At 37.3% G+C, this 121,896-nt stretch overlaps 7 protein-coding genes across 7 annotated transcripts in view; all 7 read right to left on the bottom strand.

Moving 5' to 3' along the window:
- Positions 1 to 4,336: 4,336 nt before the first annotated feature.
- Positions 4,337 to 48,320, bottom strand: LOC125231080. The gene is made up of 3 exons (XM_048136425.1): positions 48,147 to 48,320; positions 17,688 to 17,873; positions 4,337 to 4,588 (listed from the first exon to the last, which is right to left on the bottom strand). The coding sequence occupies exons 1-3, from the start codon at positions 48,202 to 48,204 to the stop codon at positions 4,383 to 4,385; spliced, it is 450 nt and encodes a 149-aa protein (XP_047992382.1). The 5' UTR covers positions 48,205 to 48,320; the 3' UTR covers positions 4,337 to 4,382.
- A 4,665-nt stretch (positions 48,321 to 52,985) lies between these two features.
- On the bottom strand, positions 52,986 to 55,780 carry LOC125231077. The gene is made up of 3 exons (XM_048136421.1): positions 55,667 to 55,780; positions 54,992 to 55,273; positions 52,986 to 53,928 (listed from the first exon to the last, which is right to left on the bottom strand). The coding sequence occupies exons 1-3, from the start codon at positions 55,722 to 55,724 to the stop codon at positions 53,705 to 53,707; spliced, it is 564 nt and encodes a 187-aa protein (XP_047992378.1). The 5' UTR covers positions 55,725 to 55,780; the 3' UTR covers positions 52,986 to 53,704.
- A 1,246-nt stretch (positions 55,781 to 57,026) lies between these two features.
- On the bottom strand, positions 57,027 to 62,904 carry LOC125231072 (mucin-5AC-like). Its single transcript, XM_048136417.1, has 4 exons — positions 62,684 to 62,904; positions 60,876 to 62,359; positions 58,983 to 59,103; positions 57,027 to 58,372 (listed from the first exon to the last, which is right to left on the bottom strand). The coding sequence occupies exons 1-4, from the start codon at positions 62,742 to 62,744 to the stop codon at positions 58,176 to 58,178; spliced, it is 1,863 nt and encodes a 620-aa protein (XP_047992374.1). The 5' UTR covers positions 62,745 to 62,904; the 3' UTR covers positions 57,027 to 58,175.
- Positions 62,905 to 68,945: 6,041 nt separating this feature from the next.
- On the bottom strand, positions 68,946 to 80,795 carry LOC125231074 (cell wall protein DAN4-like). The gene is made up of 4 exons (XM_048136419.1): positions 80,704 to 80,795; positions 79,359 to 80,266; positions 71,364 to 71,472; positions 68,946 to 69,162 (listed from the first exon to the last, which is right to left on the bottom strand). The coding sequence occupies exons 1-4, from the start codon at positions 80,753 to 80,755 to the stop codon at positions 68,987 to 68,989; spliced, it is 1,245 nt and encodes a 414-aa protein (XP_047992376.1). The 5' UTR covers positions 80,756 to 80,795; the 3' UTR covers positions 68,946 to 68,986.
- Positions 80,796 to 81,062: 267 nt separating this feature from the next.
- On the bottom strand, positions 81,063 to 83,059 carry LOC125231078. The gene is made up of 4 exons (XM_048136422.1): positions 82,988 to 83,059; positions 82,332 to 82,446; positions 81,806 to 81,945; positions 81,063 to 81,486 (listed from the first exon to the last, which is right to left on the bottom strand). Exons 1-4 carry the CDS (start codon positions 83,037 to 83,039, stop codon positions 81,302 to 81,304), a joined length of 492 nt encoding a protein of 163 aa, XP_047992379.1. The 5' UTR covers positions 83,040 to 83,059; the 3' UTR covers positions 81,063 to 81,301.
- Positions 83,060 to 85,234: 2,175 nt separating this feature from the next.
- LOC125231079 lies at positions 85,235 to 112,062 on the bottom strand. Its single transcript, XM_048136424.1, has 5 exons — positions 111,921 to 112,062; positions 107,783 to 107,792; positions 88,746 to 88,817; positions 87,739 to 87,856; positions 85,235 to 86,318 (listed from the first exon to the last, which is right to left on the bottom strand). The coding sequence occupies exons 1-5, from the start codon at positions 111,980 to 111,982 to the stop codon at positions 86,092 to 86,094; spliced, it is 489 nt and encodes a 162-aa protein (XP_047992381.1). The 5' UTR covers positions 111,983 to 112,062; the 3' UTR covers positions 85,235 to 86,091.
- A 9,565-nt stretch (positions 112,063 to 121,627) lies between these two features.
- LOC125231334 overlaps positions 121,628 to 121,896 on the bottom strand; it is a 2,866-nt gene continuing 2,597 nt past the window's right edge. Inside the window, exon 2 of the mRNA XM_048136777.1 lies at positions 121,628 to 121,896. This exon is cut by the window's right edge and continues 437 nt beyond it. Coding sequence (XP_047992734.1) covers positions 121,628 to 121,896 — 269 coding nt within the window.

Raw genomic sequence — 121,896 nt, 5'->3', positions numbered from 1 at the left:
TATCTGTGTTCATCACACAAATAAATGCCCTTACCGGGATTTGAACCCAGGACCGCGGCAGGGTCACTACCGACTGAGCCAGACCGGCCGTCAGCCATGAGCCAGACATTGTAAGTAGGTACTAGATAGAGAAAAAAATAAGCGTGTTACAAAACACGGAGAAACTAAAAAGCCAAAAATAATAAACCTTTAAATTCAGATTTCTTGTCGGATTGCAATAATCTAAACATCCCAATTAAAAACAAATCCATTATTTTTGTAGTCGGTACCAGACCTGTTCGTCGCCTTGCTATTTCCTGTTTGCCCCACCCAACCATACTCAGGCTGGCCCCGACTCCAAAAATAATTGATTTGTTTTTAATTGGGATGTTTAGATTATTGCAATCCGATAAGAAATCTGAATTTAAAGGTTTATTATTTTTGGCTTTTTAGTTTCTCCGTGTTTTGTAACACGCTTATTTTTGAAGGCGGTTTTATTTTTTGTTAAAAAGTTTATTTATTTGTTGATTTTTAGTGGTTCCTAGTGATATTATATGTATCAGTCCGAATATATGTACAGTAGTGAAAGAATTAATCTTTAACTCCTAACCATTGAGGAGTTGACCTTCCATCATCAGCTCAGCCACATAAAATTATTACCAGCAGGCGTAAATACTGGTGTACCTTTGAAAAATACACTAAAAACATTACATGTGCCTATAACATTTGAAGAGTTCCCTCGATTTCTCCAAGATCCCATCATCAGACCCCGACTTGGTGCCAATGGGACCATCTCGGGGTTATACCCATATGATCAAAAAAAAAATTATGAAAATCGGTCCACGATTTTCGGAGATATCGAGTAACATACATACAAAAAAAAATAAAAAAAAAATTCAGTTGAATTGAGAACCTCCTCCTTTTTTGAAGTCGGTTAAAAATGATCTACAAAGTCGTTCGGCATGAGTGGGACACCATAACACATGTAGATACTAGATACAAGTGCATGATGAATTTATAAATGAATTCATTCATTATTTGTCCATGCAATTTCGCAGCTCACTGTACATAGCATTGTCTCGTACCGGTATGCAGATTAGCACAGTGTAAAAAAATAAAACATCTCATTAGGCTAGGTTAAACTTTATTAAAGTTAGCACCTTTCTTAAATTAGTAAAAATTGTCCAGATACTTACTTTTAAGAAATAACGTTGATTTACAAAACGGAATTTAAAAAAATGTCATAATAAAAAAAACACAAGAAGTAGGTACGGATTTTTTCCCCTCACTAGCTCGGAAACACGTGTTTTGTTCTTTAATACCAGCGGGTAAAAACGCATTTTATCCACTAGTGGGTAAAGTAATTTAACTTTGAATAAAGTCAAATTAACTGCTTTAAAATTGATTTTTGTAGGTGAATCTAGTAATAAAGATGATTTACCACCAGTGGAACTACTGGAAGCAGTGATAAACGCATTTTTTGCGTTGTAGTTTCCTCGCTATAGTGAAGGGAAAAGTTTTGTGTTACACTCGGGTGCAAATGTATTTTACTCCTCGTGTGTTAAAAAACTCGCAAGTTCAGGATTCTATTCTCGAACCACTCGCTTCGCTCGTGGTTCAACTATAGACTCCTTTCACTTGCTCGTTTTTCAATTCCACACTCGGCGTTAAAATACAACTTTGCCCCCTTGTATAACAAATAACTATTATTTTAATGGAAAACACCCTTTGTTATTAAAGTTAACACAATATTTACAACTCATACATTTCACTAACATTTTTTACTTGTCAAAGTTAATAATATCAATTTTGCTGTTTTAAAAAGTATTGCATTCATTTATTCTTACATTTATATGTGCTTTCTTAGTATAAATCTTTATTTAGGTACTACTCAAGCTATCTACAAATACAACGTAAAAATTCTACTGTGAATAAATTTTATCCCACTTATTTTTTGTACACTGGTATGTAAAATAGTACATTACATCAGATGCCGGGAAAATGAGGATTTTCGGCCAAGTGGGTATATACCGGATAGGGATACGAGGCCGGGAATCCGTTTTCACGCCGAGGCATGTATAGTGCTTTTCTCAAACATACAATGAAATAAAATAAAAATGCTCTAAAGGACAATATTTTATAAAAAAAAGTTACTTTGCAGGCCTAGGCCTAAAAATTATATGAAATCCCTTTACAGTTCTCTCGAGTTGTTGCGCCCAAAAAGCGATATTTCCCAGCCCATTTTAAGGAACGTAAAGACAATATTTCATTGCATGTTTGAGAAAATACATTTAAATGCTGGAATTAAGTAGCTACAAAAAGTTAAGTAAGGCACAGCAAAGGCTTGTTCGAATAACAGTTTATAAACATCTTGATTAGCAAATCTTTATTTTTTTATTTATTTGTCCAGTGGCTGTGAGTTCGGGTCTCACCTGAGGCAGAATTTTCCACTGTTAAATCGTCTATTTTAGGTTTAATAATAGCAGATCTTTTTTGACAAATGTAGTAATCGATTAAAAAAATGTTTAACAATGAAAAGTAACTTATATTACGGTGGGTAACTAATTTGGTTCTTTTTATGGAAGTACAGTGAGTTAAGAAAAAAGTTGTAATTATTTTTATTTCTTATTTACAGTAATAAGGTAATCTGTGACCCTCTATTTACTGACGGTATGTATGTAATAAATTATTATTTTGTAATTTTACGATGTTTTGATATTTTACATTTTTAACATGCACCACGAATTTCGTAATCATAAGCGAATATAATTTTTCACCTCACTAGCTCGGAAAGAACTTTTTTATTCTTTAAAAACAGACAGCAAAATCGCATTTTATCCACAAGAGTGCAAAGAATATTTGAACTATTTTTATATTAGAATAGTTACTTTTTTATTAAATATAATTTCTTCTAAAGGCATGTCCCAGACAGGACAATTTTCTCCCTATGCTTAAATTGTCTTAACAAATCATGTGATGCGAACGTAAGAATAATTTCATATCGAATTATATCCGACTAAAAACATTAAATTCAAACAATTTTTACCATAAAACACTTGAAATCGTAGGTACAAGAAATTGTATTTTTGACTCTTCCAGTGTAATTATTCAGAACGCACCTTAAGTAACATTGCAATCTCAAAACGCGTGAAACGGAACGCACCCAAATATAATTTTCTTCTTGATTCTTTATTTGAAACTTTTGTGGTGTCGGTCGGTGCATCGTGGAAATTGTAATAAACGCAAATTGACTTATTTCTGTGCAATTATGTTCCAGTTTTATTGCGTGTTTCCTCGCTTTAGTGAGGTGAAAAGTTATGTGCTATATACACACGGGATACAAAGTTATTTTACCTCGTGTGTATTGCAACACTCTCTACGCTCAGGATTCTATTTTTGAACTACTCGCTTCGCTCAGGATTCTATTTTCGAACCACTCGCTTCGCTCGTGGTTCAACCATAGAATCCATTCGCTAGCTCGTAGTTCAACCTTAGAATCCATTCGCTAGTTCGTGTTGCAATTCCACACTCGGTTAAAATACAACTTTGTTCCCTTGTATAACAAATAACTATAAAAGGTGAAATATTAAATCAGTTTATACGTTATGTATCTATTCGCAAGGCAAGCTATAGAGATACATATATATGATAATGACCATGGCTGCCTACATATTACTATACAGCTGTATACCTAAATTACCGATGCGTATCCAATTTCCACTTTGTAAATATCAAAACATCAGAATATCTTATCACAAATGCTAAAACAAAATCGAATCGGGTCCCGAAAAGACTGACCTGCGAAAGCTATCAATATGAAGTAAACAACATTCCACCTTGTGCCTTTTTTGTTGATTACGCAAACCAGTCCGTTCAGGCTGTGATTAACCTTTTGAACGCCATATTATATAAACTATATTGTACACCAAATGTTTGTAAACATTTTAGCAGCCATTGTATTCGTTGGAACTTGAATTTGCTTTATGAAATAGGTACCTGCCTGATGGTTTATTGATATTCATACCATAACTACCTAAATACTGGTGGCCCATTTGAGCGCTCGATTACGTCACTCAAAAGTCTTTCTGAAATACGAGCGTTAGGAATTGGAAATCTAGTTCTATGTAATAGTAGAATTTAAATGCTTATTATAGTAGTGAATAATTGCCAAGAGTGGTTACTGAAATGTGCTATACCTACACCGTTTGGGAATGCAGTCGTGAGTTTATGTATGAAATCGAGCGGTTGGAATTAAAAAATCAGCACCCTCCAGTCACAATCGCTCATGTCTCCGCCGGCTTAAGTTTTATGAGCACTAATGTTTTGATACCTAATCAAATATCAGGCTTATGAATTGTCGAAATATCTGGCGTTCAAAAGGTCCCTTACAATTAAAATAAAGTCTACTTAAACAAAAGAAGCGCTACGGGCGCCAAGAGTAGCGCAGCTGTCTTCGCAAGTGCGCCGGCGCCGTTGCAGCCATCGTAGTCGCACGTCTCGCAGAAGGAGGTGACCTCGTTGGGGCCGTTGGACGTGCTGGGACAGGTCGTGGAGTAGTCGTCGGCTCGCTTCCATGTGCAGCCTCGGGAGATCACCAGCTCGCCGTTCACTGGAATATAGATAGTTTGTGTGAGAGATCCTGTTCAACATAAAAGCTTATCGCTGATGCGGAGACGAAACGCTCGTCTGTAAATTACAATTAGGGCCCATTTAGACGGTATGTAGAACTCGCATACGAGTTTTATTACATTGCAGTATTTGATAGCTGTACAAAATTGTATGTAACCTCAACAGCGCGCCATGTAACTAAAATGGCAAGCGAGTTCGCACGCCGCCTTCTAAATCAGGCCTCAGGCTCGTCCAAAGTCATTTTATGGTACCTACGTACGTAGGCACTTAAGCTCACTTAGTGGTTTAACGTGAAAAACCATGGCGAGAGGAATATTTTAGGTCTTTACAGTGTTAATGAATAAAAGGTACTGGTATAGGACGCTAAGTTATCGCGAAACCAGTTGTTTTAAGTATTATGCGATTACAATATATGTAGGTATTAAATTAATCTACATAATTATGGGTCAAATCACATCATATCATATATTTATTCAAAAAACCAATACAGGTATTGTGTTTGAAGCCTTAAAACTACTTAAATATAATGGTACAATAAAAATGGTAAGCCTAGATATTACACATTATGAAAAATTTCGTCTACGGTCCTACATACATTAGCATTTCCTCTACAGATTATGTTGTAGAGACTTCGCTAGATTAGTTAATTATTCATAATTTTCACTTTCCAATAATTAAAATGGCCACAGTAGTCCCATGTTTGTTTATTTTTTTAAAATTTTTTTTTTTTTTTTTTTTTTTTACATGCTGTTAAAGTTTATTGCAATACATAAAACATAAAGTCAACATTTACACATGAACACACAAGAAGTTACTTAATAATAAATCTTATTCTAAAGACGGACACACGAAATCTTAAAATTAACTAACTTACTAAGATTTACAATTAAACATAAAACCACACAAAACAAACTAAACTAAAAACTATATATAAAAAACTTCTCCCAATTCATCTCCCTCCGGGAAACCCCCCAATATGCTGGCTACATTCCCCCTCTGAATCGCCAAACTTATTCTCTGGGCAAAGAAAGAGCCCGCCCTAGGGTCGCCTGAGACGCCCACTAGCCGAACTGACACCTCTTTTACGAATTTTTTCGTGTCAGTCGACCAAGGACCCAGCGTTTCCACTGCAAGCGCCGCAAACTCGTATTCGTTCATTAAGAACGAATACTTGCGTCGCTTGAGTGTCTGTGCCTGGTCTGCGGCAGACCCAGGCTTCCGTGTAGACCCTTCAATGTGGGACGGGGCCAGCGTATCAACGCAGGTCGCGTCCCACGCTAAAGGGCGACCAAGGCTCCATGGCACCAGAGTGCAGCCATCAGGCCTCTTGCCGTCCCCTGCAGAGAGACCCGATGGCTCCAAAGTCGCGGGAAGAGAGGCGGTACTGAGGGCGCGGCGAATTAGGTCATTGAGAGTGGAATGCCTGTAAATACGACCAGCGCTCATCCTGCAATGCAGACCATGCCGTCCCAAAGTATCCACCGGCTGGGCACAGCGACTGCAGGCGTGGGCCTCACAGATCTTCATGCCCAGCCGAAGACAAACCGCGATCTGCAAAGCGCAAGGCTCAAGAACGGTGCCAAGGTTGCGAGAAGGAAGCGCGTGCAACCAATACCCCGACTCTTTTTCTGACACCGCCAGGAGCCTAGCTCGCTCATGGTGGTCCCGGGACTCCTGCACAAGTCGCTGGTGCTGCAGTTTGACGTTAATAACGTCCCACGCCGCCTGACTGGACTTTTCTTCCGGGATAAGGTCGGCGGAATGGTCTGCCCCCCAAGCCACTTCCGCCTCTGCCAGGCCCACCACCGTCACGTCAGCGGTTGAAGGGATACGAAGAATCCCGCCGACGAGAGGGAGTGTGCTGTAGGCAGAAGACAGAAACGCCGGGAGCGCCAGATCGCCCGCAAGGCGGATACCTAGTCCACCAAACTTAATAGGGAGAGAAGCCTGAGACCATCCCGAGGGAGCAAAACTGACATTTAAAATTTTACCAACGGCCTCCTTTATTATACGGTCCACGGTTGCAGTAAGCGCAGGAAATTTCCAGACGGGAGCGCAACGGAGAATATACATTAACCGCGGTGAAAACAAGCAAAGGCGCAGGATGTAAATTGCCATGTGCGGGTTAATTTTGTACAGTAGATCAGAACATTTATTAAAATGTTCGATCTTAGAGTCTATGGACTCCGGTATAGCTTCCTCTAAAATTGGGGCTCCCAGAAGGGTGAGGGTGGTGCGAGACAAAATCGAAATATTTGGCGTGAGTTGGTTTATCTCGTTTATCCAAGACGACCGGGTGTCAGGAGGGATGGCGTCCGAAATAAACATTTCACACTTACTGTAGTTCACCGATAGACCGACCTCCGCAAACCGTTCGACCAAAGTTTTTAAATCGGCTAAAACCGTTGACATATTTCCGCCGATAGTGCCGTCGTCAAGGTACCAACAATTCAAATCAGACGTGAGCTGGGTGATGATCGGGTGAATTGCGAGACTAAAAATTACAGGACCCAGTGGGTCACCTTGTTGGCAACCCACACAAGAAGGAATGACATTATTTCTGTACATGAGTGTTGATGCTGATCCATAGCATTGCCATAAATACCCGTAGACCTCTGGAAGTTCATTTTCGACCTGAGCCAGAAGAATGCCACGGTCTATAGAGTTAAAAGCATTGGAAACATCAATTTTCACGAGCACCTCAAAATTTTGGTTGTCAAGAAAAGAGCGGACTGCATGTACTGCTCCCTCACATCCCCCTTTAAGGCCAAAACCCAGCTGAACGGGCTTAAACTTTTCAGTCAAACGAGAATGGAACTGGCGGCAACAAACCTTAGATGTAAGTCGGCGAAAAGTGTTACCAACGGCAATGGGCCGAATACCCCCATCCTTTTTCCTTAGTGCAATTAGGTTAGCTCCGTACAACACCGAAACAATTTCCTGGCAAACTTTACCCGCCAGCATTAAGTTCGTCAACGCTGTCAGCTCCTCCAGTAAAGTTTCACCGGCATCACCCGCTAGTGGGCTAATCAAATCTTTTAAATGTTGTGGAGTAATACCGTCCAACCCACCAGCTGAGCCCGCCGGAAAAGAGAGCACTGCTTGACGAATTGCATCTTTAGACACCTGGAGCGGCTGGTGTGAGGCTGCTGGCGGCCTCGGCCCGTGCTGAGAGAGAAGAGAGGAAGATGAAACAGAGGGATGTTTATCCAACAGCGCACTGAGCACATCAGGGGAATATAACGCCAAAGAGTCGCTTGAGAAAAGTAACCTCGTTGCTCCCTTTAAGTCGCCGTCGGACACTTTCTGCTCAATTTGTCTGCACTTGTGTTTATCATTATTGGTTTGGGTCGTCTGAGTTATCACGGAATGAAAATCGGTGGACTCTGAAGTTGGAAAAGATGGATTCGATAAGTTTCCCTTAATGATGGCGGTTAAACTGCGGCTTGATTTTATACGAGGCACATGAAAATGTGTATATGCAAAAGAAAGAAGATTTTCCCAAGCTGAGAAACTATTGTCTGACACCACCTTGGATATGCACTCTGATAAACTTCGCGCCGCCAACGCACGTGCCCCCTTGGTATTCTTTTTGCTATCTTAGACCCTGATTTAAGACCTGCCAATAATTGAGCAAGCGAAGCATGAGCTGGGCTTGAATCCGCACCACCACCAGTCGGACCCTGGCCTGATATTTGAATACACGGCTTATCAATACGGGGACTGTGGGCACGAATACAATGTATTTTCAGGCCCCGCTGGCCTTTGTACAGCTTATGGTCGGAACAAATTGGACATTCCAGGAGGAGGGCCTGCGGCGAAGCAATTGGGGTAGCCATTAGCATCAAACAAAATTAAATATGAATCCCAAACACTTATATTTTCACACTATAAGTAACTACACGTTTGGTTAATGTGGTCGTGAACTATTACTATTTATTTAGCGATAGCGTATACATACAATCGAGAAAAGTTAAGCATAAAAAAAAAGTATGAACACAATATATTATGGCAACAAGCTAGTTAGAGAAAAAAAAAACATAAAAAAGGGACAAGGCAAACATCATAGTTAAAAATCCACCAAGGTTCAAAAACCTCATCAAAACAGAACCTTTTCAAAATAATAATTTCACAATTGGGTATTATCGTAAAAAAAATTACATAAATTACCTAAGGTCAAAGTTGTAAAATTATCTATCACTATGATTATCAGTTCAAATATTTGTGTTAACTGTCATGTATACTATCACTATTTTTTAAAACATAATTATGTCAATAGCAAAAACCAAGGAAAGATTAAAATTCCAATATGTACTTATATCAAGAAAAGAAGTTACAATATCACATAATGTAAAAAAATCACACTTAAATTAATTATAAGATTACCTATACATACAATTAGAATTTAAATTTAAATAAAATAAAATTAACTGAATAAAATAAAGATACATATAATTATCATAATTGAATTAAATTAAATCCCATATATCTTGATATTCGCGCCGTCTAGTGGACATGAGCTGCAAATTTGACCTCCCACGTCGACCTCATCGATGTATCGCTCCGCTCCATTAGGCATATGCAGGCCTTGCCATTGCAATCGTTGCGCGCTAGATGGCGCTGTACGACACTGGTACTATGCTGCATCTCCACTAGGTTCGCGAGGATCGAAAAAGTCTGAAAGTTCAGATGGTGAACAACAGATGGCGCAACGGCAGTTGAATGTTTTTATAAAACTTATTCGTCACGATTTTCGCAAAAACCAAACGTTTTCATCACTGTTGTCCGCGATAAAGCACTTATTCCTTCACCGGTAATAGTCACGGTCCAAAATTCGGGCAATGTTTATTCAATTTGTCTTGTTCTTGACGTAGCGATTTTCACTGATAACACTGTTATTTCACTGTTCAGAAATCCAATAACATTTTTCCACGACAGTCCAAGCTATATTTACACGAAGGACTGCAATTTCTATGATTAAACACACTTCTACTACATTTTTAATAAATTATTCCGTAGAGCCAATGTTTACATGATGGCAGCGAACTACCCTCCCTGTTTGTTTTTTTTTCAAATTGGGTCAAATTGACACAATTTGAACTTTCGAATAAATCGACTGATAGATGGATTTTGTTAATTCCAATTAAAACTGAGCGTAATAAAACTTAATTAACCGACCGATTAAGGACCGATCGCGTCCGTAACACCATGCTGCGCTCTAAGACTCGCATTGCTGACTTTGGCAGAAAAACCGCCAGACTCAAATGGGACTGGGCTGGCCACGTCTATCGCATGCATCCGGATAGGTGGGCTAACATACCCACCAAGTGGATGCCGACGAAGAAGCGTGGGCGGGGTAGGCCCGGGCAAAGATGGCGGGACAACCTTGACGACTTCCTAAACAACTGGCTGGAAGTAACGGAGAATCGGGAACTATGGAGAGCCAGGGGAGAGGCCTTTGCCCAGCAGTGGGACTCCCCAATAGGCTAGGAAAAAAAGTAATAACCCTTCCAATAAGTACCTACAAAATACCGTTGTACTTCATTCATTCATTCATTTCATTTATTCAGTAACACTATACATTGTAAGTAGAATAGTACTAAAATGTAAAAATGGAAACTGACCTATAACTGATGTTATTAATAAATTTTTTCTTTTCTTTTTCTTTTCTTTTGTATTCGAATGTCTAGGTATAATATAATCCTTAATTAACAATACGCTTATATTATAATAAATATAATTATATTACTTACTTACTACTAAATTACATTAAACAAGCTACTATTCATCAAAATTTGGTTCGTGGCATCCTCCATACTATGTACCTCTACCTAGGTACTAGCTATACCCATACAAAAGATATTTATTTCTCATACTTTCCCTTTTAGATACAGAGATAATCTAACCGAGCAACTAGACTGACTAGAAACTACGGATATGGCTGCTACATTGAACCGAGATGAATAATCACGGAGAAAAGCGGTTTGCCAGGAAAAGTTATTTGTAAAATCACCATTTCCAGCAAATGGTTTAGGTAGGTACCTCTATTATCAAAGTGTAAATTTGCATTGACGCATTGTGAAAGGACTGAAGTATTTTGTAAATGAATAATAGGGAAATGCTAATGTAAAGAAGTGGGTGTTAAGATCACGAAAGACAGAGGATAATGGAAGAAATAGATGCTGTACCGACTACCGATCTTACACAACATGGGATAAGGGTAAGAAAGGAGGAGGAAGAAGACGTTTGTAAATGGACTTAATCATAATAATAATATCGTGTATCTACGTAAGTGTCTCAGTGGGAAAATGTAATAGGTAGTTGTTATACCTTGTCGTTCTAACTTTTTCTTCATCATTTACTCTTAGAAACTATGTAAGAACCTAGAGTAGGTGTATGTATTCACCTAATATTAGGTAGGTACGGTCAGCCAAGAAAGTGGTTTACCACTTTTCGAATCTCTTTAACCTCATAAGGTCGAAAAGTGGTAAACCACTTTTTTGGCTGACTGTACCTATTTGTAGGTATGTCATAATACATTTGGAGGAACATGACTAGCTAACCTACCTTTAGTATGTTACACATATATCTATATTTTAAGATGCAGTCACTGTATTTTATTACACCAGAAATAACAGCACATTACCTACTTCTGACCTTGCGCAGAGATAATATCGCAAGTATCTTATGCACGTGGGGGCATTGTTTGTTGCTAGACCTATTACACAAATAGTAATGTAGTTGCAGGTATAATTGAAAGAAAAAAATAGAACTCATTGCGGACATGACTTATAACAGTAGGTAGGCATCTAGATTAAGAGACCAGGGTGGCTAGCCGAATGGCACAATCGCTCACGAAACGCTCACGAAACGAAGCGCTAGTAGATATCTATCTCTATCGCGCTTGCGTATTGGCGCGACAGAGCCAGCGGCGTATCGCTTTCGTTTGGCGTCGGAGAAATGCCATTCGGCTACGGGGCCTGGCATGAGTCAATGGTAAATAATAAATGTTATGTTATAGGTACCTAGTTTACCTGCAGTGCAGGCGAGTAAATAATTGTCATTAAGTAAAATCACCCACTTATATATTTAAAACTTACAATTTATGCTGCCAAGTTACCAAACTACTATGTTTTGATATAAAACAACGCACTTTGTTATAAACAAATTATTCTAACATTAAATGACACGTAAAAAATATAAAATGACCACCGTAACACTACAGGCGCCCTTGAAGGACAATTATGTAAGGACATGAACAATAAACACGTAGTATAGGTACCTACTCTTGAGAGATGAATCATGGTACCACACAGCGTGTCAAGATTTTCAACCTTGTCACATCCAAGTTTTCCCAAAGAGTAGGAGCGCGATATGTATCACTCGACTTATTTATACATACTTACATACACGATGTATATCACGTAATTAGCGTCGATTAGAGAACACAATAGAATGATGTATAAGTACCCCTGGCCACGTTGTGTAATGGTAGGTGAGGTTGACATTGAGAGACTGTGGTAAGCACAATGTAAATTAAGTAGCCTTATAAGGCGGACATGTGTTCGTGGGGAATATGTAATGAATGCTTATGGGAGATCTTCATAAAGGAATATTACATAACTATTCAGCTAGATAGACCGACAGTTTGTACCTATTTTTTCAGTACAGATGGTCGTTTTTTTACGCACTAGTTCGAGAAGTGGTTCATTATATAACAGGTCGAAACTTCGAAGGCTCATCTGTACTGAAAAATGTCGTACGATACACGTGCGAAAAGGAAATTCGTAACTCGTGTCGATTTAAAACACTCCCTTCGGTCGTGTTTTAATTTATCGCCACTCGTTTCGAACTTCCTTTTTTACGCACTTGTATCGTAATGTACTATTCTTTTCGATGGACCAATGAAAAATCACCATCATTGGCAGCAAAGTGGCTGCTTGCCAGCCAGAGGGTAGAAACCTACCTGGTGCGGTAGCCGAATGGCATTTCTGCGACGCGAAACGAAAACGAAACTCCGTGAAAGGTAGTCTGGCTCTGTCGCGCTAATACGCACGAGCGATAGAGATAGATATCTACGAGCGTTTCGTTTCGTGAGCGTTTGTGCCATTCGGCTACGTACCCTGGCCCCGTAGTCGAATGGCATTTCTGCGACGCGAAACGAAAACGAAACTCCGTGAAAGGTTGTCTGGCTCTGTCGCGCCAACACGCAAGAGCGATAGAGATAGATGTCTACGAGCGTTTCGTTTCGTGAGCGCACGCTGTTTACTGATGGGAAATTTGGGTTAAATCAGTAGAACTTGTTTTAATTTAAAATTCTCGCCAACTTTTGTGGCAACCCATAGGTATCTTAGCGTGATTGTATTCACAGAGTGTTGCAATTGAATAGCATATCAAAATTGAGTGACGATGCAATAGGGTGAATCAACTGATTCTTGCCTGTTATTGCCATGGTTACGGTCCCCTGAGTCACGCTGGTTTTATGCAAAATTATGCTACTGAAATTGTGCAAACATGCATGTTGTCCATGTTTGTAGGTGGCAAATTAAGGAAAGGGCTTGTTAGACGAGAAAAATGCATGTTTGCATAGTTTGAGTAGCATAATTTTGCATAAAATCAGTGTGACTCGGGGGACCGTAACCATGGCAATAACAGACAAGAAAAAGTTGATTCGCCCAATAGACGGTGCACAGTGTTGCTAAAAATGTTGGTGCCTTCGTAAAGTCAACCCACGATAAGTTAGCAACAATTTTGACAGCCTTTTACCGGTGCAACTGTTATTTTAAACGTCAAACTTCGATGAAATGATGACGTTTACTTAACCCTTAGTGCGTTTTCACATTATCCGATCCGATATCGGATGTCGGACCGATATCCCATACATTACAGGCGCCATCTTGGATTTTTTCTATGGAAATCTTTCCGACATCCGATATCGGATCGGATAATGTGAAAACGGCGTTACAGGGGCAGGACTATCAAAATCGTTGCAACTCTATGTTATTAATTTTACACAGGGTAATTTTGTACATAATGTAAACCTATTTCCAATGGAAAAAATGGTAAATAAAATACTAACATGCGTACAGACGAGCATCACTTACTTAATTAAACCACCAGACCATCAATCACCTTATAGTGCCCCTAGAGTCATTTGTTTATTTTTACCGCTTAATTAGAATCGATTCACAAGTTTGCACGTACTATATGACTAGGTGCCATGGGATTGATTGAGAATAATACCACAATACGCGCCCACACATATAATAATTCGGCGAATATTCGAGAAGGCGTCTCTTCTCTTTCGATTTCCTTGCATGTGTTTACCTTTAGATAAGTACAGTCACCAGCAGATATATCGAAACGGGTGCTCACCAATATACACTACCGTCAAAAAGTTTAAGACCAAACACAATGTTCTGTGTCATTATTATAAACCCTTCTAAAAATCATCAAACTAAATTTGGAATCAATAGAAAACAACGTAATCTTATTAAAATATTGATCGGCAACCCATTTGTTCTGCAAGAAGACAATGATCCCAAACACTCAGCAAAGATCTGTAGAAGCTACACAGTCAATAAAGAATACCAAGGTGTGGTAAAAAATATTATTTGGCCACCGCAATCCCTAGACCTTAATCCGATCGAACTTTTATTGGGATGAACTCGACCGTAGAGTCCGAAGACAATGTCCGACATCTGCAACAGCTAGCTCTATGGGAGATACTGCAATACGAGTGGAAATCCATTAGCCAAGAAACGCTACACAAACTTATAGCAAGAATGCCAAGAATCTGCTCGGAAGTGAAAAAGCGTCGAGGAGGATTTTTCGGTGAGAAAAACGTTTAGCTTTTATTTCTTATTATGATCCCTTTTTAAAAATTGTTATACGCTTTATTTTGTCGGTTGTAGGTACTGAAAAGTAATATTCTCATAGGAACTTCATGAAATGTTGATTATTTGCATATATCGTGTTTGGTCTTAAACTTTTGGACGGTAGTGTATGAACACTCTTCTAGACCTATCAGCCTTGAGAATTTAAGGAGAGTTAGTGTTTTTTTTATACCTTATAGCAAAAAAATTGGCCTTTGGATCGAACTAGCTAATATGCAGACAATAAATCACGATACTAACTCTACATTATCCCATTTGTTTCATACTTAACAAAATTAAGATGGTCTGGCGGCTCTGAGATCTTAATCTAATTTACACCGGCAAGGCTATCAAAAACATTGTCAACATTTCTTTGTTTAACTCTATTGTCAAAGATAGAGTGTAAGTTTAGATTTTTTGAGAATATCTATAGAGAAGATATATCTGATGGCGACTGTACAGTGAACCAATTTGAATCCTAGGCCACTCTAGAACCCTGTATCATTTAAACCGTGTTCTATTTGCCAAAAGAAGTCACATTGACGTTTACTGTGAAAAGGTTCTACAGTGGCCAAATTCAAATTGGTTGACTGTACGAGAATTATTAGCGATCGAGAAACAGTGTTAACAGATGAGATGAGTCACCGCAGCCTTGATAAGGCACTAAACTTTATCAGTCAAACGTAACCTAGGCGCGAGGTCAGGGCAATTAAAAACGTAAATAGGTCAAAGGGACTGTTAAACGCTGTGAGAAACGATTACGGAGAAATAACTTCTATGTAGCTACCGTAAGTTCAGAAGTCGTCATTCGATACCGAATAAATCAGGGAAATGAATGGAGAAAGTGAGAGTCTCCAAATTCCAGTTTTAAAAAGGGCCATCACTTTCCGAGCAAAATTCGGACGTATCGTAGAAGGGACGCTGACTTTTCTTACCTCCATATCTTGCTTTAAAACCCGAATGCCCTTTTAAAAGTTCATGTACTGCCATCTAAAACTACCTATTATATATTACATTGTCGATGATCCATGACCTTCATGTCACCGATCTGAACTTATGTAAAATAAATAAATATTATAGGACATTCTTACATATGATTAACTGAGGCCTATGGTAAGCTCAAGATGGCTTGTGTTGTGGGTACTCAGACAACTATAATATACAAATAATTATATACATAGAAAACATCCATGATTCCGGAACAAATACCTGTGCTCATCACACAAATATATGCCCTTACCGGGATTCGAACCCGGGACCGCGGCTTAGCAGGCAGGGTCACTACCCGCTAGGCTGGCCGGTCTGGACCGATAGTGGGTTATGTATGTTAGCTAATTACACTTAATTGACACATTGTGTAAAGCTCCAGCATGAAAGGTATTTAACATTATCAAGAGTATTTATTTTCGGCTATCAAGAGTGTAGGTCGTTATACAGAGGTTAAGTAGGTAAGAGTGTCAAGTCAAGTTATCAGAGGCGGTGTGTTAAACTTATCATTGCATTGCTAGTTGGCTTTGTTTTGTTTTCGAAACTTGTAGTGTAACAACATCATCAGTGTTATTATAAGTCTTACAGCTATCTTTACAGTTTCCCAATGCGATGTATAGGAGTATAATATACTATCGATGAATTATTATACTATTGTATATAGTAGTATACGAATGTATAGGAGTATATACTATCTTGACATAAGTAGGTAGGTAAGCCAATGGGAATCAAGCTCCTTTAATGTCCCGCCGCTACTGCTAGCTCTATTAATTATTTGAAAAATGTTTTTCATTGTAGTTGTAGGTACCTACTAACTAATATTCATAATGTTTTTGAAATGCGACAAAACACAAAATCCTACGTAGCTACAGCTACCTACGTTTTATAGTTTAGGTGTGGTTTGGAATTTGTGAGACAGCATGATGTTGCTTAACTGCGGGAAGTCCCTAGTAAAAATACAGTTTTCCCTTTGTAGTGTAGGTATATTATATCTAAGCTAAGTATCTATCAACTTAGGTATGTAAACTTTTGTTAAATATTGTGAATTATAGTCGAGGATTATCATAACGATCAAAAACCAAACTTATTTTTTTATGATTCTGTTTCTGAATTACTTGAAATTTAAAGAAGGCCTCATATTATACAAAACGGTAATTTGTTTTATTAGTTGTGCCAGAAATCATTTGTAAAATTTTGATTGTTGCAGGTAAACGAGACGAAAAGGTAAGTCATATAAACTCTTATCGTGAGTAATTGAGTATCGTTTCATGGTACCTATTAGTTGTTCGTTGCGAAGTAAATAAAATAGTAATTACCTTCCGCTGAACAGAATGAGGTGAGGAGGATAGCTGTATTGGCTTCATAGTATGACGTGACGGATGCACCGTGAGCGATGCACATCATTCAGATTATGGATCCGGCCGTACATAAATCTAAGCAACGGTTGTCTAGGTGTTAAATAAACTATACCTACCTACTGGTAGTGGATATTTTAGAAACTCTGCAATCACCCTCTATCTTTGCAAGCTGATGAACGAAATAGATGGCACTAATGTTAGCCACGGTCACAGTTGGTCAGCTAGACGCCTTACGATATAGGTACAGCTCCGACCGACCGATGAACATATCTAAGTAGCAGTGACTAGGTGTTGACTTTATATTTATGACAATTACCATAATTATTTCCTGTTTTTTGCACTCCTATTTGGACAAGGTGAAGTAAAGATACGTGCCTACGTAGCGCCATTGTTGGCGTCACAGATGGACAGCTTGTACCGTACGCAATAAGTACGCATTGCCGATCCAACCAGCCAAAAACAGATATTAACACCTTTTGGGCAGGTATTACCGGCATGTTTACAAAACTAATTTTCTCTGGTTCTGGACATGGACGAGGTAACGAGTAAAGGACAAAGTTGGACGAAGTAAAGGTGGACAACTGCACGCCATACGGATTGTTGATGCGACCGGCCATGAATAGCATCGAGCAGTTAGAAGGTACTGTGCACTTAACTAATGGGAAGCTACCTATGTGATCCACCATAATTCTTCTGCTTCATGCATGCTGACTTGGAAGACGTAGCTGACGTCAGTGTTGGTGTGAAAGTTAGTCAGCTAGACATCATAAGCTTTGCTAATCCTTCTGGCCATGGAAATATCTAAGCAGCAATGACCAGACGTTGCCAATACCCCTCATCATGACCCAATGAGACTCACCGTATTTCCTCTGCTTCTTGCACGCCGACTTAGAAGAGGTGAGGTAAGGGTAGGTGGCGCCAGTGTTCGCGTCACAGTTAGACAACTGCACTCCATAAGGATTGTCGATCCGACCGGCCATGAAGGGATCCGAGCAGTAGTTGTTGTGGAGGTCCGACGAGCACGTCCAGCAGCGGACTGACTCTCCTGAAATAAGGAAAAGGTTGATTAGAGGTTGGTTTTTCAGTAAAACACGGGGTAGCTCACTTCGCGATTCTATCGCCGCGCTACAAGTACATACCGGGGGCCGCAAGTTCGCGGCCCATTCAGTGGTGACGACCTTCGCGCGGCGCAATACAGTGCGTAAACGTAATAAGGGCGATAAATGAAACCAGGCATATAATTCAATATTGTTATCATTAATTAAGAGGTGTTTTTGAGTTACTCTTAATTTTCAGCCCATAATTAATTTTTGAAAAATTTCCCAGCAGCAATGTACTGTAAACGTGGTTGCGATGACAATCAATGACAACTGTCAACGAGCGTTTAACGCGAGTGTGTTTGCATTACGTTGCGGGCCGAATTAATTTGTATGGATAAAAAAAATATTTCAATTTTAAGTAAAAGTTATCTAATTCCATTTTTTATGTCCTATACTTACCACCGTTAAGAGGTTCGCCCGTATTAGGTTTACACCCTGTATAATTCAATGACGGCTGCTCACGTGCGGTCCGTTTGTTAATGTAGGTAAAAATTTTGAATGGCGGCATTTTGTGAATATCAAAGTAGTGAGCCTTCTGTACTTGTACTATTATATATTCTGTGGGTGTGTGTACTATTATTAAACGCACTTGAGTTGGGACGTCTTCCTTTGACATAGGTAACATATTCGTTTAACTTTAGTCCTTAATACTAGTTACTTTTGCTGAAGATTCTTATCTTTGGTTTGATTTTTTAGCGATCTGTAAATACAAAAAAAAATCTGATGGTTTCAGAAAACTCAGTTCAAGTCACAGTTTGACAAGAAGTTAATATGTATAGGTCTACATTAGGCGTATAAAAACAAGTTAAAATAACCTTTTTTATATTTTAACGCATAAACAAACAATAAAATTATCACTGATCTGTAATCTTGGCCTAACAATACATAATAGAGCAATTTCAAGATGAACAGCCAACAAACATGTCAGAAGCTTGTAGTGAAACAGTAACAATTGTCATACACCATTACCGTAACAATGGGAAATCCATTCAAACTGTTTTTATCAATGTACGTGTTGAATAAAGAATAATGAATTGATGTTTTATAGAACTCGATTCCGAGATGCCATCGTAGGTTCGTGAACTAAGTGCCGTTAAAACTATGTTGTGCAGCTAAATATACGAGTAAAACTACTATGTAGTTCTATTCTCGTCTCTATATTGATTTAATCTCTGTTTGCCATTCCCATCATGAAAGAGTCGGGATCAGGAAGTCAGGACCCTCATTGAAAAATCAAAACAGTATCATGCAATTAAACCTCAAGGGCTCCTTTATCTTAAAAATAGTAGGGTAGAGCTAAAGATATATATTTCCAATTTGACGTTTACTGCTAATGGGATACTGGGAGATACAGGGATAAGGGGCACTGCTGGAAGTGCTGGGCATAGTCCTCTATTCCAGTAGATAGAAGTGGCGCTTCATCAAGTCTTGACCTCAATATTTAATCAATCAAGCGATTAAGCCTAGCTAAACCGTCTTAGTTTAGATACATATCCATGTAAACTATCACGTTTTTAACATCTGTCTCAGTCGTAGTTACACTCCAATGAGTGCTTCAAAACACTATTCATTGTGAGACAGGAACGGTGTCAACCTTCGGTCAAACAATGACAGACTTGAGTTAAAGTACCGCAAGGCCCTTGCATCCATGCTAAGGTTTTTGCCATCCGTCACGGCAACTCGGAAACGACAATGAGACGACATTGAATCCGACGTGAAACTGCTCAAGCATGCAAATTTATCATATCAATTTGACTACAAAAAGTAATGAAGTTTTTATGATTTTAAAGCACAAACTTCAGAAATTTTATTGGTAAATCGAAACTTTGCTTTCGTGATCCGTCAGCATAAATCCGTTTTGAATTCAGAAATCGAAGCGCTGTTTTGCATGAAGCCATATTAGGTAGTAACATGTCAGTTATGTCTGTGCTCTGTATTTTGCAGCTGTGTAGTACCCAATAGTACTTGGTACCAGTCTGAAACCTTATTGACTGTAAACATGCCTCGTCTGCATAGTACCTAATCTAATTAACTAACCGTGATTTTGTAATTGTCCTCCAATTAGTTATTTAATGATTTAAAGGGCCGAACAGAACTGCGTGTCCGCAGTCATGTTACGTAATCTAGTGTTACAATTTTGTCCTTCAATTTTACCTCGGCGATTTTTTATCATTCTAGTGGGTAAAAGTATACGTATTTCTGTGAGCGCGACTTTTGCACTTTCATGCTTGCAGAAGTTCAGTCTATATTCATCTCATTTCATCGTTAGTCATTCCTCAACTATCCGGAATTATTGAGTACTCGTTTGTTAGTAAACTCAATTTGTAAACAATAACGTATCCACCTTTTAATGGCTCTTTTATTCTTCATAGCTCATTAAATCTTAAGCGAGAAGGAACCAACTTGGCTATTACGCAAGGCATATTTAAACTGTAATATAATTAGCTAAAGGAAAATAGCCCTTAAATTAATTACCTTAAGGTAGCATTGACTGTCATTTAATTGCGTATGAGATATGGTTGGCTGACTGTGCGCTTAATAGCTAGTCCGCATGCGTCATACCGTTATCGAGGGATCGTGTAGGTACGGCAATTGGTGGCTGAAAACAGGTGCAACTGTAACCTCGTTTCTTTAACTAGTTTAACTACATTTGAGTATTAATGGGGCGATAAGAAAGTGCAGGAAACAGTGGCTTAACTTTCTTTTGCTATGTTTTACTCGATGTAAATTATTGGGCCCTTTTTGTGTTTCTGTACACGAGCCCCTATTTCCAGAAATTCCACGTTACGTATTCGAAAAAAATGCAAGTATGTTTAATCTAAGTAATATCTTTCAAACAAAGAAAATTAATTATATTTTTACCTACACTCATAATAACTCCATAAAACAATATCGAATCTTGTAAAGAGGTATAGGTATAGGTATAACAAATCTTCGAGTAGTTATGTTTAATTTAAAAAAAGTAAAAAAGTACGACATTGACTAGACTGCAATAAAAGGCTGATAATCACAATGAAGTTGCGGATAAAACTTCAACTATAAATAATAATAAAAGAGGCACGCAATTGACAAGTCAGCAATAAAATATGAACGACTAATGTTCAACTAGACAACAGGTAAGTAATTATAAAAAAATAGGTATTACTGATAATCGCAATGAAGTTTCCAATAAAATTACATTTATAAATAATATTAACAGCTAGGTATGCCATTGACTAAACTGCAAAAGGCTGCACGCAATTGACCGATTTAACGGGACCGTTCGTGTCTAAGCAACTTGGACAAATGCATCTCATGATTTCAATGAAATTACTTATAATGCTATTATTCAGGTCGCAAAATTTCAATTTCGACCTGGAAATTTTTTATCCCAACTGGTGGGGAAATGCGAGTGATAGGATAGGGTCGAGTGGAGGAAGAGAGCGGAGGCCTTTGCCCAGCAGCGGGACACTAACGCAGGCTAAAAAAAAAATTCAATCGTGCTTGCTTGCTTGGGTATAAAAAATATTTACTTAATTAAAGATTTAATAGCATACGTTATATCGCTTTAAAATCAGAACTCAGTAATCCAAAACGAATTTTGACCTCCAAAACGAGAGTGCGCCACCTGTCTCGACCCTGTGCTTCCTCTCACCAGTTACTGATGTCTTCGTACTGGAGCAAATTCGCCGCCACACTGACCATCCTGTCTTCCCAGCGATGCTTTAGCTGACCCACCGGCATGATACCAGTCTGTCGTTTCAAGAACGCTCTCCTTATACAATCAGTAACAGATACTTTAACTGGGTCCCTCTGTTCTCTATTCTCCATATATTTTAGTCATTCTTTTAGACGTAGGTATTACATTACCTTATAACTCTTGCCCTACAATACACTCAGTAAATATGAAGGTAGGGCGTACCTACCTAACTTACAATGTAACATAATCTGATCCATGCACCGAATTTCTCATTTACTCAAAGGTTAACTGGAAGAGATCCCTCAAAGGGATAAGTTCGCCTTTGTACTTCACATCTCAATGTATGCTTTTTTTTTTTAATGTGTTTTTGTACAATAAAGACTACTACTACTACTACTGAATTGCTTAATAGCTTTTATCGTTAACCTATTAGCTAATGGCATAGCAGTCATAAGATTCATACATTTTATACTCTTTTTAACTTTTAGTAGGTTTAGTCATGCCCACGAATAATGTTAGCATCTTAGATACTGCACAAATTTGTACCCGCCATCTTTTTCTTTGGCCCTAAACCAACATAATTAAATTTAACGTTATCCAATATGGAGACGCAGTAAATAGTTAGAAGGTTAATCGCCATTCTTTGTTCAGTTCCCCCACTTTCCCGTGACCTGGTGAAATGGGGTCACCATAGGTCACTGGAACATCAAATTAAAGTGCGTCTTGACATGAAGGACTTAATGACCTATATTATGCAAGGCAGCTATCATTTGTGTCTGTTAATGGCATAATAAACTATGAAATCCCGATTGAAGTGCGTGCCTCTAAAATACGTAACATAAAAATAAGAAAATTCTGCAGAGTCGGTATAAAAACAATGTGTAGTGAAGGACTGAACAATAGGAAAAAATCTTTAAAAAAATAGTATACATACTACCATCTACTATAACTGTCTTGATTATTTTTTATAATCTATGAAGGTTTCCTAAATCGAGCTTTTGTATGTATAAACATTTAGCAATGTTGCTTGTCCGATTTTGATAAGCCTCATCCTCTTAAAGCTGTAGAGCTCTGTAACCAAGAGTACAATCGTTGGCGCTTCGAAGAGTGTCCTATTTATTTCTCTTATCACTCTTCCATAATGATGCAATAGAGGCAGATGCGTATCGCCAATGGTTAACTATGCTATTGGCTATACGCTACTATATTGGCTCAGGTTAGAGATATTTAGACCTTTTTTTTTCTGGAGGGGAAAGAGATATTTAGACCTAACCTAACCTAAGTATAGGTGCCCTGGTTCGGAATATACTATTAAAGGTTAGATCTGACAAATCTGACTATTATCCTAAATGACACGATACATATCTGTGCATTGAAGATGCAACATACGTGCATTGGTTTAATCCATCATCGAGTAATAGTTCGTCAACAAGATAACGGGTAGTGTTTGATGTGCGCCTGTGCCAATATTTTCTCATAACTCTGAGCTGAGCACTGTTTCGGATAATAGATAATATTATGACTTATACTTAATATTATTAATTGAATCGTTATTTTTATTATGGTAATTAGGTACATTAATATAAAACTCATAACGTAGATTCATATCGTTAAATAAAATTGTGTTTTCTTTATAGATACCTATTCCTTTTAGTCTTTTAGATATCACATTCTCGTTAGTTAGTACATTACTATTAACTAGGTACATTCTATCTAAAAATAAATAAAATAAATATAAATGTAATTTAACACAGCCTACCATGCGTTTTTGAATTTACTTGCTAGAACCAAAAAGTAAATACATTTTTAATTGTCAGAGTCTATAACCTAATGTTTGTTTTCTGGGAAAATTCATTTATCATGAGCTCATCACCATCTAATATAGCAAGGACCAAAACGGCGTCACATTCTAAATCGAGACACGTTTCATACTACCTACCAGCTGGATATTTCGTCATTTTAACGGCCAAAATTTGAAATATCGAATTCAGATGTTCATCGCATAATCCCAATGCCTCATTGATGCTGTAACGAACTTCGAGACCGATTCGAACGTACACCAACATCAGGATAATATATAATGATGTTACAGTTATCTTGCGTCCCGCCCACGCCTGTGCATGACCAATAAGAACGAGCGAAATACACGATAGCTAAATGACATCATTTAGTCAGTCCGAATTGGCACATTAGTAAATATAGGTCGACATTGACATGTCAGCGTAAACAAGAAGCATCCCAGTGTAAAGGGATTTCATCACCATTAGCGTAATGTCCATCCAAGGTTACCGTGGAATTTGTCCAATGTAAAGTACCTTTTGACCTTTAATTTGTTTAATGTTTACGTGGTATGAAGGTAGCTAAATACCTTCAAGGTACTATGACAACTGAGTTAATTAGAATGGGCTTTTATGATGAGGTTCTTTATTTTACTTTTCTTGGTAAACAGATGTCGTACAGATTTGTGAGCAATTTTGCTGAATGGTATAAAAAGTAACAAGTTCCTAAACACAGAAATGAAGATGGTAAATATAGAGATTATGATATCGGGGACCTTTTACATCTGGATTTTTTTTGTTAAATTTATTGACTATATAGACTATACGTCTCTGTTATTTATAATCTGGAAGATTATTTTAAACGTAAAGTTTACCCAGCCGTTGTATTTATATCTGAATGTTTTTCATGTAATTTAAACGAATGTATATTTCATGTTTTGTGCAAATTGACTTGTAAAATAGCCCTTATGGCCTACTTGCAAAATAAATGTTTGTATTTGTACCTATATATTCATGTAGGTAATTAGCGAAATTATGTAATTGAGAAGTAAACGAGGGGTTTCAATAAATAAACAAAAATTAAATACAGAGCTAGCGAAAAATTGGAAGCATCGAATTGTGTGTAAATAAAAAGTTTCCTCAAAATTATATGTCTCTTATCTTCAAGTATAACGAAATAAAAAATACTATATTATCTCGATTTAGTTGCCATTTAGTAATCATGCATGATATACTTTAGGGAAGTCTCTGAACCCTTTCGATCGTGTATTTTTGCCTGAATCAAAACAACTGATATTATTATTCTTCAAGACACGGCTTTGTTTGTTATTTATAGGCCTATCGTCCTCAAATTATATTTAGTTGGAATTGGTTGGCTATGTTCTGCCACTTCTGCTGTTGTTTTTAGAAAAGATTTAGATGGAATGTTTAACAGAGAATTTCATATAGGTACTCATATCATTCGTCTTTCAGAAAATGTTTGGAAAATAATATTATCTTTAAGAAGCAGACTACAATAAGTATTCATGAAACCTTTTCAGTCAATTCGTGACAAACACTTACAAAACACAGAAACAGAATCGCATCGCAATCGCATTTGCATTATAAAAACCAATGCTTGTTGTGAAAATACAGAACCACGTAAATATATTGATTTAATTGTATCTGTTTTATGAAGATTGGCAGACAGATATTCTGAATGTAGTTGGAAAACAGCCATGTCTTCGCGGTAACGCTCGCTCTATTGTAAGTTTGAGCTAAATGGTTTAGTCATGCTTATTTTATCGTGGTTGTCAATATTTACACATAAAGCAAACATCCAAGAGACAATATGTAATATTCCATGCCCAAAGTCATAGCCCACTTCATATAAAATAAGGATGAAATTCTGTTAGTTTCCGATGACATCGTTCTTATTGACGCCACAGAAAGACAATTTACTATGATAATAGATATGTGTAATTTTCAAGAAGAAAGTTCCACTAAGTTCCATAGGGACATTAAAGTCGCATTGACAGGTTATTTGTATAATAAATAATAATTTTTATGGTAAGCGACAAAGTGATGGGACCTTTGACTAGACTTTGACACGTTTTATTATCGATAAAACTAAGTAAAATAATTAGGTATGTATACATCAATCAGTGTACCTATATTGTCAGAATGGCCTACATTCTAATTACCAGTAGTTCATTATTTATTAACATTTTCTGACCTAATTCAAAATAGGGTTGCCAATTCGCCGAATATTTTCTTTTCAATCACTTGTGTAAATAAATAAAACGAATAGGCTTGTGCGGTATCGAACCATTAATCACACGCACTCATTATGTTCAACAATGTGAACAATCGGTACTGCCTGCTTTGTAGTACGAGTGTGAAATCGCGAATACTATTGGTATAGTACAATATAGGCCAGAACGTTCTGGCCTATATTGTAGTTTGCACCATCTAGTACATACGTTCTAGGCTCTACCCTACTTATTTAATAGGTCCTACTCTGCTTAAGTACTTAAATTTTTTTTGACATTTACTATTATTTGCGCTAATTCGCTAAGAAGATATTTTTACTTCCATTTCTAATTTTCGTTTCGTTCAAAATTTGGTTGTGATCTGTGGAGCAGAAAAAAATCCAAAAACGTTGACTAAAGTTTCAGTTAGGATCCTTTCTGTATGGGTAAAAAGTTTAATAAACGATTATTCATAAATTAAAATCGTCGTATTTCAAAGTCAACAAGATTATCACAAAATTGACACATTAACACTAACGCTCGCAAACATACTCATGTAAACAGACATTTTTTCTCATACCACTAAAAATACCAAAATAGCATTGTTGACAGCCCTAAAATAATGATAGTTTTAAATCATCGGGGGACCGGGGGTCTTTTTAACATTAATGAAATTACTGTTGAAAGGAGCAATTTGTCCTTTTCCGGTGACAGACCCTCGATACAATGTCTCTTCGATTCAAATCACTATCTCGTTTAGTTTATCTTCAATGATGAGAGGTTTGAAGATTGAATGTAACGAATTTTATGCAGCGTGCATAATTCCGTTTCACTTTTTGGAAAACTAAAAAGAGGGATAACTATACTTATTGGATTTCCTACAACTTAGGTATGTTTTATGTTAGGTAGTAGTTAGATACTAAATAAGTAGATAAGTGCAGAAGTAAAGAGAGGAAGCATGTGTCATGCACTTGAGGAGTACAAAAATAAATCTTGACATCGACAAACTTATCACTTACATTTCTTGAACATGAATGCAACGCAATTATTATGTTAATATTCAAATTAAAAAAAAATTATGCGCTCTGTGCTCGTAATCCTTTCTCACAGTTTTAGTTCATAACTAACTATCACGGTTTTAACCGAAGACAATAGGTATAATGTTAATTTTATTGATAGCGTGACTGTGCATACTATTTACAAATAATTTATAGACATTTTGCAATAGATTTTTAATAAGCAGAAACAATAGAAGTCCAAGTAATTGTTCAACTTTTAAATTTATACAATAGTAATAATAATAGACAATGACGTATAAAGTAAAGAAGAAAATAGAAATATGAAGGATGTAGGCAGGTAAGAACAGATCTATAGTAAGTACATATATTGGGTAAATAAATACATCGCCTTATTCTACTGATATAACCTAACCACAAAAAAAAAGTTTGAAAAAATCCCCGACCGCGACATAGTAGACCGATTTTCATGAAACATGGCTAAGAACACTCCCGACTAACTCAGCTTTCTGACAAAAAAACTAAATCTAAATCGGTTCATCCGTTCGGGAGCTACCATGCTAAAGACAGACACACACACAGACAGACAGACACGTCAAACTTATAACACCCCGTCGTTTTTGCGTCGGGGGTTAAAAACTGGCATGTTAGAGTTAAGTTATATAGGTAACTTAAATATCGAACATGCTGCATTTTTTACAAAGTCTTTTTCCCCTCACTAGCTCGGAAACACGTGTTTTGTCCTTTAATACCAGCGGGTAAAAACGCATTTTATCCACTAGTGGGTAAAGTAATTTGACCTTGAATAAAGTCAAATTAACTGCTTTAAAATTGATAAAAGTAGGTGAATCTAGTAATAAAGATGATTTACCACCTGTGGAACTACTGGAAGCAGTGATAAACGCATTTTTTGCGTTGTAGTTTCCTCGCTATAGTGAGGGGAAGTGTGTTAAAAAACTCGCAAGTTCAGGATTCTATTCTCGAACCACTCGCTTCACTCGTGGTTCAACTATAGAATCCTTTCACTTGCTCGTTTTCAATTCCACACTCGGCGTTAAAATACAACTTTGCCCCCTTGTATAACAAATAACTATTAATCCTCCATCGATTCGTGCCAAGGTTCACAACTATAATGAAGCCATAAGGGCACAGTCAGCCATCTGGTTTATTTAAGTACCAGTAATGGATGAGGCATGATCCTGTGGGATCATAATTATGTGTCAAGAGGTCAGCGCGTCTATGATTCACTTGCACTTATTAGATCAGACCGGAGTGGTTATTTAGGTGGGTCTATTATCATTTTTATACAGACCGTCGTCTGTTTTTATATTTTTTGGATTTTGTGAAAGCGGTACACATAATATGTGTATGTAGTTTTTTTTCTATTTGCAATGTGACAGCACATACATTGATTAAAAAAATTTAGTGATTGCAATTTACTGCTTTATCTTAACGGCAACGTCACAATCGCTTAAGCTTTTCGTTATCGTACCTTGTCTCTCTACTGCTCTTCTACGAGTATATTAGCGTATAGAGATCGTAGCTAGACGATAACGATATTTGTGTAAGCAATTGTGAAGTTGGACCCTGACCCTGTACGTTCAAAACCGTAGTTCAGTGTTTTTCAAAGTGTGGGTCGCGACCCCCAGGGGGGTCGCGGCATTTATCCAGGGGGGTCGCGAAGTTCAGCTTTCAGATAAACTTATGACAGGCTGGTTAAATTATTTGTTTTAACTTAAAAAAGTCAAATTCTTGAAAATTAAAAGGTTAACCTTAAAACAACTAATTTTATGATAAATCAATAAATTGTGTTTATTTGTTGAAAACGTCAGCTCGCATAGATATGAAGTAGCAAATGGGATCAAAACTTTAAGGGCTTCTTTTACTAAATGTGGATATTCAGCCATTCTTTTAACCCACAAAGCATCAATTGAAATGGTGCTCCTTTCGCAGAGGCGCGAGGCCAGCTCAACGGACTCAATATAAAAAATATATATCCAAAATCCAACTTTCCATCACCAATCAATATTTCAGTTGAAAAATAACATTTAAGTTGGTTTTTAAACTTTGCAAGCGCTCCACCATATCTGTTGATATTTCTTGAATGATTTTAGCCATGCAAGTTCCCTTGCATCAAACTGCATACGCATACGCAAACTGCATGCTGTGTAAAAATGTTGTCCACAACTCAATTTTTGCTAGAAATCAGTTAACTTTATCTTTTTCTGTAATTATGTTTTCGTCCCTTTCTTTGCAGTCTCGCGATCATAAGATTTCATGAGTGGTCAAAGATACCGGGAAGATTATACTATTTTCAATACGCAACATAATCAGCAACAATAGTGTACAAACATTAATAATTCTGATTTAAGCTCTATAACGCGTGCCAAACCCTTCCTCCCGAAAGCCATCTAACCTCTGAGTGATAAGTGATGAAGTACACCCATTTCTACGCATACTATTCGCAATAGAATTGTTTGCAAATTTTTACCTTTGATCGAATTTACAACTTTTATTACATCTTTCAGCACTAAGTTATAGGTAATATTAGAAACGAGTTACGGGGGTCGCGAAAAAATTTAAGATATCATAATGGGCCGTAGCACCATAAAGTTTGAAAAACACTGCCGTAGTTCATAGATATCGTATCTTTCACGTACATTCGCACCCTTATTCACTTTTCCCCATAAAAAGGGAATAAACGTAGCTATCGTTTATTAATATAAATGAATGGTGTGATTTGCCACCATTCATTCGTCCATTCAGGTCACAATGGCTGTTAACGCCTCTCCGCGGGTAGTGCTTTTTATTGAATTTCATTCAAATTATGCGGGTTGGCAGTCGCTCGTATCAGGCGATCAGTGATAAATTATCTCCTTTATAGACTCGGCGCAATTAAGTAGGTACTTTTAAAAAAGTAGGTTGGTAAACGACCTAGACCTGAAGGTGGAGATTTTATATCTACTCTTTTAGCTTATTGATTCGTCGGCTATTCTTACTTTTATGACAGATTATTTTGATCTGATTTACTAGTTATGTTGTGGATATGATCTGCAAGTATCAAAAGTGATGCTTCTGGATGTAGACTGGATCTTACGATCTATAAGTTAGGTGAAGTTGTATTGAATTAGGTATTCTTCATCAGTGATGAAAATGAAAAAAAAATTAAATGAAAATGAAATATAATATATTTTTCAAGTAGGCATAATTACAATGCGCATATGAACGGCAAATAAAGCTACGCCGGCTCTAACCCTACGCCTCAGCCTCGAGAAGATTTCAGTGTGTCCAGAACGTCAATTACTTAATTATTTAACCGTTAGTAAAGTCTATCACAGGAAGTAACCAGAATAATTATCGGTACAGTTACATTATTATCAACTGTCGAGTGTTGAAGAAAAAAATATTCAAACGATTTATTGAGCTTTACTTACGCAATATCTACTTAACCTAGAATATTCTATCTTATCTAAAACGCCATTTCTATTTACATACGTCAACGTTTAAGCCTTTTAAATACTAGGGCACTAGACTAGTAGGTAATGTGTGTACAAGTGTCATTTGTACAAGAAAATGTAAGTTTCCATACATTTCTTGACTGTGGGTATTAATGATAATGTTCATTTCATTACATTATACCCGTCATTAATGAATGTTATCACCATTAAAAATCGTCAAGATAGCTGTTTCTTTGAGGAAGCAGTAACTTTTATTTATATCTCTGTTAATCGTGCGTAAGAGTCTACATCGGACGAACAGAACAAATGTGACGTTCTTAAGGAAAATATATAATTTTCATAATGATTTTCTCGTATAACTTACCTACGCTGTTAAAGCAGAAAATATACAAGGTTAAAGCGTCGTGTTGCTTGAGTGACAACGTGGTGCCTTTTATTTGAGAACGCCATAATACAAAGAACAGCTACAGTGTTCTCATAGGTATGTGTTTTATATTGCAAACATAAACAATGTTTACTCATTGTTCTAATAATAGTAGATGTTGAAGAAAAAACAATGTCAAGTCAATGGTAAGACCGGTATCTCAATAGATCATATCCTATTTATACTAATATCTTAGCGTGTACGAGGGCCTAGAAAGTAGAAAGGATGACATTTGTTTTGCAGAAAACGAAACGGAAGTAATTTCTTCACATTATTGATTACGTTTATATCACAATAGATATCTAGAGACCTCCTAGAGATTTCGTTTAGAATTCGCGAAAATAGGAGTTTAATCAAATTGTATTGTTTTCTCAATGTCACAATTTGGATTTCTTTTAACCCCTTTTTGCCAAGAGTGGCGCTGAAACTTGATTAGTCCAGGTGCTCTGCCTACCCCTTTATGGCATACAGGCGTGATTATATGTATGTAGGTATTAGCAGCGGCTGGTCCATATAAGCCGATTCCCACCGGCTTGCCTAAAATTGATTACTAGTAAAGTACCTAATGATAAGGTTGCCTAGCAGAAATTTTTACCAGCCGCCACTGGTATGTATTGTTTTCTAGCCCGTTACTTTACTACTTATTTTATTTTGTTACTGCTAAGTGGTAACTAGGGTAGAATATGTACATATCGTCACTACTTTGAAAAAAACATGTATCGTCTGTCAATGAAAATAAATTTGCAGTAAGTATGTATGGAATGCATATAGACTTATTGCGTTTTAACTTTGAGGAACAGCGTGAGATACCTACGAGATTTTTTCAAAGTAGTGACGATATGTAAAGCCTACGTCATTTGTAAATTTCTGTAGGCGTTTTCTTGTTTGTTGATTTAATATTCACTTTTCATTACCAAAAAATGCTTTCGTAATATGCTTTTTAGCCATGGTATTTGGCCGCACTAAATAAGGTGTGACGCAAAGGTGACATTGCAGTCACGCACAAAAACAAAATAACTTTACTGCGCAGTATTTCACTTGAAGGATCAATGAGTTTATTAACATTTCTACTGAAAAACATATTGTATAGAAAATGCTACCATACTTACCATTGAATAGAGCAGTGTTTTTCAAAGTGTGGGTCGCGACCCCCAGGGGGGTCGCGGCATTTATCCAGGGGGGTCGCGAAGTTCAGCTTTCAGATAAACTTATGACAGGCTGGTTAAATTATTTGTTTTAACTTAAAAAAGTCAAATTCTTGAAAATTAAAAGGTTAACCTTAAAACAACTAATTTTATGATAAATCAATAAATTGTGTTTATTTGTTGAAAACGTCAGCTCGCATAGATATGAAGTAGCAAATGGGATCAAAACTTTAAGGGCTTCTTTTACTAAATGTGGATATTCAGCCATTCTTTTAACCCACAAAGCATCAATTGAAATGGTGCTCCTTTCGCAGAGGCGCGAGGCCAGCTCAACGGACTCAATATAAAAAATATATATCCAAAATCCAACTTTCCATCACCAATCAATATTTCAGTTGAAAAATAACATTTAAGTTGGTTTTTTAAACTTTGCAAGCGCTCCACCATATCTGTTGATATTTCTTGAATGATTTTAGCCATGCAAGTTCCCTTGCATCAAACTGCATACGCATACGCAAACTGCATGCTGTGTAAAAATGTTGTCCACAACTCAATTTTTGCTAGAAATCAGTTAACTTTATCTTTTTCTGTAATTATGTTTTCGTCCCTTTCTTTGCAGTCTCGCGATCATAAGATTTCATGAGTGGTCAAAGATACCGGGAAGATTATACTATTTTCAATACGCAACATAATCAGCAACAATAGTGTACAAACATTAATAATTCTGATTTAAGCTCTATAACGCGTGCCAAACCCTTCCTCCCGAAAGCCATCTAACCTCTGAGTGATAAGTGATGAAGTACACCCATTTCTACGCATACTATTCGCAATAGAATTGTTTGCAAATTTTTACCTTTGATCGAATTTACAACTTTTATTACATCTTTCAGCACTAAGTTATAGGTAATATTAGAAACGAGTTACGGGGGTCGCGAAAAAATTTAAGATATCATAATGGGCCGTAGCACCATAAAGTTTGAAAAACACTGGAATAGAGCGACGACGTCTATAATTTATCAGTCTTAAATCTTTCAGAAAGTTACGGCTTATAATAAATATATCTGTCTTCTCGTTCTACTTAATGGAGTCGATGTCGTTTTAGGTTTTATGGCAATTCTTTTAAATTTTATTATTTGTTAAGATAATCTCTTTCAGCTTCAATAAAATTATAACTTTTCATCGGACGATAAGGGCCTGTCAGTTACTCGGCACTGTATTTTTTTTGTCAGGTCAATAGGCTAGTTTCCTACTAGTCAAATCAGCTTCTTTTTATGAACTGTCAAAACGATTTGCTAATATGGAATTACTATGAAATACTGAGGAGTGACGTCACGATCAACTCATTTACTTTATATCTTTCTCTTCGACTTATTAAATAGAAATTATGTTTAAAAATAACTACTGTCCATATTTTTCTTCTAATTATGTGATGCTTTATTTCGTGCACTGAATAAAATATTTTATTTTAAGTATAGGAAACTAGCCTATTGTGCGGCGAATTGATAGTCAGCGAATCAAAGTCCTTATTTTATCCTAGTTACTTACATATTTCTACTTAACTATTGGATACCTAAACACTTAAAAGGTGTATAAGAAACCACCACTTCCTCATTGTTTAGGAATGTTTCTTAATGCGAACTGTTACTTCATAAGAATGTTCGTAGGACTGTAGTCAAATTAGATCAACGGCACGTGTCTTGTCGCTAAGATGAACTGCGCCAAAATAGCAAAGAATCGGGTCAGGCAACACAATGTTTATCGATACAGATAATCTTTTCCACCATGACTTCCTAGTCGCATCGTGTAGTTTTAGGTTTAGGTTATTAGCGAATCTCCTCAGTCGACATAATGTTATTTTTTTCTATTTTAGTAATTGATAACGGTCAATCAGGTACAGGCTGCCAATAGGCTAGTTTCCTATACTTAAAATAAAATATTTTATGCAGTGCACGAAATAAAGCACCACCGTAAAACAGGGCTACTTTGCTCCAAAATTTACTCCAAACTTTTTAGTCATTGATTTTTGAGAAAATTTAATATGCAGAAGTGCAAATTAAATTTTCTCGTGTGTTAAAAAACTCGCAAGTTCAGGATTCTATTCTCGAACCACTCGCTTCGCTCGTGGTTCAACTATAGAATCCTTTCACTTGCTCGTTTTTCAATTCCACACTCGGCGTTAAAATACAACTTTGCCCCCTTGTATAACAAATAACTATTATATACATATGTGTATTGTAAGAGAGTCGGCCTATCAGTGGAGAGCATCCAAACATTTAAACAACGCTTTGAATCAATATTTTTTTTATATTTTAGGAGCTAAGTACAACCGTTCACTCTCAATCGCTGCTTCTATATGAATGCCCCATTGAAGTGTCTGTTTTCCTTGACGTTCTTATACTGTTCCAATTTTAAATCAGGGACTGCCAGTCAGCGACCATGACTGCTGTAAAAGGTTTCATTCTGAATGCGAAACCTCTTACATATCCCTCCCCTTATGTTAGAAGCAGCCATTGTTCACAATACTACACCCTATCCTATCCTATTCTACCCTAACTACCGGTTGGCCCTACCTAAGCCAGGCCCCCCTACACACAAAAAAAAAAAAAAAAAAAAAAAAAAAAAAAAAAAAAAAAAAAAAAAAATCTCCTAACACCCAATAGTGACAGCCTCATTCAAGGTAGCCAACATCTAACGCTCTTTGCGTGGTTGCCTAGTCCACGGTTGAGACCGCCATAATTTGGATAGTTGGACTATAGCCAAGGTCCTCGCAAATTAGTCAGATATGGACTATGGTTAGGAAAACCAATGGCAAAAACCTAACCCCTGCCCATCGACTAAACCCTTTTATTTTGAACTTTCTGACAGCTAATTGTCTGTGGCCATGACTAGATGACATTGACATGACAGCTGTTAGCAAATTCACCTAACTTCAAGTAAAAAAACAAGGCAAAACGTTTATTTCACATGAAAAAACATAATAAATTTTGAAGATGCCGATTCTTGTTGGCGGTGGCGTTGAAGTGGGGGCTTCTCATGGCCGCCAATCTTCCCGCCGCGCCGGTTGCGAAGTGAAGTGGAGCCCGAACGGCTCATGAAGATTGCTGCAGCTGCAGCGCGCTGCACGTTGGTGATGACGACGAAGTGGGGGTTGCATATGACCGCCAGCCATCTCGCCACACCGTGAACAGCTGGATCAACTGGTCATCTAGTCGGCCTTGTCTTGATACATGTAAAAGAAATGTGTATGAACATTGTTCTTTGTAGTCAGGAAATTATAAGGGTGTTGTGACGTATTACTCTATAACTTTAAACAACTATATCTATTTATTAAATATTTACAGTTTGGGGTGTGTTTTATTCCACAGTTTACATGTTTTTATATAACTTAACCTTATTGGTAGCTATAGGAAAACATTATGGAATAAATTTGAGCAATCAGTTATCAATAATTGTATAATAAATTAATAAATAAATTTCCCAAACCATGTACTGCACTCCACTATTCAAAATGCACTCTGAGCATTGGCTACTATGTACAAAATTAACCTTTTCAACACCATATGCAATTGCAAATTTTCTGTCAATTGTTATTTTACTTTATTATTTTAGCTTATTATTTTTTTATTTCTAATTCAATGTATGCGGTTGAAAAGACTAAAATTAACTTACGATGGATTACTAATGACCTATAACCTAAACCTAACCTATGGACCTAGGATAGAATTTCTTAAGTTTATCTATATGTACAATTTCTTTTCTAGCCTTTCCTTTTGACGATAGACGCTGAATGATATAGTTAACTTCAGTTAGCTTTTGGATTATTCTATAAGGGCCTTTGTACAGTCTACAAAGTTTAAGACTTCGTCCTGTTATACGTCTAGGTTTTAATACCATAACCAGGTCATTTTGGGCAAATTGCGTAAATTTAGTTTTTTTATCGTAGTATATCTTTTGCTTCGCTTGAACTTTAGCGATTCTTGCCGCTGCCAACTTCTGTAAGTCTTTTATATGGTTCGCTTTGTCTTCTAAGGTATGAGTTTCTCCCTCCTTAATATTGAGCTCCATATCCATGCTTAAGCATGGTTCTCTGCCATAAACTATGTTATACGGTGACAGTCCTGTCGATGATTGTACCGAAGCATTGTAAGAAAATATGATTTTTGGCAGATACACTGACCAATCCTTTTGATTGTCTTGGACATATTTTGACAAAGATATATTCAGAGTCTTAAAAAGCCTCTCAATTAACCCATTCGCTTTTGGATTAAATGCAGTCGTATGGCGAAGCTTAGCACCATAATCTTCTACTGTTCTTTGCACTACCTTTGATGTAAACACCGAGCCTTGATCTGTAAGAATAGATTTAACTCCGCCTAGATTGCAGAAAATGTATTCAATAAGGAACTGGGATATAACATCAGCTGTTACTCTAGGAACGGCTTTGCATATTGCATATTTACTGAGGTATTCTATTGCTCCAATTACATAACGATGGCCTTCATTGGATTTGCAGAATGGGCCTAATATATCTAATGCCACCTGTTGGCCAAAATTATTCACCTTCACATTCACGAGTGGAGCTTTTGTATGTTTCATATTTTTCTCTTGGCATTTTATGCATGATTTAATATAGTTGTCTATTTTCTTCTCCGCGTTTTCAATGTAGTAGCGTAGTTTGAATTTCTTCAGTGTTTTGAATAAGCCAAAATGTGCACCGCCCCATGCGTTGTCATGCAACTCCTGCATGCAATCTGAAAATAAATTCTCAGGTAGTACTACAACATCACGTAGAGTGTTGTCGACCCATGTTTTTTTACATAATAATCCATTTTTTACATGATAGGTCTTGTAATGTCTTTCACCGTTCATTTTCTTTAAAATATTTTTACAAAACATATCTTCTTGTTGTTTTTGTTCTATGTCGCTTTTTCGAAAACTATATAGGCACAAGCCGTCTGGTTGCTCTGTGGGCTTTTCCTGCGTGTCATCATAAAGTGGATTCCGACTAAGGAAATCTGCATGAATATTATCTTTGCCCTTGCAATATACAATTTTGAAGTTCCATGGTTGTATAGCTAATGCCCATCTTGCTAAACGTCCATTCATGTCTCTGCGGGTGCGAAGCCATACCAATGCTTTGTGGTCTGTTACCACTTCAAACTCTAAGCCCCATAAATATTGTTTAAAGTATGTTATTGCCCATATTAAGCCGAGGCATTCTTTTTCAGTAATGGCATATCGTTTCTCTGCTTCACTAAGCTTTCTTGATGCAAATGCTACTGGTCTTAGTTGAGATGTTCCTTGCATGAGGCAGCATCCTAATGCTTGATCTGATGCATCAACATATAGTCTGGTAATTATGTCGTCGTCTGATGAAAAATAACTTAATATAGGAGCTTGACATATTCTTTTCTTCATTTCTTCGAACGCAGTTTGTGCCTCGGCTGTCCATACAAACTTTTTGTTTTTCTTTGTTAGTTCCGTAAGTGGTAACGTCACTTGGGCAAATCCTGATATAAATTTCCTATAGTATGAAAACAGTCCCAATGTCGATCTCAGTTCTTTCAAGTTTCTTGGTGGTTTTGCTTCTCGCATTGCTTTGACCCTTTCCTCTACCGGTTCAATTCCTTGTGCAGATACAGTATGTCCGAGGATTGTTAATTTCGTATAGCCGATCTTGCATTTTGTTGGCTTCAGTGTAAGATTTGCCTTTTGAAACTTCCTTAGCACTTGTTCTAAGGCCAATAGGAATTCTTTGAAGGTTTTTGCATACACTATTATGTTGTCTACATAAACCAGTACTGATTTGTATTTTAGCTCTGCTAGTACTGTATCCATAGCTCGCTGAAATACCGCCTGCGACGTCTTCAGGCCGAAAGGAAGAGTTTTGAAGGAATATAACCCTGACTGAGTAATAAAACTTGTTTTTTCTTTTCCTTTTCCAAGTCTTAATTGCCAATAACCAGAATTGAGGTCTAATTCTGCGAAATATCTTGCTCCTTCTAGGCATGCAAGTAGTTCCTCGATCTTTGGTATTGGGTAAGCATCGGCTTTTATTTTCTTATTTAACGCCCTGAAATCGATGCAAAAACGTGGTTTTCCATCCGGTTTTTCTACAATCACGACTGGTGAAGAATACGGACTTTGTGATCGTTCAATAATGTCATTTTTTAACATTTCTTGCACTTGTTCTTCAATTAATTCTCTTTGTTTCGCTGAAGTCCTGTAAGGTGGTCTGTGGACCGGGATTTCATCTGTAGTCTCAATGTCGATTAAATAACCATTGTAGGCTCCTAGATTTGATGCACAGTAAGCAAATCTATCTTCATAATTGTGTAGCAAGCTCTTGAGTTGTTGGATTTGGGTATGTGTTAAATTTTCATTTACCTTTATGGAGTTGATGTCTTCCGTAATACTAAATAATTCTCTGTGTTGGTTTAATTGAAGATCGCCATCCTTGATTATGGGTATGTCCCCTGATTTCTGGATGATGACAGCGTTTACTGAAGTATCCTTTGTTGGCGATTCGTTATTTGTTTGAGAAAGCCATATTTCGATTTCTTGACGGCGTAATAGTGGTGAAGCAAACTTATTTAGTAATATTGCTTGTCCCGTTTCGTAATTAATATCTGCCTTGTAATCTTCTGCGAAGTCAGTACCCAAAATGAACTGGTCACGTGGTAAGTTCAATACCTGAAATGTATATGTAAAAACTGCGCTTCCAAAAACGATATTTAGCCTTATAGTTCCTAATGGTTGAAGGAGCGCGTTATTTACTAATGTTAATAACGTATTACTTTCGTTATTATATTTTAAGTTTAATTTATTAATTATTGATAAACTTATGCATGAAGCCTCGGCTCCGGTATCCATTAGCGCTAAATAATTCCTACTATAAAATGATATTAACGTATAACCAGTTAGTCTGGATTTGCCTGTATGTATGTCGGAGCGTAGGGCATTCAACGGCGCGGTGCTCCGTTGCCACGTCGCTGGTCGTCGTTTGGGTTTTCGTTTCTTGACTGCCGCGGTGTGAATCCACCTCTCGGAGATTGCCCCTGTGGCTGGTATCGGCCCCTGCCGCCGTAGTATTGGCTGCGATATTGTGGTTGACGTAAGGTTGAGTCTCTGAAATTATAACGAGTTTGGGTACCACGCATTGGCGTTATGTGTGGGTCGGGAATCTGACTTTCATTTGCGTTGCTTGCTGACGTTGTTGTTGGTGGAATTGGCGATGGTATTGGTGTATGATATGATGGAGCTGACGTTGACGCAATTGGCGTTGACGCCCCTGTTATTGTATAGGAGCTACATAGTGTTTCCTTATCAGGTATTGTGGTTGGCAATGAAATTGAAACACTTTCAGTGAGTGGTATATTTAACTGAGGGGATTTGTCGGCTTCAAAAATGTCTACGTATTGCCAAACTGCTTTCCGCAAATCCTCTTTTGTTTGTGCCTGTATTGTCGCAAAATACATTTTGTATTTCTCACTGGTATTTCTCTGGAAGTGTTTTATAAATGTCTCATTGTTTATGCCCGTCGCTTTGGTGGCTAAAGCATCCAGAGCATAGTAATAGTCTAACGGCGACTCATGAGGTGCTTGTGTTCTATAATAAAATGCCTGTGCATAATTGACGCGTGATGGAAATTCCTTTTTGAGCTTGTCATATATGTCATCAAGGGATGCAAAGTTGTTGAAATTTGCTTTGTAAAATTGCAAAGCTGGTCCGCTTAAATATGCCGCAATTGCATACTTATTTTGTTCCTCCTTATATTTTTTTACTTGAGAAACAATTTTGTACTGGATGATGAAATCTTCAACGTCCGTTGTTCCGTTGAATTTTTCCAATTCCATGTTAATGTCTATTTTGCACAGCTATGTTCTAACTACTGAATGGGTGACACTGAATATTAGATAATAAGAAATATATCACCCGGAATAGCTCTTCGTATCGGCGACGATGGTCACTTTGTTTTCCTTCTTCTTAAAGCGCGTTTGGCTTATCGCTTGGCATGCGCTTCCTCGCGCTGTGAGGTCGGGGTTCGTTGTCTGAAAACTCTGAAACCGAAACTAGGGGAAACTTTCAGACGTTAGTGCCTCCACCATGTAAGAGAGTCGGCCTATCAGTGGAGAGCATCCAAACATTTAAACAACGCTTTGAATCAATATTTTTTTTATATTTTAGGAGCTAAGTACAACCGTTCACTCTCAATCGCTGCTTCTATATGAATGCCCCATTGAAGTGTCTGTTTTCCTTGACGTTCTTATACTGTTCCAATTTTAAATCAGGGACTGCCAGTCAGCGACCATGACTGCTGTAAAAGGTTTCATTCTGAATGCGAAACCTCTTACAGTATACAAAAGACCTCCCCGAATTTCAACTGCCATTATTTAAAATTGTGATATGATATGAATATCAGCCCTATGTCAATATAATTAGAAGAAACATATGGACAGTAGTTATGTTTAAACATAATTTATATTTAATAAGTAAGAAAGATATAAAGTAAATGAATTGACCGTGACGTCACTCCTCATTATTTCATAGTAATTCCATATTAGCAAGTCTTTTTGACAGTTCTTGACAGCCTTTAAGATACATTTGAAGGGATGTTTACAACAAAAACAACATAACTGACTACACTGGTTGACACCTGTCACGATCAAAAATGTTGTTCTAAAAGTGTCAACCGCTCTAAGCAGTTATGTTGTTTTTGTAAATATCCCTTCATTTGGTCATGAATATGTTTATCGCATCGCATCTGTTGGTATCGATACAAATCATATTCCCACTATGATTTCCTAGTCGAATCGGTCTTGTAGGTTTAGGTATTTTAGAGCCGTGGATCAAATTGGGACAGGCGACAGAATGTTTATCGACATATAAATAAATTTTCTGCCATGATTTCCTAGTCGGTCCTGTAGGTTTAGGTATTTTATAGCCCCGTGGGTGGTTTTATGATATACAGCCGTGATTTATTACACTTTTTAGGGTTCCGTAGTCAACTAGGAACCCTTATAGTTTCGCCATGTCTGTCTGTCCGTCCGTCCGTCCGTCCGTCCGTCCGTCCGTCCGTCCGCGGATAATCTCAGTAACCGTTAGCACTAGAAAGCTGAAATTTGGTACCAATATGTATATTATTCACGCCAACAAAGTGCAAAAATAAAAAATGGAAAAAAATGTTTTATTAGGGTACCCCCCCTACATGTAAAGTGGGGGCTGATATTTTTTTTCATTCCAACCCCAACGTGTGATATATTGTTGGATAGGTATTTAAAAATGAATAAGGGTTTACTAAGATCGTTTTTTGATAATATTAATATTTTCGGAAATAATCGCTCCTAAAGGAAAAAAAGTGCGTCCCCCCTCTAACTTTTGAACCATATGTTTAAAAAATATGAAAAGAATCACAAAAGTAGAACTTTATAAGGACTTTCTAGGAAAATTGTTTTGAACTTGATAGGTTCAGTAGTTTTTGAGAAAAATACGGAAAACTACGGAACCCTACACTGAGCGTGGCCCGACACGCTCTTGGCCGGTTTTTACTACCGGATTACGTATACGATAATGTTGTAACGTAAACAAGACTGAAGATTGTAAGGACAAGCTTCTGATTAAGGTTATGGATGGAATGTTCTATAAATAGGTTAATGCAATGATGCTAATAAGTGCACAATGTGCGTCGTAAAACGTAATATGATCTTCGTTTTATTGATATGGACAAGGACCAATAAGGAATAGAGGCCTGGGAATATACTGACAATTTAGAATCTCCTATTTTCTATTTTATTCAATTCAAACTCCTAGATAATGTTTAGATATAAGGGATCTCTTCCAGTCAATATTTGAGCGATTTTTGATAGTTGCCCCCTGTTGGGGCATTTATTTATGTGAATGATTAATATGAACATTATGATGACATGTTTGACATGATGCCAACGGCAACTTTTCATCATCACACCGCTCGCAATCAACAGGGCGCTCATCCACACACCTTGCAACCTAAATGGTCGCGCACCGTGCGGTTTCAGAGGAATTTCCTCCCACGAACGCTCCGGCTGTGGAATGAGCTCCCTGTCGAGGTATTCCCTTTGAACTACAGTATGGGGGTTCTTCAAAAAAGGAGTGTACAAGTTTCTAATGGGTCGGCAACGCGCATGTGACACCCCTTGAGTTGCAGGCGTCCATAGGTTACGGTGACCGCTTTCCATCAGGCGTGCCGTATACATGTTTGCCACCGACGTGGTATAAAAAAAAATCTTAAACCTCAAAGCGCGCCGAAACTAGCTTATCTACTTATATTCAATTTTATTAATTGAATTACGGGAACAGGGATTTATTAGTCAGAATCTGGGTGCACCCACGAATTAATGCATTCTGAGAGTACAATAAAACGGTCCGTCATTGTCACTGTTTAATAGTGATGGCGGACACCACAGACTACATAGACACCGCATTGTGAAACGTTTAGGGGGACGAGAACTCGCATACGATTTTTATTACATTGCGGTATGTACGAGGAGCGCGTGGTCACCAGACATAATATATGTACAATTTTAAGACGATACGGTAGGGGTCAATTCTCCATACAAACGCTCTCGACTGTTTCCTCCCTGGTTTTTGAAGATAGAGCAATGATTTTTTCAACACAGATTGTTATTATTTTTATCTGTGTCGGACTGTTTTGATTTTTTTGATATTCTGTTTTTTAAAAACTCTAGAGCCAATCAAAAATTTCCAAAAACGGCCTTTTCCATTATTGCGCAAAAAAAGGTGTGATACTCAAGATTGGTAACAATTAACCAAAAAAGCTAAACAGTCCGACATAAATTATTTCATTGTTATTCAGATTCTAAAATTTGGTTCCGATTGATTAAGTTTTGAAGGAGGAAAGAGTCGAGAGCGGAACCTCGATTTTAAAATTTTTTTTTGAAATATCTTTTGAAAAAAAAATTGTCTATTAAGAACAACTCAGTGTTCTTAATGGACAATTTATTTTTCGATAAATCTAGTTAATAACATTTGTATATTTAACTAAAATTCCCAAGTTTCCTTTCCATTTTAGCATTTTCGCTACCTTATCCTCTTAACACGATTTGAGCAGCGAAATTGAGCAGCATCTTACACCATTACATAGTACATTAACAGCCCAGGCGAGCAAACACGCTCGCATGATAAAGCCTATCAGGTCAGGCCGTTCTTTTCGCACTATTTGTAAGCGCGATAGGGACGCGCCGACGCGACGCGATAAGGTTTATCACGTTAGAGTGCTACGTCCGCAGGTTCAACCTTACAACTCATTTTTAGGGTTTCGTACCAAACAGGTACAAAAGAATCCCTTACGGTGCGACTCTGTCCGTCTGTCTGTCACATTACTTTCTCTGATGTGTGTAAATCTCAAGAATGCTATCGATTTGAATTTGGAATAGATTTTATAAGTACATGTTACAAACTTAAGGGAGTGCCGGCTGTTAACGTTGCTACAATACATTGTAGACGGGATCGAGCGATTGCGTTTTCGTATGCGTATTTGTGACTTTGAGTTGGCTTAAATGCTCCGTCTAGTGGCTGAGGTGGTCTGTGGCGGACACGGTAGAAAGCCCTTTTGCCGTGGTCACAATAGGAAAGGGCTAAAGTGTGCCGAATAGCGACACGATAGCGCGGTGAAAGTTGCCCAACTATATTTACCTATACATTTGTAGCGTGCATTAAAGATGCGTCACTTTGTTAATAAATGTGTAGTTATTATAGATTTCTTGTTTATGGGCGCGGTTTTATGTAGGTCGAGGTCATAAGTCGTACCTAATTTACATGTTTTGAGGGTTTGTTTTACATCCAAATACTATAAATCTATACTGTCTGTAGTCAAATTCAATACCTACTAGGTACGTGATCTTGAAAACGTCGGGTCAAATATTTATAAACGAAGTTTTACGCGATTAAGTCCCGTTTCATTTTTAAAACAATATTATAAGTGGAAATCGAGTTAGATTACCTAAATATATGTATTTACCTATGAGTACTTTGCCGTCAACTTTACTCTCTTCAAAATTCATCAGTAAAGTGGTCAATAAATACTTTAAAATGACAATCACATTCCCCTTGTCTCACATCAGCCCATCACCTCAGTTTAAAACCGATATGGTTCTATTAATATTCTACCGGTCGCGCTACGCCGACTGTCATTCTCATTCGTGTGGAATCACGGGCGGTTATATAATTAGCCAACTGGTTATGGTGAAATCTTCGACGCGGTTCTATAGCAACTTAGCAACCAAAACTATCAAGGCACATCGAACTGGCATCAGAATCATATTTTGATCATTTCGTTATCGTGTGTCTCACCTGGGCCAATCCATGTATGAGGCAGTGCAAGCAAAAAGCATGATCAGTTAATGTCGTTCTGATATAATATCAGTTGGAATTGTCTTTGTACGAATATGCGTTAGAAATCGAGCAAGCGCCACTTGATTCCATATACTTAAAGTTTGCTTTAATATTTATTAGGGAAATTACTTTTATGAATGCCTTAATTAGGAACATTCATGTGACTAATATTGTCTTCGGTTACCGCGATAGTTACTCATGAAATAAAACTATGGAACGCGATATAATCCGTTTCCATACCCTAATTAAACATTTTTTTCCATTTTTTATTTTACTACTTTGTCGGCGTGATTGATATACATATTGGTGCCAAATTTCAGCTTTCTAGTGCTAAGGGTCACTGAGATTATCCGCGGACGGACGGACGGACGGACAGACATGGCGAAACTATAAGGGTTCCTAGTTGACTACGGAACTCTAATCATCGACGATAATGTATTTTGCATTCATTTTGTTGACTAGTCATAAACTATACTACTATTGTAGCATGACGAGTAACTAATTTTCTACTTCACATGGTGTTGAATGAATCATCACTACCATCAGTAATTTTCTTGTTACTTTAATTGGAGATTTGTTCAGTGTCTGTAACAAAAACACTATTACGTTTTTGTCTCATGAGATGTAGGTATGTAATTGTAAATAAAGAGGCATTAAATTAAAATACTCCACGGTCAAAATGATTACGATAAAAACACAACGCAAAAAGTTAAAACTGAGGTAAGCAATTATAATGAATACTTTTTTATAATGGCTTCTACAAACGTCACCGATAATCGCATGCAATTTGTGGTAAATTGTTCGAATCAGATTCAGAGCTCACTGCAATCTGATTCGTATGTTTTCATTCCGATGCATGATTTTTTCTTTTAACGAGAAATTGACATATGTGATAGACAATGGTTTTCTAACTCTAGGAAAAATAATAATAAAAAAATTAACATCGATTTTAATACTATAAATCAGTGTAAGAAGTTAAATAGGCTAAATCTTATTTATATAAATATATCATTATTGGTAAAATGTATATAAAAAGTTTTAGTACTTAACTATTAGAAAGGTATACTATTTGTGAAACCCTTATGATAAAATGTTCTAACATAAAATAATGACTAACTATGAAAAAATCTGCCTAAATCATCTACTCGCTATGATCAAGTTTTTTTTTTGCACTTTTCCGCCATTTTATCTTAATCCTTAATTCTTAAATGCATGAATTTTTATTTTAGGTTGGAAATATTTTTTTTATTTAGTTTATTTAGATGTAGGATCTAGGAAAATAATTTTAAAATCCCGCTTATATTTTATTTAAAAATATATACATTGTAGCAAAATGGCAACAATATGCATTTAAGGGTTAAACTTCGGAACAACGCGTTGCAACGTTCGAATCGGATCCAATGTGTGCTACGTAAATAAATAAATAAATGTATGAAAAAAACTGTAGAGATATTTGTATCTTGCAGAAAGCAGCATTAGATACATTGCTTATATTAGTTCAAAGTAGCATATAAATAGTCCTTTTTATGCTTTGCATAATATTTTTATATTTGCAAATCTGCAGGCCCTTCGGACTCATTCGATTAAAAACTTAAGGGAACCCACTGGAAACGGGCCTTTAAGTGATTATCTGGAGTGTTACTTTAATGCTTTTATTATAAACTGTTCGCACATTTGCGAGGCCATTTTAACGAGGGGTCGCATCGAGCATGGCCGGATATTTTTATTTGATAGCTCGCTCCTTACAGTCCTTACTCGTAATGATGATGGAGACTGGTCCGCCCATTCCTTTTGCTCATTTGTCTTTTGACCCTTCCTACTCAGATGTCAACTATTGTGGGTGAAAAAGTACCTTGTATGTTTAAGGATATTAAATGAATAGGTGTATTGACTACATAAGTATATTAAGATAATATCTAGGTAGGTATACCTAGTTATTCATCAAGGCTATAATAATATGATATTATAAAACATAAGAATATGGTTTACATTTTCTTGCGACTTATCCTTGCATTCTCAGAATAAGAATTACGAATTACACATCACTATATGTCCACAAGAATTGACGATTTATTTTTCGAAGATTTTGCTTTCAATAGTTATAAACTAGGTACTATGACAGTCAAAGCGCAATATAGGCATATCTGTATTTTTAATGTACCTTACAAAAGTGTGTTAAAATATATTTGGCGCATTGGCGGTCATAGTATATATCTTTGATGTCGACTGTAGGTACAATGTACATGTGCAAAGTATATATAGTACATATCGTCACTACTTTAAAAAAACTTATATCTTCGTCTGTCAATGAAAAGAAAATTGTAGTAAGTATGTATGGAATGCATATAGACTTACTGCGTTTTAACTTTGAGGACCAGCGTGAGATACGAGATTTTTTCAAAGTAGTGACGATGTGACATATCAGTATGCATTATTAAACACATTAAGCGTAAAGATATACTACTGTATAAGTTGATTGACTGCCCAAGAGAGCTAAACCAGACGTGATCATTGTTACTTACTACATAACTAGTGATTCTGACTACTTATACTACACAATAGTCGTAGCCAAGGTTTACCTTATTCACAATACCACGGATAATAGCCGTAGACAATTTCAACGTAAATTGTTCAATTAATTGGCTTGTACAATCCTTAGTTCAATTAAGTCATTTAAACCAAACTGATTCGACGTGTAGTATTTCAGAAATGTAGGGAATATGTTGGATATCTACTCCGAACGGTTACTTATATGTACTATACATAAGTATCAATTAAAGCAGTAGGTACATATCTATCTGTAACATCTGCTTAGGTTCTATCGAAAAAACGGAAAAATTAAAATCTTTGCAAAATTACTTTAAGTCAAATGTGTCCTTCCTTAATTATTGCAATTATTGGAACTGAATTGATGGATACAGATATCAAGGAGTTGATTAATAGCTTTTTTTAATAAATTAAATGTTTATAAAGTTGAATAATCCACTACTTCCATTAGTCGCTACTGGTATGGTTTGCCATCAAATACCTAATCCAATGATACAAGAGTTTTCATGTTAGTTTTACGAGAAATAGGTATTATGTTGAACCTATGTTATGTAAGCATCTGTCAATGTACAGTTAAAGGCAGGTAAGCAAAAGGAACTTATAAGTTCCTTTTGTTTTGACTATTTAAATTTCCCTCACCTACCTGTATGATAGAACTCTATATATCTGTGTGTGTGTAAAGTTTTCAGGTAAACAAACACAAATTGTTCAAAAATAAAAAAATACAGCTATCAAAATTTGACTTCACGTAAATTTTCGTCTCCATACAAGTAATAGAATTGATTGAAAATTGTTTATTGATAGAGTCAGGCCATATATGTAAATAGATAGAGAATATAAATTTCAGGTAAACTTAATAACTTTGTAGAAGTTGCTCTCTGTTTAGTTGTAGTAGGTGCACTGGTTACCTACAAGAACAAAATTTAAGGGCTATATACATTTGCAGACTTTGAAATTTACTAGTTATTCAACAACAAGTAAAATACTAGTGCGCAGATAAGTTGTAAAGTCATTAAAGACCTTTTCCTTTTCATAAGAATTTAAATTAAATTGTTAGCAATTAAACTGCCTACTTTAGCCACGCTCGTGTAGTAAAATACAACCTTAACAACCTACGCAGCACACGAGCACACGTGAGCAAAATGCCATCGGATTCACTTTCATTACGCGTTAGCGAACTTAGCCAAGTGTTGCAACCTCAAACAGGTTTAACGTGTTTCCGTCCTGCCCCTTAGGCTTTAAATATACCTATGTATAAGGACTTAGTGCATTGTTAGAGATAACGAACATATTTTTTAAGTTTAAACACTTCGTTTGACGAGGAAACCAAGGTGTGAGTAATGCGTAATATGTAGTAGAACTAGAACGCGGGAAAACTTTTCTAAACTTGGACGAATGAAAGCCGTTTTAATTCATTTAAAAACAACGGGACATAATGGAGTTTGTAATTGTATGCACGTTAAAAAAAAGAGTAAACAGTGACGTCAACGTAAACAAAGTTTACGCAATCGTAACTTTTGAATTACTCATAGTAAAAATAGTAAACATACCTTCTTTAATGAATAAAGCTACCAGCAGCACGGGGACCAAAAGCGCCAGGTTCGCCATTTCCACGATTTTTTATAAACAAAACACAATCACGATTTCGAAATTCGAAACACTGAACGAGCGACGGGCTTATTCGGTCGCGAGCGAGTGAATGAGAGTGAACGGCAGAGCAGCGTTTGGCGCGAATACAGTACATGCGTATTGGGTCTGCGACCGCGCCGCAGGGCCGTGAGATTAAATAATTTTGTACAGACCCGTCACCCGACTGTTGCATAACTTGAACATGAAGCGAAGACGTTTTATTTTTAAATGCAAAACAAAAGAGCATGGCCCTCTTTATTAATACAATTTTGCAGTTAGCTCCACATAGCTATACCTAGCTGAAGTGAGCATCTGTAAATTCAATGGATTTTACAGATTACAGATAATATTTTCAAAACTTATAAGTTTTATGGTGCATGTTAGTACGCTTCCGTAAAATCTGATGCCGAATCGTAGCCACCGCGAGTACCGCGACACTACTATATTTTTCTTAGGTATTTATTAAATACATAGTGAACGATTATTTTTAAATGGGCGATTTAGGTACAGTCAGCCAAAAAAGTGGTTTACCACTTTTCGACCTTATGTGTTTAAAATAGAGTCGAAAACTGGTAAACTACTTTCTTGGCTGATCGTACCTATTAGTTTGGACCTTTATTTTTCATTTCAAGAAGTTATCAGTTATCATTGCAATACAAATGATATTAGAATAGAATGGAATAATGTTTTATTCGTAGGCACACAGACAATAAAAAAATTTCGAGACGTACAGATAGATTATGAAGAGCCACAAAATAGCCTCACCTCAGCATATTGCTGGCGATTTCCAGCGCTGCGGGCCGATTTTTGAGTCTCACGCGTTCGAATTCAGAAAATTGTCACTCAAAATAATAAGCAAGTCACCGTTTTCAACCGGTATTTTAGTGACAAAGTCCCGTATGCGAAATTCAAAAATCTCCCCCCAGGTCTTACGGTGAGACCATTAAGTGAGAAAAATAACGGAAGGCAACATACAGTAGTAACGAAACAAAAAACACGAAGATCAAAAAAGGATAGATATACACAAAATAAAAATACAAGAACCTTATTGACATTATTACAGTTATAATTTTTTTATTTTATTGAAAGTTTATTTTCTCTCCGGGGTTCGAATGTAACGGGTATGAAAATATAGTGTTTTAGTTGTGGCAAGTTACTGTAAAGTGTCTACTCTATGAACTCTATCGCGGCTTCTCGGTTACGAAAGACCGCGAATGGTTCCAGCAGAATGTTTTATCTAACAATAAACTTTTACTATATTTTATAAGACAAGTTTTATTGGTGTGTACGTTTCATGGTGATTGCACTAGGTAGGTACATAATCTGTAGTTTGTCATATAGATTTCGAGTTTGTCAATTTTATTTATCTGTAGAAAATAACAACAACACAATACAACATAATGTTTAATGAATTTGTTTTGAATGAATGAATTTGAAAATGTATTTAATTACACAAAGTATAAAGTATATGAAAAATAAAAGTATATCTTAAAAATACTCTAGCTAGATGTCATTTACAATCTAGTAATCAGTGGTAGGTGCACTATTTTTAGAATATATGGCATGTTTATTGGCTACTTTTTATAAATGAGAAGTTTCAATAAGTACCTATGGCACCTACCCTAATTAGTGTGAGGTATAGTTTATAAAGGTTGATTAATTTGATGATAGGTTTTGTGACTACATTTTAAAGCATGAAAATAAATCATTATAGAAAACAATTTGTATCTCGTTTTTTTTTACATATTATTTACTAGCTTTTGCTCACATTAGAAAGAGACAAAAAGTAGCCTATGTCACTCTCCATCCCTTCAACTATCTCCAATCACGTCAATTCATCGCTCCGTTTTGCTGTGAAGAACGGACAATAGTTATTTGTTATACAAGGGGGCAAAGTTGTATTTTACATTACAATACATAAATAAATACATTTGCACCCGAGTGTAACACAAAACTTTTCCCCTCACTATAGCGAGGAAACTACAACGCAAAAAATGCGTTTTCCCCTCACTAGCTCGGAAACACGTGTTTTGTCCTTTAATACCAGCGGGTAAAAACGCATTTTATCCACTAGTGGGTAAAGTAATTTGACCTTGAATTAAGTCAAATTAACTGCTTTAAAATTGAAAAAAGTAGGTGAATCTAGTAATAAAGATGATTTACCACCTGTGGAACTACTGGAAGCAGTGATAAACGCATTTTTTGCGTTGTAGTTTCCTCGCTATAGTGAGGGGAAAAGTTTTGTGTTACACTCGGGTGCAAATGTATTTTACTTCTCGTGTGTTAAAAAACTCGCAAGTTCAGGATTCTATTCTCGAACCACTCGCTTCGCTCGTGGTTCAACTATAGAATCCTTTCACTTGCTCGTTTTTCAATTCCACACTCGGCGTTAAAATACAACTTTGCCCCCTTGTATAACAAATAACTATTATCACTGCTTCCAGTAGTTCCACAGGTGGTAAATCATCTTAATTACTGGATTCACCTACTTTGACTTTATTCAAGGTCAAATTACTTTACCCACTAGTGGATAAAATGCGTTTTTACCCGCTGGTATTAAAGGACAAAACACGTGTTTCCGAGCTAGTGAGGGGAAAAGAAACAGACACACCCACTTTCCCATTTATAATATTAGTATGGATAAAATAAGCCTAGTTTTTATTGAAGTTTAAAGCTTATTGAATGTTAATAGAATTAAAACTGACAGGGATTAATTTTTTTTTTAATAGCAAGCAAAGTAATTGGAGAACTTTTTTATGAAAACTCCAAATAGGGCAGGAGCTTTATTCGACTCGACATCGCCATCACTGACGCTTCATGTTGATTCTCCGTTGATGTTAATAAAATCACCTAATAAAATTGACATTGCAATCCACATGTCAGTGTGTCATCCAAACCAAACTGTTAAACTGTTAAAACTGTAGTAAGTAGTTTTAAACCAAATCAGATTTTCTTTACATATTATTTTTTTCAATTATTAATACTACTGATGTGCCGACGGAAAGTTTCCAAAGTTCTGAAATTTTCACATAGGAAAACTTCGGAAACTTTCCATACTTTGTATGGACAATTGTATGGACCGAAACTTTCCATTTCATAAATTTATATTCCCATTATTTTTCGTGAAAGTTTCGTGAATTTTTCAAGAAATTTTAGATTTTTTTGGTAAGTTTCCGCAACTTGCACATCACTAATTAATTCGGTTGTAGGTTGATCGAATCAAAACCTTATAGAATCAACATACGAAAATATCCACTGTTGGTTTTAAAATAAACTTTGACAGTTAACACGAGTCGAACAAGGCCCCAGCTTTGATTATTGTCACTCAAGTTCTATATTTAACATCAAATCAACTGTCAATTTACGGTTTCCACGGAAATGTGTTACCCGCTGACATTCCTGGATATCTCTGTGGGCTCCGGAATCTCCTCACAGCGCATTTATTACGTGGAACTCGCAACAGACTATTAATAGTAAAGTAATTAGTTTATTTTTATAGTGATGATATAAGTAGGAAACAAATATAAACACGAATATACTTTTTGGGTTAAAGGACAAATTTTCGTGCGACATAAACATATATAAGAATAAGAATAAGAATCGTTTTATTTGCCAAAAACAGTATAGAATACAATATTAATAACGCAGCAGTAGCGATATAATAACGTGAGTAATAACTACTTAGGTACAACCGTAGATTCATTAAATATAAACAATATTCATAATGCTTATATTGTGGCAACGCGCATGTTAGGCGTTCATAGGCTATAAACAGCTTATGCCCAGGAAGCCGTATGCTTGATATACTTGCAATTTGCATACATAATAATGTAATGTTAAAGAAATACCCAGAGCATAATAAATAAATTAATAATATGTTTTTTATACCACGTCGGTGGCAAACAGGTATACTGTCCTCCTGATGGAAAGTGGTCACCGTAACCTATGGCCGCCTGCAACTCAAGGGGTGACACATGCGCGTTGCCTACCCATTAGAAACTTGTACACTCCTTTTTTGAAGAACCCCACACTGTAATATTTAGGTATATCGCGAGAAAATAAGTCGTTCTTTCTAATACGCGCGACAAGAAAATTTTCTTTGAAATCTTCCCAGTAGGCCCTCTGTTACTAGTGACATCTATTTTATTCGTGCTACATGAATGAAGCAGATTCTCGTAGATATCGGTTTAACTTGCATCGTACGTTATATCACACGTACTCTACCTTGTAGTGTGAGTTAAAAAATGTAGATGTCGCCTTGGGTTTCAAAGCTGCTTGGTTTTGATATGTCTATAATTTCTGGCATAGGAATAGGATGTGTTATGGGATCTAGGCATGGAATCTCTATATGAATATGGAATGGGAAAAGTATGTTATAGCAATTATGTTTTTCATAGATTTATTTTTTCTTATCTCGTCTGACCCTCCATTTATGCATCATATTTTAAAACATTGGAATTATGTAGGTACCTACCTAGGTAGAGTTAGTTATTCTACAGAGACTGGTTTGTTGAGGAGAGAGAGGCCAACTTATCTCTGCAGCTTACTCGTAAATAAACAAAATTCTTCTATTAAAACTTATTTCAAGCCCATGAAGAAGATGTCACAATTCCTGAGGTCTGTGAAGTGTCAAACTCCTCTACAATATGCGGGAGTGTACAGGCTAGACTGTGAGTGCGGCCTGTCATATGTGGGGCAGACGAAACGTATTTCCACACGGGCGAAGGAACACATAGCGGATGTTAAAGAAAATAATTTAATTTGTCACATAAGCCATTTATTGCTTTTTTGTTACTCCTTTTCATACAATTTGACAATGTTTAACCTTGTTTCTTTGTGATTTTCGTCATTTTTTTTTGGGATGGTTAAGAATTTGATAATCTTAAAAAGTCTAGGACTACTCAGGTACCTTTTGATCGAATAAAAATATCACTTAGATTTTTGGTTCTTGTTCTTCGAAAGCTTATATAAATTTCATGCCGAGGTACATACAAGAGATGCTCAGAATAGTGGTTTTGCCCAAATACCGAATATTCGGCTGGACATTCATAAAATTTGAGTATTTTTTATCACAACAACTCAAATCGTACTAAAACTAAAACTCACATTATTTTTGATATCAACAAATTCAAATTAAAAAGGTTTCTAATTTTTTACAATATTTCAATAATAAATTAATTTTCAAAGTGCAGTAACGTCTGCTAACGAATCTCCACTTTTTTAAATTAAAGGAAAAAAATTAAAAAAAATTGCACGCGTGTATTGCAGAAGATGCGGGTAAGCGTATTTTTTTTCCTTTAATGTATGAATTCCAATAATATTTTTATATAAAACTGGCTTAAACGCGTACAAACTTCCTACGAAGAAAATTCGTTATGTGAGCAGCAGATGCTTTTCATATGACGTCCCTAAATTTTAGTAAGTCAGGCTTAAAACCAAACTAAAGTCAGTATGTTTTGATGATTTTCAATTTCAATCCCTAAGACATTGTATATTTCATGAGCAAAGGTGTCACAAACATAGCCATGAGCGCCGTCACCAGGTTCGGAGTAAATTGTCCTGCCCCGTTGCATAGGTCGCCTTCACACTCGCGACAACTCAGGAGGGTCACCAGATCCTTCTGAGGATCTATTGCGGCCTTTATTTCGGCGCAGGAACCCCGCTCGGCCATGCAGCCGCGCACGACGAATGGGTCTTTCATATCTGTAAATAAATTCCCTTAGATTATATAACATTTATAACAGCCCAGTGTGGGAGCACCATTAGAGAGACCCCATGTAGGTACTCTAGCGGTTTTTGGTAGTCGGCGTCTATAGCGCTATGTAATAATGGAGGCGTATTTGCGTCAACGTTGCGCCGAACTGCAGCCATAATCCGGAATTCCGGATACTCACCTACCTCTGCTACGTATTAGTTTAAATGCTGTTTTTGTTAATATTGATTTTTGTGTTGAATCGTACAGCTTTGTATTCTGAAGACCTAACTAACTACATACGTTAAATATGCATTATAAGAGATTTACTTCTATCACGCATTTTGGCTCGTTCTTTGCAAGTTCATGACGCGGTAGTACATGTAGAATATGTAGATATATCATTATTCATTCATTAAATACACAATTTATATAGGTATTATGAGAAAGAATATTAAAAGTAAAATAGATTAAAATGCAATCTTCTTATCATAATGATGAATCACACATGTACTTGTAGGTTTGTAGGTTTCTTCTCTTATTGTTTGACGTCATTTTCATTGTGTTTTACAGTCAAACTTAAGCACTAATTACATCTAGACATGAATGAGTGGACATTCTATGACTCATCGTACTACCACTTCAATAGGTGAATACCCACCATTTAATCTTACACAAACAAATAGAAATGAGAGAGGGATTTCCCTAGTGTTTGGCTACTTTTAAAGTGAATTAAACGCTATAAAGTGTCTATAAAGTATCTTCCTCAAAAATTATCTCACTTATAAAACAAGTACTTACAGAAAATGAACTTGACGTGCTTGCCCATACTCTTTCTATGGGTGGCAAAGTATTTAACTTTAACATAAATCTTAACTATTTGAAATATGTATTTACTTTACAAATTTAGTAAGTTAGAGGCATACAGACGTGTGTCCGGGGTAAATTCAATATTTTTTTTTCATCATTGTGTTTCAGTAAGTATAGTTATACATAATACATATTAATTCTTTTCACCTGTTGATTTCTTTTAAGTAGATACTTAAACGGAACATAACAGAAAATTACACTTACGATAGTACTTCTCAGAAAACACAACGCATTTCCCATTCTTCAAGGGGTCCTGCGAATATGGGCACAGCTTCGAAACGGTCACATTCTTCCCAGACGGGCAGCCTGAGCACGTGACGCACCGGACTGACTTCTGAGGAAGCGGGTTGACTACGGGCCTTGGGGGGTAGCGCGGGTACATGTTCCCTTGGGCTTGGGCCGAAGCGTGGGCAGAGGCGGAGGCGGCACGCTCAGCAAGGTCATCTTCGGAGGCGTAGCGGTCTTCGTCAGCGTCGGAAGAATCCGCTGCCAAAAATTGATTAGGTGTTACTTTTAAAAAGATCTAATATATATTATATTTGGATTTTTCTCGCTGGCTGTTCCTTAAAACCACTAAGAATCGTGATCAACGCTGAATAGTGAACTTTGGACTATTCAGCGATGGAAGTTGCCTGATGTAGCTCCATCGGCTATTGGCAATCGAGTTTTTAAAGTACCCAATCAATTGATCTTGTCGGCGAATCGGTAAATAACATCGCTGATATATAGAGGAATTCTTAATGAAGGTGATAATGATAATGAACTACTTTTATTATGACACCAATGATGAAATCGCAAAACAACATTTGGCTGTTTCATATATTTCAAAAAAGTTTGAACGGTCCTATTTATTTCATCCTGTACATACTCTTATCTTACCAATAACACCACACAGTAATGTGACGGCGAGGACGCTGAACAATGCTAGCCTGGCCATGATGCTCCGTTCCCCGATGTGAACCTACGGTGGTTCTTCACAGCTATATAGGTCTGGTTATCAGATTCTCCATGCTTGAGAGCCCCTGTAACTGGCATTGAGGTGCAACGGTACGCTTTGCTTGGAAACAATATTTGGACAAATCAACCGTGGTACGGCAGTTAGTCAGAATGGCCGAGTACATGCGCGCTTGAATTTATTTGCACAAGACGAACGGTAAGTTACCATGTTAGTTGTAAAATAACTTAGTCACTGGTCAAACAACTTTGTCAATCGAAAAATGAACTAAATTCATAAAATATAGTCTCATCTCATTTGCGCCTACATATATTTTTGAAATTTGCCGCTTTATTCTAGTGACGGAAACGTCTTGGCGTACTTGTCTTTAGATCGCAAATCTTCCGCAAAATAACCGTGAGTGCAGAACATTATATCACAGCAATTTATGGGCTCCTTAATATTTGACCAGCTCGGAGCCTAATCCATTTATCAGGTAGCTATTTCATAAACCTGATAATAAATTAAATAAGGGCCGCGTATAAAATGTAACATTACAAGAAGGAATGCCCTACATTTTCCCTTCTTGAGAGAAATTGCAATCCCGCTAGTAATTTTCCTGCATTGGTTTTGTTGCAATCAAATTTCTTTCTCCCATTGAAATCTGGGTCGCAACCGCATGATCAATCTTTGCAGAAGTTACCAAGCTTTTTAAATGATCGTAAAAATATAAAGTTTATAAAAATATTAATAATGCCATTTATAAACTTTGGCCCTTGGGCAGGTATATAAAATGCTGATTCATTAGTACCTACCTAAAGGTAAATATTATGCTTATTTTTCTATTCCATACCTACATTTGTTTCATTGCACTTTATTTGTCCTGTGTTTGATTTTTCTTTACGTTTTAAGACGCTCATTAAGCAAGTGCCCACTCTTTTTTGTATGCTCGTAGACTAAGATCTTCGTTTAAAATCTTTTTGATGGTTTTCCTACTGACACCCATCTGCAAAGCCATCAACTTCTGTTTTCAACATAACCATAACAAATAAACAGATACTATTTCCTAATAGTGTATCCTTAATGAACTGAAGCAGGTATTACGTACTACGATCTCGTTACTTAATTAGTACCTACTTACACCATTATCGGATAACTGCATTGTTACTCATACAAAAATACATTTTCTTCAAGTATTTACGATATCGTTTTGAGTGCTTTGCAAGTTTACATGCCCTCAAAGGGCGGTGATCTTTAGTACGGAACTATACGCGTTGTAAGAGATAAATAAACATTGTTAAGCAATAGGATGTTGTGCAAAATTAAACAAACGTTATCATTTTGTATAAAATATATTTCTTTGTTAGGTACTTATTTACAACCTACAATTTAGACTTAGACTTATTTCAAAGACTGCAAATCATATTTTCATATTTACAACTCACATGTACCGACCGACCGTACCAACATTATTTTTCAAAAATGCTAAGTTTATAAGCACTTTTGCGGCTCACATAAACACAACAAAAATGCCTATATGCCTAATACATAGTGTACTCCGGTGCACACATCCACAAGAAACTTCCATATGAAATTGATGGTATATTTTATACTCATACACTTATGCTAAGCTTAATAACAGCTTAACAAATTGTTGTTAAGCTGTTATTAAGCTCTATGTCTGTGCTCTGTTCTATTCTTTATTTTATACTATAGGTACTATTTCTTTCAATAAATACTAATTATCTTTGCATGCATTTTGCAGTTGTACTTTACATAACACAACTCTGGCAATTTTGTTAGAATGATTCAAATTATACTCTTCCTAATTATATAACTAATAAAATTGTAAGTATAATGTGGAAAAAAATAAGACACCTTAAACTCAAAGTGTCTGTACGACTTTGTTCTTACACGTATCAGTAGTAGAGTAATAATATGATATTAATTAGAGGTATATCATTTGTTCCAATAAATACATGCACGCAAACATTATCTCACTGGCAACTCATAACTTAAGTCGGACCACGCTAAGTTTTCACGGTAAACGGTAGGTACTTACAGTCAACCAATTATATAGGTAGAATCTTAGGCCACTCTAGAACCCTGTCGATTCGATTGACACTGAGCTTTATTTGCTATAACTAGAAGTCAGTTTGACTTTTACTATGAAAAGGTTCTGCAGTGGCACAGTATAATTAAGAGTACTGTCGTGACAGCTAGTGGCCTAGGATTCAGATTGCTGGACTGTACGTCGAATATGGAACTAATAGGGATATCTCTAATAAGTAAAAATGTTTCTACTGTATAGTTCGGGTCATTCACGACGACGTGCAGATTCGTCAAATGGAATCTTAAATGAAATGAGTTCAGGCGCGCATCTTCGTTTATATGTTTGATTATATTTACTTACTTCTTGTGTAAATTTAGTGTGGTCTGTGTATACTATATTATTTATAAATTAATCAACAACCCTAAAACAAAAGGTAGTAAAGCGACGGCCGCAGTCGCCGCCGAGTTACAAAGATCGTCCTCGCAAACGGTACAGCGGACGAGGTCCACGTCATCTCTCCCGAGGGTCTCGTGGCAACGGGCTGTGGTGTTTGATGAGTCGTATGAACAGCCGCGGACTATGCTTTCTTCTCCGTTTTCTGGAAATAAATAGAACAATATTAGTTATTGTTTATAATTGGGGCTTTTAACACAATGCTTCAAAGAGCAATGTTTTCATCTGAAGTTTCTTATGTAATACATATTGACGATATACAGTTGAAGGAAAGATACGTTTAAAATTTATCACGAATGCCATTTCCCACCTCGAAAGTAATGTAGGGACTATTCAAATGACTGCAAAGAAGCATACCAGATTTATCAAAGAATTTCAATCATACAGACAGTAGGCGTTGTAGATATTTTATGCTCTTTTGGAGCTGTAGGTAAATGAAAAGTTAGAATGTGTCAGTTGCCCAGAGGCCCACAGATTACCAGTCCACTAGACGATATTAACTTGTCAAAAGTAACTGTAGGTAATAATTGACAGGCCGATATCGTCTGCTGGACTCTTACTCCGCGGGCTGTATTTACACTAAGGTCCGACCAAGATTCTCGGCCGCGAATAATTTGTATGAAGTCTCGGCCGAAAATCTCGGCCGGCCGAGACTATCGGCCGAGACTCCATACAATTTATTCGTGGCCGAGAATCTCGGTCGGACATTAATTTACACCTTTGTTGGTAAGTTTCAATTAAAAGTAATCTCTTACCATCCTTGTAACTGGTAACAACGCATCGAACTTGCACGTCGTCGTCTCTAAGATTTTGCTTTACGAGTATGCTCCTGTAGAATCTGCTTTTCGCACTTAAGCTGCTGGCAACATCGGAATCCTGCAAGAACACCATACATTATAGTTTATCCATTTTATAAGGGCCAGTTTCATAAACCACACATTTGACAGGCATCGTCATGCAGCAGACGTCTATGGAATGCCATAAAATAAAATTTAACGAACGCCTTAACGGTGACAGACGGTTTGATGCAACCGGCCCTAAGACACTGATCGTCATGGGTGACTGTTTTTGCTATGGCGTACTTGATCTTAGAAAAAGTAGACAAATTATAATTAACAATATTCATAAAACGTTAGCTTCAAGTATCTATTATTTTATTACAATGAATTTACTGCCACTTAACACTTATTAATACTTGCTGTAAGGATATTTTCCATAGTATTACTGTATAGTTATGTATTATTGCCGCATTGAAGGAAAATATATTACTATTTACATACAACCTTTACACGTGTCAATATATGTAAGGCAAATTAAAGCTGACAACGTAGTACCTACTGAATTATGCAACTCGGGTATTTGACAGTATAAATGCAATGATAAATATTTACTATAATTACTAGACAGTAAAAAACTATGATTTGTAGACAATTGTAGTCGATGGGTTTATTATGAACGAGGAAAAAGGGATAGCATACAGGATGTGACAAATATATAGTACCTAAAAATATTGACAAGAAAAAAAAACATGCAGCAGTGAGCAGTCTAACTGTCGGCCATTCCTCCACACAAAGACCAAATTTCTTCCTTCTACTTTTCTTAACCCTTAAGGGTTGCATTTAAATGCATGATGTTGCCATTTGGATACAATGTAATATATTTTTAAATAAAGTAGCCGAAATATAAGCTAGACTTTTTAATTTATTTTACACCACACCAACGGATAAAGGCTTACTTTGTTATTCGAAAACAGATCAAAATCGCATTTTATCCACAAGAGTGCAAAGTAATTTCATACAAATTTTAACTTGATGTTTTAAGCTGGCTGGTAGAATTTACCTATAAATGATGATTTTGAATCATAAATATTGAATAAATTGATAGATGTTGATGAATTGATGATGATGAATGTTGGTGTGGTGAAAAATTTTGTGTTTTACTCGGTGGCAAAGTTTGTTTAACCTTCGTGCCTTGAAACCCTCGCAACGCTCAAGATTCCACATTCTGAACCGCGAGCGTAGCGAATATTGGAATCTTTCGCTTGATCGGGTATCAATATTGGCACGTGCGGTTAAACAACAACTTTGCCCCCTTGTAAAACAAATAACTATTTCCTAGATCCTACATCTAAATAACTAAATAAAAACATTATTTCCAACCAAAAATATAAAAAATCTTGCATTTAAGAATTAAGGATTAAGAGAAAGTGGCGGAAAAGTGTGTGTGTGTGTGTGATGTGTGCGATTGTATCATTTTCCAAACTTGATTTTTCAATTATGCACAATATTGCCTGCAATGATGTGAATGGGTTAGTAAAGCGATCAAGAAATACCAATTGTTATGTTATGAAGTTAGTACCTATATAAATCAAACTTCTTGTTATATATTATGTTTTTCCCCTCACTAGCTCGGAAACACGTGTTTTGTCCTTTAATACCAGCGGGTAAAAACGCATTTTATCCACTAGTGGGTAAAGTAATTTGACCTTGAATAAAGTCAAATTAACTGCTTTAAAATTGATAAAAGTAGGTGAATCTAGTAATAAAGATGATTTACCACCTGTGGAACTATTAGAAGCAGTGATAAACGCATTTTTTGCGTTGTAGTTTCCTCGCTATAGTGTGAGGGGAAATATGTTTTAAAATTACCTGCGTGTTCGGGATAACTTCAGTTGTGATGGCGGCAGCTTCAGATGTCGAAGTCATGAACTCAGTCATTGTAGTCATGGATTTAGCTGCTGTGGTTGTTAGTTCAGATGTAGTAGCCTCAACCTCACTTGTGGTAGATACAAGTTCAGTTGTAGTAATGGTAGCTTGGGTTGTTATGATAATTGTGGCTTCAGAAGTAGTTGAAGGTTGAGCTGCCCCAGTCGTCAATTCTGATGTCATCGTAGTTGTGACAACTGATGCGATAGTTGTAGGTTCAGTTATTTTAGTCGTAGCTTCGGTTGCTCTAGTTGAAAGTATAGTCATAGTAATAGGTTTTGTGGTAGTAGTGGAAGGTTGCGCTGTAATCGAGGCTTCAGATGTTGTAGGAACAGCATCGGTTGGCACAGTTGTAGGTTCATTAGTTATGGTAGTAGCTTCAGTTGTTGGTCTAGTAGTTGTAGATTCAGGTATTGCGGTCGTAGATTTGACTGTTGTAGGTCCGGCTGATGTAGTTATAGCGGCTACTGTAGTAGTAGGTTCCGCAGTTGATGTTGTAGGTTCTGTGGTTGTGATTGTTGATTTTGTTGTTGTTGTCGTAGAAGTTGCAGCAGTAGTTGTAGTTATGGTTTCAGTAGTGGTAGTGGGTGGTTGCGTAGTTGTAGTTATAGCTTCAGTGGTTGTAATTGCAGGTTCAGTAGTTGTGATTGCTGCTTCAGTAGTTGTAATTGTTGGTTCCATAGTTGTAGTTGGGGCCACTGAAGTTGCTGTCGTAGGTTCGTTTGTCGTAGTTGTGGCTTCAGTAGTCGAAGTTGTAGCTGCAATTGTCGTAGTGGATGATGATGTTATAGGTGCCGTAGTTATAGTTGTGGCCTCTGAATTGGTTGTCGTAGGTTCTTGTGTTGTAATTGTGGCTTCAGGAGTCGTAGTCATAGGCGCAGTTGTCGTAATTGTAGCCTCAGTCGTTGTGATAGTAATAGGTTTCGTAGTTGTAGATGTGACTTCTGCAGTCGTGGTTTCAGCTGAAGTGGTCGTAATTGTGGCCTCGGTAGATGAGGTAGTAATAGGTTCGATAGTTGTAGTTATGGCTTCAGTTGTCATAGTTGTAGCTGCAGCTGTTGTAGTAGTAGTAGCTTGAGAAGTTGTGGTTGTCGCTGCAGTTGCAGCTTCGGTCGTTGTGGTAATACTTGTCGTAGGTTCTGGGGTAGTTATAGCCGCAATATTTGTAGTTGTTGTTTCAGGTGTCGTCGTTGTACTAGTTGGCTCTTTAGTTGTAGTTAAAGCGTCCGTTGTTGTAATCGAAGCGTCAGTGGTTTTAATTGGTTCTGTAGAAGTTATAACTACAGGTGTTGTAGTTGTAGGTTCAGGCTGAGGTTCCGTAACTGTTATAGGCAAACTGGTGGGTGGACTTGGTGGCTTGCAGGTTTGAATGTGGTCCCGTGTTACTTCTTTACAATTTTGGCAAACAAAGCATTGAAGTGCGCCCGCTGAAAAACATTATTTAATGTAAAAAATAATGTATGATGTAATTAAATTGGATACCTGACTGTTATTGGTAACATAAATATCTTGTAAATAATTATGATTTCGATTACACAATAAACTTATGAAATGATGTCTTTGTTTTTTACAAACTTGCAATAAGTTACTATAAATAATGTCTAATTATGTCAGTAAGTAACTAAATCGTTATAAAATATATTCAAAAATTAATTTATTCTATCTGTGGGGGATTATCCTAAACATATTAATTTTTGTAGACAATTATTGGGGAAAATATAGTAACTAGGTTATTTAAAAGCAGTACTTACAATGTCCAATGGCTAAGAACGCCAAGAGAAAACCAGACATCACAATTTTCACACCCTCCATTTTCAGGTGTCACTAAAAGTGCAATGCGCAAGAGCACAGATGAGCCTATTAAAACCTGACAAGGAAATCCAATTATAAACTCACACTGTTATCTCTAACAATTTTTGATATCGAGCAGGCATAGATTAATAAAGTCTAGACGTGTCACTTCTCACGATGCTACACAATTTCTGCGATAGCCAAGATGCACTGTTTCGCCTGACTGCCCTTCTTTTTCGGGGTTTTTTGCCCTTGACTCTGTTGTTTCTTCGACTATGATGTCAAAAAAGAAGTTTCCGCGTATCAATGATACAATATCTGTTAACCGTGATGTAAGTTTTTTAGTATTGAAAAGCATTAAAGTGGGGACGACTAGCGAGTCTGTGCGAGACTGACATCCAAAACTACATTTTATACCAATATTTCAATTATTGACTATATGAAAAATTAAAATTCACGTCCTGTGTGTCCAGATTTCATTTTTTATAACATTTTTACACAAATAAACTAAGAGTCACAAGTATGCGGCTCACTTCACAACATACAGTCATAATTATGTGAATATTGTAGAATTATTAAAGACACGAACAAAATTAATAATTGCAGTTATATAAATATGCAAATCAGATATCGGAGTCAGATTTCAGTGCTTACATGGATGGACAGCTACATGATGCCAACGAGTTATTAATACTAGAAGAGATAGGTATAAAGTTGATAAAAATATTCGTACAGTACAACTTTACAATTGTTTTAGGTAAAAACTACCTACTTAAAGAGAGGCAATTAATTCCTGTTTTAGATAGGTACCTAATACCTAATAAGTCATGGAGAGCCAGGGGAGAGGTATTTGCTCAGCAGTGGGACACTCAAATAGGCTAAGAAAAAAAATACCAATGAGTATTGGCATTTGCAGTGTCTTGACCAACGGAATAAATGGAAAATCAATATAGCACTTTTTTACATAAACCTTTAACTTAGGTATTATTAAGGCTTTATTTTTTTATTCTTCATCATTAACATTTTAGATTATATACATTAACAGCGGAGCCCAGGCTCCCATGAGCCGCGGCAAATGACGGGATAACGCAAGGAGGATGACGATGACAATATTTCCTTTTTGCACCGCCTACAACTTTTCTGCTTTGCCTAAAGGTTGACTGGTAGATAATGCCTTATGGCATGAAGTTTGCCTATTGTTCGTTATATTTCTTGCCTGCTGTTACCTAGTTATTAAGCGTGATCCATCTTGTGTGTATTTTTTTTCTGTATGGTGCACAATAAAGAATGTTATTATTATTTCCTTTATTTATTTTGCTTCTTAGGTTAAGCTTTTTATAATATGAATATAAAAGTAAAATACAAAAACACATACAAAACAATATAAAAAACATATAAACACATTATAAAAAACCTAACCTAGGGTGCCGCCAGCAGCGGGGCAGGGCCCAAGCTGCCGGTGGTTAGGGCTGCAGAGAGAGGAACCGTCGGACTATCCGCGCCGTGTCCAAGATCACCGCCTTCTGCATCTGGCCCTTGATCCAGCCACCTAGCGAGAGTCTCTTAAGATGTTGATCGAGACTCTTCGCTATGAGACCGTTCGCTGAAACGACTATCGGAACAATGATCGTTGAATCAACATCCCACATGGCGGTTATCTCGTGAGCCAAGTCTAGGTACTTACTGGACTTGTCCTTCTCGGCTTTCACGAGATTCTCATCATGGGGGATGGTGATGTCAACGAGCACGGCCCGGCGTTGCGGTCGATCTATTATCACAATGTCAGGCTTATTGGCTACAATAGTCCTGTCAGTGATAATAGATCGATCCCAATAGAGCGTGGCACGACCATTTTCAAGAACTGGCGCAGGCAAGTACTTGTAGTACGGTACTTCGCGGTCCACAAGGCCGTATTGAAGAGCAAGTTGCTGGTGAATAATCCTGGCTACGAGATTATGTCTGTGTAGGTACTCGCCGTTAGCAAGATGAGAACAACCGGAAATGATATGCCTGAGTGACTCTCCGGGACGGCGGCATGCCCGACAAATGTCGACCGTACCGTCCTTCAGGATATATTTCCGGTAGTTGTTCGTCATCATAACTTCGTCCGCAATTGCACAGGCAAAACCCTCGGTTTCTCCGAAGAGGTCCCCAAATCGTAACCAGTTCACCGATGCGAGCAGGTCTACATCGGGTCCCGTGAGGGCCTTGTAGAACCGCCCGTGTAGCTGCTTGCTCTCCCATACCGCCTTGCGGTCCGCAGTACTTAGTACCACAGGTTTGCGCCAGTTCTCTTTCGCCAAGGAGAGCGGCGTGAGGTTTCCGTCAACTGCCACCACATCACGATGCATCCCACACTCGTTGTTAAGGAAGTAATTCCTGAGATTGTGGAGATCTTTGGCGTTTAGGAAGCCTCGACCTCCGCACTTCCGTGGGATGTACAATCTCATAACAGACGAGCGCGGGTGTAACATACGATGTGTGGTAAGCAGTGAACGGACGCTCCGATCCAGGGCGTCCAGCTCAGTCTGGGTCCACCGTAGTATGCCAAAGGAGTATGTGAGTAGAGGCATTACCCAGGCGTTAAAGGCGCGCACTTTGTTGCCTCCTGACAAAAGACTGTTAAGGACTTTTGTGAGCCGACTGAAAAAGCGCTCCTTCACCGACCGTCTAATGCCAACATCCTCAATACCCAACGACTGTGACATACCAAGGTACTTATAGGTTTCTGATTCAGAGATAGATCTGAACGACATCGTCTCAGAAAGTTGTAAATTTTCTGAATTTACAACCTCCCCCCGCTGTACATGCATAACCGCACACTTATCGACACCAAACTCCATTCTGATGGCGGTACTGAAAACTTCTGTGGTTTTCAATAGCACCATCAGGTCTTGGGCGTTCGGTGCAAATAGTTTGAGATCGTCCATGTACAGAAGGTGAGAGATGACTTCACCCTCTCTCCGAAGCCGGCAACCTAGCCCAGAATCCTTCAGCAGCGTGCTGAGGGGATTCAGAGCTAGGCAGAACCATAATGGACTCAAACTGTCACCCTGGAATATTCCTCGCTCAATCCTTATGAAGTCCTGCGGGCCAGGGGGTCATCCCTGCCTCCTGGTTGACGAAGGACTGTGGTCCACTGCCTCATACATGCAGCCAGGAAGGATATTAAAGCTGCATCAAGTTTATACAGCTCCAATACCCTTCTCAGCCATGAATGAGGCACCGAATCATAGGCCTTCTTATAGTCAATCCAAGCGGCCGAGATGGCTCCCCTGTTCCGCCGAACTTGTTGGCAGATGGTCATGTCTATGAGGAGGAGCTCTTTAGTACCACGGGACCCAACCCTACATCCATTTTGAGCGGGAGCCAGAATGTTGTTAGCGACAATATGCGCGTTAATTTTTGCTCTCAAAATGGATGTAAGGAGCTTGTAAAGTGTAGGCAAGCACGTAATGGGTCTGTAGTTTTTTGCTTCCGTGGTACTACCGGACTTATAGAGCAGGAAAGTAACACCAGTTGTTAGGGAAGGTGGGAGAGAACCAAGATCGAGGGCTTGTTGAAATTGCGTTGCCAAACGCGAGTGCGAGCATCGAAACCATTTTAGCCAGAAGTTGTGCAATCCGTCCGGTCCAGGACTTTTCCAGTTCTGGGCCGTACGGGTAGCACAACTTACGTCGTCGGGGCTGATGGTGATAGCCCCCATAGGCTCGATGTTCTCGCACTCACGTTCGACAACGGCCATCCACTCGCCCTCCGTGTGCTCAACGGGCACCGACCAGATGCTACGCCAGAAATCAGACATGGCAGTAGCATCCGGTAGCCGCACGTCGGACACACGAGGGTCGGTTTCCTCCCACCTTCGGTATACTTTCCTTTGGTCGCTTTGAAAAAGACGATTCTGCTGGAATCGGTCCACACGCTTTCTGTAGCGGCGAATACGGCTTGCCCATGCATAGACTTTCTGCTTCAGGAAGTCGATGCGCTCTGTGACATTGGCCAAATAGTCGCGGGGCCTGATGCCCGTCCCCGCGAACGCCTGGTTCACAAAGCGCATTACTCGGGGGCGATTATTACCCCTCTGAAGCAGATCAGCTTTGCAATGAGAGTCCTAAACGAGTTGATACGACGCTCGATCCGTACTTGCCATGCAGGGACACCTTCGGCGGTCCTAGTTGCACGGTCAGCGTCCGGAAACTTGACTCGAGCAACACGGCACGCCGCGATGGCCCCGCAGTACATGATCGAGTGTGTATCATCTAGATCTTTACTAGTCCGCATATATGGATCTAGTAAAGCATTTAAGGCTCCTATTAGCGCTAGATTGCGTCTATTCATGGGCAGACGTGGTAATCGTGGCCTAGGGTTGTTTGTGGAGCGATACTGCGTAATCGCCTCTTCCAAAGACCTCCTCAGTTGCTCATTGGCAGGCTCACTCTCGCTCTGACTCGCGAAGTCCCCGCCGTCGTTACCGGAATCAACCCGCGGCGCCTCCGGTGCCAGGTCGGGTTCGGGCACCGGGTCCGGCGGCATGGCGGGCAAATCCCGCCCCGAGGCGGGGTCCGCGCGAGTAGCGAGAGCCTCCTGGCGAAGCCGATCAAGTGTGGCGTCATCCAACCGCTTTGACCGCTGAATGACACGCACCTGATCCGACAGTCGCTGCTCCGATACGGTGGTGGTGGGTTCAAGCGTCTGAAACAGAAGCAGCATTCTTGAACGATACGCGGACAGCCTAGTTCCCCCCTCTGTAGCCCCATAGTACGCTCGCATGACATTCTCGTTCATCAACTGAGACCATCTCATGCGGCGCATTACACCACCGGCAGCGGGAGCCGTGGGCGGGGCAGGATGTCCCGCAGGCCCCAAGCGTGCCGGCAGCGGTGGCCGCCCTCGTCGCGCTGGTGGTCGTGGCGGCGGCGGCGGCGGCCCGCTCTCGTCGCTCGACTCGCTGGTGTCGGCCGCGGTAGCGAACTCGTCGCTCGACGGCGGTTGCGAGGAGACGGACGAGGCGGGCGAGGGTGGTGGGCGTGCGCTTTGTAGAACCGCTGATTGTCCGCGTGTTTTGCTTCTTGTGATCATTCCGTGATATTTGTCTTGTCGTACATGTCGATAATTTTTATGAAATATACCCAATACAAGTTTGGTCACATGTAGAACTGACTTGGGTTCTGGTTTCCATAAAAAGTAACTCAAAAATCAACATGTAAATACAAAATATCCAAAAAAAATTAAGAGAGATTAGCAAAACATGTTTGTAGTTGACAGCGTAATTTTTTTTTTTTTTATTATTATTATTATTTCTTTGTGCAGTAAAGATGAAATAAATAAATAAACAATAGATTATTTTGAACATAAAATAGGTTTAAATAAATACAATAATACTATTCACTTAGAAATATATTTTCAAGTTCGTTACCGACATGGCTGGATAAACAGATTTAAGTAACAGATTAAAAAAACGTCCTTACGATTGCAATTCTGATTTCCGTAATTTCGTAAAGGTACGCAAAGGCTATATAAATATTTATTGCAATACGTTGCAACATTTTCCTGTCTATCGTTTTACTGAGGTAGTAAAAATAGTTTTTCTAAGACACAGCGATACATACTCAATTACAGGTGGTTAAAATTTCACCCTGTGTTATCTTAATTATTTGAGATTTAGCTTTAAACTTTTTTTTTTAGTTTTTTTTTTTAAAGGACCTTTATAAAAAATACATATCGGCCCTGTTACTTAAAATTTTACGGACCGGCGTGGCCTGTACTTATTTAGACATATATTACTCCGCAAACTTTAGATTTACGTTTTTTATACAAAATAAATATTACCATATTATCAATGTACGCCGTCATCAGTTCAGTTGAAGACGTCATAAGCTTGTAACATAAAAGTCGGTGAACTAATCAGTTTGTGGAATACAAGATACAGTTTGATTTTTTGCTATTATTACTATATATATAATAATACGTGTACGCGTAACTACAGACAATAATTTTCCCGGACGTCACCACGGCCGTTGGTTTGTCAAAGCGCACACAACACTGTGCAATATTTTTTTTTTTATTGTAAATTGCGAATTATTTTGACGAAGTCGATAACCGAGCGAGTTGAAGTTACGAATGTTACGATTGTCGCACTCATTATATCCAACATTTTCTGTATCTCTACTTTAAGTGAAATAAATATATTGAAGTATTTTTTTATCCAAATAAAATAAAGGAACAAATAAATACAATTTATTGTCACAGCAATAAAAAAAGTATCAAATGAAGCACAGACTAAACATTAACAGTACAGAAGCTTGTAAGATGGCAGCACTGTTGCATTGGTGGGTGTCGCAGATCTTGCATTCACGTCCGAAGCCCAGTTTCGTGCATAAAGTCTTTTCGTCTGCTTCCTTGATGGCACATCCTCTTTTCACGATCTCCGTCTCGTTTACTGAAATCAAATAACAGCAGTGGTCTTAGCAAATAATAATTATCTTTTAGAAATATCCAGTAATAGTACATTATATCAGAGGCCGGGAAAATTAGGATTTCCGGCCAAGTGGGTATATAGGGATACGAGGCCGGGAATCCGTTTTCACGCCGAGGCATGTATAGTGCTTTTCTCAAACATACAATGAAATAAAAAAAAATGCTCTAAAGGACAATATTTTATAAAAAAAAGTTACTTTGCAGGCCTAGGCTTAAAAAGTAATCCCTTTACAGTCCTCTCGAGTTGTTGCGCCCAAAAAGCGATACTTCCCAGCCTCGGAGGAAATATAGACTGGAGTAGCCTTCATGTTGCGTCTACGTACAAATAATTCTGCCAAGATTCGCGGGAGGTGAGGAAATAACACATGTAAAGGAGTACTCACAAATGCAAAAAATATTATTGTCAATACACACGCACATTATGATAAAAAAATAACACATGCTCATTATGATGCACACAGACATATCACACATGGAAATACTTCGTAGAAACACAGTGTATACGGACACTACTTAAATGCGCACGTGTGTGTCTCAAACTATAGGGATGAGGCAGGCATCGATAACTGAAGTCGATAATAATTAATGAAGCAAATTATAATTTTAATGATGTCGTTGTTTTTTCTAGATCTGTTTAATGTTTGGCACTATTATAATCATATTAAGATTCACTAATGTCAATCCTGGGTAGTAGGTATCACGCGGGTGGACTAGCGATGGATAATAAAAAAAATAATAATAATAAGATTAGTAGGTAAAGAAATATTTGACATTTTGACAAAACGTTAATTTATTTTTCCAGACTAACTAATCAACAACGTTTACTGCGGTTGGTGGTACTAAATCATTATAGACAAACTTGGTTAAATAAATAAACTAGAAATGGTTTAGTCTACATTAACTGTTTTCAATACTGGTTCAAAGTGTAAAGTTTATTAAGTACATGTAATAAAACTCAAATCATTCTCTTTCGGAAAATTGCAAATATATTTCAAATGAATTGTGTGATCAAGGTTTGCAAATCATACTTTTTTATCGATAGTTGGTATTTCATCGACCATGCCCACATCTCTACGACGAAGTCTCGGTCAAATGATTTTTCTAATTTTCAATTTTATTATCCTTGTCAATATTATTATAATATATGCTCTATTCTAATTGAAATTAGGTTAATTCTTACAAAATATATAAATGAAGTCTCGTGGGGAGTGCGTCTTTTTATGAATATATTGATATATAAATATCGACCCTATTGTAAACCACATTAGGTAACTTCTTAAACAGCAAAAAATCGAAGTCTCGTGGGGAGTGTTCGTGACGTAATTTCTACCCACCAACAAATTTCAAATCGATTGTATTCGATCACATAAATCGATATTCGATGACGTATGACAAAAATATTATCATTTAGATAGTAAAAACAGTAATATAACAATATTAAAATTACTTATAAATGGAATATTATGCCATCTTTTTGCAAACTTGAGGTATTTGAGCGCTTATTACAAGTGTTCACAGCACAAGCGGGCATTTTTAATTACCAGTGATATGTGTCGTGGCGATTCTGTGAATGAGCATGAATCGATTGTGAAATTGTATTTACGTGACTTTATGAACATTTGTTCAAGTTTTTTGGCAGAGGGGTAAGTAACTGAAAGGCTACTCCAGTCTATATTTCCTCCGAGTTCCCAGCCCATTTTAAGGAACGTAACGACAATATTTCATTGCATGTTTGAGAAAAAGATCTTTGAAAATTAAGCATGACGTAATATTTCAAAAAGTATGAATCTGACGATACAGATGTAGTGTGAAAAGAATTTCCTTCATATTTTGACGGAAACGTACGAACATGTCATGCTATTTCAGTCAGTCTCAGTACAAGACGTACTGACACTATCTGACCTAGCATGACAAAATACGAACGTTTCCGAAAAAATGCGAAGGAAAAGCTTTTCGCACTACATCTGTACTTAGATTGGCCACACACACACACACACGGAATTTTCATTCGATTTTTATAGGAAATGACTGATAAAATGATACGTCACTCTACTGTTTCATTTAATTTATGAAACGATTTCATAGCGTTGTCTCGTTTGCCTACGGATATTTTTGTGCACCAGTAGACAGGAATACGTCAGGTTGTATGGAAGTTGTACTTACTTTTGTATTTATCCACGAAGCAAACGTATTCGGGTTCCATCGTCAAGCCCAGACCTCTCAAAGTGTATCTTTTCGATCGTTGGTGGGTTGAACAGTCACATTTTTCTTCCTGCAAAAACTTATTTCATTAAAATGACGATGGCGATGTCAAATTCTTTAAAAAAATGTTGAGCATACGATAGTTTTGTAGCTATTTGAAATTTTGATTGAGAAGGCATGGACGTGCAGTACAATACGTGAGTAACTAAACTTCAGTTTTAAGTTTAGTGTTCATTATAGGCTATTCTTATCATCTATTCAATAAATGATATGAAATGTTTGAGGTTAGGTTAGAGGTTTTAATACAAAATAAATGAGTTTGGTCGTTATTGATGAGTATGGCGATGACGTTCTTCAGATATCAAGTGCGGCGAACCCTGACGTCATAAATTCTTATATCGATTAAATCTTATCTGATTCATGTAAACAGTATTTATATGTAAATTATATAATTGGTGTTTGAAGCAGACGATGGCTAGACAAGTAATTAAAGTATCGCTTAAGAATCATTGCAATCAAAACTATATTTACAAGAAACCACAATTAAATAGGTAATAAAAAATATTAAAAATGCTCGACTTACAATATCAACGAAAAGAAAAAGAAATTATAGGTACATGTAAAAACATCGTAAGTGAACTGCTTCTTTAAATGAACTCTCTGTTTTTATTGGTCATTTTTTATGGTTCCGTAGTCAACTAGGAACCCTTATAGTTTCGCCATGTCTGTCTGTTTGTCCGTCCGTCCGTCCGTCCGTCCGTCCGTCCGTCCGCGGATAATCTCAGTAACTGTTAGCACTAGAAAGCTGAAATTTGGTACCAATATGTATATCAAGCACGCCAACAAAGTGCAAAAATATAAAAAATGGAAAAAATGTTTTATTAGGGTAGGTACTCCACCTACATGTAAAGTGGGGGCTGATTTTTTTTTCATTCCAATCCCAACGTGTGATATATTGTTGGATAGGTATTTAAAAATGAATAAGGGTTTACTAAGATCGTTTTTTAATATTATTAATATTTTCGGAAATAATCGCTCCTAAAGGAAAAAAAAGTGCATCCCCCCCCTCTAACTTTTGAACCATATGTTTAAAAAATATGAAAAAAATCACAAAAGTAGAACTTTATAAAGACTTTCTAGGAAAATTGTTTTGAACTTGATAGGTTCAGTAGTTTTTGAGAAAAATACGGAAAAATACGGAACCCTACACTGAGCGTGGCCCGACACGCTCTTGGCCGGTTTTTTTATGCGTATGTTCAAAATCCAACTTAAATAAAATTAACCAACAGCTAAAAGTATGTGTTCAACTTTCGTATGAATATCGGTTTTTTAAAGAAACAACACTATTTTGTCTTTAGCTTCCGGTGTGTTTAGCCCGGCACTAATCATTTCCGGTAGCCATTACCTCACATTCTTTTCGCTCTCGATCTAACTTGCGAACGCGTCGCTGCATTAAAATTGCCATTTATTGCTAATTAAATAGTTAAAGTCACATTTTCCCAACAATTATCGTTAAATTAAGTTTAAACTCAGTGCTAGTCACATTATCAAAGTGGACAGGAAGAAAGCTCTGCTCCAAGAACAGTTCTGGGCTCGAGGAGACGGTAATCCGGGCCCGCACGTGCGCCTTGCATACCAAGGCTGATGGTAAGCGAGCTGAAACCAACCCACTGGAACCTCATGCTAAAAGGTATGTGACATATGCACTGTTTTTTCCCAGTAAGTGTTTGTTTAAATCTCTAAAATTTCGAGTTATCTTTGTCAATTTCGTCTTAAAGATATTTTATTAAATTACAGTCCGCTCAATTAGTTCATCATTAAACATTTGTTCCTTCGGCCGGATCCGTTGAAAAGTTACCTATTTTTAGTAAAATATCAAATTTGTCGTGTCGTAATATTTTTCTAATAAATTGGTGGGTAAAACTTTAATTCTCGATTCGGTTAATGGCTGACCGGAAGTGTGACTTTTATAGTAGAATTTAGTTAGGTTGGTAGCAGTGTGACAGTTCGTTCAATCCGCTCATCTCGTTCGGTCTTAGTCTATGCTTTGGTGTATGGCAACAATTCGGTTGTCATCTCATCTGTCATTGTCAAAGTCAACAAGTTAATTTAATTGAGTAACGTAAACTGTTTATTTATATTTTCGTTCTCGTTTTTTCGATAAATCAACAGTGATTTACGTGAAAAATGTCGGACATTGATGTGAGCAATAGAGACGTTGACATGGATAGGGTTGAACGCAATTACGCGGTTATGCGGTTAGAGTTAATCTTTGATTGTATAGATTTAGAGGGTTATGTCGCGGCCGACTTAAACCCAATAGTTGAAGACTTTCATCGTGCCCAAAAGGCTATAATGAAGAAAACAAAGGATGTAAATACGGAGTTCTCGGTTACTGTCGATTTTGAACAAAAAGTAAAGTCAATCTTGACAAGGTTAAGGAAAGCTGAGCCTGTCATTACAAGCAAACATGAAACTGTTGACAAACATGATAGTAGTGATAATAATTCAGCGAAGTTACCTAAAATTGTTGTGAAACCATTTGATGGCTCCTTGCACAATTGGTTGTCATTTAAGGAACTCTTTGATTCCTTAATTCATAAAAGGAATATTTCGAACATTGAAAAGCTGCATTATCTTATGACATCGTGTCAAGGTAAGGCTTTAGATTTGATTAAGAATTACCCAATTTCGGACAACAGTTACATGGATGCTTACAATGCTTTAAACAATTTTTACAATAGAAAACGGCAAATTGCCTTTGGGTATTATGAAAAGATTTTACTTTGTGAACAGGTGAAGACCAAGTCTTCAACTGAATTAGAAAAAGTTCATCGTGTTTTTAGAGAAACATTACAAGTGTTAGAAAGATTCGACTTACCCGATAAAAACTTTATGTTATTTCATCTGTTGTGGGGAAAATTGGACAAGGCGACTCGGGAGGCCTTCCTCCTCGAGTTCAATTCCAATGAAATTCCAAAGTTTGAATTGCTACAAGAGTTTGTTGAAAAACAAGTCCGCGCTCTGGAAGTAACGGAGGTTAAGCCCGTAACAAGTGCCATTAAAGGTAAAGGCAAGGTAACACTAGTTGCCACACAACAAAATATATGTGTTTTCTGTACTGAACTGCATAACTTAGAAAATTGTAAAAAATTTAAAGTTTTAGACACTTCGGAGCGGTTCAAGGTGGTGAAAAACAAGGGCTTGTGTGTTTGTTGTTTCTCCAAAACTCATAAAGTTAAACAATGTCGATCGGATTGTCGGTGCAGTATATGCGGTTGTTCCCACAACACTTTATTACACTTTGGAAAAAGGGAACCGGCTTCGCCAGAGGCTGAACCAGCACCTCAGCCAACGGTGAGCGGTTTAAATAGCAAAGTGACTTTGACGTCGGTCCAAAGTAATGGATTAGTTTTATTTGCTACTGCTCGGGTAGCTGTTCGGGATAGTTCAGGTAATTATCAAATAGCTCGTGCTCTTTTGGACGGTGCTAGTGGTGTCAATTTTATTTCCCATGACTGTGCTCGAAGATTAGGTTTACAGGTAGATGATACTAGCGAGCCAATTACTGGAATTGGACTATCTGAAGTTGCACCTAAGGGTATGTTATCATGCTCTGTTAAACCTATTGGATCAGAAATGGTTAATTTTGACTTCCAAGCGTCAGTGCTTCCAGTTATCTGTCCGGAGCAACCATACTATAGAGTCAATACATCGGAATGGCATCACATTCAAGGTCTACCTCTCGCTGACCCTGACTTTGCGAAGCCGGGCCCAATAGATTTACTCTTAAATGCAGAGATCTTTGCATCTTCCATTTTAAGTGGTAAAAAGGAGGGCCGGAAGGGGCAGTCAAAGGCTTTGGAGACTGTTTTCGGATGGGTTCTGATGGGTGACTGTTATGCCTCTCGTACACAATCTTTCACTAATTGTCGGAAAGATTGTTTTTTCGTGTCGAATGCTTCACAATCAAACTTGTCGCTGTCGTTGGATGATTCTCTTAAAAGGTTCTGGGAACTAGAAAATATTTGTGGTCCGAGTAAACCTATCTTGTCGAAAGAGGATCAACTATGTGAAGATAACTTCCGTGCAAATTATTGTCGCACGAGTGAAGGCCGGTTCGAGGTACCTCTACCTTTCGTCGATCCTTCGAACAAGCCTACCTTTTCGCACACTCGTGAAATTGCAATGCGGAGATTTTTTCGTTGGAACGCAAGCTTACAAAGCATGCGGATTTTCGTAAAGCTTATGCCTCCTTTATGGAAGAGTATGAGGTCAGTGGTCATATGGAGCAGGTTGCGCCGCCTGTCTCTAGTGTCGGGAATTTTAATTACATCCCACATCATGGTATTTTGCGCCCCGAATCTGTCAGTACACCTCTGAGAGCCGTTTTTGACGCAAGTTGTCGTGACAGCAATGGGATTTCGCTTAATGATACACTACTAGCTGGACCTAAGTTACAAACTAATATTTTTGATGTCCTTACTAGGTTTCGATGGCATAAAATAGTCTTTACGGGTGACATAAAGGCCATGTATCGTCAAATCCTCGTGCCAAACGAGGACGCTGAGTATCAGCGGATATTGTGGCGACCTTCGACTGACGGCCCAGTTAAAGACTATCGTTTGCGGACGGTAACTTATGGTGTGAAATCGGCTCCGTATCAAGCTTTGCGCACAATAGCACAGATAGCGGAGGAGACTGCTGACTCCTATCCTGAAGGGTCACAAGTGCTTGGGAGAGACATTTATGTTGATGATGTCGTGACAGGCGCTGACTCTATTGAGCAAGCTTTAAAAATTAGATCAGATTTATCTGAAATTTTGTCGTCGGGTGGGTTCCATTTGAGAAAATGGACCTCCAACCATAAAGGTTTTATCGTTGACCTTCCATCTTCTGAGTTGTATTCGAGTGATTTTAAACATTTTGATGAACTTTCGGATTTGTCCCTTAAAATATTGGGATTGTTATGGCGTCCACAAACAGATTCGTTCCAATTTGAGGTTGCAACACCACGTGATCAGAAATGTACTAAACGTACTATTTTATCGAATATAGCGCGCATATATGACCCGCTAGGATTCTTATGTCCTGTCACGTTTCACGCTAAATATTTAATGCAGGTCTTGTGGTCATCTGGGGTGCAATGGGACGATGATGTTCCAGAAGCAATCACATCAGAATGGATGAAATTTACCGATCAACTTCCGTCGTTGAAATCTGTCGTTATTCCCCGTCGCATCATCCATTCGTTTGTTTCATTACAATTGCATGGATTTTGTGATGCGTCGGAGCGTGGTTACGCTGCTGTCGTCTTCTGTCGTGTCGATGACACACAAGGCTCTACTTTTGTAGAGCTTTGCTGTGCCAAAAGTAAGGTTGCGCCTCTGCGTAAATTATCAATTCCTCGATTGGAACTGCAGGCTGCCGTGTTGTTGGCAGACCTGATGCAGTCAACACAAGAGGCATTAAAACCTCTCTATGTTGTTCAGGAAATATTTGCATGGTCAGACTCGACCGTAACGTTAGCTTGGATCAAGTCGTGCCCTTCACGCTGGAAAGCATTTGTTGCAAATCGTGTGAGCCATATCCAGGATCTTGTTGCTCCTGATCGCTGGCGTCACGTCAGTACACACCACAATCCTGCTGATGCAGGATCCAGGGGGTTACTGCCTGAAGATTTGGTAGAGTGTGATATTTGGTGGAAGGGTCCGTCGTGGTTGGTAAAGGAAGAGAAGGATTGGCCTTGCTCACCTTTGCACGATCCAAGCAATGACTGTATTGTAGAGGAACAACGTATTTGTAGCTTACTCGTGACGGCCGATCCTAACTTAATTGATGAAGTCCTTAGCAGGTTCTCCTCGCTTTTCACATTAAAGCGTGTGTTAGCCTACTGTTTCCGTTTTTTACGGTCAGCTAAGGATGGAAAAGTTGTCGGATCTCTACAGTCAGCTGAAACCACTGCAGCTCTCATGTTTTTAGTAAAACATGTGCAGCTCACTTCGTTCAGTGTAGAGATCAATCAATTAAGGGAGGATCGTTTGAACGCATTGCCAAAGGGTTTGCGCAAGCTTTCATTATTCATTGACAGTCAGGGTATTGTCAGGGTGGGCGGTCGCTTGGCAAATTCTCCTATTAAATTTTCTGTCAAACATCCCATTTTATTGCCTCGCTCCCACCGACTCACTATTTTAATAATTGACGAATATCATAAAAGATTTTTACACCCAGGTGCCCAAACTTTACAAAATTTACTTGCGCAAACGTTTTGGATTTTGTCGCCAAAACGAGCAATTCAGGCAGTGATTGGAGGCTGCGTGAAATGCTTTCGTGCCAATCCCTCTGCGGCATCTCCGCCGCTTATGGGAAATTTGCCTACCTTTCGCGTCTCGCAAATTAAACCTTTTTCGAGTGTCGCCATTGATTATGGAGGACCATTTGATATCGCTTTCGGTCGTGGCCGTGGTGCGAAAACGTACAAAGGTTACATCTGTGTTTTTGTATGTACTAGTACCAAAGCCATTCACATAGAGCTTGCTTCAGAGTTGTCGACAGAAGCTTTCCTCTGTGTTCTTAAACGGTTTGTCGCTCGTCGTGGTCGATGCAGTAACATTGTCTCTGACCAGGGTAGGAATTTTGTGGGCGCTAGTAACTATCTTGGTTCACTCATGAAAGGTGCTGCTGATGCCCAAGAAATTAAATTCTCGTTTAACCCTCCGGGTACGCCTCATTTTAACGGATTAGCTGAAGCCGGGATACGCTCGGTTAAGACTCACCTCGCACGGGTTGTAGGTAATCAAAGGTTAACCTTCGAGGAATTTTATACAATTCTGACTCAGATTGAGTCTATGCTCAACTCTCGTCCATTGACACCTCTTAGCTCGGATCCTAGTGATCTCTCAGCCTTAACTCCAGGCCATTTTTTAACTCTGGAACCGTTGTCGATTGTCCCAGAGGAAAATCTTGTAGGTAAAAAAGTAAGTGTCTGTAATCGTTGGAAAATGATACAGAAAATGCATCAAGACTTCTGGCGTAGATGGCACGCTGAGTACGTCCATACTCTACAACAGAGGACTAAATGGAATAAAATAAATACAAACATTGTCGTGGGTTCCTTGGTCTTGTTGATTAACGAACAGACAAGCCCTTTAAAATGGCCTCTTGGGCGCATCGTTGCTCTACATCCCGGAGTTGACGGTGTCTGTAGAGTGGTCACAATTCAAACTGCTACTGGTCAGTACAGAAGACCAGTTGTGAAGCTGTGTCCTTTACCACTTTCAAATTAACTTTCGTCGTTCTAGTATTATCACTTAGTTTAACATTATAGTTTTTAAGTAGTTTGTCGAACTCTAGCACTATTTGTAGAGTAAATATTGCATATTTAGGTGAGCGGTATGTTCAACTTTCGTATGAATATCGGTTTTTTAAAGAAACAACACTATTTTGTCTTTAGCTTCCGGTGTGTTTAGCCCGGCACTAATCATTTCCGGTAGCCATTACCTCACATTCTTTTCGCTCTCGATCTAACTTGCGAACGCGTCGCTGCATTAAAATTGCCATTTATTGCTAATTAAATAGTTAAAGTCACATTTTCCCAACAATTATCGTTAAATTAAGTTTAAACTCAGTGCTAGTCACATTATCAAAGTGGACAGGAAGAAAGCTCTGCTCCAAGAACAGTTCTGGGCTCGAGGAGACGGTAAGCCGGGCCCGCACGTGCGCCTTGCATACCAAGGCTGATGGTAAGCGAGCTGAAACCAACCCACTGGAACCTCATGCTAAAAGGTATGTGACATATGCACTGTTTTTTCCCCAGTAAGTGTTTGTTTAAATCTCTAAAATTTCGAGTTATCTTTGTCAATTTCGTCTTAAAGATATTTTATTAAATTACAGTCCGCTCAATTAGTTCATCATTAAACAGTATGTAATAAGAATAACCAAATTATTGGTACTCACATGTTTGCACGCACACGGCTCAGACGAGGACCTCATTCTTCTTGAACTGGATGTAGCATTTGTTTCTTTTTCAGGCCTGAGATTATTAATCGTAGGTCTCCGTGTCATATATTCATTCGCGGCCATGGGCTCTGCAGCTACCGGAGACAGTATTGGAATATTAGGAATATTCTGTACTGCTTGTTCTGTGTTCTGTTCTGCTAATGTAGGCAATGTTGAAAACGTCTGGATTGTAGGTTCGGTTACAGGAAAAGTTGCAACTGGCACTGACGATGGCGGTCTTGTAGGTATTGAAGAAATATATAAAATTTCACTGTCTGTTGGAATAGGCTCTTTTTCTGTTATGATTACTGCTTCGGATGTTTCTTTAAATATTGCAGGTTCCGTAGAAGATGTTATGAAACTTATTGTAGCATCTGTTAAGGTTATCATTGATGCTGAAGTGATTGCAGCATCTGTGGCTGGTGTGATTTGTTGGGATTCTGTAGCCGTGCTTGGTAAATCAGAAATAGTGTCGGTAGATAAAGGTATAGAATCTGCAGTATTTGAAGATACCACCGCAGCTTTCGCTGTTGAGGAACCTACTATTGGCGTCGTTGTAGATTCTATGGAAGTAGGTCCTGCTTCTGTTGTAGTAGGAGCTTCTGTCGTCGTGGAGGTACTTATAGCTTCTGTAGTAATTGTTGTTGAAGTAGTCGTAAATTCCGATACAGCTACTGTTGTAGGTTTAAGTGTAGTTGACGTAGAAGTGGTTGGAAGTCTTGTCGTCACTGTTGTAGTGACGGAAGATTCTGTTATCGGCAGAATAGTAGTCGATAGCCCGGAAATCATTGTAGGCCCACAAGTTTTTATGTCATCTAGTTTGGCTTTAGAGCAGTTATCACAGACGTAGCATTCTAAACTTTGAACTGAAAAAAAGTTCTTAATTCATTATACGTTAAAGGATTTCCCAGGGTTGCGCTCTTTTACTTACGAAGACACGTATTTTACTAGCGTGGTTTCCATTATATTACTATAATAACATGTATGTTTGTTATAACCACTTGCGAGAATAGAATTTCTCCGAAATTGTATGATAGGTATAATATTCAATGCCACTTGGAAATATAGAAAATGTTGGAAACTATGAAAATAAGTTTTTTTAAACATACAAAATTTAAGGTGTTGTTTAAAAAAGTTATCCATTTGATACCTATGTTTTGACAATGTTCATCTGCGTTTATTTTTTATCACTAAATATTCAAATAAATCGAGTTATCTGGATCTATCCTTAATATTTCGTATTAGAACACAGTTCAGAAAAATACTGTAAACTTTCTTTAATATTAACTTAATACTTACTGACCTTCCAATAACGCACTACACAAAACAAGTAACAAACACAATGATTTCTCCATATTGACGTTGTCCGTTGGACTATTTGGCCCGACTAATGAAGAGTAATTATCGTTCACTTGATATATATGTTAACTGGTCAGATTATTGTATATATAATAGACAATTTTATTACTAGACGAACAGCGTCAAAGGGTTTTTGAACGAGTGAATCACATACCTACAACACTACAATTAACAATAGCCTATTAGAGTTTATTTATTATTTTGTTGATATGGCCTAAAGGGAAAATTGTGGAAAAAAACGCAACTCAATGTGTTAAATTTTGTTTCTTATTAATATAACCTAGCATAACTTAGAACCTTGTGTCATTCATCAAGGCAAGCACATGATGAGTGCAATACTGCAATGACGGTACTTATCTCGTTTGAGATACTCGTATAAGACTACCCGACCTTTTCCAACTGAATTAATTGAAGTAGGACGGGTAGTCCAACTCGAGGGCAATAAACTGTGGTGCTCATCATGTGTTTGCCCTACAGCTTTGAAAACACGTCACGCGGCTCATAAACTCTCAGTCTCATCAGCTCACGACCCGTTTGCGACCTCAAAAGTCCTTAACTATATACGCGAAAAATGCTATAGCTAGAACAGCAGCCGAGACCTGTACGGATCCAGCTGAGTTGCATTTGTCCTTCGAGCAGAAGGAACAGGCATGCAGTCCGAACATATCACAGGTTTCGTTGGTGCGGCCCGCTGCGCAACCGCGGACGATCACGTCGGAACCGTTTACTGCAGAAAAACAACCTTGATTAATGATAATTTGATAAATTGAAGATTCAGTCGAGTTTCGATATTCGACAAAATCCATCGAAATATAAAATACACACTAAAAAAGGTACATATTACATGAAACAGTAAAACCTCATAGTGACAAAGAATAAATAGTACTAAAGGTACAATGATTATTAACTGTTGATGTATGGCCGCTAGTCAGACAGGCAGTATATCAAAACCAGTAGATATAACCTCTAAAGAAGACAAGAAAAACCACGTAATCTGTCATTAATTCATTTGTTAATCAGGTGATGAAATATACCAGTATTCCCACCTGGAATAGTTCCCTGGACACACTCCCATGTCGTGTTTGCCCTCTCTAGTCTCTCCGCAGAATTTGAGACTTGCAATTGAGGAGCTATAGTTGTAGTCGTTGTTGTATTCGTTGTTGAATTTGAAGAAGTAGATTCAGTACTATGGAAAAATATTCTCGTTTATAATGTAGTAGTCGAACAAATTGTAATTGTTGATTCAGTACAAATACACTTTAAAATCGATTTTAATTGAACTAGATAGGAAGTAATCACTGGAAGTTGAGACAATAGTTTGAGCAGCATGAAATAACAAATTAGATGCCAAGAACATACAAGAACAATAGAAAAGTAATTGGAAGCTTTTAAGGAAGGAATATGTAGTTTAGGGAAAAAGATTCAATGTTCAGGTAGGTACTGAGTATTTCATTTATTGGTACTAGCACAGATTAATAATAAGTTACGTACTAGTCTCATAATATTTTTTGTTCATATCTTAAACTAAAAATACTTAGTACTAGTTTAAAAATACGAATTAATTTATATTACCTTGTGGTGGTATCGGGTTGAGCAGTACTAGTAGGAAGCAAGGAGTCGCAGGACTTCAGGTAATCATCGCTCACGGTCAAACAATCGTAGCACACGTAACATTGTAAACCGTTGGCTGAAAGTGTAACGAATTAACTCGTACACCATTACAATAAAGCTAACATAGAAAATGAACAAATAAAATAAAATATAGAAAATAAAAAAAATCGTAGATAAGAAAAAGCTTGCATCGGTAACAATTTTTTAAATGATGTCTACTGTAAAATAAAAATTGATGGTAATAACAACGACAATAGGTAACTATTAAAAGTATGACACGACTTTTTTTAATTTAACGGATGCACAACAATGTAGGTAAGGTTATATAATAATTCTGTACAATTATATATCAAATATCAGACATAATAAGTTGATCCGAGTAACGTGGGTTAAGATTGAAGCCTGAAGGGTATTGGGAAGGGTATCTTGCGGTGTAAGATATAAAGACTGCCTTCGGGCTTTTCGTTATAAATCTATCTATCTATACGGAACATTTTTCATCTCACACAAGAAACTCCCTTCAATATTACCATTATTACCCTATGTTACCTTACTTAGTTTACTTTCAATGTTTAAGCTGGCTCTTGATATATTAAAGGATATAAAATACAACTTACCTTTTAATATAACAGTGAATATTACCGATAGAAACACAACTATTTTAAACATGATGGTGTCTCGTGTGCTTGTGTCCTTTATCAGGATCAATATCAGAATGTTTGTTGAACTGCACAACTTTATAATTATATACGCAAAATAAAGTATAGATACAGAATGATTTCATTTTAATTAGAGAAAATTAAAGAGATTTAACATTGCAAAACTACGATTCTGTGTTTGCATTCTGTAGTAACCCCTGATTAATATTCAGCCCTCATTGTGTACTGAAGGTTTTTAAATGATTGCACAAAATGTACATTGTGAAACATTTTTTACATTGAGAGGCGTATTGTTTTTTTCTTCGATAGAATATGTTCGGAAAGAAATGGAGTAGTGAAATGAATGAGTCCCGATACAGCCTGTGACACTTCTCTTTCCGCACAGATTCAATGAGTTGAGATGTCAAGAAAATATTAATTATGTTATTTAGCCTGACTATGATTGCGTGGGTTTCTTTCTCATTTTCCTATTCTTATTATAATTTATACACAGTTGAAGGTTCTATTGAGTTGTCAGAGTGAGGTTGTGATAAGTGTATCGCAAAGTTATCGTTCATTGTTGCTATATTTTTCTGTTACAGGCGTTAATGATATGGCCTAGCCCAGAGCCGCCAGACCTTCCTAATGTTCTCGATGATGGAACAAATGGGATAATGTAGAATTAGTATCATCAGGTAGTAGGTAGTATCATAAATCATTGCTATCATCAAAGCCATCAATTTCATAAACATTTATGATTCAGAACCATCATTTACAGATCAGTTCTACGAGCAAGGATAGGACATCAAGTTAAAATTTTTATGTTATTACTTTGCACCCTTGGGCAAATCATCAAGAGAGCCTTGTTGATGTGTGGCGAAACAAACTATTTGTCACCACACCAACTGGTAAAGGTTTTCTTTGCTATTCGAAAACAGATAGGTATGTAGCAACAGCAATTACATTTTATCCACAAGGGTGCGAAGTAATTTCATACAATTTTTAACTTGATGTCTTAAGCTGTCTGATAGATTTTACCTATGAATGATGATTTTGAATCATAATATATTAAAAATTGATGGGTTTGATTTAGTCTGATGTTTTATAGACAGTATTTTGTTCGTGTTGGTGTGGTGAATTTTTTTCTGTTTCACTCGGTGGCAAAGTTTGTTTAACCTTCGTGCAATATTGGCACGTGCGGTTTAACAACTTTGCCCCCTTGTAGAACAAAAACTATTATCCAATGGGTTGCATCTTAAAAAAATCACCACGTATGTTCATTTATAACACATCTGCTATCTCTTTATTGTACGAAGCCTCTTGAAAGATTACCGTCAACCGAAGTATACTGGAGTCAAGTGGTTCCACTTTCCCTACTTTCAATGACGCAATGGTGTGTTTTTTCACTCATCGTTACTCATTACACTCGAGGGGAGTGTCCACTGCGATTTCCTACATACTTATTTCGGAAAAACTACTACCTTTATCTAATCCATACTTAATATTATAAATGGGAAAGTGTATGTGTCTGTTTGTTTGTCCGTCTTTCACGGCAAAACGGAGCAATGAATTGACGTGATTTTTTGAGTGGAGATAGTTGAAGGGATGAAGAGTGACATAGGCTACTTTTTGTCTCTTTCTAACCGCCACTTACCTAAAATGGGGGGTGTAAGTTTGTATGGAGCATTCCGCAATTTTCGAATTAAACGCGAGCGAAGCCGCGGGCAAAAGCTAGTCAACTTATAATAAGTGTACCTGTACCTATCTAATGTTGAGGTACGTCTCCATTCATAATGGTAATACTTCTAATGGGTCGGCAACGCGCATGTGACACCCCTTGAGTTGCAGGCGTCCATAGGTTACGGTGACCGTTTTACATCAGGCGGACCGTATACCTGTTTGCCACCGACGTGGTATAAAAAAAATACTTCTGACGGTGTGCCTGACTATTATTACGGGAAAGAAAGCATTAGCCTTCAGACCCCTTTCGACCACAGGCATACTTGCTTAGGCTCTCTTATCACGTAGTTTTGCTTTAATCAGTTTCAATCCAACTAAATCGTCAATAAAAACAAGAGCAAAAAAATGCCACTTAATACGTGTCAGGATTTGTACGATAAGTAGTTCCAACAGCTCCTTAATATAGTTGGAGCTTTTCGAGCCTACATCAGTGGCATTATGATTAGATATATAATATTATTATTAATGAATAAAAAGCGCAATTTCTTTTTACTTTTAATAAAATAAACTTACAAGGACGGCCATGCCTAAAACATAAGAAATGCTTAAAAATGTGTAATTACATAAAATTGGAAATAAATACTTATATAAAAATGGGTTTGGGTTCTAGAATATTTCAAAATTGAATTGCTAAAACTTTTTAACAGGTTACATTTCATTTTAAGATCCTCATGATACATATATTTATTACGGATATTGTGATGTATATATGAGATTCAGTGGGATAAAACAGGTACCAGGTACATATATAGACACTAAGCAAACAAACTATATTTTTCAGTAACGATATACTTAATTTATATTTATCCTATATAGGGAATGCAACCGGTAAATAATTTAACCGGTAATTTATTCATTTACCGGCAAATTTAATACTGGTTTCAATGCCCTAGTTTAACATAAGTAATTATTTATCGTATCTCTACAAATAATGTTAAAACTACGTATAACATTGCAAAATAAATAACAATGATAATGAACAGTCCTTTAAAGGCCTTATGTTTTCACTTTAAGTCTTGTCTTGTGTAGTATCAGACTTTATATATTTTAAGCTCTTTCTATGTATAAACGTGAAGCAAAGTAGTGTGCATCTTGCTATATATCTTATGCAAGGCACTGGTTAAGATTTCAACGATGAGATGAATATAGCTGAATGTATTTCGGAATTAATAAAATACGTATAAATTGTTCAATCTACTTGTAAAATCTTCATCTCACTTTAAAATTTTTCATTGTAGGTATTTTGAAGTCTGACACACGGAAATTTTGGGCACCCTCAAATGCAATAGCAATGAGCGTAGGGTGCTAGGACCTGAAGCCATCATTGTTTTCTATTTTGTCTATTATTGCTGAGACACAAAGTATGAGAGCACTAGGCCGAGGAAGGCGAGAGGGAGCGAGACGGCGATAGCGCCGGCGGAGTTGCACTCGTCCTTGTCGCACGCGCTGCAGTGCTGGATCTGCTTGGCGGGGTCGGTGAAGACGCGAGCAGCGCCCTCTATGAGGGAGCAGCTGAGGCTCAGGTTGTGGGCGTCTCCGACGAGGCACGTCCTGGCGACGGAGCCGTTCTCTGTAAAAAGCGGAATAAAATTTATTCAAAATGCAGTATTACAAAAAAAAAATTGCCTTGGTAAGTAGGTAGTAGGTACCAATAACTAAATACTTCCTTCCGGCATTAAGTTCGCCTTTGTACATTTTTTACTGTGCAATAAAGTTTAAATAAATAAAATCTTCTACTACTGAACTTCTTGAATCTTCTGGTAGAAGAGAGATGCTACGAGTCTTCCAACATCTATGCTACGGAGTCTCGAGGAACAGTGTTTGGTTGGCTGGTCACTTTTGACTATAAATTGTGGCAGATGCGGGATGCTCCTAACCTAACACGAAATTCCGGAACGCCGTGTGAAAGTCACCGTTTATTTGCCCTCTGCTAGCGATGATGGTAAAACTGACATACGTATGATCGAGGCCACCAAAGTTTACATTGTTTTGACGTGTTAGGCTACAAATAATACTCATGATAATCTTGTGGCAGAGCGGGAAGCTCCGAGCACATCGTCAGCGATGCTATTCGGCAGAATACCGCCCAGCTACAGCCTGTTGAAATTCACAGTCTTCCATGGTCCCATCATAATAAAATGGCCTACTTACTCATGACGATCTTGTGGAAGAAAGAGGATGATCTTAGCACGCCAGTGTCGTAGTCATGATGGGCAGTAGGGTAATTGCAGCTATGCAGTCTGTTGATTGTCGTCCACGGACCTTTACTTTACACAAGGAAAGGTCACACAATACTTAATGACGATCTTGTGGCAGAAGCGAGACGCTCCAAGCACGCCGTCAGTGATGCCATTGGGCAAGAACCGCCCAGAGTTCGTAAATATGTGTACATTGTTTTTAAGTCCTCAGAATCTTCCATGGTCCCATAATACAAGGTAGTAGAGGCCACAGGTACTTACTGATGACGATCTTGTGGAAGAACCAGGATGATCTTAGCACGACATAGTCGATGTTACACGGGCAGCAGGATAATTGCAACTATGCAGTCTGCTCAAGGTCACAGAGTCTTGCATGATCTTATAATACAAGGTAAAGCCAAAAGACTTACCCATTACGATCATGTACTCGTAGCAGTAGCGGGATGCTACTAACCACGCCATACTGACGACCGGTCTGGCGCAGTCGGTAGTGACCCTGCTACCGAATCCCGGTAAGGGCATTTATTTGTGTGATGAGCACAGATAGTTCCATGGATGTTTTGTATATATATATAAGTATTTATATATTATATATATCGTTGTCTGAGTACCCACAACACAAGCCTTCTTGAGCTTACCGTGGGCCTCATTCAATCTGTGTAAGAATGTCCTATAATATTTATTTATTTATTTATTTATACTCGATGTCACGGGCTAATTCCAGCTACACAGTCTGTTACAGTTTTGCAAAGTCCTGTAATACAATGTAGTTCAAGACCCCATTATACTTACTCATGACGATCTTGTGGCAGAAGCGGGAAGCTCCGAGGACGCCGTCAGCGATGCCATTAGGCAGAATACCGCCCAGGTACAGTCTGTTGAAGTTTACAGAGTCTTGCGTGGCGCAGTCCTGAAATTAAAGGTAATTATGTTGAGAGACAAATATACAACTATATAATGATTTACCTTACTAATTTAGTTGCATTTATTATAGTGCAAAAAATTGTAACAATTTTCTAACATAACTCTACAGAAAACAGATTTTAACCTAAAGATTTGTTTGTACAGGAAGCAGGATACAAAAATAAAACTACTTTTACTGTTCTATTACCATCACTTGGTTATGCGACCGTTTCGCAAACTTCGTGTACAATCATTGAAATCTCGTAAATGATTTCCAAATATAATAAGGTGCATTAGGGTTTTTCCAAATGACAGAAATACTCGGGTAACTCCGAAAGAGAGAAAGAGAAAAAGTAGCCTATATCAATCTCCATCTCTTCAACTATCTCCACTTAAAAAATCACGTCAATTCGTCGCTCTGTTTTGTCGTGAAAGACGGACAAACAAACAGACACAAATTTTCCCATTTATTTATTACTAGCTTTTGCCCGCGGCTCCGCTCGCGTTAGAAAGAGACAAAAAGTAGCCTATGTCACTCTCCATCCCTTCAACTATCTCCACTAAAAAAATTACGTCAATTTGTCGCTCCGTTTTGCCGTGAAAGACGGACAAACAAACAGACACACAAACTTTTCCATTTATAATATTAGTATTGGATAATAATATACTAGCTTTTGTCAGCAACTTCGCTCACGTTAAATTCGAAAATTGCGGAATGCTTCATACAAACTTCCACCCCTCATTTTAGGGAAGTGGGAGGTTAGAAAGAGACAAAAAGTAGCCTATGTTTACTCTCCATCCCTTCAACTATTTCCACTTAAAAATCACGTCAATTAATATACTAGTAATATATAATATAAGTACATAAATAAATATGGAATATTGTATTAACTTACCACGATCAAACTTTTCGGAGGCGTAGCAGCCGCGCAGTCCCGGGTGTTTTCAGAGACACACTGGTAGCACCTTACCAGATCAAACTTTTCGGAGGCCCTGGGTGTTTTCAAATAAAATGCTCAGCACCTAGTATTGAAACAAATAAAATGCTCACATTACCTTTAACGTAACGTACTTTTAATAATAATAAGTATAATATTATAAAAAAATCAGGGTGTATAATAAACTCTAATCATTGTACCAACTTTTAGAAAATACTACCAGTTCAGGGTTCTTGTTCTACCTCTCGGCAACAAGAATGAATTCCATTAAATGGACCTGCCGGTTTAGCCAATATCACAATCGCTAGCGATACGATTTGTCTCTCACTCTTTCATGGCTATTAGTGCGAGTTACACATGTGTTTAAATCGCCACGGAACGTGATCGGCCTTTTGTCAACGGACCCAGCTCCTATGAGCCTAATGACATTGTCATTGTTGACGTAGGTCAACTAAATGTGAGCCCTCGACTTCTACGCAACGGTACACTCGGGCCCGCAAATTATGTGTATAACCGGGTCATATTATTCGTATCCTTCGCTCTTGGCCTATTATACAAATACGAAAAAGTTTCTACGTAAGTACACTGAGAGAAAAAAACAACCAGTTTTCATGTTCGTTCAACAAGTTTTTTGGTTAAAATAACCCTCGGGTTAACCCTCCATTTTTGTTAGTGAAAGTGGCCCTTAGCAAATTAAATAATCGATCTATGCATCCGCAACCCAGCCTGTTCACACATCAACTGCATTTCAGCGTATAAATAACTGCTCCATTTAACCCGATGACTCCTCGCTATTTTAGCTCTGTCTCTTGTGACCGCTATTCTTTAAGCGCCAGAGCACAATTTCCGATATCGAATAGGACGAAAGAGTCTCATACGAATTGTAAACAACGCATGTTTTTTCTTTTATCAAGATTATGTAATGTGTTCGAATACGTTTTCGAGCTGTCTATTGAGAAATCTATCCAAAGCATATATCGAGTATGAAATGTCCTAACGGTCATTGACCCTCATATGAGAAAATTTCGTTGACAATATCCAGTATATCCACCTACGGGAAATAAAATTGTGTGCATGCCATTTAAGAGCAACCTATATATCTGCAAACACAGGAGACCTACAGTAATAGAGATAGTCGTTCTCGCAATGAGTCACTGGTTCGAGAGGTCAAACTTATCCCACTGATTGCCTGATTAGTGGTCATTGTCCAGCACAGCCAGGACTTACGCAATCATCCTGTTTAAACTATCGTATAAAGTATAAACGACTAAATTAACATGTACATTCTTTTAATGAATACATGCATCATGGCCATTGTGACTGGTGAGTAAGGTTTAAAACTGTACGATAAATGTTTGATCTTGACCCTGTGTGCTGTAAGGTGTTAAAATAACTGATGTCATGAATAATAAATAGTACTGTATAAATACGTTTTTATTATGTTGTTGAAAAACAGGTATAGGACTTGTAATAACAGTATGCAGTGCACTATATTAAATTAATTGAGTTTTAATTTTTCAATTTTTCAATTATAAATAAGAGTGTAAGGCCTACCATTCAATAGCTTTTTTTGGAATACTTGATTAATACATAAAATTTAAATAGTGGATCTATGTATTTATTACTAACTAATGGTCAAGTAACTAAATATCTCAGTAACTTAAAAAAAACGATGGTTTAGAAGTTTTAGGGTTAAGATACGACATACTTATATTTAATTTATAACAGTAAATTATCATATTGACCCTGTCATGATAAAAACACCTTATTTGCAAGGGAAGTGATTTATATTACCTTGCAATGTAACCTTATGTTACAGATAAAGTTATTTGCATCAGTATCAAGAAAATGGTCATAAGCTTAATGCTTAGTACAGTACCTAGTACAGTACCTACCTGCGCAAACGCCGTCTATAAAGTTATAAACAAACATGAACTCCGTGAAATGTGGGTCAGTTGATAACTAAAACTGTATTGCCTCCTACTTTTATCAAAAGTACTTTTAAAACGATTGCTGTATTTTCTCTAGTTGTTTTATTGGTTCTAAATGCCGCAAAAACAAGTAGGTATGTATCTAGAAATTTGACATGAAAATATAACAGTGTTACGATATTTGTTAAACTGTTAAAATATTATGTCAATTGGCGTACCTAGTAACATGAGTAAATACAATGCAACTTACGAGAATAAGTAATAGTTTTGAGCATAATATTTAGTAAAAAGAAGTAGTAGTAGTAAACACTATTGTACAAGAAAAGAATACGATAACTGGGTAGGTACATACTTATAAAAAAAGTTTTGCCAGTAGTAGCGAGTAGCAAGATTGGGTACTAAAAACACAATCAACGCAGTATTTGAATACCCTTTGAATTGTACTCTCAGTTTAAATCTTTCAATAGTAATAAATCCAACTTCTAACAGTCTTCTAATATAATTTATGGATAGGCATTTAAATTGGACATGTTTATTACTAAAACCATTAAGATATCAGTAAAACTGTTTAAAGCCTACGAATTATACCATTATATTCAAAGGAATATAAACGGAAAAACTGTAGTTTTACTTTTACTTGCTTTTTACTCTTGATTTTGCTGAAAGCAATAAAATCTCCACTTATTTCTCACACTTGGAGCTCAGAAAAGTTAAGTAAGTCGTGGCAAAGTAAACAATGTTATTGCTAGTCACAAGTCAAATTTATAGCAATGTTTTTGTGGTTCCGAGCTCCTGGGCAATATCGGCATGAACTTGGATAACTAAGTAGATAAGAAAGCGTGGCTTATCCGACAAGTTTGGAAAACATGGCAGGCTGGTGAAAGGGCTTCTAAGATACGACACCAACAACTGTCTTAAGTAATTGAGTACTATAACCGTATTCGTCATTGCTAGTAGGTATCCCAGCCTGTTTGACATTTGAGATTCTTATTATAAGTAGGTAATATTTTAGTTTAAAAGTGCTCACTGCTCCTCATATTTAATATTAAATAATAACGTCACGAAAATATAGTTGTAGTTTTCTGCTGAATGACTATAATATGGATATTTTAGGGTGAAATGGAGCTTATAATAATGCACAATATCGACAAATCTAAATAAAGGCTGATTAATATTTTTTCTGTGAACTAATTGATAGTATCGTTTGCTATCCCATCGTCAAGTGCCCATTAAAAGACTGAGTAATATGAGAAAACTAATTGCTAGATTTTACTCTAATAGGTACCATTGAGTCACATGAAGAAATAATAGGTACCTATTGAGTTACATTACAAAGATCCTGTGGCACAAATGGCTAAGTGTTAACAGATTAATAACCTCCTCAAACGTGACCTGATTCTAGACTCGACGTTACCGGTTAGTTTAAAAACATACCATTATTATTAGTAATGATGTGAAGCTATTGTCTGACAATGGTATGAAGTTATTATAAAAATGATCAGCGGGCCGATTTTTGAGTCTCACGCGTTCGAATTCAGAAAATTGTCACTGAAAATAATAAGCAAGTCACCGTTTTCAACCGGTATTTTAGTGACAAAATCCCGTATGCGAGATTCAAAAATCGCCCTCCTAGTTTTTTTTTTATAAAAAGTTGTATTAAAAATGTACAATCCGGTATTTATTATTTGATATGGATTATTTTTTCCACAACTACGCCTAAGGTTGTTTATCACATAAAACAATACACATAATAATATTTATCAATTTATCAATTTCATCAAGATTAAAAAATAAGACTAATACAATGTTGGGCTGCGTGCTGTCACTACATTACATTTTAATATAATTTTGAGAGCGAGATACCAGGCCCCGTAGCCGAATGGCATTTCTACGACGCGAAACTAAAACGAAACGCCGCGAAAGGTAGTCTGGCTCTGTCACGCCAATACGCAAGAGTTATAGAGATAGATATCTACGAGCGTTTCGTTTCGTGAGCGTTTCGTGAGCGTTTGTGCATTCGGCTACGCACGCAGTAATATGTATATACTGTAGCTCGAGACTATATTGGACGCATAAATGCGTGGGTGTAGTAAGCATGCAATCATTGTAAATAGCTACAACTTTGCAGGGCAATCTAATTTTTGCTTTTAGAAAATTCTTAAAACAACTGATATCTATTCATTACTGACTAATGAAACTTTATTTACAAACCAATACAACTGTATGGTAACATCATGCTGTGTGCAAGTTCGGCCTCATTGTATAATGATGTCATACTTAGCTACTTATGGTGTGCTTAATATGAACCGTCATACATCTGACCCTTGTGCTGAGCCTAATAGTAGGCCAATTCGAACATGCACCATATTATTATGGCATCTAAAGGATTCGTACATTTCGCTCGTGCTTGCCCGTGGCTGTATCGGCCCGAGCGAATCTAATGCACGATAACTAAAGAAATACATCATTCAGATATCGTTAGGATGTCGCTTAGCCTGTACGAGCATAATTCTTATGAAGGGCCCGCGGTTATGGTAGCTGGGCCGCAATGGATTGCGACATAGAATAGCCCTTCGTTTCCAAAGATGCAATGTTCGGTTAATAAACACATCTACCTATCAACGGTATATTTAATGTTCAATGACAAACAAATATAATGCTCGAATTGTTTTGGGACCTATTATGTATACACTTAGGTATAAACTTTGATCGTTTATTTTTGAAATATCAGATCCAGCATGGCTTCTAAGAGCTCTAACATTGAAAGAATCAGTCTAATCTATGATCAATATTTCGCCACAAGTATTACGTCTAATGCCATTTTTAATAAATCCAGCTCAGAGCCCATAAAGGTAACTAGGTATCCGTTTCCACACATACATAATAGGTGCGCGCAGTCTGAATAACTTCACAAAACTGTTTAGGCTTGAAATGGAAAGCTGCAGCTGCACCCATTGTATGTAGCTTTAACCGTTATCATAGAACAAACTTGAACACAACACGGCTTACTGTGTCAGTTACGGACAAAAGCTAACTGTACGAAGCGTTTGTGTGGCACGTAGTACCTGTTCCCTTTGCAGGCCTCTTGCGCTCGGCCGCTGCGGATGACATAAGCCTTAGTTTACCTTAGTACCTTGGCGGTCCTGATAACGCAAGGTTTTGCCTCGATGTTGCTCAACTTGCTCAACTTGACATTGCAAAACTGGCTGTGAGTATTGTTTTCACAATGGAACCATAATAATTTTATAATGAGATGAAGGAAAATAAATATTATTCAAGTATTTTGAAGAAATGAATGAAAAAAAATATCAGCCCCCACTTTGCATGTAGGGGGTACCCTAATAAAACATTTTTTTCCATTTTTATTTTTGCACTTTGTTGACGTGATTGATATACATATTGGTACCAAATTTCAGCTTTCTAGTGCTAACGGTTACTGAGATTATCCGCGGACGGACGGACGGACGGACAGACAGACATGGCGAAACTATAAGGGTTCCTAGTTGACTACGGAACCCTAAAAAGTAGTCTTCAGTGTCTTCACATAAATTATATTATGTTAGAAATGGCTTCGAACATTAATGCAATTGGTTGACTAATAAAGGTAAAAAGGTAAGTGCGGTATTTATTAACTCAAACAATAATTGTTATAAAAATTGAACCGATGTACGATTTAGACAAATCAGTTTATTTCTAGATAAATATGTAACAACTATCTCATCATCATGCCGCGCCGCGATGTCTAATATATGCTACTGCTACGCCATCATAACTGCCTACCTACTTTCATATATAATAATCTTTGTAGTGATTTCCACTTTCAACATAAAAACAACGAGTGTCAACACAAACCTTAAGGGTTTCATGGCACTCTGGTGTATGAACAAATGTAAGATTTTTAATATACAATAAATAAAAAAAAAAAAAAACATTAAATCAAATAGGACCTAGTTTGGATCAAGTTCGGAGGTCGCTACCTCGATAAGGAACTGCGCAAGCCTGCCCATAAAAAAGTTCTTTAATAGATTCCCAACGTTTACTCCTTTAACCTCCTATCTCATTCACTTGCTTTATTGAAAGCGATTTTTTTTTTTGTTTTTTTGTGGTTGTTTTTTTTATAGAAAGAAGTCTTCAATGATCTTCGAGGTCCTGCGAGGTGTTAGGTACTTATGTATATCCCGTACCTGACGCAAACTATATTGGTGGTCCGTAATGTCCGTATGTCAGTTCTTTCGCTAGGTATTCGCTATTGAAAAAAATAAATATGGTTACAACTAATTTGTTTTCCTAGCCTTAATGTTTAGTTTTTGAGTAAAATATCGCTGTAATGTCCCGCTTAATACCCACCGCTGCATTTGGCTTAACTCATAATGACAGCCATTACAAGGTTTTGTTTTTTTACTAAACTTTTTGGCGTTCCTCCAAGAGCGTTGCGTAAATATTGTATCAAACAATAAGTCTTTTGTTTTGCTGCAATTATATGATTGCCTCGACTGTACAGAACAGAAGGTCCTCCTAATGCTAACTGGGTGAATCAACTTTTCTTTGCCAGCAAAATTACGCATACTTCGACTACATGTGGTCAGAAAATTTAATTTGTATTTAGTGTAATTAGTTTATACTTATTATATTAAAAACAGATATACAAGCTATGCAATACATCATGTTTTTATAGGATTTGCTATTTTATTACTTTATTTCGAGCAGTGACCCAGTGGACATAGCTGTCCCTCACTTTTGTATGAAAAAAGTGTCTCTTCCACTGGGTCACATATAGATTTAATTGTAATTTTTTTTTTTAATTATTCCCGTAATGTAAAATAAAAATAAGGATCTTTATTCACGATGGCCAGGTTAAAACTCACAAAAGTAGAGCTAATAATAAGTATGGGCAATTCTTGCAAAAAGCAAGAAAAAGTTGATTCACCCAACTACAAAACTCTCATCTTTTTAAGTATCTCTATATTCAGTTTCAAAGCGACAGCATCATTAATAGTATCAAATATGAATCCTATTAATAATGACTATTATGCAAACTATTACCAGCGGATGCCTCACATGACATCATCTTATTCATGGCTCGTTTCAACTGACACAGCATTTTTAGCCGGTTGCTAAGCTTCTATTTTAAACCCTATTAAAAATTTGGAACTGACTCATACGTCTAAATGTCTTCAACTGGCACTAATAATAAGTTATGCTATAAACAAAAATATTTAAACAAAATTCAGCTACAGCTTACAGCTTAAGTCAGCAGGGAATATTACTGTTTTTTTCTGTTCCCGAGTGCTCTCTTTCTTGGCACATAGAATAAAATGCCCAATGGATCAACAAAATATTGGGAAGAAGCAAAATTGGTAGAAAAGTCGAGATTTTTTTTATCAAGATCAGTTATCATTCAAAAAAATATCTCATACAATCCTATAATTATGTTGACCTATGTATATGAGCATGTCACATATTTGTACTGTACCAGTTCATGGGTATCGAACGCAGTGTGCATTCATGAAGTCAGCATCTTTAAGTAATGACATTTTACATCTAGTCTTGATCTGATCTTGACTTCAATACTAAATGCCTTACACGGTGACCTGTCTTTTACGTCTAACACATAAATTTAATTGAAAATATTTGTGACGGTGATAATTTCTGTTTGTATAATGTTGATGTTTTGTCACTAATTGAACAGATGTAGTAGAGGTGAAACATATGTCATGGATTATCATATTATAGTCCTCCTCAACTAACCAATAATACAATTTGTATGTCTGACTAAACATTTTTCCTCTATGATGCTATCATTCCTCATGAGAACCTTGATTGACAACATCATCTTACGACATGGATGACTAATAAGTAATAAAGATAAATAATAGCTGAAGGAAATTTCCTGTAATCAACAGAAAAATATTGATCGCTACGTTCAGGCATGTTCAGGTATCCTACATATCAATTAGGTACTTATCTACCTTCCTCAGGTATTTAACATTAGGTGCAGTGTGTTAAAGTTAAACAATAACTGTGATCAAAGATTCAAAGAACATTGAGTATAAATAAAGGCGTACTGTCAATGTAAAATTTGTAGTCATAGCGCATTTACTGGCATATCTCGACATAGAAAACAGTTTCTACGTATACTGACGAGTGACTAGTATGTGTATGGATAATAAAAATGGATTAGTGTCAATTTTGAAAAAAAAAATATATACACATACTCGTGCATATGACACACACACTAAAAATAATATATTACTATTCAGACATAAACATAGGATCCAGTTTTGCTGTATCGTCGGTAGTCAACACATAATGTCAAACAACAGTGTAATGTGAATATATCTGAACATGAAATATGTGAATGTACATATTAGTGTATCGCATAAAAATTAAACTATTATAAATAACACGTAACTCATTAAAACAATTTCTTATTTAATCTATCCAACTGTGTAATATCCATACTAATATTATAAATGGGAAAGTGTGTGTGTCTGTTTGTTTATCCGTCTTTCACGGCAAAACGGAGCGACGAATTGTCGTGATTTTTTAAGTGGAGATAGTTGAAGGGATAGAGAGTGACATAGGCTACTTTTTGTCTCTTTCTAACGCAAGCGAAGCCGCGGGCAAAAGCTAGTAGTTTATATAATTCCTTACTAAAACATCTTGGATAGAGCAACTACTTATTAGGATACCTACTTTAATTGCATGTATAGCTAATCTGTTAATGTAATCTATAAATTTGAAAATAAATAAATTATTGGAACAAAAAATACGTAGGTAATATGTTTTAATTATGTGTCTGTACCTACCCCGGTTATCAAAGTACCAAATTAGAAAATATTACATAATAAAATAGAAACATGTACGTTATTCAATCATAACAATATATTTTCAATTGAGTGACAAGCAAAATATGTCAACATTGTCAACAACAGTAACTAGGCAATAAGTATGAGAAGGTGTGATAGTTAGTTTATGATACGCCTCCCCGTGATTCCCGGGAATCCCGGAGGCCGAGAGCAGTTGGTCCAAGTGACGTATCCAGACGCGTCCATCGTCAATCGCAATTAGTTTATGACAGAAAATAAATAAATTTTATAGGCCGAAAACTCAAAAGTCATAAAATAACTTTCGTTGGATATTTCCATGGCAGTAAACTGACTATTAATGAGTCGGACAATAAACTTGGAAAATAACTTTTTAATGCGGTTGCTGCTTATAAGTAGGTAATAAAACTCAATTCTTAAATATGTCGATAGTGTGTGTCGATATTTTTTAAATTACGGGTGAATACGCGTCTCCTTACTAAGCATGATCGTAATAAGTAGCCTCAAAAGCGTAATGGTCAAAATAGTTTCATCCTTTATGTTCTAACCTTGAGCTATATTGTCACTTACGCCCTTTGAGCTGTGGTAACCGATATTTATTTAGATATTTCCTTTTATTACATACATGGGAAACCAAGAGCTTTTTTAAATATTATCAAAATCTAACATAGAATTACAAAGCAAACGACAGGTTTTTACTTCTTAGACTTATTTCACAAATTATTAAATCGATTATGGTTTCGGGGCATTTCTAATATTTTGACCTAACCGCCTAACATGCGCAATAAATTGCTTAATTCAAAAATAATACATAACATTCTAACTACTTTAAGTCAGTTGCACCGATTTGCAGCAAGGACGAGTAGGAGTGAAACAGCGTACTAAGTGAGGTGACTTAGTTCTAACCTTCACTTTATGACGATACCGGCCCATTCTCAGTCAGCAAATGATGTCATCGATAGCTTCGTATTTGTGATCATATTTACATCATGGTGTTAATATAAAAAAGTAAACATATGACTAATACTATGTATAATCATGAACAAAATTAGCCGTAACAAGAAGTTATAACATGTATAAATACGAATTTAGAACTTATTTTGGATAAATTTTAACGCCTAATCCTTAGAGATAAGTATGTAATATATTTTTCTCAAACATGGTATGAAATATTGATGTTATGTGCCTTATGATTGGCAGCGAAGTATGATGTTGCAGGTGCAGCTAGGACAATTGATAGATAATGGAATTTCATACAAACCTTGCAGGCCAAGGCCGGCAAAGTCTTCTTTTTTAGTTTCCAAACACAGATAATTGTGACATAACATCCAGATATTTTAGCCAATTAAAAAAAAACTATAAGGGGCTTTATAGACGTGCCGACTGCAACTGGTACGGGCCCTAGACAATATTTAATTTTGGGGTGCGTTTTCATACAAAAAAAATTTTTTTCGTTTTTTTTTAATTTTTTGTTTTTTTATAGGCGTATACGGGGTACTAATGGGAAACGAAAATTCGATTATTTTTGCGCTACGACGCACCGTTTAGGAGATACAGCCATCCAAAATTACTATTTTCAGTAGACTTTATTTATTTCATACCATGTTTGAGAAAAGCACTATACATACCTCGGCGGGAAATGGGGTTGCCGGCATTTGTCCCGGCCTCTGTAGTAATGTACTATATCAAGCAAAGTATCCCAGGGTGGCCGATATTTTTGCAGGTTTTTTTTATCCTACACTATTGATGCTGATCTTATTTTATGGTTCAATGATTATTACCGGTTTGTTTACTCCGATGGAATGATAATGATGGTAGAGACGGACCTTGGCAGGCAACCATTTGCAGACCTTGATATTCTTTTATCTGTTTATATAAAAAGCGCCATCTACTATCGTGTCGGCCGCTTTATTTATTTATTTACTCGTAATAATACCTATACATATGAGACCCATAAAATACCTATATGCATGAGAGGCGAGCAGCCTGTCACTGCAATGTCACAATTTGGATTTCTTTCAACCCTTTTTTTACAAGAGTGACACTGAAACTTAGTAGTTCTTGTGGCGTGATTATATTATGTATGTGTGTATGTAATACCTATACCTAAGCTGTAACCGTGGCCACTATAACCTGAAAGATTTAAACCACGTATTTTTGACAACAGCACGAGAAAATTGTTAAATTACTATGCCAGTAAAAAATTAATTGAATTAATTTACTACTTCTTTGTAAATAAAGCTTGATCAAAACTTATAAAACTAGAAGAAATGGCACGATAGTGATATAACCTAACCTAGCAATTGTTAGCATTATATTTATGTCGATGCACTGTTTCGATGTTCGATGTTTACACGTCATTAAGCTTTAAAAATGTGCTTGCGAGAACTCTTTGAACGGCTCAGCAAAGGGCGCCCACGAGCACTAAAAAAAACCTAGCCTCCTTTCTGGTTCACTGTTATTCGTAGTCAATGATAGGTATTTTCTGCAGTAATAAGTCTACGGCAAATTCTAGTGAAGGAACTGGGGTTCTGAATCAAATTTTCTACAATAAAAACTGCTCTGAATCGAAATCGGCTGGCCAAAGAAATCATTCCAATGTTGGATGCCCTTTTGATTCAACCTGTATAATAAGTAGAAGTTAAGAACCAAACAAATCGCCTAGTTTTCAACAAAATACCAGTTTTGAAGCTGAGCATATTCTGATATCTTTAGTAACGTCTTTAAGACTTGTGACAGCATTAATATTTTCACTACCATGGCAATGGCATGTTTAGTACACTGTTTCTCAGAAAACAGGCAGTTAATTTATACACGCCCAATAATATGAACTAGCATGACAAAAGACAACAATCATGTTTGAAGCTCATTTTTTCCTTTGAGAAGCTACTGTGTTATTACAATCGCCTGTAATGCAAGAGTGTCAGGCGTACCAACATTAACTGTCTGTGACCTATGTTTATGACATTGCTATAAATAACGAGTAGATCTTAATTATATTTTTAGAGTGTACTATCTTATCTTATCTTAAATCTGCGGGGGCCCTTACGGATACACTTCGACCCATCGGGATCTTTTGTGCAATTACCCCCTACGATCCTAAGATCCTTCAGCTATTCAGGAGCTTCTCGACCATTTCCACGTATCGGATGATGAGGCTCATGGGTAGCTCTCTGAAGTCCTTCGGTGCCAGGTAGCCTGCTCCGAAGTTCTTCATTCTTTGTCTGGCGAGGGCGTGACATTCACACATTAAATGTCTGACGGTCTCTTCCTCTTCGCCACACATGCGACAATCAGTGTTGTCGGCGTGTCCCATCTTGGCCAAAATTCCTTTGACCCCGTAATGGCCTGTGAACACCATCCCACTCTTTTTGGTGACTAGCCTTTGTTTGGTCTTTCATAGCCGTTCTAATGGTTCCTTGTGAAAGGCCCACATAAGGTTCCGGATCTATGAAGTTGTCTTCAGATCCGGCCTTGGCAAGTTCATCAGCGTTTTCATTGCCAATGAAGCCTTCGTGCCCCGGTATTCGGTAGAGTGTACTATAATATACTGTGACCATACTTTTGTACGTAGAGTAGGTATCTAACCCTGTAACTTTGCAATCGCGAATTCAAGCCTCATAAAGTGCCATCCATCCTGGGTACGTAAACGAATGGCACGACAAACGCTCACGAAACAAAACGCTCGTAGATATCTATTGGCGCGACAGAGCCAGACTACCTAATTCACGGCGTTTCGTTTTCGTTTCGCGTCGCAGAAATGCCATTCGGCTACGGCACTAAAAATCTAAAATATCTCATATATCACTATAGATCTAAAAATTCTGTGCAAGAAAAAAATATAAAAAGAGAATGTTACAGGGTGGTCTTTTTCAAGACCAGTAAAGGGTCTTATGATTGGTTTCTTGAAGCGATACGCTTAACTTTACTCTACTTGGGAATAACCTTGTTCGGATATTAGAGAGCGTCCACATCGCGCTCTATTGCGCAAAGTCGTAAAAAGTCTGGATCTCTTCCAGATTCTGGCAATTTGTGCGAACACGATTCTAAGTAATACCGGGAAACACATTTTTTAATAAACCCTCCAGACTACGCTAAGTTTATATTATTCTTTGAGTCGAAACAAGTCTGATATAAGTACCTACCTAATATTCATGCTTATACTTAGAGGTCACATAGTACATACACAGAGACATTACAATTTTAGATAAAATTAGAATAATTGTATCCTGCGTGTGTGCAACATTAAAAAATAGCTTTTAAGACGATAGGGTAGGGGTCAATTCTCCATACAAACGCTCTCGACTATTTCCTCCCTGGTTTTTGAAGATAGAGCAATGATTTTTTCAACACAGATTGTTATTATTTTTATCTGTGTCGGACCGTTATGATTTTTTTGATATTCTGCTTTTTAAAGACTCTAGAGCCAATCAAAAATTTCCAAAAACGGCCTTTTTCATTGTGGCGCAAAAAAAGGTGTGATACTCAAGATTGGTAACAATTAACCAAAAAAGCTAAACGGTTCGAAATATATTATTTTATTGTTATTCAGATTCTCAAATTTCGTTCCGATTGATTAAGTTTTGAAGGAGGAAAGAGTCGAGATGGAACCTCGATTTTAAAGATTTTTTTGAAATATCTTTTGACTGAGTTGTTCTTAATGGACAATTTTTTTTCGATAAATCTAGTTAATAACACTTATATATTTAACTAAAATTCCCAAATTGAAAGGGGGCTCCTTTCCATTTTAGCATTTTCGCTACCGTATCCTCTATATCCATATGAGATTCCTTTAAATTTCAGGATTTCAGGAGTGATGCGTTTACGTCTCCCTAATCCGATCAATAAATATTTACTGTAAACTGAAATAAATTATTATTATTATTTTCTATGAGGATAATTTAAATTTGTTCTAAGAAATATTTACTGTTTCAGTTCAGTATAATAAACACTTTTTTTCGACTAAATTATTCTTTCCATAAATTGATAAATTATTCCTACGTCATTTCCATAACTTGACTATGTACGAGTAGATAAGAATAAGCATGTTTGAACTATTGGCCTCGTTTTTTCATTCGATTCGGTCACAGCTAATTTTAAAATTCCCAAAATGTTGTTAAAATTGTATGAAATCTAAATGGATGTAGGTACAATCGCGTTCAGTTGCATGATGCATCTACACGCGCCAAAAAATATCTGACAAGCTTTTATGATGATAATATTAGTTCTTGTTAAGATATTTTTGTTCGCGTAGGTGTTTAAATATAACAACGCACAGACAGGTATTGAGCCTCAAAAGCTGGCCAAAATCCATTTTTTTTATTTACGCCGTACCCCTTCTTAACCATTGTTTCTTAAAACTAGGATAACCCCTCCACCTAGTAAAAAAAAAATACCACGTGCTAAAGTCATCTATCACCCGTGTAGGCTTAGTCGAAAATTACCGTTCGCCGAAAGCGTCTGCGTGATTGTTCGATGCACTCGAATTTCATTGTTTTCAAAAATTTGTTATTCCTTGATTGGCCCGTTTTGTGTTGGTTTCTAATATGGATTGCGAAGAACCAGGTATGTACTTTATTTAACACTAAATTTTACTTAAATATTAATTGATTTTCTTCATTAATACCCTTGAAAAGTGAGTACCGGGAAATTTTAAATAAAAAGATAAGTTTTTCAAGAACATTGGAATTTTTAATAAGTTACCAAGCATTATCCAGCAAACATTTGAATGACATGTTGAAGAATAGACTTTCCTTTATAATATAAAGTGCAGAATAGCCACCCCAATGTACCCGCCTATTTTTGGTGATTTTTTTTCCGTAAGCACATTCGTTACTCGGTACATGAGATTTTACTTATTTTTACGTTTTTGTGTTTTAGGTTCTTCTGGAATCCGGGTATTATATAGGAATGATTTATTTGCTATTATTTAACGCTCAGACAGCTCAACTTTTAACAAAAAGTTGCAATTTTTGGAGCAAGTATTACTGAATCTATATACGGAAAATGACCACAATATTGCTGACATAAAGCTGAAACTGTCTCGCATCAAGCATTAGTTTAAACAAAAATGGACAGCTGCTCTTAATACAAGTGCCAGATTCCTAGATAGCAGCATCGAGTAGCTCAAAGAATGCATATCTCTACCAAAAGCAGGAGTCAGTTCTGGTCGTCCTGAAAAGACTTTCTTAGAGTTGAGCGACAGGAGCAAGAGACATAAAACAGAAATGTCCTGGAAGAAAGCTAATGTAAGCTTTGAAGAAAATAACTAATAAAAGTTGAAATATAATATTTAATGTCTTTCAACTTTCAATTTGTCAACTAGGAACCCTTATAGTTTCGCCATGTCTGTCTGTCCGTCCGTCCGTCCGCGGATAATGTCAGTAACCGGTAGCACTAGAAAGCTGAAATTTGGTACCAATATATATATCAACCATGCCGGCAAAATGGTAAAATAAAAAGTGGAAAAAAAATGTTTTGTTAGGGTACCCCCCCTACATGTAAAGTGGGGACAATTTTTTTTTTCATTCCAACCACAACTTGTGATATATTGTTGGATAGGTATTTAAAAATGAATAAGGGTTTACTAAAATCGTTGTTTGGTAATATTAATATTTTCGGAAATAATCGCTCATAAAGGAAAAAAAGTGTCCCCCCCCCCCCCCTCTAACTTTTGAACCATATGTGTAAAAAATATGAAAAAAATCACAAAAGTAGAACTTAATAAAGACTTTCTAGGAAAATTATTTTGAACTTGATAGGTTCAGTAGTTCTAAAAAAAAATACGGAAAACTACGGAACCCTACACTGAGCGTGGCCCGACACGCACTTGGCCGGTTTATTTTACCTTCTTGACCCTTAAATCTTAATAACAAATGGTTAGGGGGCCATTGGAACTTTAAAATAATTTTGGCCAACTTTTTGGGTCAAATACCAGTCTGTGCAACGCGACTGTACGTAAGAAAAATACATATCGGTATTTTGTACTGAATACGTATGTAGGTACCTACTGGATCCTTTACACCTCAAAACAAGCTGAAAGTCGTATTTCTATAAGCTTTATGGTGATTTATTATGTGCCTTCTTGGGGTAGACGGTAAAAGTACGTCGTAAACATGATTATTTTATGCTAGAACGCATGACTAAACGCCTCGTAGCCATATTCAGATTTTTTTAATAATATATTGGTTGGATAGTTTGGATACCGTCAAACTAACCTAGTTTGCCTCCAGGGCATTTTTGGAAAAGATAAAGCTTGTACCTGAGTAAGTAATAGAAACACATACCTAGTACGAGTATTATGTTGGCAAAAACTATGTAATTAATATTAATGTCCCACTTGACACTATTTTTTACTTATTGCATTTTCAAAGATTCTTTTCAATTAAATACATTTAAGTATTTTTTAGATTAAGAAAAAAAACTTGAGGTAATGCTAATGAGGTAATTAATTATGCACCAATTCACCGATTAAATAGCCCAATGGAGTTAATGTGAGATCAGCGTCGTAATCAAGTACATACAGCCTTTCATATTTTCTAGATTTTCTTTCTAGACGAGCAATGTGGGTAGGCTAGACGGGTAAGTAATTGTGTTATGTTCCTTGAATTTAAAAATCTTACTGTCAAAAAATATAGATGCGTCTTACGAAGTTGCCTGCAAAATATTTAGTCTGCGACCCGTTCGTAACCTATCTGTAAAGTAGACTTATATTGACCGGGATATAGACCGTGATTACCTTTTTGATTTTTGTCGAGCTCCCGATATTTAACCGTGAATCATTCAAAACTCTTATCTGTAAAGTATTTTTACGCTTAAAGGTTTCTACTTTACTTATGATTATATGGATGTTTTAGGGTACAAATATACAAAACTAATAAAATCCCTATGACTACGTACAATAAATTCTAAAATTATAAATTAAATATTATTTTGAAATAATTTTGTGTAACGTTGTAGAATAATTTTCATATTTTCTCAAAGCACTTGTACAAATAAGATGGCTTCCCATCCCAGAGTTTCCTCCATTATTCCCTACATTCTTATGCAGATGGGGCTGCCCCAGATAACAACTAGTTCTCGGGTAATAATAGAAAGGTGATAGTGTTATTTATGGTCGATTGTTACGACGCAAATTATGGGGAAGCGTAAGATATAAAACGCAGTAATAGGTTGAAAAAAAAAACATTAAGTAAACAAGGAAGGTTAAATATTTAAATATGTCAAACGTTATGGAGGCTTACACCATAAAAAACTCTACTTACAAGTACCTAAACCTCATTTATATGATTAATATGTAGAATTCAATAAAAAATAAATTATAAATTGAAATAGATATCATACACGAAAGAAAAAACGGCAAGGCCCACTGGTGGCCGAGCCGGGAATCGAACCCGGGTCTTCAGCTTACGCGGCTAACGTCTTTACCACTAGACCACACGCCCGCCCTAGCTGCTTGTTCCCTATAGTCATAGGGCTTACGGAAAAAAACTGCATTTTATGCAGAAAGCAAGCCACTTTGCACAGTGATACTAGGGACCAATACAAATGATTTCATCCGAGGAAACACGATTTTCATCCACTAGAATTCAAGATGGCGGACATTTTCCAAAATGGCGGCCGCATATTTTTAAAAATTTATAGAATCGTAACGGCTGCACCGATTTTGATGGTTGAGGTGTCTATCGCATCGTATTAAAGCGTTCATTAATATAAAAAAATAAAGTCATAAAAAAATTTAAGATGGCGGCCGAATAATAAGAAAAATATGAAAATTTCAAACTATTTTTTTCATTCTCGTGCAATTTACCAATAAATTTTCTATGATATGGCCACATTTTTATGTATTTAAATTAAACCTTATAATATTATCTACATAATAAAATAAAAATCATGAAAATCCGTTAAGTAGTTTTTGAACTATACTCATTTGAAATGGAGCGCGCGGATTTGAAAGACGTTTTCGCACGTGATGTAAAAACAATTTTGGAATCATAACGGCTGCACCGATTTTAATGGTTGGGGTAGCTATCAGTTTGTATTAAAACATTTATTTATATAAAAATTAAAATCATTTAAAAAATAAAGATGGCGGCCGAATAATAAAAAAAATATGAAATTTTCATTTTTTTTTATTCTCACGAAATTTACAAATAGTTTTTCGACCATATATGGTCACATTTTTATTTTTTTAAATAAAGTCTGATATTAACATCTGCAAAATAAAACAAAAAAAACATTAAAATCCGTTCAGTAGTTTTTGAACTACCTATACGCATTGAAAATGAAGCGCGCGGGTTTGAAAGACGTCTTTGCACTTGATATGTGATGCATCGTATCGTTTGGTACCGCTATACACGCAAGACTGATTATTTATTTTGGTCACAACTTACTATATTACTATTCAGAATCAATGTTTTTAGTATTTATATACATTATTAGTTTTTTATTCCGAGTTTAGGTATATTTAGATAACCCCCGTAAACTTGACCATCACATAATTTGTATTTTAATACGTAAAAGAACTTAAATGCACATAACATAACATTTGTATTAATACCAATTGTCCTTTCCGAGGACTCCAGAGATAATTTTCGACAACTAGGAGCGTATGTTTTTGTAGTGCTGGCGATGTTGGTGGGATGCTGGTTATTAATTTTGGTTGGAAACAGTTCCTTGCGCACCAAATTAACCGATAAATGTTGAGTCTGCGGATCAAGTTTTCAAGCTTGGCCATTATTCCTCCAGGAATACACTGTTCAGCATGACAACCAACAAGACTTTTTCCAGAAACTATAGCCTGTTGATGTTATAAGTGTGGTGATTTTTTTTTCTAAACAATTTACTTCCTCAGAGAACATTTGCTCTGCTATTTCAGGGTAAACCATAGGAACGTAACCGGAAGAAGCTGATAGCCTCATTGTACCTCGCGCAAAAGATATGGCGGAACAGGGACTCACGCGTATCATCACATCTTCCGATACAGATGTCTTGGTATTTAAATAAAAACCACTGGAGTCTTCGGGTGAAGGATAGACGTAAAGTCAGTGGCCAGATTCGGGTTTGGACCTAGCTTAGAGCCTCGAAAGGTCTTTGCCTCATGTGAGACCTCGAGTGAGTTCAGGGTGGTAACGGATGCTAGAGTGTCCCATGCCCTTCGTTGAGTTTATCTCGCAGTTTGTAGCCGTGGAGGCTTTCAGGGCGTTACGTGCGAGATCGGACGTGATGTAAATGGAGGCAGGAATGACGGCAAAACGACACTTTACGAGTGCCTCAGCCGCCAAACCATACCGGTAAACAGGTCTGAGTCCATGCTTGCTCACTAAAATATGTGTTAAGAACGGTCCCAATTTGGCATTTAAGCATGTGATCTATGGAGCTAATTATATAGGGAAATTTCCAATTCTTATCTAGTATATTTTCTTAAGACTTCAAATGAGAATAACCTACCGGAGTATAAGGTACTACTGCTATTCGTGGTTTTTACGCTTTTACGTCTGATACCACTTCTTTTTTCAATACAAAAGGAAAAAATCATGTTCTAAAACATTGTTTGCACACACACTGAAGTTATACCAGCTTTGATAGAAACATCGCAGTAACTACAAAGTCTTCCTGGAGGAATAATCGCCATGCTTGAAAAGTTCACTCCAGTTCAACTTGGTGAGCAAGAAACTGTTTACCACCGAAAATAAATTAGTACCTAACCAATATCGGCAGCACTCCGTGTCGTATAACAACGCCCCATATTCTGGATATTACCTATGTGCCTATGCCATCATCCTGGGGTTGGAAGACGTACAATGATAGTTGGGTACTGCAGTGGTCTGAAAACAGGGAGATTTGGTATGAATATGTATACATGGACAATTGCGGTTGTGAAAAAGGCTGCGAAACAATACGCTGTACGTGTTGTGGGTCTACTCTGCGCGGCGCAATGCAAATAATGCAATGTATTAATAATGTTATATTTGCAAAGAGATCTGCCAAAATAAAAAGTATTTTGCAAAAATGATATTATAAATTATTATGTTATCATTATTTCCTTGTTTGATATTATTTTGTATATCTTTTATCTTTCAGTATAACCTAGACGAGAAGCAAAAAATATATTTTGTATTAATATAATTATGTTTCCGTAGCCCCCTACAGAAGTTGTCGAAAATTATCTCTGGAGTCCTCGGAAAGGACAATTGCTATTAATACAAATGTTATGTTATGTGCATTTAAGTTCTTTTACGTACATACATACATACATACATTAAAATCACGTCTGCATCCCGCAAAGGGGTAGGCAGAGCACATGAAACTACTAAAGCTTCAAAATGATGTGATTGGTCAAGTTTTTTACGTGGGATGTTTTACTGTCTAAATATACCTAAACTCGGAATAAAAAACTAATAATGTATATAAATACTAAAAACATTGATTCTGAATAGTAATATAGTAAGTTGTGACCAAAATAAATAATCAGTCTTGCGTGTATAGCGGTACCAAACGATACGATGCATCACATATCAAGTGCAAAGACGTCTTTCAAACCCGCGCGCTTCATTTTCGATGCGTATAGTTCAAAAACTACTGAACGGATTTTAATGTTTTTTGTTTTATTTTGTAGACGTTAATATCAGATTTTATTTAAATAAATAAAAATGTGACCATATGGTAGAAAAACTATTTGTAATTTCGTGAGAATAAAAAAAAATTTGAAAATTTCATATTTTTATTATTATTCGGCCGCCATCTTTATTTTTTAAATGATTTTAATTTTTATATAAATAAATGTTTTAATACAAACTGATAGCTACCCCAACCATTAAAATCGGTGCAGCCGTTATGATTCCAAAATTGTTTACATCACGTGCGAAAACGTCTTTCAAATCCGCGCGCTCCATTTCAAATGAGTATAGTTCAAAAACTACTTAACGGATTTTCATGATTTTTATTTTATTATGTAGATAATATTATCAGGTTTATTTTAAATACATAAAAATGTGACCATATCATAGAAAATTTATTGGTAAATTGCAGGAGAATGAAAAAAAAAGTTTGAAATTTTTATATTTTTCTTATTATTCGGCCGCCATCTTAATTTTTTTATGACTTTATTTTTTTATATTAATGAACGCTTCAATACGATGCGATAGACACCCCAACCATCAAAATCGGTGCAGCCGTTACGATTCTATAAAATTTTAAAATATGCGGCCGCCATTTTGGAAAATGTCCGCCATCTTGAATTCTAGTGGATGAAAATCGTGTTTCCTCGGATGAAAACGTTTGTATTTGTCCCCTGTATCACTGTGCAAAGTGGCTTGCTTTCTGCATAAAGTGCAGCTTTTGACCATAATTTCGCCGTAAGCCCTATGACTACTAGTTGTGAAAAAATAAATTGTTTTACAAATTTACAATTAATAGTTATGCACTGAAGGGTTTATTTCTTGAGAAATAGTTACTTATTTAGTTTCTCTGCCCTTACTTAAAATAAAAACAAAAATGGTTTCCGTGCTACTTTTAGCTTATTCCTGTATACATTTTCATCATACGTTGTTTAATTATTACGTCGGTGGCAAATACGGCTCGCCTGATTGTAAGTGGTCACCTTTTCCCATGAACACTTGCAACACTTCATTGCGTTTGTCTAAATTGACTGACTACTTGCACAGATTCCTGAAATGGTCTCCATTGTTTAAACATAAAACTGAGATATTAATGCATTTGAATCTCAATGTAGTAAATCATTTATGCAATGTTATAGTTATTTGTTTTACAAGGGGGCAAAGTTGTATTTTAACGCCGAGTGTGGAATTGAAAAACGAGCAAGTGAAAGGATTTTATAGTTGAACCACGGGCGAAGCGAGTGGTTCGAGAATAGAATCCTGAACTTGCGAGTTTTTTAACACACGAGAAGTAAAATACATTTGCACCCGAGTGTAACACAAAACTTTTCCCCTCACTATAGCGAGGAAACTACAACGCAAAAAATGCGTTTATCACTGCTTCCAGTAGTTCCACAGGTGGTAAATCATCTTTATTACCAGATTCACCTACTTGGTCTAATTACTTTACCCCCCCTCACTAGCTCGGAAACACGTGTTTTGTCCATTAATACCAGCGGGTAAAATCGCATTTTATCCACTAGTGGGTAAAGTAATTTGACCTTGAATAAAGTCAAATTAACTGCTTTAAAATTGATAAAAGTAGGTGAATCTAGTAATAAAGATGATTTACCACCTGTGGAACTACTGGAAGCAGAGATAAACGCATTTTATGCGTTGTAGTTTCCTCGCTATAGTGAGGGGAAAAGTTTTGTGTTACACTCGGGTGCAAATGTATTTTACTTCTCGTGTGTTAAAAAACTCGCAAGTTCAGGATTCTATTCTCGAACCACTCGCTTCGCTCGTGGTTCAACTATAGGATCCTTTCACTTGCTCATTTTTCAATTCCACACTCGGCGTTAAAATACAACTTTGCCCCCTTGTATAACAAAATAATTTACTACATTGAGATTCAAATGCATTATATCATTGCATAAATAATTTACTACAATGTAGTAAATAAATTCTGCAGAATTGAATTTATTCCTAAACTAGTTTATAAAGTTTCCACTCCCTCTCGGTCTTGTTCGAAAAATTGAAGCTTAAATAATTTTCCCGCTCACAAAGTTAAGTGTGTTTAGTGGCCTGGATTATCTCTAGTGCCACTAACTTTGTCACTTTCGCAACCACGGGAAAATGTAAGCAAACGTACGCGACGCGAATGTTGACAAGAAAAAAGAAATCGTTTTGAATATCTATGGCACTTGTACAGACAGGGTCTATCACAAAACCAAAAGCAATATAACATCTATTTGTACAAATATTACAAAACCTACATGTGATTGTGCTTAACACTATCAACAATAAAATAACAAAGAGAAAAAGGCGAACAATATTAAGATATTCTCTTGTTATCTACCAGTCAATCTTAATCAACAATAAAATAACAAAAAGAGAATATCTTATGTTATCTACCAGTCAATCTTAAGTAGATCTGCGCCTGCAGTGTAAGACATGATTGTGGCCTTTTATTTTATCATTTTCTAATATTTATTAGGCAAGTTTATTTTTAATTTAATCAACTTTTTTTCGCTAATCTTTTCTAAAAGACGAAATAGTATTACTAATACATACTCCTATGCAAGTAAATAATTACCTATTTATTACGTTGAACTTTAATATTTCCTTGATATTGTCTAAACACCTATTTATTTACTCGTAAAAAACTACTACGCGGCGCGGTAGTAGTAGTAGGTACTCGTACCTCCGCTTGAACACAAAATCCGTTAGCTTTAAAACAAGTAAAAACAAATTCTAAAAAAAAATAAAATAAACTTACCAAATTCCAAAAGGGCCAGCATGCAGACCAAACTCAACGCGGTGACACCACTTCTTGCCATTTTCGAGACTGATCACGGGTTACTGCGTACGTTTGAACTCTCGCGAACGTTGGGCAAGACTGAGTGTTGAGACCGTCCATTCTCCGCCTGCGTGTCGCCGCCTGACACATTTACGTGTAGGATGCCCCAACTTCGGGAATCTCAGGACACTCATGGACTTGTAGACTGCTTGTCCTTATTGGAAACTGTTAGAACTAACTGGACGCCGATTTGTTGGCCGGGAAAATGTAGTATCATTTTTGTGTACGCGCGTGTAACTGAAAGTATAGGTACTTTTCAAAGTTTGGGCGAGTTTTTGTATTAGGTATTGGTACGAGTACAACTCGAAGATTATTATTTTGATTTCTAAAATATAATGGTGTATGTAATGTTGGATGTAATTTACATTAAATATTCTAGTTTTTTTACAGTTTTCTCGGAATTTTCCAGTAATCAGATATTATTATACACTTCAAGTTAACCGTGTTTCAGTCACTTCAAGTTGACGTGACGTTTTGCTCAAATATTCTATTCAAGACTATTTCAAGGGTCAATGGGAAAACCATAACTAATAGGTACTCGAAAGTACCCTTATGACATCAATGATAGGAGAAAATTATAAGACAAGGTATTTACATTCGGTTTCAGATGATTCTGTTTCCAAATGGTGGTTTTGTCAGGACGTCAGGGATCTGAATCCTATAATGGTACCTACAGGCACACTGTTACGGAAATCAACATCAACGTTTCATATGCATAACCGGAGTAAGGAATTCGCAACTTTCAAAGCATCTAAAACCGGAAAAACTTTGTGTTTTACACACTCGTAAGAGTCCTAAGTTAATAACAGCAGCATTCAAGCTGTTGGTAAATAAAGCCCACCTGGTTTCTCTGTATAGATGTATTTTTATTTCAGTGTGAAAGCAGAAAACATGAAAGAAAATGTGGGTGTTACTAGTTTTGTACTCTGAAATAGTGTTGGTATTAGTAACCAAAATAACTATGACAAAAATATTCGCATAGGAAGCAAAACTTCGATGTGCGCGTACGTCGATAACTTTGCTCACAATAAATACCTAGCCTACGTCACGATCGCTTACGCTACGTAAGCTCTCCCTATCGCTCTTTTTCTATAGTGGCGCGACAGAGACAGACTGCGTTTCCATCGCCACGTAGCGTGAATGATTGTCACTTCGGCTAGGCCGGCTGGTTTCTATGTGTGAACGGTTTATAGCGGTTAAAAATGCCGTGGGCTTGGCGTTTTCCATGCTTTGAAACGTATTGCGTAATACAAACCGGTCTCGCGTGCCGGTCGGAGCCGCGAGCTCCATGGATCTTCAATAATAACAACTGTGGGCTTCTTTTCAAATGTTTTGAGAGAGTAGGACGCTCTTCGTTCGCTATATCAAATGGGATTCCTATTATATTGGGTTTGCCAATTGTCAAAAGTGTATAGATGGGATGGCGTCATAGCAGCTTTTCCATGAGTCTACTGAGTCTGGTTTACCGTTGGCATCCAGAGCACAAGACATATTTTTTTACACTATTCTAGAGGTGGACAAGCATTACTTACCTACTGGCGGCAAAATTGTAACAATTGTTGAAAATACTGAGACCGATCAACCTCATCGACCAAACACTTTAATAATCCTAATACTGTCGCGAAATATGTATATGTAGTTAAAGTGAATGCAAAAGTAAGTAGGCACCAGCAGCGGCTGGTCCATACAAGCCGATTCCCACCGGCTTGCCCAAAATTGATTACTAGTAAAGTATCTAATGTTAAGGTATTAGGTTTCTTTTTGCTCAATGTTGCCCAGCAGAAATTTTCACCAGCCGCCACTGGTAGGTACGAGTATAATTATCTGCCTGTTAACTCTTCATGCAAAACCGCTAAACCTTGAAAAATGCAGAACATAAATAAATTATAATGACAGTTCTGCTGTTATTCCATGTCTCTATATATTAAGATATCATACATTCAATTATTCATCCACATTTTACAACAAAGTCTGAGCGTGACCTTTATTTGTGTTAGCCCATAAAATCTTACATCGCACAATCCTTTTCATGACCGACTTTGGAAGGAGACCAAGAATAAGATATGCGATGAGTACTGCAGTAAATATCCCAAGGAATAATTCAATCAATTTAAATTGTTCTTGTCTGACCTTGAACCTTTATTGCGATTGGAAAGAATCATCTTATATTTTCTGATAAAAGAAAGCAGAGCAAGAGAGTACGAGATATTCGTATACCTATAAAGACTAAGAAACTATCTATTGAATACAATGGGAATAAGCAATTGCTATTGCGGTGAAAAGGGGTTTTAGGAAAAGAAACAACAATCAGAAGCTCTTCTAAGGATGAAACACATCAACGTCGAACGTCGACAAACGCCAATGTAAAGTCGCCATCATTTTAATTTGTGAACAATGAAAACAATCCATGGATTCAAAATCTATTTAATATCCTTTCTTAAAAAATCTTTTTATAAAGAATTTTCTCGAATAATTGCTTAATGTGGAGTATCTACAAATTTCGGTTTCACATTTATCATTACCATCTCAGGAAATAATAAGTACATTAAAAAGAACTTATATTAAGTCCCGTTTTGTTCTAAAAAAAATAATAATATGTACATTAAAAAGAACTTATATTGACCGGATATATATAGACCGTGATTACCTTTTTGATTTTTGTCGAGCACCCGATAATAATATCGGGGAGGGAAGGAATCACGGTCTATATCCCGGTCAATATAAGTATAATGAAAATAACCGTGAATCATCATTATTAAAAATAAGTGTAGGTACCTAGTAGTACGTGCCACGATGTGACAGCATGGTAAAAATAGCACAGTATGTTAGCACTTCTCTAATTAAGGGCCATAATGCATTTACCATCAATCTGGCTGAAAAGCCAGCTCACTGTAGATAGTGTAGATACCCATAGTTGACAATGGAGTGCACGTATCCGATATACTTTATTTACCGGTAAAATGTTTTCTGTTCTACATCTACATTTAACTATAATTTCATTACTTTAGCAAACCAAATTGTATTATGTATTAATTTTTTATTTTTTGGATTTTGTTATTTCGGTTTAATCATTATAATTATAATAGTTTGTACGGTAAACGTACCTACTTGAAAATCATGGTCATGCAGTTTTTATATAATATGCTCTTTAGTGCAAAGAGTTTCTCGATGTGACGTGTTACGCCGCGTCTTGCGTGAGCGACGAACCCGCGACGGCGACGCGATGCGATGCGATGCGACGAAATCAAACCTTCTATCTCTATGGACTTGTCTTAGGTGGGCGACGGAACGCGACGGCGATGCGACGCGACGAACTAGCGACGAACATGCGAATGCTAAGCGACGCGATGCGATCAAACCGCTGTGTTCATATGGGAGTGTCTTGCGTAAGCGACGGCCCGCGACGGCCCGCGACGGCGATGCGACGCGATGCGATGGCGATGGGCGCGCGATTAAGCTATTTGATTTTTAGAAGCAAATTCAATACGTAGAGAGGTCGGACTAGAGAAATAACGATTGATTACTAGTCTCACATTTCATTCTTTATATTTTCTTATAATAAAAATTCAAAATATTCAAATTAACATAAGTTGACCAAAGGAGTAATGTGCCTAAAAAGTAAGGAAATTACAACTTTTGTAACTTGTATGGACAGCCTTTGATTATGTGCACGATGATACGAGATTGTCTGCGTAAAATATTAAAATTTAAGTGTGAACTAAAAATATGAAACACTAGTGCGATGACCTTACGATATATGTACTAGCACTTGACTTTGGTGAATAGGATCACAAAATTAACTAAACTAAAGTTCACAATTTTGCGGACTAAATTGACAAATAACTGACAGATGAAATGTTACCAGGAACAGTGAAATAAAAATAGTGAAGGGTATATGTCGATAACAATATATCGACAAGTTGTAAAGTACAAATAACAGACTAGTTTAAATCAAAAAAATACGAATGTTACTTTTAAATACAAGGTAAACATTTTGGTTTGTTCGGTTTTCGAGGTAGTGGATGGATAAAATGCGTTTTCACCCACTAGTTTAATAGCATAAAAAGGTATCCGAACCAGTAAGTAAAAAAAAATATGTTGTCCGACAATGAGTAGTCTTTATTATAAAATATTATTCATTTCTAAGCTCCGTTATTTCGTCATCTTCATCATCAGTTACATTTATGATAAAACGATCCGAGACATTGTCCACTAAATGGTCGAGTTGCAACATTTTGTCCTCGGTTTTTATTATGTGATTTACACAATATTTTCATCTTTCGGCTGTAACACAATAATTATTGTAATAATTCATTTGTAAAGATTCAATAAACTATCATAATAAATATATACATGTCATTTACATTATTGCTGGTTTGAAATTAACATATTATATCTAATTAGGGGTCTACAGACCTTTCGATCTGTCGAAATTACAAAAAAGTTGGTATATTGATTAAAAGATCAAATTGCCAATTTGATTGTACCGTCTGGGTGCACCTTAAATCTACGGTGTAATAATAATTTTAATATCGATAAGAATGACACTGGCCAAACTGTGGCAACATTTGTTCACACGTACTTGTCAATTTGGTCCGTAGGATTATGGATTTTAGTTTAGTTATTACAACGGGCTCGTAGCCTAGCGGTTTCGACGTCTGGACGCCGCGCCAGCGGTGTGAGTTCGAACCTCGGCTGAGGCGTGCTTTTGCAGTTTTATTTTTGTTTCTTTTATTTTCTATTATTTGATTGTTTACTTTTTTCTTTCTGTAAGAATCTTCATTCTTATTTTTATTTTATTTTTAATAACTCCGGCTTTTATACTAACAAGGAAAGGTACCCATACAAAAAAAATATAATTAGACTACTCTTTAAGGGGCGTTCATTGTAATTCCTGCGATTCCTGCGATTCCTGCATTTATTGTAACTCTTAAATAATAATATTATCCTAAACCAGAACTTCTTGTTGCCATATAAAAAAAAATACATATAAGACATACCTTTGTGTCGATAGATATTTTTCAGTACAGATGGTGTTTTTTTTACGCACTAGTGCGAGAAGTGGTTCATTATATGCCAGGTCGAAACTTCGGAGGCTCATCTGTACTGAAAAACGTCGTACGATACACGTGCGAAAAGGAAATTCGTAACTCGTGTCGATTTAAAACACTCCCTTCGGTCGTGTTTTAATTTATCGCCACTCGTTTCGAACTTCCTTTTTTACGCACTTGTATCGTAATGTACTATTTTAAAGCACATAAAATTCGAATAAAATACACTGCTGACACGGGCCCGCTCACTGCTCAGTTCAGTTCAGTCTGCGCCCAGCGCTCATAGATAGTGGACCTACGTTCGATAGTCCGGCGCACCGTGCTCTCGTAAGCGTAAGCAGCTAGATAGTTCTGAGAAGTGCTGTATAGGTACTGCGACTAAACAAATCTTGATCCAGTTGGTGGCAAACAGGTATACGGTCCGCCTGATTTTTACACATGCAATTTTATCCAAGAAATTTTATTTGAAATCTGATGAGAGTTTGAATTATTATTATATTTCGGGACCAGGGGACCGATTTTTGAGTCTCACGCGTTCGAATTCGGAAAATTGTCACTGAAAATACTAAGCAATTCACTGTTTTCAACCGGTATTTTAGTGACAAATCCCATATGTGAGATTCAAAAACCGGCCCCCAGGATGAGGTTCTGGTTTTCATGGTGGAGTCAGGATATGGTCAACAAAACTGCTATTTTACTCATAATAACTCCACTATGTTTGGGCTTATTACATTTGGGCTGATGAGCAGCGTCGATCTCGATGATGTCCAAGGTCACATGATCGAGTCAGGAAATGAATAACAGAACAGTATTCTACTTATCGTAACTCGACCATGTTTGATCTCATTAGCCGGGCCAATAATTCTCATTAGCCGGGCATGTAATTTTTTGCACACAGCTCAGCTCTTTGAAACTGTTTATTTTAAGTTAATTACAATTATTAGGTACCATATAATAATAATATTTTTTTTTTTTTTTTTTCAAAATATCTTTATTCATGTAGGCCTAGTTACAAGCTCTTATGAATAGTTCATTACATATATATTATGATCTTAATCTAACCTAATTATCAGAGCAATTTATTGTTGTAAATTATTGTTCATAATAATATTATTATCTGTTGTAAACTTTACAAAAAAGTTAACACATGAAACCAAAAGAATTGTTACTAGCAATTAAATTCAAAACTATTAAGATCATTCTTGCCTGTGTGTTGCGTTACCGGTGGCTCGCGTACCGAGCGCCAACGCCATCTATCAATGGCTATTTCACGAAATTGATGAACGCTCTAAGGAATAAGCATAGATTTAGAATTATTAAACTAGATTGTTTAGTTAGGTCAAAAAGTGTGTGTTGAAGGACCTGCGGATACGAAGTTCCTAACGAACTATTGTAATAAAATAAAACAAAACGGAAAATAAAATTATGGAGATTGATGGGGAGCCAAACTCACCGATGTTGTCGTCTCGAGAGTTTATCGGGTGGCCACCCTTGCAAAGCTTGGTTCTCTCTTTCCTTGCACTGCACACTCGCGAATCGTTCTATTATAATATAATTAATTAATAACTTAATTCGTTGCGGATATTTTTATTCACCATTGACAACGACTTTCTTTTTGCGGATTGACACTTGACGTATTTTACATTTTTTAAGAAGTTTGGCAAAGAGGCGGGTGACATGACAATTAAAAATGAGGTTGAACCTATCATAAGGAAGAGCGAGCGGGATGGACGATATGAATGATAATGAATGAAAAGGGCGCGAACATTTCTCCCCGGCTTTAAAGGTTTCCTTTAAAGGAAAGAAGTACTAAATAAAATAAATAAATAATGACCCTTTTCTTCGAGTAAAATAATAGCGAAAAAAATGATATTATTCTAACATAATACCCATTCCATTACTGGTTAGGCAAAGGACACAACCGCACGACAGGACGGACGAAACTTCCTTTACTTGTCCTGACAGTAACGACGCGGGTTGAGCCGTCCTTTGAAGGATGCACTGCGTCTACAACACCCAATGGCCATGAGAATGGCGGCGCATTATCTACTTTAATGACGACTACTGTGCCAATTGCGATGGGAACTGATGGCGTTGTCCATTTAGCTCGAGATTGCAACTGATGCAGATACTCTGCTCGCCATCGTTGCCAGAAAGACTGCACTATCCTATCTAGGAGGGCATGTCGTTCACGTAAGTTACCTGACTCGACCAATGGAGTAGGTAACGACAACAGTGGAGCAGTATGGAGAAAATGAGCAGGAGTAAGAGCTGATGGCTCAGCGGGGTCACTGCTCAAGGCTGTTAGAGGCCGGGAATTAACGAGCGCTTCTATCTGAGCAAGCGTCGTTAGAAGTTCTTCGTACGTCAGTATTTGCGTACCGATCACCTTGAAAAGGTGATTTTTTACTATTTTCACCATAGACTCCCATGCGCCTCCAAAATGAGCAGAAGCAGGAGGGATGAACTTCCAATCAATGCGGTTCTCCGCTAGTTCCATCTCTATAAGTGGACGATGAGCATCCAAGAACTTGTAGAGGTCACGCATATAAGAATTGGCGCCAACGAAATTGGTTCCATTGTCCGAATACATGCATTGGACGGGACCACGGCGTGCCAAAAAGCGCTTTAATGCAGCCATGAAGTTGGCGGTACTCAATTCCGTCGCTATCTCAATGTGAAGACAGCGCGTAGTGAGGCAAGTGAAAATACATAACCAAGCCTTGCGACTCTTCACTCCTCTGCCACGAGTAGGCGTATATTGCAGAGGGCCTGCATAATCACACCCTGTATGCGTAAACGGTTTATCCACTTGATTCACGCGACAGCCCGGTAAGTCTGCCATGAGCGGAAAAGACGATTGTGGATTCGCTCTGAAACAAGTGTTGCATTTGGCAATGCGGTCGCGAATGACACGACGAGCCGACAGAATCCAATACTGAAGCCTAAGTATAGTCATCATTGACTCGGGACCAGCATGCAAATGCTTTCTGTGAACGTAGTCAACGATCATATTGACTACATGATAATCGCGGGAGCACAATTGGGTGCTTCTGAGAATACTGCAAGTCTGTATTTGTCAACCTGCCTCCAACACGAATTAGACCGTCTTTGTCTAAGAACGGTTTGAGCTTTTGTATAGCAGGTGAGCAATATTTCTTGCTCTTAATTTTCTCAATATCGTCACAAAAATGTTCGTTTTGCAACGATGAGAGAATTTTGCCTTCAGCAAACTCTAAGTCGGATCGGGTAAGGGCCGTGGGGAGCGGTTTCGGATTAAGGATGCGGTACACGTATACGACGATGCGCAGTAATCGAGACCACGACGATATCCGCTGCGCGAGGGAATAAAGTGGTGACTCTGACACATCCGTAGTAGTAGCGTGTGCAAGAGGCTTAAGCTCCGGCACTTCTCCGATGGACTCTCGATCGAGCTCCCTTAAAGGCCATTCTGATGGATGCTTGGATGCCCAAGCCGGTCCTGTAAACCACAAAGGATGATCCACAAGCTTAGCAGGCGTCAGGCCACGCGACAAGCAATCCGCGGGATTTTCTAAGCCCGCCACATGATGGAAGCAGCTGGCCGGTACAGCTTCAATTATCTTAACAACGCGATTGGCAACGAATGTTTGCCAGCGGTGTGGTGATGACTGAATCCAGCAGAGCGCAACTTTCGAGTCAGTAAAGGCGTAGATCTCGTTAATGTTGTAACGGGGCTCGAAATTATCTTGCACCTTCCGCATGAGCTTTGCCAGGAGGACAGCAGCACACAGCTCTAATCTCGCTACAGAGACTGTCTTCAAGGGAGAGACCTTCGACTTGGAACACACCAATCGAACTGTCACTTCATTCCCGTTTATGACCTGAAGATAAACTACACCTCCATATGCCCGCTCGGAAGCATCACCGAAGCCTAAGAGGTTTATAGTACAACCTTGTACTACCCCGAGATGACGCGGTATATGAATTTCATTCAATTTTGGCAACTCAGAATAAAATCGTTCCCATAAATTTACAATATGGGTCGGGGAGTCTCATCCCAGTCGCATTTGATCAACCAAAGCTCCTGTATGAGGAGTTTTGCGTAAAGGACAACTGGAGCTACTAAGCCGACGTTATCCCATAGGCGAGCCACTGCAGACAAGATTGTCCTTTTAGTGCACGTTGGATCTGGCTCTGTCACCTTGAAATGGAAATAATCGCCAGATTTATTCCAACACAAGCCAAGGACCTTTTGCGAGACTCCTGGGTCTATTTCCAAGTCTACGGAAGCCCTATGAGAAGCAGGTATCTCACGTAGCACGGTCTCTGAGTTGCAGGTCCATTTGACAAGATCAAATTGACCGCATTTGAATAGGTCAATAAGCTCCTTAGCCGCAGCGATAGCAACAGATTCATCCTTCTGTTGCGAATCATCTGACATAATGCTGAAGCATACGTCATCCATGTATGTGCAGGACGATGCGATCGCTGCTGCCATTGGAAACTTATGTCCGTCGTCTGCAATCAGCTGGCGAACGACGCGGAGCGCGTGATATGGGCTCGACTTCATACCAAAACACACACGGTTAAATTTATGTCGAAATGGGATCTGCCGGGCGGAATCTATATAAGATTCGTTGAAACTGGCGGTCCGATTCGCGAACACCAATCTGTAAAAACATTTGGCGACAATCGGCTGAAAGCGCTATTTTGAATAAGCGAAAGTTCAAGAGGATTGAAAATAAATCCCCTTGAAGATTGGGCCCTGAGTGCAAGACATCATTCAGCGACAGGCCTGTAGTTGTCTTGCTACTCGAGTCCAGGACCATACGAACTTTGGTAGTGGTCTTATCCTCACGCA

This window comes from Leguminivora glycinivorella, chromosome 11, assembly GCF_023078275.1.
Source record: "Leguminivora glycinivorella isolate SPB_JAAS2020 chromosome 11, LegGlyc_1.1, whole genome shotgun sequence".
NCBI lineage: Eukaryota > Metazoa > Arthropoda > Insecta > Lepidoptera > Tortricidae > Leguminivora > Leguminivora glycinivorella.
The sequence above is the reverse complement of the archived record's forward strand: the minus strand, read 5'-3'. Positions and strand labels throughout refer to the sequence as shown.

Coding starts and splice junctions, on each gene's coding strand:
- LOC125231074 (XM_048136419.1), bottom strand. CDS start 80,755: ATGGAGAAATCATTGTGTTTGTTACTTGTTTTGTGTAGTGCGTTATTG. Junction 80,267..80,703: donor GTGTAGTGCGTTATTGGAAG/GTCAGTAAGTAT, acceptor ACTTTTTTTCAG/TTCAAAGTTTAGAATGCTAC. Junction 69,163..71,363: donor CTTCGTGGATAAATACAAAA/GTAAGTACAACT, acceptor ATTTGATTTCAG/TAAACGAGACGGAGATCGTG.
- LOC125231077 (XM_048136421.1), bottom strand. CDS start 55,724: ATGGCCAGGCTAGCATTGTTCAGCGTCCTCGCCGTCACATTACTGTGT. Junction 55,274..55,666: donor ATTACTGTGTGGTGTTATTG/GTAAGATAAGAG, acceptor AATTTTTGGCAG/CGGATTCTTCCGACGCTGAC. Junction 53,929..54,991: donor GTTTTCTGAGAAGTACTATC/GTAAGTGTAATT, acceptor ATTTATTTACAG/ATATGAAAGACCCATTCGTC.
- LOC125231080 (XM_048136425.1), bottom strand. CDS start 48,204: ATGGCGAACCTGGCGCTTTTGGTCCCCGTGCTGCTGGTAGCTTTATTC. Junction 17,874..48,146: donor AGCTTTATTCATTAAAGAAG/GTATGTTTACTA, acceptor TCCTTATTTCAG/GAGAGTCAGTCCGCTGCTGG. Junction 4,589..17,687: donor CAAGAAGCAGAGGAAATACG/GTGAGTCTCATT, acceptor TCTATATTCCAG/TGAACGGCGAGCTGGTGATC.
- LOC125231072 (XM_048136417.1), bottom strand. CDS start 62,744: ATGGAGGGTGTGAAAATTGTGATGTCTGGTTTTCTCTTGGCGTTCTTA. Junction 62,360..62,683: donor GTTCTTAGCCATTGGACATT/GTAAGTACTGCT, acceptor AATGTTTTTCAG/CGGGCGCACTTCAATGCTTT. Junction 59,104..60,875: donor AAGTTATCCCGAACACGCAG/GTAATTTTAAAA, acceptor GTGTTCTTGCAG/GATTCCGATGTTGCCAGCAG.
- LOC125231079 (XM_048136424.1), bottom strand. CDS start 111,982: ATGGCAAGAAGTGGTGTCACCGCGTTGAGTTTGGTCTGCATGCTGGCC. Junction 87,857..88,745: donor CTCCGAAAAGTTTGATCGTG/GTAAGTTAATAC, acceptor CTTTAATTTCAG/GACTGCGCCACGCAAGACTC. Junction 86,319..87,738: donor CTGCCACAAGATCGTCATGA/GTAAGTATAATG, acceptor CGCTTTTTACAG/AGAACGGCTCCGTCGCCAGG.
- LOC125231078 (XM_048136422.1), bottom strand. CDS start 83,039: ATGTTTAAAATAGTTGTGTTTCTATCGGTAATATTCACTGTTATATTA. Junction 81,946..82,331: donor CAACCCGATACCACCACAAG/GTAATATAAATT, acceptor ATTTTTCCATAG/TACTGAATCTACTTCTTCAA. Junction 81,487..81,805: donor TGTCCAGGGAACTATTCCAG/GTGGGAATACTG, acceptor GTTTTTCTGCAG/TAAACGGTTCCGACGTGATC.